The following is a 101,548-nucleotide window of genomic DNA, read 5'->3' on the forward strand; positions in this document are numbered from 1 at the left end:
TAAAAATATTTAATAATGAACAAAATTACTTGTAAAAGTGTACAATTCATAATATAAAAGTAGATGTTTAGATAACAACATGTTTGTGTCTTTAATATAAAAAATTCAAGTTAGTACATGTGAAAGATAACCTACATCTTCATATTCAATAAGATACAATAATCAATAATCACGCCACAAATGAGTTGGTAACACATCTTGGTAATATGATGTTATTGCGGATTATAATGCACGCTCCTTGCGAATATTTATTAGTTGGATGTCATCATCCACAAAACCATCACTATAATAAAATAATTTCTTTAAAAAATATTTAATAATGAACAAAATTACTTGTAAAAGTGCACAATTCATAAAATAAAAGTAGATGTTTAGATAACCACATGTGGGTGTCTTTAATATAAAAAAATCAAGTTAGTACATGTGAAAGATAACCTACATGTTCATATTCAATAAGATACAATAATCAATAATCACGCCAAAAATGAGTTGCTAACACATCTTGCTAATATGATGTTCTTGCGGATTATAATGCACTATTTATTAGTTGGATGTCATCATCCACAAGACCATCACTATTTTGATCATCATTTACACCTGCTGTCTCATCATTTTTTCCACCAAACTCATAACTTGAATCATCCTCTCCAATTTCAAAGATATCTTTGTAATCCTCCATATGTATATAATTATGTAATATACAACAAACAATTACAATTTTTGTCTGGATCTCAAAAGTAAATGGAGGAGCGTCTTTCAATATTTGAAATCGAGTTTTTAAAGTCCCAAAAGTATGCTCAATAGTAGTCCTCAAGGGATTGCTTAAAATCTTCGACTGAGTACGTTCTAAAGGCCGTTTGATGTAATTAGAGTATAATTTGACAATAACATCTAATACCCATGGCTATGGAGTTTCCCACACCCAAAATCAATATGTCATATAACGGACACCCTTCCTATCTATATTTGTCAGCATCCCTGTGTTCCTAGAAAAAACAAAAAATATTTTAGAAGTCTTGGGATGCTTAGTAATGCGAAAAAACATGTTTTCCTATAGTAGATTTACTAACCTGATGTAGTTTTACCAGACTGAATGACTTACAGTAACTCATTGTATCGTTGGATCCCAACCGAAGCCACTAGTATTGAGACAGCCCATTCTTGTTTGGTACATTTTCTTCCATGTCCTTGTGTGATTTTTCAATTACTCACACAATTTTTTATTAATTACGTCTTTGTTGAACTTATTGACACAGTCAACAAAAACCTCGTGTTTCCAAACACAATTGGGCAATTGTTGCCCATATTGACCTGTTCGATCAAGAGGTCGAGCATCTTGCTATCTTTTTCGAAGGTTTATGTGTCGTATGACCTTCAATAAGCTTCGTCCATGACACCCTTTCCTTTTCTTCCTCTATCCATCTTAAAATTAAGCCCTTGAAAAGCCTAAACCCTAAACACAGAAAAAATGTTATTTCAATTAACCTTAAACCCTAAATCCAAAAATTATATCCTAAACGCTAAACCCTAATTTCAATTAACCTAAATCCATAAATTATACCCTAAACCCTAAACACAGAAACCCTAATTTCAATTAACCCTAAACCCTAAATCTATAAATTTACTCTAAACCCTTGGAAAGCCTAAAACCCTAATTTCAATTAGCCATAAACCCTAAATCTAAAAATTATACAATAAACCCTAACAATTGAAAAGCCTAAACCCTAAACATACATAAATTATAATTGCAATTGACCCTATGGCCTAAATATAGAAATTAAACAATCAATACCATTCAATTACACAGAAATTAAATAAAATAATATCCAACAATAAATAAAACTAAAATATATAGAGAGAATGGGTTATAGTGGAACACTTTCTAAAATTTGGGGAAAATCAAAGCCAAATGGGGAGAAATTTTTGAGGAAAATTGAAGAAAAAGAGGGAAATCTAAGCAGAAAGAGGGGAGAACGTGAGGATTTGGGGTGACGAGAGGGCACGACAGCACGACAAGATGGCAGAGCTCGAGAGATGAGTGGGATGAGGGTTGGGAAGAGAGAATTTTGAGAGAGGGAGATGGCGAGCCATCAAAGAGCGAGAGACAAGAGAGATAAGGGCTGGGAAGCAAAGAATGTTGAGAGAAAGGAGGATGGAGGAAAGGTCGAGAGAGAGGAGGACGAAGAGAGCGTCGAGCGAGTGAGTGAAAGTGAATGAACTGGGTTTAGGATCAGAATTCACTTTCACTCATTTTACACTGGAGCTAGTGAATATGAGTGAACTAGTTCATTCACTTTCACTTTCCATTGTGTGCGTACACTTAGGGGGGTTAGTCCACAATGAAGTGGAATGAATTCCCCCCGCATTATCTAGTTCATTAAAAAATGGCATTAGTGTGAAGAGAATTGAATTGAATCGAGATTACACCGTTTCATTCGCTTAGGCAAAAACGGAGGAAAGCTGATTCCTACCTATTTTGCGAATCATCTACTTTCCTCGCGCCACGCGTGATGCGCGCCCCCCCCCCCCCCCCCGGCCCGTTGGCCTTCCTCCCTCGACCTCCGTTGCAGAGCACGGGAGGCCGAGAGGCTCTGTGATGCACGGGAGGCCAGGCCTTTGTTGCAGAGCCTCTCGGAATCCCGACTTCTCTTTTCTTTCAACCTCCCTCTCTCCCCCCCTCTCTTCCTCTCCTCTCCCTCTCGACCTCCGTTGCAAAGCACGGGAGGCCGAGCCTCTCGGCCTCCCGGCTTCTCTTCTCTCTCGGCCTCCCTCTTTTCTCCCTCTCGGCATACCGACGAAGCGCCGCCTCCGCCTTTGCCATTGCCCGCCGCAGTCGCTGAGGAAGACGACGCGCTAAAGAAGAAGATAGTTTAAATTTTCCTAAGTTAGGAAAAATTAAACCATTGTTTGATAATTAAACCATTAGTTTTATTTTTTGTTAATATATTATTAATTAATAATATGTAAAATATATATTATGATATTAATAAATTAGTATATTTATTTATTTATTATATTTTTGTATTAAAATAGTGAGTTTTAATGTTAAACTATATCTTATGTTATTAAAAAATAATTTATTTATTTATTATATTCACTTATGTTATTTTTAACTTTTTTATTTATTTTAAATAATTTATTCTAGTCACACATATTTAGTATATTAATTTATAATAAACTGTAATCATTAATTGGTTTAATTATCCAATTGCTATAATTAATTAAACCATAAGGTTTATTTATTATATTCTCTTAAGTTATTTTTTAATTTTTTTATTAATTTTAATAATTTATTCTAGTCACACGTAATTATTGTTTTAATTTATAATAAACTATAATCATTATGTAATATAATATAATTTTTTATTAATTAGGATATTAATATATTATAATACTACAAGTTAAATCACTTATAAGTGTAGTAACCATATTTATTTTGGTTAATTATATGTTTAGGTATATATTCTATTTAAATATATTATAAAAGGTTACTTATTCTTTTCTTTATATCATACTTTTCATTTGGGGGCACTAACACTGGAATCTGTTTTCCAGCCACTTGAACTCGTCTACACTAACTTGAACTCGTCTACACTAACACCCAAACATGAGTTAAAGTTGAATCAATTCGTTTTAGTTCAATTCAATTTTTCACTTCAATTCAAGTTTATTGTGGACTAACCCCCTAAGGTTTTTGGGTAAGTGAGAGTGAAATCATTTTCACTTTCACTTTCCCCGAGGGTTTTCATAAATTAAAAATAAAAATAAAAAGGAAAAGGACAAGAATAAGAAAGTATTCTTAATTAACTTAGCACTTCAATTTCCACCCGGCAAGAACAAATTCCGAACCAGAAGATGATAATGGATTCCTCACTGCACAGTACCCACGTAAGGAAATTTCCATTTGCAGAAGCTCCAGAACCCACCAGACTGGCAGACGCCATTCATGCCATTCATATTTAGGCATCATAGAGACATAACTAAGACAGTCCTCAATTCTAATGCTCTTTAAATTAATTAGTGGCCAGCTCGAGCACCACCTCCGAAGCATTTTTCTTCCTGTTTTCCTTTAGAATCTGAATATTTTGCAGACATGGTGAGAAAGAGACCTTGCTGTTTTATATTTATGTCTGTCCTAGAATATGCTGTGTGTACTTCGGACCTCGCGCGGGGTTGTTTGAGCGGCGGAAGTACTAATGGAGGCGGAGGACGACGGAAGAATCAGGAAAGGTAACGTTGAATTTTATAATTACATCTCTCGAGCTCTGGTACCCTGCGACGCCATTATGAATCAGTCACTATGCTGCAGAGTCCTGTTTCTGTTTTCTTCCATCTCCTTTCTGTCTTTCGGAGTTGGGACTGACCATGGGTATAAATTTGCTTATGGTGACCGGTATAATCCAGGAAGTGTGTGGACAGCAACAGCTCACGCAGTGACAGCAGTGGTAGGCTCAGGTGTGCTTGCACTTCCATGGAGCGTTGCTCAGCTGGGGTGGATTCTTGGCCCGCTTGTTATCGTGGGATTCGCCTCCATCACCTTCTTCACTGCGGTTCTACTCTCGGACTGTTACAGAACTCCGGACCCTGTCAAGGGAAGAAGAAACTACAACCTACATGGATGCCGTGAGAGCCTGTCTGGATTCACCTCCATCACCTTCTTACTGTCGTTCTCTTTTTCTGCAATAAATAGGTGCAAGAGATGTGGTGGTGTGCGGTATAATTCAGTACTGGATGGATGCTCTGGGGCGTTATGGTTGGATATACGATCACAGCTGCAATGAGTATGATGTCAGTTTGGTGTTCATTTCTTGTTTATTTTAGAAGATTGATGAAACCTCGCTGATGGATAAAAGTAAAGCAGGGCTGTGAAACGCTCAGACTGTTATCACCTAAAGGGAGAAGAAGCAGATTGCAAGGGAACTGGAACTGGAAGCATCTACCTAATCATCTTTGGGGCAACCCAGATTGTTCTGTCTCAATTTCCAAGCTTGGAAAAAGTCACTTTTCTCTCGGTTGTGGCAGCGGCCATGGCCTTTGCTTACTCCTTCATTGCGCTCTATCTCTCTCTCGTCAAACTCATCGCCATTAACCATGGCTTCGGCGGGAGTTTAACTGGTGTGAAGATCGATTCCAACAGCATTTCTCCATCCACAAAGCTGTGGAATTCCTTCCAGGCCCTGGGGAACATTGCCTTCGCCTACACTTACGCCATGCTTCTTATAGAAATCCAGGTATACATAACACAAACACACGCCAGAGAGAGAGAGAGAGAGAGAAAGAGAGAGAGAGAGAGAGGCTTTCTGACTTTGATTAGCTAGTCATGTTGGTCTAAAAAGTACTGAAAATGCAGGACACTCTTAAATCACCTCCTCCGGAGAATAAAACCATGAAGACAGCTACTCATCACTTAAATGGGTATTTAAGTGATGGAGAAATGCTGTTGGAATATCTACTCTGTTCTACGTTTCTCCGGGTTGTGTGGCCTACGGAGCTTTCGGCAATGTTGCTCCAGGAAATGTTCTCACCGGATTCCATGAACCTTTCTGGCTCGTCCACATTGCAAACCTGGCTGTCTTCGTTCATTTAGCTGGTGCTTATCAGGTTTATATGCACGTTGCTGCCTCGTTTATTTCTTTTAATTTTGTTAATTTGTTTTCTAATGCTGACTATGGCTATTGACTAAATGCAAATCTATTCTCCCTAGGTGTATGCACAACCAGTTTTCGCCTTCTACGAGAAATGGCTGGGCAAGCATTGGCCCTTCTCTCTCTTCTTCCACAGAGTTCACGCGTTAAGGTTACCCTTCTCCAGAGACCACTCTTTTCAATTCACGTTCAGCAAGCTTATGCTCAGGACAATCTTCATCGTCTTCACGACCCTCGTCGCCATGATGCTGCCCTTCTTCAATGCAATTGTGGGTTTGCTTGGCGCCCTTGCCTTCTGGCCCTTAACAGTATATTTCCCTATCACGATGTACATTGCACAGGCAAAGATTACAAGGGGAAGCTGTAAATGGATGGTCTTGCAGAGCTTGAGCATGTTCGCTTTACTGGTCTCTCTCCTCGCTGCCCTTGGCTCCATTGCTGATATTGCTGATCGTCTCAAGCACGCCAGGCTTCTTAAGCCAATTAGCACACCCATGAGTTTGTTCTTGAAACTTGACTAGGACAACTCAATTAGGGTCATAGATCAAAAGATCTATAGAAGTGTGATTGGCTCCTTTACTTATGTGTTAGATTTCAATACGACCTTAGAGAATCTCACTTAGCGGTTGTGAAAAGAATTTTCGAATATCTACATGGAACACCAAAATTAGGACTTTGGTACTCAAATTCCTCTATCATATATCTAGTAGGTTACTCCGATTTCGATTTTGTCGAATGCAAAATTGATAGAAGAGTACAAGTGGTAGTTTTCAATTACATGAAAACATGTTTGTCTCTTGGTTTTCTAAGAAACAACACCTGGTTGCCCTATCTACCACCGAGGCTGAATACATAGCTTGTGATAGTTGTTGCGCACAACTCCTATGGATGAAATGGCAACTAGAGGATTATGGCTTAGAGAAAAATAAAATTCCAATCTATTGTGACAACGTGAGCGTCATAAGTCTAAGTAAGAATCTGGTTCACCACTTTTGATCCAAACACATTGAAATTGGATATTACTTCATTCAAGAGTTGGTTCAAAATAAAGTGATTAGAATTGAATTTGTTCCAACTAAAAATCAATTAGTAGATATTTCCACAAAGCCTTTAGGATTTAATTAGTTATCTAAGCTTTGAGGAGAACTAGGCATGAGAAATCTACCTTCATCGCCTAGGCTAATAAATTTGAGTTTAAAGAATACATCCCACAAAAATCTTGTCGAGAGAAAGAAATGAAAACAAACAGATCACTTTTCAATCACTATACATAGGGCATTGATCGATCAACGCATATGGATTGATCGATCAATAGAAGCAAACTAATCGATCATTCATAATTGAAAATGAGAAGTTGAAGACTTTTAAACAATGTTTCACTTCATTTTTCATTTCAAACTCTCCTCTTCTCTTTCTCCTTGACGTATCTGGCCCCAAAACTCCTTTCCCTCTCGGATTTCACTTATTCTCTTACTTCCTAGCCCTCGAAATCTCAAAAGTGTTTGATTTGCATCTTCCAAAGGCCTTACCACACTTTATTCAAACCAAAGATTTTACTTTTCACCATGGTGAGGACAAAGTTAATAGCAAAGAGGTCTACTTCCTCCAAGGAATCAAACGTTTGCAAGGAAATGTCCAACTGGAGAGAGAATTTTTGGACCAGAGTATAAAGGAGTATGTATTTTAAGAATTGTGTCTTAGAGCATTGTAGGGCCAAATAAGGCTGATGTAGGCTTTTGCAAGAGAAAAATTAGTGGATTTGAGAACACACCTCGGACCTATATGGGTCCATTGGAAAGTGAAGAAGAAGTTTTCCCTATACTAGTTAAGGACTTTTACACAAACCTCGAGGAGGAAGAAGAATCACCAGGTAACTTGAAGATAACCTCATATGTAAAGAAAACCTCTATCTCACTCCATTCCACTACACTCAATGAGATTTTAGGCACCAGCTTCATAGGCCTAATATTAAAGAGAGTTGGATTGGCTACAAATCATTCAAGTTGTCATCCTCCAAGTGTTTTTGTTTGATTAGAGAGCGGGAAGCTCCTATGAAATTAAGATGAAAGACTTTAAGTATGAAGCTCCTAATATATATGGAGATTGTTACCCATATCCTCAACCCAAGGAAGGGTACATTCTCAAGATTGACTACCGCCGATATCTTTTGGATGTGGACCATTACTCAAGGTGTCGAGATAATTTTTGGATACTTCATGGCTCTTAGGATAATGGACATTGCTTTGAGCACGAGAGAAAACAATCTACCCTTTGCTCAACAAATCACCACTAGGGGTGGCATCGAGTCGAGCTGAGCCCGAACCTGCCTATGTTCGAACAAAGCTTCGAGCCAAACCCCGTCTTGAGCCTAAAATTGTTATCGAGTTCGAGCCCAAAAATTTTAACCTAGTTCGAGCCGAACTCGAGCTTCAACATACATTTAAAACTTTAAAAAAAAAAATATATCTATATATATATATATATATATATAAAATAAATTGTATATAAAATTATGCATATATTTTACATAAAATTGGGTATGACCTCTACATAAAATTGGGCATAACTTATATATATAATACATGTATAAGATTGGGTATGACCTCTACTTAAAGTTGAGCATAATCTATGTATAAAATACTTATATAAAATTCGGCATGACCTCTACTTAAAATTGGCCATAATCTATATACATAATACCTGCATAAACACTCCATAAAATTGTTTATGCATTCCATAAACACTCAATGAAATTGTTTATACACTTTATACACTCCATAAAATAGTCTAAACACTTCATACAATGCATAACATTTTGAATAAACTCTATACAGTAATCAAACACAACAAAATTAAATGAAATATCACAATCAATTTACAATCACCCAAATAAAAACTATAAATTCTTTAAATAAAATCCTATTACTATTAGAGACTTACAAGAAATATTTTAAATTTTTCTTAGGAAAGTTAAATGGACCTCTTATTACCTTTTCTAAGGAAATAAATAAAAATTAATAATTAATCTAATATATTATTATACTTATCGATAAATTTTTAATTAAATAAAATGTCAAACACAAAATTGCTATGAAAATTACCTCATGCTAAAAGGATTATATCATCAACTGTCAAATACTTATTCAAAATTTTTCTATACGGTTTTCTAGCCCATCTTAGCAAGAAAATCTTAGTTAGAAAATTATATGATTTTTTAACAAGAATTTATAATTAGAAAAATATTTTCAAAAAACATGAGGCACTAATTGTCCCTATATTTCTACTAAAATTTATTTTTAACATTTATTAAAAAAACCACTAATAGTCTCTAGAAACATATTTCTACTAAAATATCTTTTCAATTTCTTCAAGAGTCATGAGGAAGGGACAAAGAGTTTTTTTCTCTTGTTTATGATCTCACACGTAGGGGTGTCTTCAAATAAATTATATATAAAATTATGCATACATTTAAAAACATAAAGATAGGGGAGATTCAAGATTGAATTTCAATAATAGATTAAAATACACCAATATTAATCTTTTTTACTCTAATTGTTGTGTGATGTTAGAATCTGGTCATAAACTTACGATGGCCTCCTTAGTGCCCTTAGAAGAAAATTTATATTCTAGGAAAAACTAGAAATATTTTTCCTATGATACATATTCCCAAAAAAAACCTTTAAATAAAATCCTATTACTATTAGTTACTTATTAGAAAATTACAAGAAATATTTTAAAAAAATTTTAGGAAAATTAAATGGACCTTTTATTGCCTCTTCTAGGGAAATAATAAAAATTAATAATCAATTTAATATATTATTATAATTATCGATAAATTTTTAATCAAATAAAATGTCAAACACAAAATTACAATGAAAATTGCTTCATGCTAAAAGAATTACAGCATCAACTGTTAAATACTTATTCAAAAAATTTCTATACAGTTTTCTATCCTATCTTGGTAGGAAAATCTTACTTAGAAAATTATATGATTTTTAATAAGAATTTTCAACTAGAAAAATATTTTAAAAAAACATGAGACTCTAATAGTTCATAGAAACTTATTTCAATAAAATGTATTTTTAATTTTTTTCAAGAGCTATAAGGAAGGAGAGTTTAAGGAAAAAGTTTTTTTTTTTTTTACTTTACTATCTCGCATGTGCGAAATCATCTTCGCGCAGTGGAGGGGGGAGATTATTTCTCCCCTAATTTCTCCCCTGAACTTATTGGTTCAGGTTTTCCACTGAGACGACGCGAAGGGAAGGGGGTTACGACGCCGAGGAGGACCTGTAGTCAGGGATGACGGCTGCTACGACGGTGACAGAAGCAGCGGTGATGGAAGCGGCGACGACGGAAACAGAGGCGATGGCGAGGAGAGGAAGAAATCAAACAGACGGCCACAGAGGCGGCCGGCGAGTAGTTGTTAACGGCGGTAGAGGCGGCGACAATAGTCGACGGGAGGGGCTCGGCAGTGACGAGGGGAGAAAAATCCCCCCCCCCCCCCCTCGCTCTAGCTCACGCCCCCGCTCCAGCTCCCCCGTTCCCAACCCGATATCGATCTCGACTCACCCCGAGCAGGCTCGCGAGCCGACGAACCAAACCTAGCTTCGGTCGAGCTCGGCTCATTAAGGTAAACGAGCCGATTTCAGAGCTCGAGCTCGATAGATAACGAACTGAACCGAGCCGGCTCGATTTGAAGCCACCCCTAATCACCACCATCCTCCATCACTTCAAAGTGGACCTCACCAATGAAGAAAGCATGAATATGACAAAGAGGATGTCAATTGGTGAGACAAAGGTATGTAAGTTTGGCTTCACCAAGTGGAGAGGCCAATGGGTGCAAAAGGAGGCAATCGACAAGGTGGCTCCTTGGGAAGTGAGCTCCAAAGACGAGTTGAATTCGAATTGATCTCAGTTTGAGCAATGTGAGATCTTGAAGAGCAAGCATATCAATGACCCCACTTCGTCATCCGACTGATTCCAATAGTTCGAGGAAGCCATTGATGAGCTAAGAGAGACCCAAGCTTCAATAGCGGCCACACAAGAGGAGTTAAGGATGGGTCAGCATGAGCTTTGAGAGGGATAGTTGAGGATCCACACTATGCTTGAGACTCTTCTCAACCGCTTCGCACCACCACCACCGCCACCGCCTAAGCACTAACCACTTCATCGACCGAGCCAACCCCTTACTCGATGTTTTGTATATGTTGCTTGATATTATGTAAATTCTTATAGATCAATTAATGAAAGGCCATTGAACAAACTTTTTGTCTATATTATAATTTGCACTATCTTTTTGAATTATGACAAAAAGGGGAAGACAAGAATCAACGCATTAAACCCAAAACTAAAATTTGAAAACTTGACGTTCAAAGATTAAGGGGGAGCTTTTTCCCTTAATTGATTATCTTTCTACGCTCCTACTTATAGGGATGATTTTATTTTTATTCTAAATTAGGTTTTGTCATAATAAAAAAATGGGGAGATTGTTGACCAACAGTTGACTCTCATCTTGATTTTGATGATAACAAAATTTAATTAATCTAACATTGGCAATTCTACTATTTTAGATGCAATTCCTTCAAGAGACACAAAAGTCAAGGTCTATCCAAAAAGAACAAACAAAAGCTTTTCAAAGACCTCGACCTACACTTTCATGTCAAAGTCATCTTGAAGAAGTGCCCTTAAAAAGAAGAAGCAATGAATTGAAAACTCACAAAACTCCATCTTTGTAAGAGAGCAGTTCAAGACCTTCAAACTTGAGGTACAATGGAAATTTTTGGAGCCTTAGGATAAAATTGCATAGTTTACTTGTTTTATCAATGCATACATATGTTTTAAACATGTTAGTATCACTTAGGATCATTTTTAATCATGCTTTAAAAACACACATAGAGATATGAGCACTAGATTGATCAATCAGCATATGCCAAAGAATGATCAACTAGAATGTGCACATGCCAAAAATATAAAGTATGCTCGATCAATCAAGGGTGATAATTCAATCAACTAGAACATGGCCAAATTTTTGTTTAATGAATGATCAATCATTTCCTATGGATTGATCAATCAATGAATTTACGAAGATTAATCGATCAACCACTTGTCCTTGATTGATCATACAAAAGTTTGACAACCAAGGACATAAAGTATGATCGATCATAGGAACACTATTGATCCATCATACCTGCAACGCACATCTTGTAGGAATTCTAGTTAATCAGTCAATTTTTGGACATCAATCAATCAACTTAACTTTTCAGACCCAACGGAAGGATATTGATCAATCATACCATCAATCAATAAGTTTTTTTGTAACAAAAACTTAGTTGTTACACTCGATTGATCGATCAATGCTTTACACTGATCGATCAATGACATGTACACTTTTTGCAAACGGGCAAATAACGGCTTGTTTGGCTTGGGGAACTTATAAAAACCCCACCAACGTTCTTTTGAGAAGTAAATGAGCATTTATCGGCATACCAACTGCAATCTTAGCATTCAATCTTGAAATTCCCTCATAAGTTAATTTTTTAGAGAAAAAAAGCTTCAACTTGCAACTCATTCCACTACTCTCAATTTCATTTCCTTGCATTCATTTAGTCAAGCTCCAAAATCTTTTCAAAGTGTGCATCAAGGCTAAAGGCATGGATAAATCAAAGGAAAAGGTTTGTCTCTCCAAAGTTCAAAGGGTGTACGCTTTTCTTTTTTCATTGTTATTTTTTTATTTTATTTAAGAGAACATCTAAAACCTTGAATCTATATTGAAGAGCTTTCTATAGCTAGAATCAAGCTCAATCTCAAGAGAGATTGCTTGTAATCATGTATTTGAGCATACACTTGGCTTAAAAGAGAGCCAAAATCTCTTTTGTGTAACTCCAAACTAATAGAGTTTATATTAGTGTAATTTTCCAAGCACAGGTTCTTGGGTAATGAATACCAATAAGGAAATTTCAATAACAAAATATCTTGTGTTAATTGTGGTGTGTGCATAGTTTACTTTTACTTTTACTTGTATTTATTTTAAATTGAGTGCACTTGCCTTCAATGATTAAAAATTCAAATCCACCAACACCCCCTCCCCCCCCCCCCCCCCTCTGCTCCTTCAGCAGCCACCTAGGCCAACATAGTCAAGTCTTTTTGTTCAACCAAGTGGTGATTTTTTCTTGAGCTACCCTTAAACTGTGAGTAGTCACCTTTTTTTTAGCCCTAAAATTGAGCCTTTTTCTACCTTTAAAATGGAGCATAGTTTTTTCAGACTGACATTTTTTTACTAGGGTATGGGGCTTTGTTGTTTGCCTAGTAGTAATTTTTCTTCTTCCATATTTTTTTTGTCCAAGTTGGGTCGTTATGTCCTTTTTATCCCCAACTTGAGGGGAAGAAGTAAAAGAAGTACAAAAAAGAAGTATTTTATCCCCATGTTGTGGTAAATTTGATGTAACCAAAATATCTAATGGGGAAGACCAAATGATGAATTTTTCAGATAAAGAAGTTTAAAGACCTAGTATGAAGAGCAAGAATATTTTTTCTTTGCAAGATGAAATTACAAACCCCAACTTGAGGAAAACAATTGAAGAACAAACATGAAAAAAGTCTTACATGACTCTCATGGAAAAAACTCTCATGAGTAGAGGGTTTAGCCAAGAAGGAATTTTAGTATTATTAGACTTCTACTTTGTTAGAGTTGTTCAATTGGTTGTAGGACTTATCTTTTAAGAGTTGTACTTTAGGTGTAACTAAGATATGGGTAGTTTAATTTAACTTGGACTACGTGTGCTCTCTCTATTAAAAATAGAGACCAATTGTACTCAATTTACTTCAATCAAAGAACTATTTTCTTTCCCCAAAAATTCAATAGACATCACTTGTTGATCTTAGGATGAGGATCGACCTATAGATAAGAGGTTGGTAGATGAAATGGAGGGTTGAAGAAGATTTTGGATGATCAACAAATGTTTTGATCTTATTTGGGATTCTCCATAAGTCATGGAGTATTCTTGTTCTACTCTCACCGTGGGTAGAACACGTTAAGGATTTCTCAGATACAACATTGTTCTCTAGGGTGGGACAAATCAAAATTGTAGTCTCAACTTCATCTATCAATGGATTAATTTGATATGTCGGGCGAAAGAGATTGATTTCTCTCTTGAAGTTTAGAAAAAGGAGGAAAAGGGATGAATATAGATGCAATTTATGAAGCATTGTGTGGAAAGACAAGCTATAGAAAAAATACACTAAATGTTTTAGATAAGACTCTATCTTCACTTTTACTTACTCCATATGCAGCAAAACCTCTAAAGATATGAGTCTGGTTAATACATTACTAGTTGAAAACTGGAGTGAAGATCAATCTAAGAGTGTGTATAGTGGATGTTATTTTCCTGATTCATATCAAGAAAAATAAATTGCTTGAACATGGAATCACCATTATCTTGAGACATCATGGGGTACACATACTACATCTAGGAGTTAGACCTCTTGTCAAATTTGTAAACATAAAAATACTCTCCATGCTATAAAGGAAAAAATGCTAGATAACAAGAACTAAGGTAAAGGGAAAGAGAAGAAAGAGACAAAAAGACACCAACAAGTGGGTAGCTCCTAGGAGAAAGGGAAAACAATCAAAACCTCTCAAACAAATCCCTTCCCAAGATTTGGTATCTGCCATCTATGTGCTCACCAAAACATTATGTTGGTCTCAAGATCCCTATTAAGATAATTTTGATGATAACAAACACTTTAGTAATTAATGATGTGTATTGAAAATGACTTACAGTTAAAAAGGTTCCCAAAGGAAATTTCTGGTAGTATACTTATTTGACATCCACATGACCAACTGAATGACCCAAACAAAGAGGTAAGTAGGCAACTCACAATAGAAAGTATGACCTAATAGCATCGTTTGTCCAAGTAAGAGTGCTCACATAGCAAGTATGAAAAGTCCTGACTATGAGGGAGAAAAGGAAAAAAGAGAGAAAAAAGAAACACATGGCCAAAGAAGGTCATCCAATTGGACATCATCCATTCAACTAGACAAAAGAAAGAAAATCCCCAACAATGGAGAAGATAAGAAAAAGAAAACAAGAGAAAAAAAATTTAAGAATAATGAAGGTCAATCATATGACTTAAAGAACTTGGATGGCCCATATAAAATTGCCAAAGCTAATTATAGAGGTCAATCAAATGACTCCAAATCAACCAAATGACTTTGAGAGAGAAAACTCTCTATTGCAACTCGTTTGGCATATCCACTGAACAATCAGGCAAATTAACTAGAGCCAAAAAACTTTTATTGTAACTCACTTGGTGACCCAACCAAACACCAAGTCAATGACTTGAACTAAAAAAGCATCGATTGAAACTCATTCAATGCATCAACTAGACGACTTGAAGAAAATAAAAGCAATTTACAAAGGCCAGCTAGATAAACCAATATCCACTAGACAACTTCCTCGAAGACAAAATACAAAAATACATCTTGTACTCGGTTTGGCCAAGATAGGTCTCCAAATTTTGTTAGTGGCCTATCTTTGTGATTACCAATTCGTAACGAGAAATTGAGGAATTTTCTCATGTATTTTAGTTGTGGTTTTATTGAGATTTAAAAAGGCCAAAAGGTCTTTTTCCAACTTCAACACTCTAAAATCCAAACATTTAGAACTTGTTTGTTTAAGTTGACTTCACCCCAATGTCTTCTACTCTCAACTCCTAAGGCAAAAACAACCTCCTAAACCCACATACACTTTGAAATCAAATTTGGAGATTGGATTTGAGTTTGTAAAATGTCATTTATCAAAGAGCTAACTATTATCAACTTTGAAATCTTTATTTACTAAGCATATTTCATGCTAGAATACTCTCAGAATTTGAAATCATATCATACATTCTAGAATATTGATTTGCTAGGGCATGTGAAGTGATCATTACATGACATTCCAAGCTTGGAGAACTATTTTCAAAGTCCAAGCATTAGTGAACTCTTACATTGAAATTCATGAATGATCTTGATCCAGAAAATCTAAACTCAAGATTTAGATCCTAGACTAGTGAACTTGCATTGTGAACTCAATTTAAGTTGAGATGCTTTATGATTTTTCTATTTGAAATAACAATCCATGTTTTGATTGAACGTTGATTTTAATATCTAGTCAAAGAAGGACCTATCAAGTTGCTATCACATTGCATAGATACTTAGGATTGATGTGCCTATTCTGATATATTTGAATTGTAAAATTTGCCTATTGAAGAGCCAATTGTATTGGGCTGAATAGTAAACAAGTAACCCTTGCAAATTTGGTTAGTTCTTGGCAAGGCAAGACCTTTCCCCTCCTCAAGATAATTGAGGAAAATCGTTGTAGTTATAGAAAGAGGTTGGTCAGCTTGTGTTGTTGTTGTTATGAGTCATAAGTCCTTTGTTGGGTTGGATTACCTAGTTAGTTGCAAGAAATCCTTTTGTAGCTCTAGGTTGTATGCCTAGTATGCTATTTGTAAATCTATGTGAGAAGTTCATCATAAATTGGTTGTTATGGTCAATAGTGGTATAAGTCCATGTGAGGGCAGCATTATAATTAGCCTTACAGGTAATTTGATGTAAGTGTTACTTGGCAACCCTAACATAATAGAACTCCAAGATGCAAAACACTTTGGGAGTGAACTAGCAATCCAAGATAGGATTATGAACCATTATAAAATTTTTATGTTCTTTGTGGACTTGAATGTTTGTGCATGTACATTTGATTGTTAAATTGACTTGGCACATCAAGCTGAAATTAAGATATTGAACATACTCATAATTAAGAGTATAACTAAAAGGAAGTTAAAAATTAGTAGCAGTAACCAATTAATTATAAGATTTTGCCATTAATACTCCTTCAATAGGTTGCATTTTCAAATTGGTTTTGATTTGAGTTTTTTTTTTTTCCAAAAAAAAAATTCTTACTTTGAAATCAAATTATATGGGAAGTTAATTGGGTTTTTATCATAAGTTGGAAGGGCACATAGGATGGGTGCAAACTTGTTTCTGATTGTATGAAAGCACTATATATGAGAAAAATTGTTAGATTCTTTGAGAAAAGTCATTGTGGTTGAGGTAGAAATGTTAAAATCCCAATTATGGGTTTAGGGTTTAGGTTGTGTGGTTTAGTAAGCTATTAAAAATCTCATTTGTGGGTCTAGGCCTTTGAGACAAGTTTATCATTGTAAGAGGGTTCAAGCAAGTATGCCTAGTTTGGAATGTAGAAGGTCCTGTTTTGTAGGCAAAATTGTAACTGTACCAAGATCACATATTGTATCAGGACTCATAAAACTAGACATGTGTCTATCGATAAATAGTGTTCCTGGCTTTTTCTTCTTTAAAGAAGTTACTTTATTTACGGAAATATCACTGTGGCCATTAATCTACAAAAATGTAAGCAGGAACTAGTATAGCCCTCTTGAACTCAATAGCAGAACTTTCTTCTGTCCTTCAAGGATCATATATCAAATGATGATTACAGCATTCGACTTGACAAATTTCTCAACCTTTTGATCAAGAAACAACAATGGAAGAAAAACTGAGACACTGTCTGTGGGATCAAGGAGGGGGCACTCTGCTTATGTAAACAACCTCTCATCCACAGATCCCATTTGATGAACTGAAGACAAACCAAACAAACTTCCACCAAATTATTAAAAAGAAAGAAAGAAAGAAAGAAAGAAAACTATACAGAGAATCAAAGAGGGTTGATGAAGAATGAAGCAAGCGTGTCAGTCAAAGCTGGAGGTGCGGCTCCATCTCCCCTGTAAGTAGTCTTCCCAAGACTTATTGGCTGTCAAGTAGTGTGCAGTTGGTTCTGTGCTGCTTATGGAAAGAGAATCATCTTCAACATCGAGCAAAGCAAGGTTAAGATGAGACTGGATGATAGAAGCTGGGGCCGATTCATCATCCATTCCATCAAACTCTTCTGCTGAAGAACTAATTTGCAATTTGGCCCACTTGCTTACTTCTTCATCTCCTTGAAGTAGTTTCAAGATCTGCACCACAAACGAATTAGATAACAGGGTCTGAGCTATTTACATGTAGGAACTCAGTGTGGTATCTCTAAAGAAATTGTATCCCAACTTCATGGCAAAGAAATGTAAGATTATGGAAGTGGTCAATTTTCTCACACCAGAACTTTAGGATCATCATGTGAAGAAAGTTTTCAAGGCATCAATTCAGTTTGTACATAGAAGAGAACTGAATAGAACTTACAAGGCCAATGCAAGGCCGAAAACGAGGAGCGCGTCTGATACAGAGAGAAGCAGCCATAGCCATCCTTTCTATCTGATCAGAATCAACTGTGTCCTTCAAACTGAGATCCAGAAGTTGCATATACTTCCCACCCTGAAGAATTGGCTTGGCCTAATTACCATTTTTCAGGTATCAGCCAACAGTCAGACACTTACGGCTCATTAACAACTCAACAAGAATTCGCCCTAGGACAAGAAAACTTACCCACATGACAAGGCTCTCCTGACCCTTAGGATGCTCATTACTAATGGGCTTCCTTCCTGAAAGAAGCTCAAGAAGCACAACTCCAAATGCGTACACATCAATCTTGTCAGTCACCTTCCCGTACATAAAATACTCTGGAGCCAAATACCTACATTGTCACACACAAATGAAAAACACTGCATACAAGGATAAGGTTTGCGCATCTTTTAAGTGTAATTCTTGAGGGATGAGTTACACACCCAAATGTTCCAGCAACATCATTGCACGTTATAGGTATTGAAGATACAGAAGCCCACTTGGCAAGTCCAAAATCTGATAACTGAAGCCATCAGATAAGAAGAATTTCAGGAAAACAACAACACCATGGAATTCACAACTCAATTCTTATAATTAACCATTATACCTGAGGGTCAAAATCATCAGCAAGAAGTATATTTGATGATTTCACATCCCTATGGATCACAGGTTGTACAGCCCTACTGTGTAGATAATCCAGTGCCTCTGCTACACCCAAGGCCACCTTATATCTATCACCCCAACCAAGAGTGTTCTTGCCCTTTTCACCTATATTAACAAATATGACTAATATAAGAGAGAAAGTCACATGAGAAAACAGATAGCACAGTACTAAATGCAAGTTGTTTACCATGCAGGTTTTCTTCCAAGCTTCCTCTCGATAGAAAGTCATAGACCATGAGAAGATTATTATCCTCAAAACAGAAGCCAAATAATGAGATCACGTTTTTGTGAGTTAAGGTGGTGATAATCTCGATTTCCAAAATGAATTCTTTAACAACATCTACAGAGGACTTCAAGATCTTCACTGCTAGCTCCTTTCCATCTGGAAGATAACCCTTATAAACCTTGCTGCTCCCACCCTTACCAATGAGATACTCTACACAGATCAAGCAGAAAATGTGAGGCACGAGCACACTTTTTACAATGAAACAGTAACCCCACTATCTAAAAGGATAGAGGATGATTTTAACTATAAAGAAAACAAGAAGAAAAAACTAATAAACCTGGTGAGAAGTTGGAAGTCGCCTGTACAAGTTCCTGATAGCTGAACAATCTGCAGGTGGAAGAATACTTCTCATGGAGAGACTCCAATTCCTTGGGAATAATCTTTGTTCCCTCTCTGTGGATCTCATCCAATGTTGTGGAAACAGGATCACCTACGAGAACCATAGCTCCACTTTTCCCATCCAAACAGATGGTGGTGAAGTCGTCCGGCTTGGCTTGTTTGTTGTGATCAGGATGAATAGCAGCGGTCAAGTGCCTACTAGGCAAGCGCATAGCCCATTGAACAACTGAAATCTGCCTATTTGAGGACTTCACTTGAGCATGACGATGGGGCAAGATTGCCCTTCTTAATAGGGGCCAACCAGGTCTCCTTTCAGGTACCTCTTTGACCAACAAAGAGATTGAGGAAGTTTCAGAAGTATGCACTGGAACTAAAGCTAGTGAATCATCTATGGAGGATCCTTCAGTGGATCTGTCAGAATTGGCCTCAGCAGATTCAGAAGTGCCATGGCAAAGAGAATCTCCAGGCAATATGGAGAAGGGTGCGCAGATTGAACACTTCTTTTTTGAGGAATTGCTGACAGGAATGCCATTCAACCCGTCAGTGGAATCTGAAACCTTCCGAGAATTTTGGTTACTTTCCGGATCATTATTGTTCTTCTTATAATCAGCATCTTTTGAGGACGGATGATACTCCAGAAGTTTGACGTTGGATGTCTTAGAACGCTTGCTCAAGGTCCGGTGGATTGCTCCAAAAAATCTAGAGGGCCTCTGTTCGTTTCCCTTCTCATGCCCTGCTGAATCAATTTAAGAAAAGCATGAGAATATTAAGACTGCAAGATGCAGAATAAGATGAAGAAGAAACAAAAACAACAAGAAAAAGGTACCTGACGTGGTGTTAGCTTCTCTTTGGAATACCACCTTGCCATTGTTCACAGCAAGCACCCAACAATCACGAGGAAGCTTCCGCCCGCAGTATTTGGCGATGGTAGTCCAAGACCTAAAAGCCAGGGTTCACAGGGCTCGGAAATTAGTACCAGAAGACAAAGGCAGTTGGTGAACAAATTAACAAATCGGCACCTTCCACTGAAATACTCCAGTTACAGAGTATGGCCATGATTAAGTAGAATACCCAGTCAGGAAAAATGTAAAAAAGAAAAACCCATTAAGAAAGCAACCAACAATTTTCTTGAGGATCTATTATTCAAATATCAGCCTGAAACAAACCGTGCGTATAAATATACAGCATTCGATAATTGAACCAAGAAAAAGGGGAAGAGCATCTTGGACAAATCGACCAATTGATCAAACAGAGGAAAAAAGAAAGATTATGAATTGAAAACGAACGCATATACCTAAAAGACGCGACAAACAAAAAAAAAAAAAAAAATCGAGAAATATTAAACATTGCAAGTAAGAATAATGAATATCAGGGAACGGGACGAACCCAATTGGGGGGCTAACTTTAGAGACGCCCAAAATAACCTTACAGGCGCCGTAAGATTTTGCTTCCCTCACTAAAACCTTTCTCACCGATGAACCCCGACAGATCTTTAGCTTCAAATCCACTTGCTTCAGATTGCAGAACCCTTCGTAGACCGCCAGAACGGAATCAAAGGCCTTGACCAGAGATAGAAGCGAAGATTGCCCGTTTCGATCCAACAAATCTGCGTTGAACACCCAAAATCATGAGAAAATAACCCACCACCCAGATCACAGCCTGTACCCACAAAAATCCTCCTAAAATGGTGATACTTGAAACATTACCATCTGTACTGAGGACATGAAGAGCAATAACACGATCCCCAGGTTGAGATACTTTTACGAGAGCCCATGTAAGCAGTTCCTTGCTGGGTTGGTCCAATTTGACCCCAACCACGACCGTTCTGTTAGTGGAGTTTTCTTCTTCTTCTCGAAAGCTCTCCAATCTTTTCATCTTCATCTTCTCCGCTTGCTCGTACTATCTCCCTGATATTTTCCTCTCTTCGTCCTCCGCCCTCTCAGATCCTAGTAACATTTAGCATCATCTTCCAAATCACATGAATTCTGCATGCTCTGCCGACAGTCTTTCCTGGAGAGCGCGAGAGCGACTTGAGCCCTCCCGCTGCCAAGGGGAACCTTAAATATTAGTCACCGAATTCCTATTTCATGAAATGCATCCTTTTTTTTTTTTTCTGACTGAAAAATGATGGGTACACGCAACATGGAGGAGGTAATTTTCTGACGAACCCACGAAAGAAATTACAGATACGGATGAGATTCCTCGGAGAGTAAAGCGGCGGAAGTAAAGGGATAGATAAAAAGGAAAAGGGGGAAATAGCGTAAAAAAAAAGGAGTCCACTGTCCTCTGTCCGCTGTCAATCCTGCGCCCGCATTATCCAAATCGGGAGGAACTGAAAAAGATCCCAACAGATTTCAGCATCGCCTGATCATTCTTTACTCCATTGGGTCCTACAGTACTGACTACAGATTCATTCTGACTCCAGAAAATGGGTCCTCCCCGCATACACGCAGTGGAGCCGCCTCTCGAATTTACTACCACATTCATTGCCCAATTCAATACCTACCTTCTTCCCCTGAATTCCAAACCTCGTTTCAAAAAAATTTGAACCAGTGAAGAACAGTGGATATATCATTCACAACGTCTACAATCCGATTATAACCCAAAACAGTTCAAATTTGAAAGTGATCGACTCAACCTGAATCTGATTCATTCAATTACAACAAAAACAACTAATCCAGTAAATTTATTAGCAACATCCTACCCAAATTGCTTAATTTGATGTCAAAAGGTTGGCAGGCTTTGAATAGTTAAGAGTAGTTTAGAAGGTAATCAATTATTTAACTTAAGGAGGCCTTTTGATTAGATGTCTTGCCCACCATAAGAGTTCTAAAGCCTATTATAATGAGATGTGATGCTTCCCATCGACCAAAGTCTAATTAATTTACACACTTTCCTCCGGTTGCTCAACCTCTTGGTACCTTGGTTGTTCAAATTTTATTTCCCCATCAAATCCATTCTAATCTCTATTTTCTCTCTTATTCATAATTTTGTAATGATATAATGAAGATAATTGCATTATTTTAAAAAAAACAAATATTTCCAAGAAAAAAAAGGTACGTTCAAGGTTGGTTGGACTTAAGTTCGGCTTCCTTTCCTGTTTTAGACTATAGAGGTGGCTAAGAATGAAAGTTGAACATCTTCGTCATTGCCCATCTTACAACTTAATATAATAGAATCAAAACATGTTAATTATTTTATCTGTTTGTAGCCTCCAAGCTTGAAGTATACTCCACCTGCCTTTCAATTGCTTAATCGGTTCAAGTTTCTTGAAGGAGAAAGAAACGATGGTGTCATTTACGCAAATTAATATGCTCCGCTTCATCGATTAATCCTAAAAATACCCATGAAGGTTGTCTTTTAATGAAATGTGGCTTTGATAATATATCTCCACCTGCTTTGCAATTGCTTAATCGGTTCAAGTTTCTTGAAGGAAAAAGAAACAATGGTGTCATTTACGTAAATTAATATGCTCCGCTTCATCTATTAATCCTAAAGAGAAAGCAAAAAATACCCATGAAGGTTGTCTTTTAATGAAATGTGGCTTTGATAGTACACTCCACCTACCTTGCAATTGCTTAATCGGTTCAAGTTTCTTGAAGGAGAAAGAAACGATGGTGTCATTTACGTAAATTAATATGCTCTGCTTCATCGATTAATCCTAAAAATACCCATGAAGGTTGTCTTTTAATGAAATGTGGCTTTGATAGTATATTCCACCTGCTTTGCAATTGCTTAATCGGTTCAAGTTTCTTGAAGGAAAAAGAAACGATGGTGTCATCCACTTCATCGATTAATCATAAAGAGAAAGGAAACAATTTTTTTTTAAGTACCCACCCATGAAGGTTGTCTTTTAAAGAATTATAATTGTGTTTTAGACAAAATGTTAATCAAAATAAAGTGGAAGATATTGCATGTTATGTTTGGTATTGACAACTCTAAAATTGAAAAAGGTAAGAGAATGGTAGAGGAGATGTCACATACCCTTACTTAATGTCTATTAAATTAATCAAATAAATGTTTATATATAAACATGTGATGTGAGTTTATGTCCTTGTCCCTCCACATGGGTGAACAAGTGGCTCAAAATTATTTTCATGTTGTGTGGTATAGAATACAAAATACAAAAGGAGAATGTAACAAGGTCACACAAAAACTAGACTCTTGGGGTTGCACCAAGCCAAACTGGCTCAAAAAAAGTTTGGCATGAAAGGGCATTGTGTGTGGTTAGATTGCGCGAATAAAGGAAACATAAGAGAGGGATTTACGTTTTTTTAAGGAGGGATTTGGTGTCATTCACGTGAGGCTTTGGTGGAAAGCCAAATCATTTAAACGTACACCTTTTGACAATCACAACTGGAATTCACGCTTCCCGAGGCCCCCTAATTTTAAGGGAATTAACGCTTCAAAATCACGTCAACAAATGTCCGATGTTACGGTTCCTTGAGACACGAGTAATAATTTGTCTTTTTCACCCTATATACGAAAGCCAAGCTGATTCTGCTTCAAATGGATTCGCTTGATATCAAATTACGAAAGCTTCCTTTTGTTTTTTTTGTTTTAGTAAACCTTGTGAAGTTGGGTCAACGGCCCTATCTCAAAATGACTAGCCTAATATTCTCCCTCACTTGTAGGCACGTGGATAATTTGAATAGAAGTCCTCACGTAGTGGCACGTTGATAATTTGGGTGGATGGCCACGTATAAGAACATTGTTCTCGTACCATGTCAAATTGGGTCGAATGTTAGGACCCCTAAAAGAAGAAAATGAGAGTTTGACCATTATTATTTCAAAAAATTAGTTAGTAAAAATAGATAATGATTAAACTATCATTTTCACTAACTATTTTTTGGAATAATAATGGTTAAATTTTTATTTATTTTATTTTATTTTTCATGGGGTTCCACAAAATACCCTAGAGCATTTGGAGGACATAGCTCTTGTTTGACTCCTGTATCCTCCATCCATTCTGTCTTCTTTGAAGACTTTTCGAAACGAAGAGAAAAGAAGAGAAGAGAGAGAGAAAACGAGTTAAATAAGATGAAAAAGAAGAAAGTGAGAGGTGATGGATAGAGTGAAGTCACCTCTTCTTGCTACCATTGCTTCATTCAAGATTCTCACTTATTGAACTTGTAAAAGCATGTGGACCTCAAAAATCACTTTCCATGGAGCTCAACCCAGATACAAGAGAAAGGCAATCACTAACTCACTTTTTACCTTCCGCTTAACTCGGCTTTCAGACTCAAGAGGCTTGACTCGAGTGACTCGGATCGGTTTTATTAAATTGGTTAATCTCAAAATTGACAACTAAACCATTCTCTATGCAGTTATGGAAGAAGGTTGAAAATCTAAGCATTTCTTCTCCTACTTTTTAACCTCGTCTTTGCATTCTCATCTCATCTCAGTCTCATTTTTATCATAACCTTCAAAATTATAAAAAATTATAAAATATTTTAAATATAAAATAAAATAAATTATACAGTTATAAAATTTTATGTAATGATTAATATTTTCCCAAATGCCTTAATCGAAGTGGAATTGGATCGAGTTAAGTTAAATCAATTTCATGTAGTGTAGCCGATATTATAAAATCCAACTTGCTTATAACCCAAAGGTGATTGATTGAAGTGATTGGTCCATGTTAAAAAAAACAGTAACAAATCTCATAGAGCAATGATTCATATAACAGAGTCTTACAAGAGTCTCACAGAAGAAAGTTTTATATATTAGTCTTCTATTTACGTTTAATTTAGTTGTTCAATTATTTTAAAACTTATCTTTAAGAGTTAAATTTTAGGTCGGATATATTTTACTCTCCCTATGTGACAACCTTTTTGCAATGGGTGGAGAGTAAGGGTTTTCCTATCCATTCTCTTTCTAATCCTGACTAACGAAAAGATTCTTTATTTTTTTGTAGGGAGAATTCCCCACATGAAGCACGTTAGGATCATCAATCCGTACAAAAATTTGGTCCAATTAAAATGATGGGATCTAACTCTAGTCGGTGCAAACCGGGTTTAATATAGATCGTGGACGGTGGCCAGACCCCAATCACAAAAATATCTCAATTTTGAATGGTGGCGAGAGCCCAGGAAGAATTTATCAAGAAATACTCGGGCCGACAGCCCATGATCAAGAGTGCGTTCACTAAATCATATCATAGGCCCACATGATCAACTGTGGGCCGGGCCAAGATTATCTGCGAGCCGTGATTTACCGAGAAATAGGCTGTCGTCGTCGTCGGTGCTTGGCGGTCACCAAATAAATAATTACGGGCCCGTGCCTGTTGCCTCCGTCAGTGGGGACCACTTCCTCCTTTTCCCGCGACAAAACGGGTGAGGCGGTGACGCGAATCTGGTGCTGGTGACAACGATACGATCCACTCCTCTGTCCCCCCACCCTTTGCCACAAAAACACACTAAGTGGAAGCACAAAGATGAGTGACGTTATTAACTCTTCAACTTTCGCTTCCATTCGGTCGTGGGACCCATTTCTGTTTATTCTCAATGTTACCCATCCTCCTTTTTAAATAGTTGAAATGGGTTAGTGCATGGAAAATAGATTACCTTGGAAAAAGATAGTAGAAAATTATGAAATTATATAGAAAGGCCTGGTCAATGGGGTGGCATCGAACGCCAGCTAAATTCGAACTTGCATATGTTCGAGCTGGATTTGATTTAAATACTTTGAACTTGAGTTCGAGTTGAGTCCAACCTCAAACCTAATAATTTTAATTGAGTTGGAGTTTGAACTTGAACCAGTTCGAGCTCCAACTTAACTTTGGGTGAAATTAGGTAACATCCCATCACCCCTTGTCTTCTTTCTTGTTGAATGTCTAGTTGCCACTGCTATTCTTAGTTGTATTCATGAAATATAGAATAAATTTTCATGAGGATTATGAGCTATATCTTTGAGAGGCCAAAATTTGGGTGTCGTTATTGAAACCTAGCTTGGGAACTTGGTCTTTGGATCATGTGGATAGTGACTATAGAGGACCTATAGAGAGAGAGCTGCAACACAAGTAACAAGAAGAAAAGCAAGGAACATGCTTTCCTGCAATTGTTATGGCGAAGATCAACAATCGACTCTCTTCCAATTTGCTTCATCTTTTCCACTCCCATTAGGTCGATGACATAATGAACAAAAGTTGAAATATGATAGAAAACGTGTTGCTTTGATATTTGTACTTTGTAATGACATCTTCTAGCATCATTTCAGAAGTGGAATTTTCATATGGAACAGTTGGGTTTCGAGCAAATACTTCCATTCTTACATTTACAGTTTTTTGTGCTGAAATTTTAGCTACAGTTAGATCTGCAAAGACTCGATTTGTCACAAGGTTGCAAATGTGCTTTTAAAGGTCTATGCTAAATTTCATTTTGTGATATAATATTATGTGTAGATGCCTCAAACTAGACAAGAATTGTTGGAGGGTTGTTAGCTTAATGGTGGGTTAAGAAAGACAAGTTTTATGTGTTAAGTTGTGGAGCCTAATTAATGCCTTACGCTGGGTTGGTCGCGGATCGACCTGCACAGTCAGGTCATCATGGGGGTTGGAAGGGGGGCGGTGCCCCCGCCCAGTCCACGATATATTAACTGTTATTTTATTAATGGCAGTTTGGGAATTTTACTCTTGTAATGCGGTTGCCCTTTCACTCCTATAATGTGGTTGCCCTAATTTTCTCTTTATAATTGAAGGGCACCGCTATTAGGGCTTTATCATCATATACTGAGGAGCATCTCGAGTTGCAGCACGAAAGGTTAGAGAGAAACACCTATAAGTGTGCGATTTCTCTTGTAAATCATTTCATCTTCATAGTGGATTACTGCAACGGCGGAAGACAAGACGTTGTCTTACCTTGAGGCGAACCTCTATAAATCTTGTTGTGCTTTTTCGTGCTTGTTTTTATTCTTTTTTCCACGTTTATTATTATTGCTCTCGTTAGTTTGGAATTAGGGTGTCTAACTCCTAACATTATGTGGCTAGAATTACACTAACTTTTGAAAGACGAGTTTTATGGGGTTAAGAGTTAAAAAAAAATTGTCTCAACGATCAATTTCAGCAACTAATGAAAAAGAAGAGTTGGTCAACAGGTATAACATGCCTCCTAAAATAGAAGTCGAAAATAACTTTCAATTTCCTCTCCACTTTATTTTAAAGGCAATACTAGGCAAATGACTTTATTGATCATGCTAAGATGGTTGGGTATATAGAAACCTGACAATAGTTTTAATGCGAGATCAAAGAAAAAGAATGGAATATAATGCAAAAAATGCAGAACCTAGCAAGCAGCAGATAAAAATGCAAAACCCAATAGATAAAAATGAAAAAAATCGATTAGGTTCAATTGCTCTGTCGGCAACGAAAACAAAACCTAACATATTAACATGAATACTAGCAGGCAGTAGATAAAGATCTTACATTTGTTCCGTCACTTCTGTCAGCAACGCTCGGTGACAAAGATTGATTGAGGGATGATGGTCGGAGAGGAAGAAGATCAAAGAAAAAGAAATGAAATCGATATAAAAACCAAAACTTAACTAAACGAGTAGATTGCAGTCCGATTTTTCTCGCCAGTAATCGATCTTCACAAGCCCGAAATCCCCATTTCCCTAATTCCCGACCTCATTGATGTTGGTGTTGCCTAATCCCGCTGTCGAATCCCCATTTCATTGATTTTTCTCAGGCCCTCATTAAGTAATGAGTTGGCTCACAAGCTTTTGAACTAAATCATGGTTTGCTTGAGCTCGGCTTGTTAACTTAAACGATCTTGGTCTCGATCTCGAATTCGATTCGAGACCGAGCAACTCGCGAACCAGCTCAATTCTACTCCAATTGGTTGATCCTTTTAATATGGTTGCTTCACAATTCTCATGTCAGACAACCGTTTTACTTTGAAGTAATGTGTATGAAGCATCAGACGTGCCTATGGGTTTGTTTGGAACCCCTCGAAAAGAAAAGAAAAAATGAGAATTTGTTCATTATTATTTCCAAAAATAGTTAGTAAAAATGAGATAATAATCAAATTCTCATTTTCATTAACTATTTTTGGGAATAATAATGATCAAATACTCATTTTTTTTAATTTTTTTTCATGGGGTTTCAAATAGACCCTAAATGTTTCCAAAAAAGGCATGGAAGTTGTAGAAAACCGTTTGGTGTAGGTTGGAGGGGTCAATGGTCGGGGATTGCAAGGAAAAGTGTGGAGTTGCACTAGACACTTGAAGATGGAACCTAACTTGATTATATAGCAAGAAATGAGATAAAAGACCTGGGACACGTAGAGAAAACTTGACATAAGTAGGGGTGGCCATCTAGTCGATTAAGTGGGAACTTGATCTGACCCACTTGAGACACTTGGGTTTGGGTTTTCTTCCTTACATTGCAAGGCAGTGACATAGTTGAGGAATAAAACCCGTGCAAGTCTGGGATAGGACGAGTCTTACCAAACTTAACTCGAACCTTGCCTGACTTTAACCTAACCCAACCTAATTAACTTATGCACCATTTTTTTTAAATTATAATTATGTATATCTAAAAATTTAAAAGAAAAATTATTTAATTTTATATTTTTTATTCTTTATTTATATACTATAAAAAATTTGTATATAAATTATTATTTTTTAATCTTTATAATTTTAAATGAATGGTAGATTGAGTTGTAGGTCGAAGCGGGGATGAGGTGGGGACAAAGTTTTGGGAGTGGGGATTTTTAGGGTTTTTGTCGAGGTCGAGGTTCGGGGTCATGTTCAGAATTTCAAAAAACCTGACCCTGACTCGACTTGTGCCCACCCCTAGACATAAGGCAGAAAAAAATCAAAGAGGTTTTGGAAAACTCAATGCTTCTCAAAATGTCCATTCCACTATTTATAAATATTTTACAAGTTAGAATTTGACTATGAAACTTCCATATCTCTTGTGTAAAAATGAGAGAGTGAGAAGGAAGAGAAACAAGCAATTAGGTTAAAGAGAGATGTTGGCCTAGGTGGCATCTCAAAGAGGGAAGAATTGAGTGCTGTTAAAATTTTAAGTGCAAGTAAAATGCATAATGTAAATATAAAGCAAATAAACAAACACCACAAAAAAGAGGCAAATAATTTTTATTATCGATGTTCCCTAGTGGTGGTCATTGTCCAATAACTCTTGCTTGCAAAAATTTACTACTCGCTCTAGTGAAAGCACTCCCTCTAGATTCTTAGCTCAAGATGGCTCTCTCTCTAGATTCTCGGCTCTAGATAACTCTCACTCTTCTAGATTCAAGGTTCTGAAAAAAATCTTTCAAGAAAAATCAAAATACAAAAGTGAAAATAAAATTTACAACCCTATAGAGAGATAGCTATACCACCCTTTGAGTGAAACCAAACCTCCAACACTTGAGTAAAAAATATATGGAGCTTGGACTAATTGAGTGGAATGAAGAAAACGAAGAGAAGTAGAAAGGATTTTGAAAATCAAGGTGAGAAAATTTCTCTTCTCAAGAAATAAGGCTTAGAAGCTTAAGAACTAGAAGGTTTTGCAATTCATTCCTGCTTGGAGATGTTCCTATGATCCCTATTGATAAGTTAGAAAGTAAAACTAAATACTTTGGGACAATGGAGGGAATTGATAAACAAAGTGCTCCACTACTCTGTTCGATCAGGTATGATCGATCAAACCCTACTAATGACTCTTTTTTTTTTTTTGAATTTTGCTAAGCCTATGATCAACTAAAGATCAATCATTGAACAAAGATCAATCAAAGATTGAATAGAGATTGATCTGACATTTTAAATGAACTTGCAATATTCTATCCGGTCAATCAAACATTTAATGTATAATCAATCAAAGTTTTAGATGTATGATCAATTAGAGACCTTGTAACTTTTCAAATCAGTGTAGGATAGATGAAAAACTTTTTGTTAGAGCTTTTAAACTTTTCTAAAACTTTTGTATAATAATTTTGGACATGATTTTAGAAAATTTTGATGTGTAATGCTCCAATTCAAAAATTACCCAAGTTTTGGGAGTTGAAAAACTACTATTACATCACTAGAAATCTTGAGTTCTAAACTTTTATCCCGGTATCTACTCTTCAAATTTTCAGCTCATCTTCTTCAAAGTTCTTCTAAGCAACAATTTTGTAATATCTTTTAGATGTGTCTTCACTTGATAATTTGATTCTACAATTTTCTTTTAAATTTTTTTGCCATAGACCACACATTTTTATGGTAGAAACCTTGTGTTTTAAATATATTAAGAATAATGTTACTAGCACACATCCAAGCTATCCATTTTTTTTATAATTAAATGGGGTTCCAACATGGTTTAACTACTTGGGCTAGAGAAAAGAGAGTATGCGTGTGAGTGTGAGAGAGAGAGGTTGGCGTGTGAAAATTAGGTTTTAAAGGAGTCGTGTCTGACTACTGCACCTTGCCTAGAATACTAGGAAAAGTACGAAATCCTAGTTTCTTTGAAAAGTAAACATACTAGGGAAGTCTATAAACTATGAAATTATATCTTTCCCTAAAATAGGGCACTGTGTTGAAACTTAGGATTCCATAATATATAATCCCAGTAGAAGAGGAATAAGGGATGAGAAGAAGAAGAAGAGTTGTGGAGAGAATGTTTTAGGAGAAAAAGAGGAAGAATGACGAATTTGGAGAAAAGAGGAGGAAAATTAGGGTAATAAAAATTTTCAAACCCTCGCCCTTAAGTTGTATTTATAGATATCAAAAATATTACTATTACAAGAATACCCTTCACCCTAGTAAGAGTGAATGAGAAACATATATCATAAACTAATTACATCAATGCCATATTTATGAGATGACTCTTTATTTACCATCATACCATCACTATGTGAGCCCGTGGGCCTTCCTTGGTCGTGTGGGCTTGGGCCCATCTTCCAACACTCCCCCTCAAGATGGGGGTGAGAGAACATCATAAACACACAACTTGTTGCAAATGGCGTATAAAATTTTCCCGTATAAAATGACAGTCTACCAAATCTTCCAACACTCCCCCTCAAGTTGGTGGTCTCTTTGTTCTTTTCCATGAGGTCCAGTTGGCATAATATAAGAGAGAGGAAAATCACTCTTAGCTGTAAGACATCGCTCCATACTCTAGTCAAATGGTCAAAGTCAAAAATACTTTTTCGCTCAATTTCACAGGAGGAAAAGTAGTCCTACTATGGGACACATAGTCTACCCACTTTCTCACGGTAGCTAAAAAAATACCTATTGCGAGAATAATAGACTTGGCTCACGGTGGATATTGGGCACACTCCTATCCTCTATAGGTATGGGTCTATAGGCATCGCTCAAAAGTGTAGTTATAAAATCCTCCATCATGGTGTCCCTCCACAGGGCACCGATTCTCAAATGGTAGGAGTAAAAAAGAAAAATAAGGACGAAAAGGGTAATCACCAAAAGATAATATTTTGGGGCCACCATGTGCTTTTTATTTCATCAAAATAACCAATGCTGATAATAATTAGCAACCAAGAAGTCCTCCTTCAATAATAATGTCTCAATCAAAGAGACATAATAACAACAACTTCAATGGGCATATGCCCAAATAACACGTACCAAATAGGTAGTTACATAGCAGCAGATAACCCATAGGTAGTAAAAGTTTTTAAGAGCAATAAGGACACATATGATAATCTACAGCAAGTCCATCATTGAATAAGGAAGTTATGCACCAAGTAATAAGCTGAGGATAATTCAAGGTAATAATATAGGGTAATAATCATACCAGAGTCAAGCTGGTAGCAGATAGAAGATAGTGGATAGTAGATAGTAGCTTTGAGAGTGAGTGAGTGAATCGAATCGAGTAATAGACTGCCAATAATAAGTTGAACCAAGTGTTCTTTGATAATCAATAAATCAAACAATCTCCAATGTGCTCATCCTTTATACTTCTCCTTCTATTCTCTCCCTCAAAGCTGGGAGAATGTCAATGATCCCAGCTTGAAGTCCTTAAATATTTTGCAAGCTCAAGTGCTAATCCACCTCTTATATGATCAACAATTTCACTAGTTCAAATAATGTAAACCAAGGAACTCAAGCCAAACCAAATATTTCAATCCTTTCTTGCCTTTATTTTTTAGGCAAGGATACCAAATCAAATTCCTTGTAATCTTTCAAAATACCAATAAAATTCTTGGTTGGAAAAATCTTCAAAATAAAGTAGTTTCCTCCTTCAATTGGTGCCAACTTAGCAATCAAAGAAGATACCTTTACTTGCCTTTTTTTCTTGAAATATTTAGGCAAGGCTTTGACACATAAAATAAGGAAATTTTCTAAAAATTAGATGATCTTCTAAAGATTCTTTCATAAACAAAAACTTGCCAAGGGTAGATAATGAGATACTTTCTTGATATTGTTGATCAATAACAACAACTCAAAAAGTTAAACAAAAAATTCGGCTTAAATCCATATCTTCACATGTAATAGTATACTGACATGACCTTTGATTCTTCCAATGCTAATATCTCCTTAAATATCGATCAGATTGACATAAAATTTTATCCTTCTAAAACTAGACTTAAATACCTTTCAACCACATATAACTTATCTTTATAAAATATACTTCTTTTGAGATAAATAATCTTATAGATTTTGGACTTTGTAATCTGGCCGAAATGAGTACTTTCTTCTTTGGCTAGCATGGTCATTGACTCTTCTAAGATTGATATATCCATCTAAAAAAATTAGAATGACAATTGGTTGAATCGGTAAGAAAATAGACTTACAAATATTTCTTTTGATATATAATTTTCCTTATAAAATCTTGTTATTGATGTCATAAAACGACTCTAAATTTAATGTTTTTTGCTACTACATGAAACTTTTCTATAGCTTTACCTTTGTTGCTTCAAATGTTGATTTCTGTTTCTAGAAAAATATGATTTCAACACTTATTTTTGAGTTGGAAACAAGACTCAAATATCTTTCCAACGGTATATAATTTTCTATATGAAAAATAAGGCAAGAGAATGAAACATCCAATCAAATATAGAAATAGAGAATAAGACTTAAGGAAAAACGAGAAACACCTCTTTTTTTTTTTTCTTTTTTTTTTCTTCTTCTTCCTCTCTTTATTCTCCATCTTTTTCTCCATATTCTTCTCCTTTTACATCTCAGATCATTGCTAGCTCTGAAGCCATGTTGAAACTTAGGATTCCATGATGTATAATCCCAATAGAAGAGGATTACGAGGTGAGAAGAAGAAGAGTTGTGGAAAGAAACTTTTAGGAGGAAAAGAGAGAAAAAGGAGAAAAATTAGGGTAATGGACTTTTTCAAACCCTCCCCCTTAAGTTGTATTTATAAATATCAAAAGTACTAATATTACAAGAATACCCTTCACCCTTGTAAGAGTGAATAAGAGACATAAATAATACACTAATTACATCAATGCCATCTTTATAAGATGACTCTTTATTTACCATCATGCCATCATTGTGTGGGCCTATGGGTCTTCCTTGGTCGTGTGGGTTTGGGCCTATCTTCCAACCCTCTCCCTCAAACTGGGGGTGAGAGAACATCATAAACACCTAGCTTGCTGCAAATAGTGTATAGGATCTCCCCGTATAACATGATAGTCCATCATATCTTCCAACACTCTGAAATCTCCCCGTATAACATGATAGTCCATCATATCTTCCAACACTCTGAAAGTGAAGTTTCTTCAAACAACTCATAATGTTCGAAGAAACCTTTTCTAGGATGCATAAAGCAAACGTTTGGATGTTGATTTGGGCTTCAATGACTTTCCACTGTGACATAACATTAGCTATAAATTTTGAAGTATTTGACATGATTTTTATTAAGCAAGTAGTAGATTTTACAATAGGACAAAAAAATCCTTTTTATGCCTACAACTCTATTTTAGAATGTTAGAGCTTTATTTTTTTTAAAAAAAATTGCCTCATTTTTTGTGAGTAGTTTGCCATAGTGACCATGATGATGTCTTAGAATAATTTTGATTTTTATTAAATAATCATAATTTCATAATTAGAAAATAAACGAGTTTAAATACTTAGCTCTTTGTAGAAATTTCTCCTTCTTTTGATTGAAGTCTATATGTCCTCTTTGATGACTATTCCTTGATGTCAAGTCCTTCTCTCATGAGATGAGTTTGTTCAAGATTGGTGTGACTTCCTTAGCATATGCTTATATAAAGTTGTTGAATTCCTGAGAAAGATAAATAATTCATTGATTTGACTATAAATAAGTATAATGAGTCTTTATTTATAATAGAGAAAATAAGTAGAATCATATTATAATTAAACTACCCATGTTCGAGTTACACCCAAAGTCAAACACTAAAAGACAAGTCCTAAAACAATTGAACGACTAAACAAAAATAGAATACTAATGTAACTAAAACTCCTTTTAGCTGAGACTTTTTTATGACACTTCTTTATGTGAGACTTCCTGTAAGACTCCACCGTATGAATTATTGTTTCATGAAACTTCTTGTTGTGAGAGTCATATAAGTCTTTTATACCTATTCTTCAACACTCTCCCTTGAGTTGGAGTTTATAACTTCAACTTACAATGAAAAATAATCTTTGGTCTTCAAACAATTCTTCATATAGTGCTCGCCCTGACTTAAATATTCTGGTCACATAAAATTTGATTACTACAACACATAAAATTCTTCGTCGTGCTCTCCCTGCTACAAATTGAAAAGTGGAGATGCAAGGCCAACCATATGCAAGCATGATGTTGACTATGAGCATGTAATTTTTATAATAAAGAAAACAAATAGAATATGATTACAATTAAACTACCCATATCTCAGTTACACCCAAAATCAAAAAGAAAAGTCCTAGAACAATTACATGATCGAACATAAATATAATACTAACAATAACTAAAAAAACTTTTAAATTGAACCTCTTCTATAAAACCTTATCATGAAACTCCTCTTAAACTCTACAATATTAATTCGGGTTCTATAAGACTTCTTGTTGTGAGAGTCATGTAAGACCTTGTTCTTTAGCATAGTAACATAGTTAAAAGTTTTGCTATCACAAGAGCATGTTACAGTATATTAGATTTGTACATAGAGATATATAATACTAGGTTATCCTCCGTATAGTATACTATTATAGTTTAGCCTATTATAGCACTAATCTTTAAAAAAATTATTATTGCAATTGAAGGGTAGGGGTCTTCTATACTTCTAAATGCGTCGGGAATTAGGTCAGATCTCCGTTTTGTACAAGTTTGTCCAAATAAAATTCTAACCGATTGGATTCAGGCTCAAACCTCTTTGGTCAAGGTAGAGAATGTTCAAGCCCCCCTATAATACATCTAAGTGGACTTTAGAGTAAATACAGGCTTTTTTGAAGACTACACTTTAATTAAAGCATAATTTCCAATCTATCACCGTCCATATGAGACTTGGAAATAGGTCGGATCGGAGTCGAACCCCATGTGCTTGGGTCATTGTCCGAATAAATTTTCAAGGGGTCCGATTAGATTCGAACTCCCTACGGTATTTAAGCCCGTCTTAAACATAGTTGGATCAGTCGGGTGTGAGCCGGATTTTGGCTTATTCCCAGGCTTTCTTCTAATCGTCTATTTGGAAGTTGTTTTCATCGATCAGCCGGAAGGGGAAACTAGGAAGGAGACCAACACGCGGAATAGAAATCTAACTTTTGTGATCATGGAAAGTTTTTAGTTCGATAGCAGTCAATTATTCCGATGTTTATTGATTTCGATGGTCGGTTTCTAACGATTTTTCTTTCTTTTTTTTTCTTTTCTGCAGATTTGCTTAATGTGTTTGTTGCCTCTCTTCCTCATCCCGGTTGTCAATGCCTTGCCGTTGCTCTTTGATATTATCCTTGTAAGATCTTCACCTTTTCGGTATTTTTGCATTCAATGAAATGATGATGGTTACGTTTTCTTTCTGCTGTCAATTTTTGTTATCTGGAACTTCCCCTTGATGATTCTGACGCAAATTATGTCGTTATAGGCGATGCACATACTTTGCGACATGATTTTGATATTCATTTTCTTTTGTTCCATGTTTCTTTTTCTTTTAAACCTGGTTGGGTCAATGAGATGGGGATATGCTTCCCATTAGTACGTAAACCAAATAGCAAAAGTGTCTTCACACCTGACATCATGGAGAATCTCTACAAAGAATTTTCTGGAAAAGACATTTCAATGATCATATCTTATTCTACTAAAGGTCTAATGCTCTCAGTGAGGAATTATACTGTCATGTACTCACTTTACGTGCATGATATGGACCTGAGTTATCTTAAGTTAATCTGTTCTGTTGCCTTATTATTCTACACGCCTTGATCAGTCCCCATATTTTTCATTCTGCTATCCAACCTGCCTTAGCTCCTGTTTTGAATGCCTTATAGATCACACGCTAATATCTGGAGATCAATCTGAGAGTAACATCTAGCTCAGCCGTAGAAGTCTTTCATTTAATCATGTCTTTTCTGGTTTCAGTTTATAACATGTTGCTCAGCACATTGGAGTGCTATTGATTCTACTGCTTTTGACTTTCTTTGTTCTTTTAAGTCATCAGCTGGAGCAATGGTAAAACTTGAATGTTTTGACTAGCTACTTTACATAGATGAAAAAATCAAATAGATGCTATGTTAATAAAATATTGTTCTGTTCTGTATGTGGAGAATTTGGTGACTATGCAGTTTATGCATCGCTGTTTATGTCATTCAATGACATGCTCAAGGAGAACCACACTTGTTCCCCACTAGCTGATGCAGTCATAGAGTCGTTAGATTTCCTTATTTAAAAGCTTTTTAATGTAATTTTTCAACATTATATGGTTATATTCTTCTTTGGATTTTTCATTTGTAAGTGTCCTTAAGTGAATGAGTTTTCCATTTTATGCTATTGTCTTTTTTTTATTAAGATGTCCTATTTGTATAATCCTGGAGTCCCATGATGAGGAAGATTTAAGGTGGAACCAGGTAAAAAATGAGAGGTGAGTGAAGAAGAGCAGAGTGTAGAGTGAAATTGAGTAAGAAGAATGGAAAAGGACGAAGAGTGGTTGACTTAATTACGTATCCACTCAGTACTTTATTTATTATCTTTCATAAAGTGCTTTGAATTGGTATGATGCTAGAGTGAACTTAGCATTTTGCTCTTGGTAGAGATCAAAGGTGAGTTTTGAGGTGTGTCTTGAGGTATTATCTTGAGGTGTATGTCTCTTTTCTCCTCTTGTTTCCCTCTTTCATTCTTTCATTTTTTTTTTTTTTTTTGTCTTGGATATTTTGGGTCAAAGCGTGTGTCACTATGCTGTCATTGGTGGTAACTTGATGATGATTCTGAAGAGTGAAAGGACAGTGATCACGGTTATCCTCGTTGCATAAAGAAAGGGGAATCTTCTAAGACAAAGGTTGGTATCCTCATTGACACCCTATTACTAAGAAGAATCCTTCGTCCGTTACATTGGTGTAACTGTGGGCATTGGTCTATTTGTTGCCAAGCCTAAGGGAAAATTTTCAAATGCTAGGTCATATGTGACGTAGTCTTTAGAGTGCACCAAGTATGGTCTCAGACAAGGAGAAGACGTCTGATAAGGTGGGAGGCATTTAAGGGCCTGGTGATCACGTCCAAAGTTCTAGAGGTATTGCCGTAGACAACAGTTGCTATAGAGGCAAGTGCTTTTGCGGATGCCTTTCAAGATTGCTCCAAATCCTGTGCCAAATATAAGTAAGAAGGAGGCAACTTTGCTAGATTTTCTTGTTGCCTCACCATGGGGCTTTAAACATTATAACCAGGGTTGACTTTCTTTATCACTTATTAAAGGCCGCAGGAGTGGACCCTCTTTCTTTGGATACAACAGTGGATAACCATGTCCTTAAAGCAAAGTGCATGTGCAAACCGATTAGGACCATGTAGTTGGTGAACTACATGTCCCAGGAAAAGGGCAAGGAGTTGCTTATGTCCATGTAGTTTGTGAACTTTCCCTTGCAAAACAAAAGTGGCTTCAACTTGAAGAGGAATGGCGCAAAGCCAAGGAGGAAGTATCTTCTCTTGAAGAGAAGGATGAAGCCATGAAGATCATTAATAAAACAAAAGGAGTGGTTTATGATGGGAGACGTGAGATTTTATAGTTTGCTTGTGATGACCTTAGAGGATTATGAGAATTTGGTCTCTCTCAAAGTGGAATATTTGGAAGGTCAGTTATTGTTTGGATGTCTAGAGATTCCCCTCCCTCTTGGATGCTGCACCACTTTGATGAAGTTTGCAACATTAGTTTTTGTTAGATGTAAAGTGGCAACATATTCTAAGATCTGTCAACAGTACTATTGATAGTCCCGTTGAAGGTGTCTTAAAGAGTCATGTAATTGTTGGGGATTCTTATCCCCTTGCCCCTTGATGGTGGAGGATCTCCCTCTTCCTCACTTTCCTATTATTATCATTCTTTGGCTATAAAATTTAATCTTTCACTAATTAAAAAAGGGAAGAACAAAGTTTCTAGTTGGGTCTTGTTTGTTTCATTGAGTTATGAAAACTTTATTTTTTATTGTGTTTACACCTTTATGTGTATATATTCTTTGTTTTTTATAGCGACTATCGGAAGGTCTAATAAGGTTTTACTAATTTTCTAGGAAATGTTTTTCTCTTAGAAACTAGATTCTTAGGGTTTGCAGGTAGGGACATTGATGAAAGTTTTGAATATTGTTTAAATTATAAATAGGGGAGAAGGGTTTGTAAACCTTAATCTTTCCCATCTCTTTTCTTTCGGCAAAATTCCAACATGATATGAGTGCATGTTATTCTCTAAGTTTTGTGAGTTCACTAGGTCAACTCGCAAAGAAAATGGTGCTCTATGTTTATGTTTGATTTGTAGAGTATATTTAATTTCTTCCCTATGTAATTGCTATTTAAGTTTTTTCATGAGTCCTCCCGTATTTGTTACCATTTCCCTGCTGGTTCTAGTAATCCTTAGGCACTGAAGTTTTTTTGGTTTGATGCAAAAAGAGTTTCTAGTTGCTTCCGATGACATCACAAGAGTGGTCTTTTCTACATCAATCTTTTTGTGTTTAATTTCTTCTTTATCTTTTCTTGTTCCAACCCTAAATCAGTTTTCTTACAAATTTTCATCAATGGGCATGGGGTGCTGCTGCATAACCTGCCTAATGCTTCTTACATCTTTTGCCTCTCATGGATTGAATATACTGGTTTTGTCATACCAATCTAATCGATGAATAGAGAGGACACCAAGAATTTCTTCTACCTCTCTTGGAGATTATTATGGTTGATGCTATATGTGTGAAGTTGGGTCCTAGGCCCATCCCAAAATAGCTACCCATCTTAGGAAACCTCTTTCCCAACTAATAAACTCAACATATTTGTGATCATTAATCCATGTGGGATTATTCCTTAACACTCCTCCTCACGTGTAGGCCCTCTGGGCTTTTACATGTGGATAATTTGGGTGGAGGCCCGCATACAAGTACCTGCTCTGATACCATGTGAAGTTGGGTTCGAGGCATATCCCAAAATGACTAGTCATTTTTGGATGGGCCTTGGACCCAACTTCACAATATGAATCTATTATTTTGTTTTGACTCTAGTACCTATTCAAAATAAACAATTGAAGAGAATATTGTAGTCCTTTTTATTGCTCCGATCAACAAAGTACATTAAGCATAGAGTTTCTTTAAAAATTTTCTATTGGTTGGAGGCAATTGTCTTCTTTCTTCTATGACTAAATCATTAACATCATTTTTGTAAATTGTTTCCACAACAAATGGTCCTTGCCAAAGTTAGGGGAGGAACTTGTGCGAGTTCTTGCTAGTGATGACAGTTGACTGACAAACCACAAGGACCAAGTCTCCCTTTTAAAATGACTGCAACTTTGCCTTCTCATTAAAGCCTGAACTAGCCTTGCTTGATAGATTCGAGTCGTTGCTGGGCTTGCATATTGCTTTCGTCCAATGACTTTGGTTCTCGAAGTTTGACATTGTCTTTGACTGTCAATCCCTCATGTAATGCAATGTGGATCAATGACATCTGCTTCTCTAACGGTAAAATAGCTTTAACTATATGGATCAACAAATATGGAATTGATTGGGTCAGAATCCTATCATCTAATAAGCCCATAGAGCTTTCTCCAATTACTCTTGCCATTTTCTCTTCATTTTGGACACTGTTTTCTGTTACATCTTGCAAAGGGTTTTATTGAAAACTTCTGCCAAGCCATTGGTAGTCAGATTATAGAGTGTGGAAGTCTTCTTTTTTATGTTGAACTTCTCAAGAAACCTATTCCATCTCCTTGTTCCAAAACTGAGTCTCGTCATCTATCTCAATGTGTCTTGGCACATCGTGCAGATAAATCAGATGGGTCTTGATGAAGTCAACTGCAGTGCTAGTCTTCATCTCTTTGAAGGATGCAGCCTTAGCTCACTTGGATAAGTAATTTGTACCTGCGAGGTCTCATCCGACAAAATTGCTCATCCCAAAATCTCATCAATAAAATTGGCTTGCTCTATTGCTCATCCCAAAATCTCGTTTCTACAATCCACACGATTACTAAGGTTAATCTCCCTAAAATTGGAAAGTTATTAATCTCCTGTAGCGTCGGTCACATTATCTGGGGCCTTTGGAAAGAACGGAATAACAGAAGGTTTAATAACAAATCCCTTCCTGACTACATTCTCTGCAATCAGATTGTGGGGCAAGTCATCTCTTGGATTCGGATGAGAAAAGAATTCAAAAGTCTTGGAGGGATAATTCTTCGTAAGATTTGGGATCTTGTTGCAAAATTGTCCTATCGACTATGGAGACTTGGTCTCTTCCTCCGGCTGGATTTTTTAAACTAAACTTTGATGGAAGTGCGTTAGGTTGTCCGGGGTTAGCTGGATATAGGGGGGGTTATCCATGACGACCAAGGAAAATTGTTCCTCTCTTTTTGCGGGCCACTCGGAATATCAGACTCAACAACTGCCGAGTTATCTGGGTTGTTCAATGGCCTGAACCTGTTTCATCAGAGAATGGAAGGACCTTTATTTGTCGAAGGCGATTCACAAGTTGTTATCAGTTGGTGTAAGAAGACATGCAAACCCCCATGGCGGCATTGGGATCTTTTTGATGATATATGTACTTTAATTTCCCAAATACAATGCAAGTGGAATTATATTCCTAGATCCGCAAATCACTTGGCGGATAGTCAGGCTAAAACAGGTGTTTTTCTCCAACAACTTGTTGTAGAGGAAGGTCTTGTTTAGTATAGTTTGTATTTTTCTCTCTCTGTAATATATATTCACACCTTTTTTCAAATTTTTTTGTACCTGCGAGGTTGTACTAGCGATTTGTTGAAGACTTTGGAGTTATTGGACTTATGATATCCATCCCCAAGGCTTCGAAGGGCCTCTTGGTCACTGTGGGGTGCAATGACTAATAGTTGATGTCTTAAGTTCCTGTGGAGCTGACATGCGTTTTTTATGTTTTCTGTTATATCTTGCAAAGGGTTTTATTGAAAACTTTTTGCCAAGCCATTGGTTGTCGGATTAGACCGTGGAAGTCTTCTTTTTTATGTTGAACTTCTTGAAAAAACCTATTCCATCACCTTGTTCCAAAACTGAGTCCCGTTATCTATCACAATGTGTCTTGGCACATCATATAGATAAATCAAATGGGTCTTGATGAAGTCAACTGCAGTGCTAGCCTTCTCCTCTCTGAAGGTGCATCCTTAGCTCACTTGGAGAAGTAATTTGTAGCTGCCAGGATGTACTAGTGGTTTCTGTTATATCGCAATGGGTCATAATTTGATGTTTTCTGTTATATCTTGCAAAGAGTTTTATTGAAAACTTCTGCCAAGCCATTGGTTGTCGGATTATAGAGTGTGGAAGTCTTCTTTTTGATGTTGAACTTCTCAAAAAACCTATTCTATCACCTTGTTCCAAAATTGAGTCCCATCATCTATCACAATGTGTCTTGGCAAATCTTATAGATAAATCAGATGTGTCTTGATGAAGTCAACTGCAGTGCTAGCCTTCACCTCTCTGAAGGATGCAGCCTTAGCCGACTTGGAGAAGTAATTTGTAGCTGCCAGGATGTACCAACGATTTGTTGAGGACTTTGGAGTTATTGGACTTATGATATCCACCCCCTAGGCTTCGAAGGGCCACTTGGCCACTGTGGGGTGCAATGACTCTAATGGTTGATGTATTAAGTTCCTGTGGAGCTAACATGCTTTACAAGCTTGGATAGGCCAATAACAACTATTAGCCTAACTTGGGAGTGCAGCTTTTGACCTGCCTAATAAGCACCTTAAATTCCACCTCTTCTAGTGTTGCCTTCCCTTCTTTGTTAGAAAAATTCTGCAACAAGATGCTGTCATAAGATCGCTGATACAATGCCCTATTGAAGAAGGTGAACCTTGCTGCACCTCTATATACGTAAGTTTGATATCTTGCATCTGCAAGTATCTTCCCATGCTATCCCCTGTCTGGAAATTTTTTTTGTAATGCTATTACCTGAGTTCAAGAAGGTTGTGAAATGCTATGCCGGTAATGGAAATCTCACTATGGTCGGATTGGTGGATGGGTCCGAGCAGTTTCAATATCAGCCATGGTTTGATTTCAAACTTAGCCAGGAATATTGATGCCTCTATCTCTGACCAATGGACTGAATCTGGTGGCTGGAATTTGAATCTCCGGAGAGCTCTTTCGGACTCTAAGGCTTTATTGGCATTCAATCTCCTCACCAGTCTCTCCTCGGTAACACCCTGGATTTTGCCTGATACACTCTTGCCCAGGAGGTTCTTTTTCCACTACCTCGGCCTATAAATTCCTCAGCAGCCCCAGTCCTCCTCAACCGGATCACCTTGTGGCCATTGCCTGGACCCTACTTGCCCCTCCCCATGCTAAATTCTTTATCTGGAGCACATGTAGGAGCAAAATCCTCACCTCTAATTCCTTAATTCGACGTGAAACCCTTGTCCAGGACCACTTCTATCCCTTCTGCCAAAATTCTCTCGAAATAGCCACCCATGTCCTCTTAATTGGCCATTTTGCCCATACTGTCTGGAATAGCCTCCTAAATAAAATTGGTTTTCAGTATTGTCCTTCTCAAAATCTTCCATCCACTATTCTTTCAGTTACCAGTGCTAGCCTCCCAAAGCTTGGAAAACTACTCATTTCATGCTGCGCTGGTCATATCCTTCGGGCCTTATGGAGGGAAAGAAACAATAGAAAATTCAACTTTAAATCTATCCCTATTGATATACCGATAGAAAATATTGTTGGCCAAGTTTCAACCTGGCTCCTGATGTGTAAGGAATTTCGAAGCCTTAGTGGCTCCAATCTCAGAGGGAACTGGCAGTTGATTGCTGGTCTGACATATCTTTCCCGTCTTCTAACAATGGCAATTTTGTATCCCCCACCGGTGGGCCACTACAAATTAAATTTTGGTGGCAGCGCTTTTGGTTGCCCCGATTCTACAGGTTTTGGTGGAGTAATACATGATGGTAATGGTAGTCTACTTTTCACCTTTGCTGGGCCAATTGGAACCTCCAATTCTACCATTGCAGAACTCTCCGGATTGCTTAAAGGGCTTCATATCTTCCAACACCATCTTGTGGGACCCCTCTGTATTGAAGACAACTCTAAAATAGTCATTGACTGGTGTGCAATGTCAACCCCTCTCCCTCAGCAGCATTGGGATATGTTTTTTTATATATGTAATTTAATTTATCTTCTGAACTGTAATTGGAAGCACATTCCTAGGTCAACTAACCATTTAGCTGGTACTCAAGCTAAGTTGGGTGTTTCACTCCAACATCTTGTTGTGGAGGAAGGCCCTTTTAGCTAAGTATTGTACTCTTTTCCTTCTCGTAATAGTTTATACGTCTTCATTTAAAAAAAAAGTATCTTCCCATGCTGAAGGAAGTTAATTAAAGGTTGACACCAATTTTGTAGTCCGTTACATGTACCAAAATAGTTCGAACCTCTTCATTTTGATCATCTTCAATTTGAGGTGATGGTGTTACCCTTGTCTCGCATATTGGGATCTACAAAGGCTTCTCGTCAAATCATGGGTGCCAATTGGGCCAGCGTGGTATGAGATAGATTAAAATTTCCTTGTTCCATCAAACTTTGGAGCTTTTGATGTATTAGGTGCCTAAGAAAAAAACCATAAATGGCAGAGTACAATACACGTCAACATGTGAAGTATGGAACAACAACCCTCCTAGGTCTCTTGCAAACCATCTCGGATTTAGATTTGGGAGGATTTCTCCATTGATTTCATTGAAGACCTCCCTCTTTTTGGGGGGTTCACACCATTTGGTGGTGGTGGACCAGCTGTCTAGTATGCCCATTTTCTTCCACTCAAACATCGTTATTTGGTGTGCTAAGTTGCAGATTTGTTCGCTAAGGAGATGGTCATTTTACGTAGGGTTGTCCATACTATTGTCTTAGACAGAGATCCCATCTTCATTAGCTAATTTTTGGATAGTTTTTTTTACCATGCAGGGTACAAGATTGCTTAATAGTACAACTTACTATCCTCAAACAGATAAGCAGACTGAATTTGTGAATTGTGCCCCTGAATTTTTTTTGCAATTGTTAAATTGGGTCCAAGGCCCTATCCCAAAATGACTAGCCAACTTAGGAAACCTCTTTCCCAACTAATAAACTCAAGATCTTTGTACTCACTAATTCATGTGGGACTATTCCTTAACACTCCCCCTCATGTGTAGACCCTCTTTTGTGGCTCTACAAGTGGATAATTTAGGAGTAGGTAGTTTAGGTGTAGGCCTTCTTTTTTGTGGCTCTACAAGTGGATAGTTTAGGTGTAGGCCCTCTTTTTGTGGCTCTACAAGTAGATAGTTTTTAGGTGCAGGCCCACATATGAGTACTTGCTTTGATACCATGTTAAATTGGGTCCAAGGCCCTATCCCAAAATGACTAGCCAACTTAGGAAACCTCTTTCCCAACTAATAAACTCAAGATCTTTGTACTCACTAATCCATGTGGGACTATTCCTTAACAACAATGTTTCTCCAGGTTTAAACCATCTTCATGGTCTCTATACTTAAATAGATGGAATGGGCTCACAACACCTCTTTTCTACTGCACTATAGGCATGACCCTGTTTCAAATAGTGTATGGGGGCCCCATGTCGATGTTTGTAGCCTGTATGCATGGTAATACTTGCATTCAGGAATTAGAAGATCAGCTTTTGGACCAAGATGAGACATGCGCCTTCTCAAGTACAATATCTTGGTGGCTCAGAATTGTATGAAACAAAAGGTAGATTGGCATCGACTAGAAAGGAAGTTTCAGGTCAGAGATATTGTCTATTTGGATCTCCAAGCTTACGGGCAAATTTCAGTTGTTCAGTGGAGAAATCAGGAGTTTGACTTTCATTGTTTCAGCCCTCTCAAAATTCTGGAGTGCATCAGACCAGTGGCATACATGTTGAAGCTGCCACACATGTTTTGATTCAACCCGTTTTCCATGTCTCTATGTTGAAATTGAAGCACAAGGACCAGATCTCAGTTTCTCCTACCCTTCCTCAATGGGACTCAGTGAGTCACTCGTTTAAAGAGCCATCTTGTATCATTTTCAAGAGGAGAGCTCGTGTGGGTGGCCGACTCGTGGCTTGGCAGCACTTACCTGAGGTTGATACCACTGGGAGGATGAAGACACCTTCCTTTTGCACTTTCCTGGTTTCTAGAACCTTGTGACCAAGGTAGTTCCCCCGTTGGGGGATGGGTGGGTTAGATTGTTTCGAGCATAGTATTTCATCATTATTTTTATGCATTATTATTTTTTATTTTATGTTTCTATTCTGTTATTGCAGTATGCTGATGACACTATTTTTTTTGGAGAAGGTACCTTGAGTCAAATCACCCACTTGAAAGCTTTGCTAAACCTCTTTGAGTTGTCTTCTGGACAAAAGGTAAGTTGGGCTAAATCATCCATTTTGGTATCAATATTGATCCTTCAGTTCTAAATTCCATGGCTAACTACTTGGGTTGTAAAGTTGCCTCCTCTCCGGGCACGTATTTGGGACTTCCTCTTTCTCCTATCTTACCCTCAAAATCTTCTTGGCACCCAGTCATTGAGCGGCTTGAGGTAGACTTGCTTCTTGGAGAGGAAAATTTTTGTCCAAAGCTGGTAAACTTACTCTAATTAAGACTTGTTTACATGGTATTCCGTCTTATTTTCTATCCTTGTACCGTTGCCCTGTCTCTGTCAGAAAGAGAATAGAGTTTTTAAAAAGAAGATTTTTATGGGGTGGGCAAAATGGTGAAAGAAAATATTGCCTAGTGAAATGGGTTGATGTTTGTAAACCTTTTGCTGAGGGTGGCCTTGGGATTCGCGACACTGCAACAACAAACTCTGCTCTGTTTATGAAGTGGATCTGGAAATTCAATATGTTCCTGTCTCTAATTTGGTGGAATATAGTGGCCAGTAAAGCAGACAAGTTCTCTGGATGGTGGACAGAAGGGGGAAGGTATAACAGATTATCTCTTGTCTGGAAAAAAAATAGCTAGTTTGCTGCCTGTTTTCAAAAACGTTGTCAAATGTTACATTGGATCTGGCAGTATGACAACCTTTTGGACAGATTGGTGGGTAGGCCCGACTAGTTTAAATTCTAGCTATGGTCAAATTCTCTCTTGCCAGAAACAAGGAGGCTAATATTTCAGTAGTCAGGCAGAATTCTTGTGAGTGAAATTTAAACCTCCGAAGAGCGTTGACAGAAGTAGAAACCCTTGAAGCCGCCAAACTCATCACGAGACTATCTTCGGATCGTATCAGAAATGCTCCAGACAACCTGATATGGACTCCTTGTCCCAAAGGTACGTTTTCTACTTCAACTGCCTACGAAGCTCTTCTCTCTCCTCCCCTTGCTCAATCCTATCACCCATCAGCTATTGTGTGGTCCTTACACGTACCCCCAAGAGCAAAATTCTTTATCCGGACAGCATGCCAAAACAAAATCTTGACCTCTGATTCGCTAATGCGTTGGGGAATGCATGTTTTGGATCCTCTGTGCCCATTTTGCATGTCCTTCACTGAAATTGCGGGTCATATATTACTGCATTGTAATTATGCTCACTTGGTTTGGACTAAACTCATCAGCAAATTGGCCTGCAATACTGCTCCTCCCAAAATCTCATATCTACAATTCATACGATTACAAAGATTAATCTCCCTAAACTTGGAAATATATTAATCTCCTGCTGCATTGGTCACATCATGTGGGCCCTATGGAAATAACGGAATAACATAGGATTTAATAGAAAATCTTTTTCTGAAAATATTCTTAGCAACCGAATTGTTGGGCAAGTTACTTCTTGGATTCTTATGAGAAAAGAATTTAAAAATCTCAAAAGGAATCAACATACGAGAAAATTGGGATCTTGCTGCAAAAATGTCTCACCTTGCTTGCCCTCCGATTATGGAAACTTGGTCTCTTCCCCCGATTGGTTATTTTAAACTGAATTTTGATGGAAGCGTGTTGGGCTGTCCAGGGCCTGCTGGATATGGAGGGGTTATTCATGACGATAAAGGAAATCTTCTCTTCTCTTTTTTCGGGCCAATCGGGATATCAGATTCAACTACAACCGAGCTGTCTGGTTTGTTTAATGGCCTAAAACTGTTTCATCAAAGGATGGTACGACCTTTATATGTTGAAGGCGATTCTCAAGTTGTCATCAATTGGTGTAAGAAGACATGCAAACCTCCTTGGCACCACTGGGATCTTTTTGATGATATATGTACTCTAATTTCTCAGTTACAATGTATGTGGAATTATATTCCTAGATCCGCTAATCATTTAGCAGATAGTCAGGCTAAACTAGGTGTTTTTCTCCAACATCTTGTTGTGGAGGTAGGTCCTGTTTAGCAAGGTTTGTATTCTTTCTCTCAGTAATATATTCACACCTCTTCTCAAAAAAAAAAGGGCAGTAGGATAGGGGTAAAAGGGTAATCGTTGGGTCAGTTATTATAAGGAAAGTGGTGGCATCTAATTAAGGGGCAATTGGGTCATTATGATCTCTTTTGTTTTGCAACAGTAAAAAGGCGACGAGCTGCTAGGGATGGGTCAATTTCCATAAAAAAATAGTTATGTTTTCAGAATTTGGGAGACTTGTTTCTTCTCGAAATGGGGCATCACTATCCACATGCTCTTCTTCTTCTTCCACTCTCAATCTCTCTCTTTTAGTTTCGGAATACGTTTCATTGAATACCAGGAAATGCCTAGAGTTGAAATGGTACAGGCTGGGTTACTCATATTGTAACCTCGTCTATCAACTTTATTTTTATAATTTTGTGCCTTCGGGAACTTATAGCATTCCCTCTTTAATCTTCCAATTTCTCTACAAACAAATCTTCTCCGTTGATTCCCCATTTATCTAAAATGGGTATTACACTTTTAAACCATCTGCAATTCCCCAAGTGCCCTTTGTTCAAGCTTAATTACATTTATGCCATCTCATGCATACACTTTTGATAGGTACTTCGCATTGGTCATCTTTTGAACTAATTTAGGTTTCATATATTCTGGAGTGTTATGTTACAAAAAATATTTTGGTGTAAATTTTTACACACTTGAAATATTTGATTGAGTATGAGCGAAGATACTCTTGATGTGTACTCTTTTGCTTTCCTTCGTAATAAAATCATCATCATTTAAAAAAAATGAGTGAAGATACCCTGGATAAGTCCAAGCTATTTTGTATGACAATTTCAAACACTCTTGACTCATGTTGAAGGATGATGGTCGAAGAATAGTTCATTAGCAGTCACAACAATTGTTTAAAAAAAAAACAATTGATGGGCATAAACCTGAATAAAAAAACCGTATGAACAGTTAAGTAGAGCGGCTTTGCAAACTAGGATCAGTTCAAAGACTTCAAAGAAAGTAGGAAATTACCTGTTGACTAGACTAAAAACAGCAACTTCTTCCAAATCTTCTGACAGAGTTGCTAGCATATTTAACATCTAAACAGGATTTTCCTTATGATGGAAAAGAGAAAAAATTATGCTGACTTGCATAATTTCTGCTGCACAAAGCTCTCTACATAGGACAATACTTCCACAAGGAATACCATATACACTAGATTACCTGAGCGTGTGATGGAATCTAGAACCACCATATGTAAATGAAAAATTTCTCGTGCTGAAACATGGTTGAAATTGGTGCTTGCTGAAATTTTTAGTTCTTTTCGGTTATAAAACTTGAGAGTTTGAGAGTCTTCCAAAGATGGAATTTGACTCTTCTAGCAGCTCTTGCCATCTTATCTCAAATGGGATATTGTTCATCTTTAAATAATTATATTTTGATTTGTGATTGCTGTCTTTTGAAGCACAATATTTTCTGGATTCCTTGCAGACCAAAGTTTATCGGTTATTTGGATGGGAATACCTGAAACCAGAAAGAGCTCCCCCTGCTTGTCCTTACAAGCCCATAGGAAAGAAGGATGTCAAAGTAAGTTTAGTTCCCTAAGCTTTAACTTAATAACTCTTGTCCATGAACTGCATTTTGATAGTTTAATATAAATAAGTTGTTTTGAAGGAGAAAAGGAATATGGACCTAAGTCCATCCAAGTTTAGGTGCACCCAATTTTTAATTTAACTGTTAAATTAAATCGAATAAATTAAAAACTTGATTCTTCTTATTCTAGATTTTTTTATTATCCCATGCATTCTTGTTGACATCATTTATATTTTTCTATTTTAATAAAAAATTTAATGATAAAATGGAGATAATATGGCAGTTTTATAATCAAGTAAATGTCATTCTTATATATGGTATAGCTTCTTCAAAAAAGAAAAAAAATTGGGTGCAGCTAATATTGGTTGGACTTGAGTAAATTTCCTTTCCTTCCTTTTTTTTTGTATGGCATAAATAGAAATAGGTTTTTCTTGAAAAGCCATAAACAGAAATAAAGTTGATCCCAGTAGTTAAGAAAGAGATTACTATATGCTATGTACATTAACATTTACTTGATAGTCAATTTGTCTCTTCTTTCTTTTTTTTTTTCTTGAGAAGAAGGCGGGTGATCTATATTATATGAAGCATGAAAAAATGAATGGATTGCTTCACAAAGAGGTGGGAGGGGATTCTAAAACACAAGGATTATCCACTTCATCATTTGCTTGCTTATTTGCAATTTCATTTGCACTTTTCTAGGAATTAGATTGCCTGACATATGAATGAATTAATCAATGCCAAGATTTAGATGAAAGCATTGTCTACTCTATCTTGCCATTCCTATCTAATTAGATGCATTAAGTTACATTCTAGCATTCCCCTTCAAAATTGTAAAGTGAGGTGAGAGCTCAGCCAAACTCCTATGGTCACCTCCTTCGGTAGAAAGGCTTATGCTTTATTTTGATGCAGTTTTAAAGGTAACCCAGTGCTTATTGGAGGGGATAGGGTGATATCAAGCTTTCATAGAAATATTGACATGGCATATTCTCTACCCTTAGGTCATGGTGACTCCATTGAACCTGCGTTTTCCTTCTCTAAAACCCTCCTAGTTGAAGGGGATCTAACAGTTGTCATTAATTGAGTGCTGTTAAAGTTGAGTGGTTGTTCCCAAAGTGGCTAGCCAAAGTTATAAAAATTCTTCCCAACTAATAAACGCAAGAATTTTCTAAGTCCAAACCATTGTGCGACTATCCTCATGTTGCTATATATTCTCTCAAGCAACTATCTTGAGACTTCGGATGTATGTAAAGCTATGATATGGTAAGACTTTTACATCCAAACCTTTTTTCTCACAAATAGGGGCTTATGATGTGGAAAACATATACAGATGTGCAATGGGGATGTAGAAAACACATAAAAATGTGCCATGGGGAACACACTTAGAACACAGTATGGGAAAGGGTAGGCTTTGATAGCATGTCAAGGTCCGCTAGTTCTTCCTAAAATTACTGGGCGTATTTAGGAGGCCTCTCTACTATTAATCACCAGATTGTTCCAATCCCAAAGCGATGTGGGTCTATCCTCCTATAGTTAGATTTATTTTCCCTCTTAGACAACTAGTTTGAGTCATAGCTTTATCTCTGTTCATTGTTTTATCTGGAATAAAATCTCTCATAATATAATAAAAAATAACTAGCTCAAGACATGAGGTGCATGTGCACAAATTATTGACAACCCTAATCACCAGGGTTTTGTCAACAATCTCTAATAAATCCTTTACTTGTTCGAATGGACAACGATCACCCATCCTGTCCAAGTTAGTTCACTGCGTTGCCACTGGTGATTGGCTGAGATTATATGAGAATGTTTGTGGAGCAGTGTTAAATCGTGCTGGATCCGATCATTGGCCCATCCAGATCAACACCAAATTTGGCAAATGGGGCCCTACTTTCAGATTTGAGAATGCTTGGCTGCTTGACAATCAGTTTGAGAATCGGGTTAAATCCTGGTGGTCTGAGCTTGGGGGCACAAACTTTGCTGGATGGATTTTTCCTCGCAAACTGAAGCTCTTAAAAGACAAGCTTAAATCTTGGTCCTCGGATTGTTGCCTTTCTGCCAATGTTGAGAAGTCCTCTCTCCAATCCCAAATTGCCAATCTTGATTTGATCGAAGAGCAATGATGCCTTTCTTCCACTAAATTTTCTAGTTGCATTCTCATTTAGAATAAATTTCAGTCTCTTGTTTATAGTGCGCATGTGCAATGGAAGCAACGAGCCAGATTCAAGTGGCTTGCTAAAGGAGATGCCAATACTAAGTTCTTCCATGCAATCGCCTCGGCACGTAGGAGGACTAACCGAGTTACTTCCTTGTCCATCGACAATGAAGTCACTTCGGATAGGACCTCTATTACTAACACTTTAATTAGTTTTTTTATAGATCTCTATTGTGAAGAATGTCACGCTAGGCTGAGGCTCTCTAATCTCCACTTCTCCTCAATCTCTCCTTCCTTGGCCGTGCTTATGGAGCTTCCATTTTTTGATCATGAGATCGCAGTCGCCGTTTTGGGCCTTCCTAGTGATTGGACCCCTGGTCCTGATGGGTATAATAGTGAATTCTACAAGCGTTGCTGGCCTACTCTGAAGCAGGACATCTTCTTTATGGTTCATAGTTTTTTTTTTTTTTATCGTGGCATCACCTTCAAGAGCATTGGGGCATCTCTCTTTGCCCTAATTCCACAGAAAGCTAATGTGGAACACCCAGGTGACTTTAGACCGATCAGCCTAGTCTTAAGCTCCTACAAAATTATTGCTCATATTCTTGCTTAAAGACTCAAGGCGATTCTTCCTGTTGTCACTCATAGGGGGTGAAACACTTTTGTTCGTGGAAGGGACATGTTGGACTCTGCCATGTCAACTTATGAAGTAATTGATCATTTTACTAATTTTGGTCTTCCCTGATTTGTTCTCAAGCTCGGCCTTGAGAAGGCCTTTGACTTGATCCTTGATGATGTCATAAGACATATGGGCTTTGGGGATCAGTGGAGGTTTTGGATTCGGAGTTGCATTTCCTTAGCTACATTCTCTCTCCTTCTCAACGGCACTGTCTATGGTTTCTTCAAGGGCTCCAGAGGCATGAGGCAGGGTGATCCCCTCTCCCTAATCCTCTTCAACCTTGTTGCCGAATACTTGTCCTCCATGTTCTATTCTGCTAGAAGGTTGGGATGGCTTAATGTGGTGGTTGACCGAGCAGAGTTTGATATTCCCTTGCTGTAGTTTGTTGACGATGCTCTCTGTTTTGGGGTCAACACCCTGGACTAGGTCCACATGCTCAAAGCTCTACTCGGTCTTTTCAAGCTCACCTCGGGTCAAAAGATTCATTGGAAAAAAACCTGCTATATTCGGGCTAAACTTGAACCCAGATCTAGTCCAGAGCATGACTAGCACCTGGGGTTGCACTGTCATGACCCTCCCTTCTAACTATCTCGGCCTTCCTCTCATGGGCTGCAGGCCAAGGATGGGTCTCTGGGCTCTTGTTATTGAGAGGCTTGAGCGGTGCCTCTCCACCTGGAAGGGCAGACTTCTATCCAAAGTGGGAAGACTTGCACTTCTTAATTCTTGCATTGCTAGGATCCCAAATTAATTCCTTTCCTTTTTGCCTTGCCCCGCTTTTATTTGCCATTGAATTGACTTGATCAGACGACGCTTCTTATGGCGAGGTGCCAATAGTGACTTCAAGTATCACCTGGTCAATGGGATGATGTTTGTATGCCAGAATTCTTGGGTGGCCTCTGAGTCAAATGCACTAACGAAATGGGGATGACACTATTGGTTAAGTGGTTTTGGAAACTCAACTCCACCTCTGAGGCCTTTTGGAAGCCGATGGTGATTGAAGCTTCAGAAATCTGAGGCTAGTTGGATTACCGAGGGCAGTCGTCGCCACCTCTCTCCTATTTGGAGGTCTATGTTCCACCTTTTCCCAGTATTCAGCTTGCTATTCGATTCTTTGTTGGTGATGGCTCTAGCCTTAATTTTTGGATGGATTGGTGGAGTAGGGATGGCCCCCTCATCAACTCCTTCCAACCCCTTTTGCAGCTCACGACTCACTGAGACTTATTTGTGGTTGATGCTTGGACGAATGGCTCATGGAATGTCCATCTGAGATGCGGACTCACCAAGCTCTCACTGTTTGTAATCTGGTTAGATGGCCTAAACTCCACTAAGATTTGGAGTCATATGAAAGACATAATGATTTGACTCCCTGATGACAGTGGTTGTTTTATTGTCTCCTTGGCATATAGATATCTCATGGGTTGGGCTCGAACCTTTGACACCCACATGGCTCTAACCGCTTGGCATCTCCTAGCTCCCCACAAAGTGAAAATTTTCCTTTGGAGTGCTTGCCTTAATAGAATTTTTACTGCAGATAACCTCTTACAACGTGGCAACTCATCCCCTAACCTGCTCTGCCCTTTTTGTGGCTCGGATGAGGAAACTGTAAGTTATCTTCTTCTTTACTGCTTGTTCACTTGGCAGATCTGGATTTCTCTCCTTAGCAGATTGGGCTTCCAGTTTTTCTTCCCATGTGACCTTGGTGAGATGAGTCATTTCACCTTTGGGACACCCCCACCCCCCTGAATTGGGTAAACTTCTCCTCTCTGCTTGCATCGCCCATATCCCGTAGTGCCTGTGGAAAGAAAGAAATTCTCAGAGATTCAATAGCACATCTAGTACAATTGATGAAATCATTTGCTACGCCACCAGACTCATTTCTACTTGGTTGCACACTAGGAAGAAATTTGACTGCATGAAGAATGTCCCCATTCTTACCAACTGACGTGTGGTTGCTCAGATGTCCGTTCCAGCCTCGGCCCCCGGTAGCCTGTTGGGTGCCTCCTTCGCTTGGATATCTCAAGCTCAATTTTGATGGAAGTGCCATTGGCAACCCCAGAGCCATGAGGTTCGAAGGTGTATTTCCTGATTTGGAGGATTCCCCTCTTATATCCTATTCTGATGGTTGCTCAGATGTCCATTCCAGCCTTGCCCCCCTGTAGCTTGTTGGGTGCCTCCTCTACCTGGATATCTCAAGCTCAATTTTGATGGAAGTGCCATTTGCAACCCTAGAGCCACGGGGTTCGAAGGTGTATTTCGTGATTTGGAGAACACCCCCCTTATATCCTATTATGGGCCTTTGCATTTTCCGCAACCGCTTCAGTGGCCTCCTCATTGTGGAAGGTGACTCCAAGGTGGTAATTGGTTGGTGCTCTTCTTTTTCATACTCCCCTTGGCACCATTGGCATATATTTTTGGACATTTTAGATCATGTGTCTTTTATTTCTTGTACATGGTCTCATGTCCCTAGTCAGCAAATTCTATTGCTAACTCTTGTGAAAAATTGGGTTCCTCCCTACAATCTCTTATTGTAAGGGGAAACCTCCCTTGATGTAATTCATATTCCCCTTTTGTTTGCAATAAAATCATCACCTTTTCCAAAAAAAAAAAAAGTAGAGTTTTTCCTAACCCAAAGCAAAACTAAATCATTAATAATGCCAATAAGCTTAATTGGTTTTGAGTTTCTAGTGAGGATCCCTTGGGTTTCGAACTAAATTATTTGGAAACAAAACTCATGCATGGGAGGGGGGGGGGGGTTACGAGTCCTTAAATTATCATAATACCGTTCAATATACTTCAACATAAAATAATAGAAAAGCATGCACTTACTCCATTATATATTTTCAAATTCTTAGAAACATCGTACCAAACTGAATCTGATAAACTTATAGAGACATCTGACATATGAGGGTGACATATTCACAACAACATGACCGTTATACCCCTTGTTGCATAATTCAAGACTCCTCATCAAGCTGGATCGTATATATCAAGGAGTCTTAGCTTGTTACGAAAAGTACCGAATTCATGTTTTTCAAGAGCCTTAGCCTCCAAGATGACCACTAGACTTCACATGAGTAACCACAACACCACTCTTCGCAAACATCATGAACAAAGTGGTAGTCCACTTCAAATGTGTTGAGTTCTCCCATGGAATACAAGATCGCGAGCAATAAAAATGATAGTTTGATTGTCACAATTCATCACCATAAGAGAATCAGTTTGAAACTCTATTCAGTCGGCGCAGACCTCACCCATAGAAACTCAATGTAAGCCATAGCCTTATATTCTACCTTTGTCCTTGAATGGGCCACCATATTCTGATTCTTACTTTTCCAATGGAGTAAGTTACCTCCAGCAAATACTCAATATCTAGTAATAGATTTCTCGTCTTACTTAGACCCTGTATAGTCTACACTAGATGCCCCATATTCTGCAAATGATCATGTGACTTTACAATAAGCCTTTTCTAGGTGCCCCCTTTAGATATTTCATGATTCTTTGAGCTACCTCCAAGGGAACCTTCCTCTGGTTCTCCATTAATTGGTTGACCACACTCACAACAAATGCAATATCTGGTCTAGTCATAATCACATATGTAAGCTTACCCATGAATCTTCTATACATCTTCTTGTCTTGAACCACTAGACTGTCATCATCATAAAGAGTTAGATTGGCTCCCATGGGTGCCTCAAATTAATTTGCCCCCCAATAAACCATATTCTTGTAACATAGCCGTGGCATACTTTCTTTGTGACAAAAAGAATTCTTGCCTTCCTTCTAGCCACCTCAATGTGAAGGAAATACCTGGCCCCCAAATATTTTGTCTAGAAATGACTCTTGAGATACTTGTTTACTTTTGCAATTCCCTTTTTCATCACTCCCTAACAACACAATATCATCCACATACTATCAAGACCACAATCGCAGACACTCTCTTCATCACAAATAAGGTATTGTCACAATGACTTCTGGAGAACCTAGCGGATATGATAATTTTGCTGAATTTTATCAAATCATGCCCTCGGACTTTGTTGAGGCCATAGATAGCCTTATTCAATTTACAATACCAATCTCTCTCTGAGCAACATACCTTGGAGGTTGCTCCATATATACTTCTTCTTGCAAGTTGCCATATAGAAAACATTTTATATGTCAAGTTGAAACAATGGCTTCCTCTTATTTATTATCACAAAATCAAAATATGCAAACAAATCAAGTGGGCTACAAATGAGAAAGTTTCAAACACATCAATACTGTAGGTTCGAGTAAAACCTTTCTCCACTAATCATTCTTGATACCTCTCAGCAGATCCATCTCCATTATACTTTACTGTCTACATGCAACGCTGCCCACAATAGCAACACCAGATGGCTGGTCACACAGTGTCCAAGTACCCCTAGATAACTATGCATCCATCTTCTCATCGTTGCCCTTCTTCCAATGTGGGAAAACCAACGCCTCCTGTATAGAACTTGGAAAGAACATAGGTTTTCTCCTTGCTCTTCTTCTTTCTCATTTCTCTTCAAGTTCATCACTTTACATAGAGTAATTTGTGGAAGCAATTATGATTTATTTGAAGTTCAGCACTCCATATCATCCTCAAATAGATGGTCAAATAGAAGTTGAAAGTAGAATGTTGGGCAATATGTTGCAAACTCATGTTGAAGAATTGAAGAATTGGGATTTAGCTTTACATAGGTTAGAATTTGAATTCAATTGCATTAAGAATAAGACTATAGATTTTCTCTATTTCAGGTAGTTCATAGTCGAAACTGACAAGGTCATCTCGATTTGGTTCGTATTCATTTGTTGGGTGTTTAAAGGAGAAACTAAATTTAAAGGAGAAGAAAGGAAACTAAACTTAAAGAGGCCGCATTTTCTTATTTTTAGGCTCAAGTTCCAAGAATAAAAAGTCTCAAATTGGAAAATCCAAGCTGCAATTTCCTCTTTCCCCCTTGTTGCAATAGAAAATGTAAATAAAGGCGTTTTGCTGGAGTAAGAAGTTTTAACTAAAGTATACCTTGCTGTTCGGTGGAAAGCATCCCTAAATAGCAGCTTGCTGTTTGGGATAAAAGCTTCAATAGAAGATATTTTTCAAGTTGTAGCTTCCTGTTTTAAATTTAGGTTGTATGTTCTAAAAGCTAGAAACTCTACAAGTTAGAAGATGGGTGTTTTTAAAATTTCCTTTCTAGAAGGAGTTGGATTTACTAAATTCTAATTGAACTCTATTTCCTAGAATGGAACAATATAAAAGATCTTTTTTTTTTTTATCCCTATGCCTATTAAAAGGGCTGCATATGCGACACAAAAACTTGTTTGTTGTGTATTGATTGAAATCCTGGTTTTGGTTACCTATTGGATTAACTTATCCTGTTATTTTTCTTCGTCTGCTATTTTTTTTAATTGCTTCAGAAATCTTAATTTCTGTGCTTCAATTTTACCTGTCAAATTTGAATTTAGATTGTAGTTTTCTAAGTTGTTCCAATATCGGTTACCCATGCTCTGGAGGAAGGATTCAGCTTTATTATTTCTTAAATCTAAACCTTTGTGCTTCATCACAAGGTGACAAATAAAATTGGTTATAATAGAATTCGTGGATTGATTAAAAGCAACTACTCACTCTCTTGAGTTCTCAGCCAGTTGACTTGTATATAGCATGTACGTGGCTTATCTCTGTCTGTAGACGTAGCTAAATTGCTTGATGTGGTATTGTCCAACATATATCATCATGGTCCAGTATTCTTGGTGCCTTCTGGAAGATGTTCATTTTTTTTCTGAGGAACCATTCTTTGGAAGAGCCCTTTTATCACTCATGGATGGATGATTAGATGAAAAACTTAAATGTTGTTTAGAAACTTCCCTTCACCATTTTATAAGAGATTAATGCAAACTGGTTAATTTTTTTAACCATGGACTGAACAAGCTTATTGTATAGCCAATCAGTTGTCCACTAAGATAACAACCTTTGAGGTTTTTTATGAGTGCAGCCTCCTCTTTGGCACCATGTTATTAAATTGGGTGTAAATGGGTAAAGGGTAAAATTGTCTTAAAATATTGTTGGCACAAGATAGGAGAGAGATCTCGTCATCTCTCAAGTAGGTAGTTTCTTAAGTTGGAGTTTAAGAAAGTTTCCTATTCTTTATGGAAGGTTGTAATCAAGTATTAAGGGGAATTGTAGATCGCATAGAGCAATTTTGCTTGATGTCCAACTGAAGCTCTCTTAATCAAGTCCACCTTTTCTATAAGCCTATCCCCTCATCAAGGAGCATGTCAAAATCTCATGCTTTGGAGCCATCATGTGACTGCTTTCAGCCACAAATTTGCTAAACACATGGAATGCTTGTTGTCATAACCATCTGAAGAATTTTTCGGACTAAGTGCTTTAGATGAATCTGGCATTGGCTTGAGCCCTAATGATCATCTAAACTTTGGAACTCATTGCAGTTCTTCCTGTTTTCTCCAAACCTCCTCCTTCCTGGTAGCCTGCTGTAATTACTTTCACACTTTCATTCTTTCATCATCTTCATTCACCCTGTTAAAATTGTGCTACTTCCTCCCAAAATGACTAGTTAAAGTTTGGAGACATCTTCAACCTAATAAGCATAGATTTTTTTCAAGCCCAAACCTGTGGGGGATGATCTTCCGAAACAAAAAATTAAAACTCTTTTAACTCTCAGACAACTATTCTGAAATGTGAGCCACATGTTCAGTTATCAAATGGTGGAATTTCACGTAGCAATTGCCCTCATCTACGTGGCTAAACTCCTTCCAAATGGGTGGATTTATGGTTGGCTTGTGGACGAAAAATGGATTGGAAGTGAGATGGTTGACATGTGAGAAAGATACTTGACTCTATTCAATCGAAATCAGCCGCTTCTTGAGGTGTCCACTACTAATATCTATAAATTTTATGTACCCAACTTAGCACTTTTGGCCTGATCCTCCATGTGACTCAAATGATACTTATTCTGCTCTTGACCTCCATAGATTTCTCTACTAACACTACTTTATCCTAACTTACAGTGAAGCAAATAACATTTTGACATGACTTAAGCATATGAACATGATGATCATGAGTATGGACTCTGGAGTGACTTCAGCTTTTATTGTGGTGATAACTAACACATGGTGGTTGGGCCTAGAATTGTAAAAAGTACCAGCAGTTTGACCAAACTCTGAGAATTTAGTTAATCTCCTCTGGCACATCTTTCTTGGGCTGTCCTTTGTCTTTTTAACTCATTATGACCTAAAAATCTTCCATTATGTTCCATCTGTTGGAAGAAAACAAAATTATATTTACCATTTAGCAGCATTGTTATTTATTTATTTTACTGCATTATTTCAACATTCTTAGCCATATATCTATTCATTTTTAGGGTAGTATGAATATGATTTTCTCATGTTTAGTTGCAAGTCTGTTATGTGAAGCTCCTGTGAATTTAATGCAACTACTTTGTTCCAGCTTTCGGTTATTTCTGTCTTGTTGGATATGAATAGCTGCTTCTGAGTTTTGTTTCCTTCACACAATAATTAGAGTGCCCTTGGCTTGCTCCAGGCATCAGAAACTGAGATGGAATCAGAGCAGCTCTCTCACACACCAGCTGACGATTGTAAGAAAGAGTAGCTCTGAAGGTCAGATTTGTATATTTGAGACAACTGCAAGACATGAGTTTCTTTTCTGTTTGATCGTATAATGAAGGTTCAATAATGAATTACAGTACAAAGATTATAAAGAGAAAATTAAAGTTTCTGCATTAATCTGTTTAACAAAATTTTTGAAAGTAGAGTTAATGTCGATGATATAGATGAGCTATCAGAACTGTAGTTTATTGTTTGCTATCTAATTTCGCATTGAACACAAATTTTAAACTTTTAGAGTCAGAATCTATTTTATTTACTTTTTACTAAACTCTACTTCCATATCTTAGCACTGGATATAAAGAACATAGATACTTGCATTTTAATGCATCGAGAAATTAACACAAACACAACATAAAAGAAACAATTCTTAGGTCCTAAAAAGGATAAACCTTGTGTAGGGTGGGTAAGCTTTATCAAATTTTACTAACTCCCATGGTGTTTGCACAAAGTTGAACTCACCAATCAGTAGTCTAATGACATCTATAGTTGGTTCTTGATAGAAATGGTGGCAACAAGTTGCTTTTACTTTGTTGATGGCACCACAAGCATGGTCGGTTGTCTGAAACCATATCCTCCAGTGTACACAACAAGAAGACGACTCTGATTTGTAGTGACTCCAACTCTAATTGACCGGTTTACTCAATCGAGATGTGCAGTGAACATTATAGAGAAGAAAATCTTTCGTATTTACATTGATGAAGATGAGTTCCTACTACTAAGACTATTTTTTTCCTGGTAAGAATTTCTAGTTAGAAAAGTGTTTTCAAGAAATATGAGGTATTAATAGTCTTTGGAAACTATTTTTATTAAAAATATTTTTCCGACATTTCCTGGAAAAACAAGGGCACTAACAAGCCTAAAAGACACTAAAAAAATCATTAGAATTACATATACAATCAAACAAAAAATTATTCAATTATCTTGCATAAACCAGGTAATTGGTTACTTGGGTAGATCTATAATCAGGGAAAGTTCCTAAACACTTACCAGATATGAATTTTTGCTGTATTTTAATAGTAGATGAAAATTAAGAATATGGATAAAATTTCCACCTTTAGATTTTTAGTAGCAAATACAAGACAAAAACTCTTGATGGGAATTTCTTGCACAATTATCCATAATGTGGGGCCTCTAATGTGGGGCCTCCATATTCTTTCAATTTTCATGCACGAAAATCAGATAACCATCAAATCTCCATCTAAAGCCAAATTACAAATTTAACCCCCGGTCGGTATGCTTGAAAAGAAGGATTTTAATTACGTATGTGTCCTCAAAATAATTCATGACTTACATGAAATATTTAGGGATTTTAATCGCTTCGAATATCGTAAAATTTGTCCCATTTATATTAGATTTTTTATAAGGGTAGATAATAATAGGGGTAAAAAACGTAATTTGTCTAAAATGGAATGAAGGAGTGTGGAGAAGGCCGAATTTGTTGAATTATGGATACTTCCGTCGGCACATAAGAGCTGGACATCAGTTGAGAACATGTCCGTGTCATCTTTGCCTGACTCGATTCTTGATTTTCCTGACTCGATTCTTGATTTTCCATTTTCTCTCAATCTTCGTGGATGGGAACGCCTCCCGCCCTGGCCCATTTTGCGAATCCCGTTATCGGTTCTTCTCTCTCTCTCCTCTACACTCGATCGGCAACAATTAGCCGCAGCGTCTTTGTCTGCAGTCGACTCGGAAGATGGAGCCGTGCGCCTTCTGCTCGCCCTCCGCGCAATGCCACCCTCATCTTCCCTTCCTGTCACCTGTTAAGGTGGGACCTCACTCTCGTCGCTCTTCCTTGCATGTACGCGGAGATTCACGCCGCCGGATGAACCTCGCCGTTGCAGCCGCGGCCAGACTCTCGAGCTTTTTCGCTTCCAAGATCGGCCTTGATACTCAGGTTCGCTTCTGGGTATAGTTTTGACCAGTTGGTTTCGGATTCACATCGTATTCGACTGTTAGATAATTTGGATGATCATCTTTCAAAAAGATTTTCCTCCGCCTATGTTTTAGATTGATTCGTATGATCTGTAGCTGCCATATGCTCATAAACACACCCGGAATTTTCTTGGTAACATGACTTTTTTTGCTCGTTACTGTTTCCGTTTGTTTATGAATGTTTTTCGTCCATTTTTTTTATTTCTGTTCACCATTTTGGCGCCTCGTTTTCAGTTATATGAAGATTTAGAGTTTCAGTAATCAAGAAACGACGTGCATGTCAATATCACAGAGTCAAGCACTGAAATCAGCAACACGAGCCAGTAATTTAAAACACCCATCTAATGTGAAAGATGGGTGTCTGCTTAGTTTTCTTCTTCTTCTTTTTCTCCTCTCTCTCTCTCTCTCTCTCTCTCTCTTCGTCAACTGTATCTACTTTAGCCTGCTTTTTTGGTATATAGCTTCTTCAGCCTTTGACTTTGATGGTTTTTGCCTACTCTTTTTCATTATTTTCATAGATTGGTCGTGTTCTTTAATTATCATGTTTACAAACTGCTTCCTACTCCTCATTTTTTTTAATATCTCCACTCACATGGGTTCAAGTGGGATTTAAGTAGAAGCAGACCTCAATTTCATGGGTTCATAAATGCCTTCATTGTTTTACAGGCATTTCAGGCTCAAGATCTATCTCAAGCATCTTGGATTGGTCCTGTTCCTGGGGACATTGCTGAAATTGAGGCATATTGTAGGATCTTTAGGGCTGCAGAGCAACTTCACATAGCTATAATGGAAACATTGTGCAATCCGATAACAGGAGAATGTACAGTTTCTTATAGTATCCCTTCTGAAGAAATGCCATCTTTGGAGGAGAAAGTAGTTGCTGTTCTTGGTTGCATCGTTGCCCTTCTCAACCGAGGAAGGGAGGATGTACTCTCCGGGAGATCTTCTGTTACAAACATGTTCAAAATTTCTGACATAAATATTGTGGAGGATAAGCTCCCACCTTTAGCACTTTTCAGGCGTGAAATGAGAAGATGCTGTGAAAGTTTGCATGTAGCACTTGAGAACTATTTGACACCTGCTGATGACCGAATTGCTATTATTTGGAGAAGATTGCAGAGGCTGAAGAATGTCTGCTATGATGCTGGATTTCCACGAGAACCTGATTATCCCTGTCAATCAGTATTTGCAAATTGGGCACCGGTATATCTATCTGTTCCTACAGATGGCATAGGTTCCAACGAGAGTGAGGTTGCTTTCTGGAAAGGGGGTCAGGTTACAGACGAAGGGTTGTTTTGGCTCATTGAAAAGGGCTTTAAAACAATTGTAGACCTTAGAGCAGAGGTTGTGAAAGATGAATCTTATAAAGCTGCTATGGATGAGGCTATTTCATGCGGTAAAATTGAAGTGGTTAGATTGACTGTTGAAGTAGGGACTGCTCCTACGATGGATCAAGTTCAAGAATTTGCTGCTCTGGTTTATGATTCGAAGAAAAAACCTATTTATCTCCACAGTCAGGAGGGTGTCTGGAGAACCTCTGCAATGGTCTCAAGATGGAGGCAGTACATTGTGCGATCTGGATCCCTAAACAATATTGTCAATCTCAAAGAAAACGAATCTTCCTCTTTATACAAGGAAGATGCTATGCCTCGTAAGGATGAAATTGGTTCAAATTCAGAGAATGCCTCTGGTGGACCCCATGGGCATTTCTCTCGAAAGTTTAGAAAATTTGGGGGTGAAAGTGAGGGTGAAAGTGAGAAGAGAAGCAAAGAACATAATATTGACTCTAGCGAAAAGAATGGATCAATACATAGAGCTGAAGCATTTGTAGAGCCTCTTTCAAACTTTCCTAGTGATTATGATCCATTCAAGGCTCAGTTCCTAACTTGCAATGTTTTCTCCAGGAGGGAAATGAGGGTATTTTTCAAAAATAGAAAGATCTCACCCTCTACTTTCTTTAGGAAAAGATTTGAAATACCACAAATTTCAGCAAATGTCTCCCAGGCTAGGGAAACCCACAAAGTTACAGATGAGCCAGGAAGCTCAAATGGGACACTTACTGAGAGCGATTTGTTTAGGCCTCATCATTCTAGTATGAATAATACTCCTATTTCTAGTGATTTAAGTGTGAATAGATTTGGTGGAAGAGACTCCTCTTTGACTCCTAGTAATATGCTGGAAAAGAAATGTACTGCTATGGAAGAATTGACAAAGAAAAGTTGTGAAGTTCATCCTGTTTCAGTTGATGAAGGCCTGGAGCAAGTAGATGGGAATATGTGTGCTTCAGCTACTGGTGTTGTGAGAGTGCAATCTAGGAAGAAGGCAGAAATGTTTTTGGTTCGTACTGATGGCTTTTCTTGTACTAGGGAGAAAGTTACTGAAGCTTCCTTGGCTTTTACTCATCCTAGCACTCAGCAGCAGATGCTGATGTGGAAATCATTACCAAAGACAGTTCTATTGCTGAAGAAATTGGGGCCAGAGCTCATGGAAGAAGCCAAAGAGGTACAAGTTGAGATTGTTGCTCTTTCCTTGAAATTATTTATTTAATAACAGAAGATACATTTAAGGAATGCGTAAAAAATATTACAAGAGTATCATTGGAGAGTGGAAAAAATAGAGAGAGATAGCAATTAATATGAAAAGGGAAATTTAAGAAAGAGAGATAGGGAGGAGATGTGAAACTACTCTCCTCCAGTTTATTCCCTGTATCTAAAACTTAAAAGTTCCAGTTACTTTTTTTTTTATAAAGATGTATTTATATTAACAAGAGAAATTACAAAAGAGGAGAGAGCAGATCCCTAACAACAAACGATTGTAGGATAGCTTCTAGCTTGGCAAACACATCTGTTGCCGAATTTACAGATCTCGAAATGTGAGACCAAATACAAGATAAAATTGAGGTAATTTCTAGAATCTCTCGAAAGATGTCCCAATGACGGAAAGTTTCAGTTACTTTAATGCTGGCTTTCTTGGCATTACAGACTCAATTGAGTTGCCTTGAGCTTTTTTCTATGGTTTGGTGCTATGTAGAGTCTCATTGTGGACAGGGGACTTGTTAGTGGGTAACTAATAGTTCTCCTTTGTGGGATTCAGGATGTTTTCCTTTCTAGATTCTTGGGTTCTTACCCCTTTCTTGGCAAACTTCTGTGCTGATTCTCTAGCTAGGAGTGGCTCCTAGTGTTGGTAACTCTAGTGCTTTTGTATAGTTGATTTGGCTTTTTGGGCACCACACAACTTTTTATTTGTTCTCAGCCTTCTTTGTTTCCTCTTATTTTAAGAAAATATCTACAGTCAGATATTAAAAAAAAATTACTGCCAAAGAAACTTATATACAAAACTGGAAACTCCTAGTTGACCTATTAAGCTGACCTATAAGGCATATGTTGAATTTATGGAAAAGAGAAAAACTTCATTGACTTGTTGTAATCTGAGTATATGAGCCCCTATTTATAATAGAGGAAAATAATAAAGTCCAATTATAATTACAGTACCCTTGTCCCAATTACACCAAAGTCTAACAATTAAAGATAAGTCCTAGCATAATTAAACAATTCAACATAAATAAAAGACTAACATAACTAAAATACCTTTAAACTGAGATTCTTCTGTGAGACCTCCTTTTGTGAGACTCTTGTAAGACTCCACCATATTAATTTTGATTCTGTGAGACTTTTTTTTTTTTTGAGAGAAATGCGTAGATGTATTACGAAAGAAAAGAGGTTACAAACCTTGCTAGCTAGAAAGACATTTCCTCCACAACAAGATGTTGGAGGGAAACACCCTTTTTCGCTTGAACGTTGGCTAAATGATTAGCCGATCTTGGAACATGATTCCACTTACATTGTAAAACAGAATTCTGTGAGACTTCTTACTGTGCGAGTCATGTAAGAGCCTTCCATATCTTCTCTTCAACACTCCCTTCAAGCTGGACTTTATAACTTCAACTTGCAATGAAAAAGATCCTAGTCTTCAATTTTCCTTGCCGCAAAAAATTCTTCATAGACGCAAAAACTTAATCTTTTGCGCTCTCCCTTTCTTGAATCTTTTGGTCACATAAAAATTGCCACAACATGTGGAACAAATACCTCTTTCTTGTACTTGTTCTTCTACTTCTGCCCCTCAAGTTGGGGAGACCCAACTTGGACAAAATTCATATGGGAGAAGAAAATCACTCCTAGCTGTACGACAAAACTCCATACACCAGTCAAAACGGTCATAGTTTGGAACATACTCCGTACAATTTTAAAAGCGGAATACTAACCCAACTTTAGGGCATACAAAAATACTCTCTTTTTAAGGGTATTGTAATCTTTTTTTTTTTTTAATACATCTAATTTAAAAAAAAGAGGAAAAGCACAAAGAAGTAGGAGTAGCTATTCTAGGGGAATGTCATTGCCAACAACAAGACGTTGATGGTCAGCAACCTCTCTAGATTTGCTGGAGGATCCCTGTCTATGATTCCAAGCAATTAACAAATATTGCAAGGCCATGTACGCCTATTGGTTTTCTGTCCTTGTTCTGAATATGATAAGTTCAGCCTCACAATTATCTCTGCTAAATGTGTTATTTCTTTTTTGGTTATCGAAATTTTATTTTTTAAAATTAAATCTTACTGGTTCTGTTGCATGTTCTGTGTGTGTAGGCTGCGTTGTTCTTGCATTATCAAGAGAACATGAATGTTCTGGTAGAACCTGATGTGCATGACATGTTTGCAAGGATACCAGGATTTGGGTTTGTTCAGACCTTCTACAGTCAAGACACTAGGTACATGCAACCAGGGTGTTTTAGCAACTCAACTGCAGCTGTAGTTATTTTCTGTTCTTCTATTTCATTTTTTATAACATGACCCATATTTGGCGATTAAAAATTAGGGGTATATATGGACTATGCAGTATTGATATTAAAATATGAAGACCTAGGTTTAGATGGCCATTTTAATGTAATTCATCAATGTATTGTTTTGTCTATCTTGATATTCAGGACATAAAGAAATAAAAGCTTGTGGGTAATTTATTTTATTCCAGGAGGATCTTTGACAGGCTTCAAACATATTTCATTGCAGTTACCTCCATGAGAGAGTCGATTTTGTGGCATGTTTAGGAGGTGATGGTGTTATACTCCATGCATCAAATTTATTTAGAGGCGCAGTACCTCCAGTGGTCTCATTTAACCTTGGGTCTCTTGGATTCCTCACTTCACATACTGTACATTCCTTTTCCCTATCACCAAAGAATTCATACTAGGTCCTTTCACGAATTCTTCTGATGTTTGAACTTCTGATACTGCAGTTTGATGACTTCAGACAGGATCTTAAGGCAGTTATTCATGGGAATAATACAGCTGATGGAGTTTACATAACTCTCAGAATGCGCTTGCGGTGTGAGATTTTTCGAAACGGTAAAGCAATTCCTGGAAAAGTATTTGATGTGCTGAATGAGGTTGTTGTAGATCGGGGTTCAAATCCATACCTCTCGAAGATTGAATGCTATGAACATGACCGCCTTATAACCAAGGTAAGATCAGTGTCCTAGTCTATATTTTTTGTGAGATCCATTTTTGGGATTGTTTGGCTCTGTTGGCTGTTGTTATATACATGTAACTGTCTCTAGCAAAAGGAAAACTTGAGTTTTTAGCAGTATTCCTAGAGTGAGATTTTTTTTTTTTTTTTTGGCATTATCAATTGGTATTTATCTGGCAATTGAATGAGTCTGTTAGCACTGTTGGTGCAAATGCATTTTCATGTGTAACAACCCCTTGTCTTCATTGTCAGAAAGTCTGTCCTATGTATTTGTTATAAGGCACCTGAAAATAAAAGCATTTATCCCACATTAAAATAATTTGCATCCTGTTTAATTTGAAGCCTTTGTTTGTTCTTTCTTTGATTTGTCAATTCATTATTAGTGTTTTGTTGTCTGAGAGTGTTGTACGCTTTTCCAATGGTGGGCAATTTCCTGTTGTTTATGCTTGGATTTGTAGGACTATTTCTTGGAGTTAGTTGGTGGTACATAACATCTGTACTTCTGTTTAATATCAGGTGCAAGGTGATGGGGTCATTGTAGCTACACCTACAGGAAGTACTGCATACTCTACTGCGGCGGGAGGATCCATGGTAAGGAACCTTAGTTTTGTTTCTATGCTTGTCTAGCAATAGGAGAAAGTAGTGATACAAACTTTTTTTTTTTTTTAATTTGTGGATATCTTAATTTTCCTACCAACCCCAAAAAATCATGACCATTGTAAAACTTTCTTCAAGTTCTTACCTTTACTTCTAATGCATTGCTATGCCTAGCTTGCCCCGAAAGTTATCCTAGGTTATGGTGTTAGTGGGGTTGGAAATAATGGACACTGTTATTGTTTTTTTTAATAGCTATGATGGACACTACTTAGTATGGCTAGAATTGTTAAAATTGTGAAACAAGGGAAAAACATATTATTTATGATCAGACGTTTCTTCTCTAACATGGTTATGATGGAAATGCTTGCTTGCTTAAAAGTAAAATTGTTGAGTGAGAAAGAAGTCCCACATTGAAAAGTGTTAAGAAAGTTGAGTAATAGGCCTCCTAAGTGGTTAGTCATTTGGGGATGGAACCGGATTCAAACTAATAATGGTATTAGAGCAAGATGTAAGTGTGGGCTGAGGTCCAGTTTGTATGCCCTAGGTTATTCTTTTTGTAGTCTTTGTGAGGTGAGACCTATGTTACTTATGTGTTGTGGACTCCATTTTAGAGTCTGTGTATATATGTACTCCATTGGGAATTTGTGCCCATGTCTCAGTCCCGTTATGTGTAAGCCTAGACGTAAGCAGGAGTGTTTAGTAGAAAAAAGATCCAACAATGAAAAGTGTGAAGAAAAAATGAATTATAAGGTTGAGCAATAAGTGGATGAAAGCAAGCTATAAGAGGGAGTTCAAGTTTCAGTTTTTTTCCCTTTCCTGTTATCTATGACTACTCACAGGGACGGAATTTTTCTCTCTCAAGGTCAGTTGTTTTCTCTTCTTTGTGCCTAAACCTTTTGGTTCATGGCTTGATGTGCTCCATAAGCTTTTAATTTTGTGCTATGCTCAATTTCTGGGTTCATAACTGCCCCTATACTGGGTTTCTAGTGCTGCTTATGTGTTGTGCCCACGTTTTTGTGTTCGTAACTTGTGTTGGTTTCTAGTGCTGATTATGTGCTGTGTTCCAATTATTGGGTTTGTAATTGCTTCGTTGCTAGAGTTCTATCACTGATTATGTGTTGTGCCCAATTTCTGGGCTCGTAATGCCTGCTGTTCTGGATTTCTATGTTCGCGCAGACATTCAAAAACAGTTGGTTTACTGATTTCTTGGTGATTTTGTGTTAATTGGTGCAGTTTAACTATGGTAGTATGCTAGTGGGGTGTGTTTTAAGTACTTGGTGGTTGCTATTGAACGCTGGTGCATTGAGATTTTTGCCTAGGGCCACATACTGCTCACACTTACTATATTTGAAGTCTATTAGTTGTTTACTATTAATTGTTTGTGCAATGTTTTTCTTCTTGGTTATTGGTTGTTGATGATTGGTGTTTAAAAAACATGATTAATGGCTGAACAAGGTGAAGTTTTTACCCCTGCTAGAGATTCAGAAAAGTCTGAGTTAAGGGTTCTACATCAATCGAGATTACAACGGTTAAACTGAGTAGTTCAAACTATGTGTATTACTCCAATTTTTTGTCTAAATGTACCTTGGGCTACAAGGAATCTTCAAAATCTTAAGGATCATCCCCAAAACCCATGAATGATGACTAAGAGTTAGACAGATATCAAGTGATGGTTAGTGACAAGTGTGGAGCCTAAGATTGGTTCTCAGATTATGAAATATAAAATTGCCAAGGCATGTGGAAGACTTTCGAATCTCTATAATCCCATAGTAAAAACCTGTCAAGAATTTATGAATTGTATTCTCGTTATCATTCTATGATGCATGGAAGTAGAAGTGTGATTGACTACTTTGGTAAGATGTAGACTATTCTTCAGAAAATTAGCATATGCCATCCTTTTACTACTGATATATAAGAGTTAAGACAGAAAGAAAATCAGATTCAAGTTGTTCAGTTTTTGCATGGTTTAGACCAGAATCCAATGTCATTTTGAGCTCAATTATTTGGCATGCATTTGTGTTCTATTTTGGAAAAAGGCTTTCTCCATAGTTTGGAGGGCTGAATGTGTAGTTACTTCTAGTGATGGGTTCTAAATCAGCTGATGTATCCACAATGAATTTTTTCCTCACACATAAAAAGTGTACGAGGATGTGGAAGTAGTGGTTATGACGGAGGAAGAGATGGGGACGTCATGGTAGAGGTTGAGGAGGTAGAAGGTGCATCCATTGTGGAAGAAAAAGCCAACTATTGGATAGATGCAAGGATGAATTTGGAAAGCTCACTTGGGTCTATTCTAGTGTGACAGATATTCCCGAAAGTAGTGGTGGTCATGGTGAGTATGTCGCATCTATTCAAACTCAAATTCAACAATTAGTTAGATAAATGTCCTCTTCTTGTGGTTGCTTGGTCCTTGATCCTCCTTGGGGGTGGCGGAGGGGGGTTGTTAACTCTTGCTTCTTAATTTGACATTTTTTTTTTTAGTTAAGTAATTTTATGTGTTTATACGTACATTCAATTAATCTAAAGTGCAAGGTCAATTTTACCATTTAAATTTGATGGATCTTGGAATTGCTGATTCCACTACTGCTGAATTACAAGCCTTACTTTATGATCTAAGAATCTTTCAAGATAGATTTTCTGGTCAGATTGATGTTGAAGGGGACTCTAAATCTGTCATCAGCTGGTGTTTCAAGAAAAAAGATTCCCCTTGGTGTCCTAGGCAGCCCTACCACGAGATTCAGGATTTCTCTTCTAATGTTGTTTGTTGCTGGAGTCTTGTAAATAGATCAGCAAATTTTGTTGCTGATGCTTTAGCTAGAGAGGTGGTTTCCCTTCAATCCTTCATTGTAAGGGAATCCCCTTTGTAATGTTGTTGTTTTCCCTCAGGTTTTAATGAAATGTGCTCTTTCTCTAGAAAAAAAAAAGGTTTAAATTCATGCACAAGTGCAAAGTACATGCAGAAGCAATCAACTGCAAAGTTCACAAGATTTTTAGGTGGTTCACGATACTTCTGCGGATTGCTAGTCCACCCCCAAGATGTTTTAGTACTTTGAGGCTCCAGTAAGTTTGGCTTGTCTTATGATATCCACAATAAATCGCCTCTAAGGCCAATTACAGTGCTACCCAGGCAGGGACTTCTGTCACTTAATTGATCATAACAACCAACTTACAATAGTACATTGTCACTTCGATAACAGTAACTAACTAGGGCTCTCTGCCTAAACCTACAAAGAGATTTTCAGCAGCTAACTAGTCTCACACTTGTGATTTGCAGTAGTAGTTCACTAGGCACATAAGGATTTATAACACTGCCTACTTGCGGCAGCACACAGCGCTAACCAACCTTTTCCCACAGCTACAACATGAGATGGGATGACCTAATGAACAAGGGTTACTTAACACTTCAACCCAAATGCAATGCCTCTCAATAGGCAGATTTCACAATTCAAGCATAACAAGATAGACACACCTTCAGCATCATTTAAAAAAATGATAGACACACCAATCCAAAGTACTTATGCAATGCAGTAGCAACTTAAAAGGTCCTTGAATGACCAAATATCAAAATATAATTCGACGAAGTGGATTGGCTGTTCAAATAGGGGGACAACAAACTAGGTAGCTTGACTTAAAGATGGTTTTACAGTACAAGCACACTTGTCTGGGATCTAAATTTTTTGAATTCAGATTTGTTAAGCCAAAATCAATAAAAATATTTCAAAGTATAAGTGCAATGATGCTTGGGTTTGAAAATAGTCCTCAAAACAATCGATTCTATGCGAAAGTCCCCTTTTTTACACCCTAGAGGATTTCAAATCAACACAGTGACCACTTTACTTTCACTTGTTAGAACAATTGATATGATTTCAAAATAATGGTACATGAACTCTAGCAAGAATTAGGCTAAACAAAAAAGATTCCAAAGGAGCACAAGAAGTTCTTAATTATTCGCTTGGTGGCTTTTCAAATTTCAAATCCAGCGTTGAGAAACCTAAAGGTTTTTGGTCTATTAGTCTCGTTACAAGTGCATACAAAATCATTGCTAGAATTCAGGCTTATCGGCTAAAAGTTTGTCTCTCGACCGTCATTCACCGCTGGCAAGGCGCCTTCCTCAAGGAGAGAGAAATTCTAGACTCTTGGAACCGCTCCAGAGATGAATTGACCTTGCTTCCATGCATCCAACCCTAACATAATCATTATCTCCCCACCTCCTATTACCAATTCGGAGGGTTGATGAACTACTGATATAATAGGATTCTTCTATATCATCGTGTTCTTCTCCTAAATCATAGTCATATTGGCAGTAGATCTCTTCTCCTTCTTCATATGTATCTACCTGAGTCTCCATTTGCAGAGGCACAAACCAACTCGCTCTCAGGAGCAGGCACACACTTTCCTCAAACATGTAATCATGAATACAGCCATCTAGTGAGCGATGTACATACAGAAACTGGGAAGGATTTTCGCATTGTGGACAGGAGGGGTTCTGGTTGTAGGTCGCCCAGATCAATATGCATTTAACATAGTAAGTATGCACGAAACCTTTTACAAGGGCTATGTCCTAGAGCGGTATCTTCTCCAAACTGATCACGCATAACCCATGGTCCAACCCCAGAGGAGGTCGTGCACTCGATTTCTTTTCATTCCCCTTCTTGTACCTTGTCCTCAAGGGAAAGAGATGCAACGACAGCCTGAAGATGCTGCTCCATTGAGATGGAGATGGTTATGGACCTTAGTGCTATTAGAAGAAGAGAAACGTAAGAAATTCAGAACAAGGGAAGATAAAAGCGAGAGAAGAGCTCACTCATGGTTCAGGGAGAGAGATGGAGGACTTAAGGTAAAATCATGCGACCGGTATCAGGATTATTCTGATGTCACTTGTGAAGATGGAAATTAGAGAGAAAGAAACGGACGAAAGCCGCAAGACGGAGGACTGAATTTCACGACGCCCGAAGACTCCACGTCTCCCTTCCAGTTTCTAAATGTACATCTCTCACTAGATGGATGCATTCATGATTACAGTTGGAGACTCAGGTAGATACATACGAAGAAGGAGAAGAGATCTTCTACCAATATGACAATGATTTAGGAGAAGATAATGGTGGTATAAAAGAATCCTCTCATATCAGTAGTTCATCGATCCTCCGAATTGGTAATAGGAGGTCGGGTGATAATGGTTATGTCAGGGCTGGACGCAAGGAAGCAAGGTCAATTCATCTGGAGTGGTTCCAAGAGCCGGGTGTTGGAGGCAGCACTCGAGGCCAAAGATGGTATCAGAGCAGGTACTCATATGTGGGCCTCAACCCAAATTATCCACTTGTAGAGCCACAAAAGAGGCCTACACATGAGGGGGAGTGTTAAGGATTAGTCCCATATGGATTAGTGAGTACAAAGATCTTGAGTTTATTAGTTGGGATTGAGTCTTCCTAAGTTGGGTAGTCATTTTTGGGATGAGCCTTGGACCCAATTTCACATACTTAATGTGCCTTATTTCAAGTTTGCGCTCGAGTTGAGCTCAAGTAAAAAGTGAATAGAGCCGATCTCGAACGGTTTGTGAGCCGGTTTGGCTTGGTGCGACCCCTATATGTGTCTCAACTTTCCCATCAATCTCTTATCTGTAAGTCAATTGATAAAAAACTTTAAACTGTATTGTAACATTTTTATCCTCTGGTTGTGTTTTTTTGGACTCGAGGATAAAGAGGACAATTGGTGGTAGATAAGAACGTGATGGCTTGTACTTCCACGAAGGGTCACATGCACTTCATGTGAAAATATTCATATCATTGGCACCTTCAATTGGGACATCCATTTGTAGCTAAGATTAGTTCTCTCATTCCTTCTTCTCCTTTCTTTTTTGAAATGTTTCCTTCTTCTCCTTTCATCATTCAATTGCGAGCCTTATCAACTAAGGAAGCACTATAAATTGTTGTTTCAATCCAGTAGTCGTAAATGTGGTTATATATTTGAGTTAGTTTATTCTGATGGGTGGGGCCCATATATGGTACTTAGTGTATTTTTTTTAAGTACTTTTCTGTCTTTCATTGATAGTTGTGTCACGTGGCTGTATCTCTTAAATGAGAAATTTGAAGTGTATGTTGTATTTATGAAATTTTTCATTGAAATTAACTCTTGCTTCTTAATTTGACTTTTTTTTTTTAGTTAAGTAATTTTATGTGTTTATACGTACATTCAATTAATCTAAAGTGCAAGGTCAATTTTACCATTTAAATTTGATGGATCCTTGGAATTGCTGATTCCACTACTACTGAATTACAAGCCTTACTTTATGATCTAAGAATCTTTCAAGATAGATTTTCTGGTCAGATTGATGTTGAAGGGGACTCTAAATCTGTCATCAGCTGGTGTTTCAAGAAAAAAGATTCCCCTTGGTGTCCTAGGCAGCCCTACCACGAGATTCAGGATTTCTCTTCTAATGTTGTTTGTTGCTGGAGTCTTGTAAATAGATCAGCAAATTTTGTTGCTGATGCTTTAGCTAGAGAGGTGGTTTCCCTTCAATCCTTCATTGTAAGGGAATCCCCTTTGTAATGTTGTTGTTTTCCCTCAGGTTTTAATGAAATGTGCTCTTTCTCTAGAAAAAAAAAAGGTTTAAATTCATGCACAAGTGCAAAGTACATGCAGAAGCAATCAACTGCAAAGTTCACAAGATTTTTAGGTGGTTCACGATACTTCTGCGGATTGCTAGTCCACCCCCAAGATGTTTTAGTACTTTGAGGCTCCAGTAAGTTTGGCTTGTCTTATGATATCCACAATAAATCGCCTCTAAGGCCAATTACAGTGCTACCCAGGCAGGGACTTCTGTCACTTAATTGATCATAACAACCAACTTACAATAGTACATTGTCACTTCGATAACAGTAACTAACTAGGGCTCTCTGCCTAAACCTACAAAGAGATTTTCAGCAGCTAACTAGTCTCACACTTGTGATTTGCAGTAGTAGTTCACTAGGCACATAAGGATTTATAACACTGCCTACTTGCGGCAGCACACAGCGCTAACCAACCTTTTCCCACAGCTACAACATGAGATGGGATGACCTAATGAACAAGGGTTACTTAACACTTCAACCCAAATGCAATGCCTCTCAATAGGCAGATTTCACAATTCAAGCATAACAAGATAGACACACCTTCAGCATCATTTAAAAAAATGATAGACACACCAATCCAAAGTACTTATGCAATGCAGTAGCAACTTAAAAGGTCCTTGAATGACCAAATATCAAAATATAATCTCGACGAAGTGGATTGGCTGTTCAAATAGGGGGACAACAAACTAGGTAGCTTGACTTAAAGATGGTTTTACAGTACAAGCACACTTGTCTGGGATCTAAATTTTTTGAATTCAGATTTGTTAAGCCAAAATCAATAAAAATATTTCAAAGTATAAGTGCAATGATGCTTGGGTTTGAAAATAGTCCTCAAAACAATCGATTCTATGCGAAAGTCCCCTTTTTTACACCCTAGAGGATTTCAAATCAACACAGTGACCACTTTACTTTCACTTGTTAGAACAATTGATATGATTTCAAAATAATGGTACATGAACTCTAGCAAGAATTAGGCTAAACAAAAAAGATTCCAAAGGAGCACAAGATGTACTTAATTATTCGCTTGGTGGCTTTTCAAATTTCAAATCCAGCGTTGAGAAACCTAAAGGTTTTTGGCCTATTAGTCTCGTTACAAGTGCATACAAAATCATTGCTAGAATTCAGGCTTATCGGCTAAAAGTTTGTCTCTCGACCGTCATTCACCGCTGGCAAGGCGCCTTCCTCAAGGAGAGAGAAATTCTAGACTCTTGGAACCGCTCCAGAGATGAATTGACCTTGCTTCCATGCATCCAACCCTAACATAATCATTATCTCCCCACCTCCTATTACCAATTCGGAGGGTTGATGAACTACTGATATAATAGGATTCTTCTATATCATCGTGTTCTTCTCCTAAATCATAGTCATATTGGCAGTAGATCTCTTCTCCTTCTTCATATGTATCTACCTGAGTCTCCATTTGCAGAGGCACAAACCAACTCGCTCTCAGGAGCAGGCACACACTTTCCTCAAACATGTAATCATGAATACAGCCATCTAGTGAGCGATGTACATACAGAAACTGGGAAGGATTTTCGCATTGTGGACAGGAGGGGTTCTGGTTGTAGGTCGCCCAGATCAATATGCATTTAACATAGTAAGTATGCACGAAACCTTTTACAAGGGCTATGTCCTAGAGCGGTATCTTCTCCAAACTGATCACGCATAACCCATGGTCCAACCCCAGAGGAGGTCGTGCACTCGATTTCTTTTCATTCCCCTTCTTGTACCTTGTCCTCAAGGGAAAGAGATGCAACGACAGCCTGAAGATGCTGCTCCATTGAGATGGAGATGGTTATGGACCTTAGTGCTATTAGAAGAAGAGAAACGTAAGAAATTCAGAACAAGGGAAGATAAAAGCGAGAGAAGAGCTCACTCATGGTTCAGGGAGAGAGATGGAGGACTTAAGGTAAAATCATGCGACCGGTATCAGGATTATTCTGATGTCACTTGTGAAGATGGAAATTAGAGAGAAAGAAACGGACGAAAGCCGCAAGACGGAGGACTGAATTTCACGACGCCCGAAGACTCCACGTCTCCCTTCCAGTTTCTAAATGTACATCTCTCACTAGATGGATGCATTCATGATTACAGTTGGAGACTCAGGTAGATACATACGAAGAAGGAGAAGAGATCTTCTACCAATATGACAATGATTTAGGAGAAGATAATGGTGGTATAAAAGAATCCTCTCATATCAGTAGTTCATCGATCCTCCGAATTGGTAATAGGAGGTCGGGTGATAATGGTTATGTCAGGGCTGGACGCAAGGAAGCAAGGTCAATTCATCTGGAGTGGTTCCAAGAGCCGGGTGTTGGAGGCAGCACTCGAGGCCAAAGATGGTATCAGAGCAGGTACTCATATGTGGGCCTCAACCCAAATTATCCACTTGTAGAGCCACAAAAGAGGCCTACACATGAGGGGGAGTGTTAAGGATTAGTCCCATATGGATTAGTGAGTACAAAGATCTTGAGTTTATTAGTTGGGATTGAGTCTTCCTAAGTTGGGTAGTCATTTTTGGGATGAGCCTTGGACCCAATTTCACATACTTAATGTGCCTTATTTCAAGTTTGCGCTCGAGTTGAGCTCAAGTAAAAAGTGAATAGAGCCGATCTCGAACGGTTTGTGAGCCGGTTTGGCTTGGTGCGACCCCTATATGTGTCTCAACTTTCCCATCAATCTCTTATCTGTAAGTCAATTGATAAAAAACTTTAAACTGTATTGTAACATTTTTATCCTCTGGTTGTGTTTTTTTGGACTCGAGGATAAAGAGGACAATTGGTGGTAGATAAGAACGTGATGGCTTGTACTTCCACGAAGGGTCACATGCACTTCATGTGAAAATATTCATATCATTGGCACCTTCAATTGGGACATCCATTTGTAGCTAAGATTAGTTCTCTCATTCCTTCTTCTCCTTTCTTTTTTGAAATGTTTCCTTCTTCTCCTTTCATCATTCAATTGCGAGCCTTATCAACTAAGGAAGCACTATAAATTGTTGTTTCAATCCAGTAGTCGTAAATGTGGTTATATATTTGAGTTAGTTTATTCTGATGGGTGGGGCCCATATATGGTACTTAGTGTATTTTTTTTAAGTACTTTTCTGTCTTTCATTGATAGTTGTGTCACGTGGCTGTATCTCTTAAATGAGAAATTTGAAGTGTATGTTGTATTTATGAAATTTTTCATTGAAATTAACTCTTGCTTCTTAATTTGACTTTTTTTTTTTAGTTAAGTAATTTTATGTGTTTATACGTACATTCAATTAATCTAAAGTGCAAGTCAATTTTACCATTTAAATTTGATGGATCCTTGGAATTGCTGATTCCACTACTACTGAATTACATGCCTTACTTTATGATCTAAGAATCTTTCAAGATAGATTTTCTGGTCAGATTGATGTTGAAGGGGACTCTAAATCTGTCATCAGCTGGTGTTTCAAGAAAAAAGATTCCCCTTGGTGTCCTAGGCAGCCCTACCACGAGATTCAGGATTTCTCTTCTAATGTTGTTTGTTGCTGGAGTCTTGTAAATAGATCAGCAAATTTTGTTGCTGATGCTTTAGCTAGAGAGGTGGTTTCCCTTCAATCCTTCATTGTAAGGGAATCCCCTTTGTAATGTTGTTGTTTTCCCTCAGGTTTTAATGAAATGTGCTCTTTCTCTAGAAAAAAAAAAGGTTTAAATTCATGCACAAGTGCAAAGTACATGCAGAAGCAATCAACTGCAAAGTTCACAAGATTTTTAGGTGGTTCACGATACTTCTGCGGATTGCTAGTCCACCCCCAAGATGTTTTAGTACTTTGAGGCTCCAGTAAGTTTGGCTTGTCTTATGATATCCACAATAAATCGCTTCTAAGGCCAATTACAGTGCTACCCAGGCAGGGACTTCTGTCACTTAATTGATCATAACAACCAACTTACAATAGTACATTGTCACTTCGATAACAGTAACTAACTAGGGCTCTCTGCCTAAACCTACAAAGAGATTTTCAGCAGCTAACTAGTCTCACACTTGTGATTTGCAGTAGTAGTTCACTAGGCACATAAGGATTTATAACACTGCCTACTTGCGGCAGCACACAGCGCTAACCAACCTTTTCCCACAGCTACAACATGAGATGGGATGACCTAATGAACAAGGGTTACTTAACACTTCAACCCAAATGCAATGCCTCTCAATAGGCAGATTTCACAATTCAAGCATAACAAGATAGACACACCTTCAGCATCATTTAAAAAAATGATAGACACACCAATCCAAAGTACTTATGCAATGCAGTAGCAACTTAAAAGGTCCTTGAATGACCAAATATCAAAATATAATCTCGACGAAGTGGATTGGCTGTTCAAATAGGGGGACAACAAACTAGGTAGCTTGACTTAAAGATGGTTTTACAGTACAAGCACACTTGTCTGGGATCTAAATTTTTTGAATTCAGATTTGTTAAGCCAAAATCAATAAAAATATTTCAAAGTATAAGTGCAATGATGCTTGGGTTTGAAAATAGTCCTCAAAACAATCGATTCTATGCGAAAGTCCCCTTTTTTACACCCTAGAGGATTTCAAATCAACACAGTGACCACTTTACTTTCACTTGTTAGAACAATTGATATGATTTCAAAATAATGGTACATGAACTCTAGCAAGAATTAGGCTAAACAAAAAAGATTCCAAAGGAGCACAAGAAGTACTTAATTATTCGCTTGGTGGCTTTTCAAATTTCAAATCCAGCGTTGAGAAACCTAAAGGTTTTTGGTCTATTAGTCTCGTTACAAGTGCATACAAAATCATTGCTAGAATTCAGGCTTATCGGCTAAAAGTTTGTCTCTCGACCGTCATTCACCGCTGGCAAGGCGCCTTCCTCAAGGAGAGAGAAATTCTAGACTCTTGGAACCGCTCCAGAGATGAATTGACCTTGCTTCCATGCATCCAACCCTAACATAATCATTATCTCCCCACCTCCTATTACCAATTCGGAGGGTTGATGAACTACTGATATAATAGGATTCTTCTATATCATCGTGTTCTTCTCCTAAATCATAGTCATATTGGTAGTAGATCTCTTCTCCTTCTTCATATGTATCTACCTGAGTCTCCATTTGTAGAGGCACAAACCAACTCGCTCTCAGGAGCAGGCACACACTTTCCTCAAACATGTAATCATGAATACAGCCATCTAGTGAGCGATGTACATACAGAAACTGGGAAGGATTTTCGCATTGTGGACAGGAGGGGTTCTGGTTGTAGGTCGCCCAGATCAATATGCATTTAACATAGTAAGTATGCACGAAACCTTTTACAAGGGCTATGTCCTAGAGCGGTATCTTCTCCAAACTGATCACGCATAACCCATGGTCCAACCCCAGAGGAGGTCGTGCACTCGATTTCTTTTCATTCCCCTTCTTGTACCTTGTCCTCAAGGGAAAGAGATGCAACGACAGCCTGAAGATGCTGCTCCATTGAGATGGAGATGGTTATGGACCTTAGTGCTATTAGAAGAAGAGAAACGTAAGAAATTCAGAACAAGGGAAGATAAAAGCGAGAGGAGCTCACTCATGGTTCAGGGAGAGAGATGGAGGACTTAAGGTAAAATCATGCGACCGGTATCAGGATTATTCTGATGTCACTTGTGAAGATGGAAATTAGAGAGAAAGAAATGGACGAAAGCCGCAAGACGGAGGACTGAATTTCACGACGCCCGAAGACTCCACGTCTCCCTTCCAGTTTCTAAATGTACATCTCTCACTAGATGGATGCATTCATGATTACAGTTGGAGACTCAGGTAGATACATACGAAGAAGGAGAAGAGATCTTCTACCAATATGACAATGATTTAGGAGAAGATAATGGTGATATAAAAGAATCCTCTCATATCAGTAGTTCATCGATCCTCCGAATTGGTAATAGGAGGTCGGGTGATAATGGTTATGTCAGGGCTGGACGCAAGGAAGCAAGGTCAATTCATCTGGAGTGGTTCCAAGAGCCGGGTGTTGGAGGCAACACTCGAGGCCAAAGATGGTATCAGAGCAGGTACTCATATGTGGGCCTCAACCCAAATTATCCACTTGTAGAGCCACAAAAGAGGCCTACACATGAGGGGGAGTGTTAAGGATTAGTCCCATATGGATTAGTGAGTACAAAGATCTTGAGTTTATTAGTTGGGATTGAGTCTTCCTAAGTTGGGTAGTCATTTTTGGGATGAGCCTTGGACCCAACTTCACATACTTAATGTGCCTTATTTCAAGTTTGCGCTCGAGTTGAGCTCAAGTAAAAAGTGAATAGAGCCGATCTCGAACGGTTTGTGAGCCGGTTTGGCTTGGTGCGACCCCTATATGTGTCTCAACTTTCCCATCAATCTCTTATCTGTAAGTCAATTGATAAAAAACTTTAAACTGTATTGTAACATTTTTATCCTCTGGTTGTGTTTTTTTGGACTCGAGGATAAAGAGGACAATTGGTGGTAGATAAGAACGTGATGGCTTGTACTTCCACGAAGGGTCACATGCACTTCATGTGAAAATATTCATATCATTGGCACCTTCAATTGGGACATCCATTTGTAGCTAAGATTAGTTCTCTCATTCCTTCTTCTCCTTTCTTTTTTGAAATGTTTCCTTCTTCTCTTTTCATCATTCAATTGCGCCTTATCGACTAAGGAAGCACTATAAATTGTTGTTTCAATCCATTAGTCGTAAATGTAGTTATATATTTGAGTTAGTTTATTCTGATGGGTGGGGCCCATATATGGTACTTAGTGTATTTTTTTTAAGTACTTTTCTGTCTTTCATTGATAGTTGTGTCACGTGGCTGTATCTCTTAAATGAGAAATTTGAAGTGTATGTTGTATTTATGAAATTTTTCATTGAAATTAACTCTTGCTTCTTAATTTGACTTTTTTTTTTTAGTTAAGTAATTTTATGTGTTTATACGTACATTCAATTAATCTAAAGTGCAAGGTCAATTTTACCATTTAAATTTGATGGATCCTTGGAATTGCTGATTACACAACTTCAAGCTTCAGTTCCAGAGAGCTAGCACAGAAACTGAGAAATTCCTTGAATTCTAGTCATGGGACTCGATTTTCCTCTTGTCGGTGACTCCCTTCCGTGGTCGCCACGAATGTTGGGTCACCCACAGAAGAGAACCTCCATTTTAGCCAGATTATTCATAACTGAGGCCACAAACTCTGGTTTTGGTTGGAATGAGCTAGCCGCTACTCACCAGAGCTTCTCCCAGGCGCTAGACACAGTAGAAGCTCCAATCCTCCCCGGTGATGCCAAAGTAAGATTTCCACCTCTCCTCCCAGCAGCCCAATGCCACCAAAACAACACTAGGAGACACTGGGACTGAAGTAGTCCAAGGCTCATCCCAAAATGACTAGCCAACTTAGGAAGACTCTTTTCCCAACTAATAAACTCAAGTTCTTTGTACTAACTAATCCATGTGAGACTATTCCTTAACACTCCTCCTCATGTGTATGCTTCTTTTGTCGAACAAGTGGATAATTTGGGTGGAAGTTAACATATGAGTACGTGCTCTGATACCATGTTTCGTCTCAAGTGCAACCTCCATCACTCGACTCTTGGAACTTCTCCAGATGAATTGACCTTGCTTCCTTGCGTCCAACCCTAACATAACCATTATCTCCCCACCTCCTATTACCAATTCGGAGGGTTGATGAACTACTGATATTACAACATTCTTCTATATCATCGTGTTCTTTTCCTAAATCATAGTCATATTGGTAGTTGATCTCTTCTCCTTCTTCATATGTATCTACCTGATTCTCCAGTTTAGAGCATACAAACCAACTCCCCCTCAAGAGCAGGCACACACTTTCCTCAAACATGTAATCATGAATGCAGCCATCTAATGAGCGATGTACATTGAGAAACTGGAAAGGATTTTTGCATTGTGAACAGGAGGCGTTTTGGTTGTAGGTTGCCCAGATCAATATGCATTTAACACAGTAAGTATGCGCGCAACCTTTTACAAAGGCTATGTCCTGGAGAGTATCTTCTCCAAACAAATCACGGTCCATTGAATTGGTAATAGGAGGTCGGGTGATAGTGGTTATGTCAGGGCTGGACGCAAGGAAGCATGGTCAATTCATCTGGAGCGGTTCCAAGAGCCGGGTGTTGGAGGCAGCACTCGAGGCCAAAGTTGGTATCGGAGCAGGTACTCTTATGTGGGCCTCAACCCAAATTATCCACTTGTAGAGCATCAAAAGAGGCCTACACAAGAGGGGGAGTGTTAAGGATTAGTCACGCATTTTTTTTTTAGTTTATTCTATTTTTCTCATAGTGAGTGAGTGCACGAGAGGAGCGATTTAGGCGATTTTTTCGCTTAACCTGCGCTGTTAACGATCGTAACGTGTGTCATTAGCGATCGTAATGTGCGCCGTTTATTTCGAAACTGCTAACATGTGCCAAAACCCCAAAAGGAGAGAGAGAGCTCCCCCGACGGTCATCGTCCCTACGGCCGGTGACCGGACCACCCCCGACGACCACCGTGACTCAGGCATGGCTACCGCGAGCCTTTCTGCCGCCGGTAGAAGAGTCGACGATGCTGCGACGAGAAGAAATGGAGGAAATGTCTCTCCACGGTGAGGAAGAAAAACCCAAAAACGGTCGGATCCGTCCAGCCACCACTTTGACGAGCTTTCTGAGGCTTTGATGGAGGAATACAAAGCTCGCTGAACGACGGTCTCTTTTTGGAAGAAACGAAATTGTCTTTTCCGCATCAACACGGAAAATGCAGAGTTACCGTTGTGAGAATCGTCCGAAAATCAGGTTCGGTGATCCGTATCTCCTAAGCCGACGGATCAAAACTTTCATTCATTTGCGTCCCAATAGAAGCGATCCACAACTGCAAGCTTCAGTTCGAGAGAGTTACCACAGAAACTGAGCAATCCCGTGAACTCTGGTCACGGGACTCGATTTTCCTCTTCTTGGTGACTCCCTTCCGTGGTTGCCGGGAATGTCGGGTCACCCACTGAAAAGGAACCACCTTTTTAGCCAGATTATTCATACTTGAGGCCACAAACTCGGGTTTTGGCTGGAATGAGCTAGCCGCTGCAATCCAGAGCCTCTCCCCGGTGGTTGACACAGCAGAAGCGCCAATCCACCCCGGTGATGTCAAAATAAGATTTCCACCTCTCCTCCCAGCAACCCAACGCCACCAAAACAACACTTGGAGACATTAAGACTGAAGTAGTCCAAGGCTCATCCCAAAATGACTAGCCAACTTAGGAAGACTCTTTTCCAACTAATAAACTCAAGTTCTTTGTACTAACTAATCTATGTGGGACTATTCCTTAACACTCCTCATTTGTGGGCTTCTTTTGATCGAACAAGTGGATAATTTGGGTGGTGGTCAACATATGAGTATGTGCTCTGATACCTTGTTTGGTCTCGAGTGCAACCTCCAACACTCGACTCTTGGAATTTCTCCAGATGAATTGACCTTGCTTCCTTGCGTCCAACCCTAACATAACCATTATCTCCCCACCTCTTATTACCAATTCGAAGGGTCGATGAACTACTGATATAATAGCATTCTTCTATTTCATTGTGTTCTTTTCCTCAATGATAGTCATATTGGTAGTAGATCTCTTCTCCTTCTTCATATGTACCTACCTGAGTTTGCAGTTGCAAAGGCACAAACCAGCTCGATCTAAGGAGCAGGGACACACGTTCCTCAAACATGTAATCATGAATGCAGTCATCTAATGAGTGATGTACATTGAGAAACTGGAAAGGATTTTTGCATTGTGGACAGGGAGGGTTCTGGTTGTAGGTCGCCTAGATCAATATGCATTTAACACAGTAAGTATGCGCGCAAACTTTTACAAGGGCTATGTCCTGGAGAGGTATCTTCTCCAAACAAATCACGATCTTCCGAATTGGTAATAGGAGGTCGGGTGATAATGGTTATGTCAGGGCTAGACGCAAGGAAGCAAGATCAATTCATCTGGAGCGGTTCCAAGAGACGGGTGTTGGAGGCAGCACTCGAGGCCAAAGATGGTATCAGAGCAGGTACTCATATGTGGGTCTCAACCCAAATTATCCACTTGTAGAGCCACAAAAGAGGCTTACACATGAGGGGAGTGTTAAGGATTAATCCCACATTTATTTATTCTATTTTTCTCATAGTGAGCGAGTGCACGAGAGGAGCGATTTAGGTGATTTTTTGGCTTAACGTGCGCCGTTAACGATCTTAACGTGTGCTGTTAGCGATCATATCGTGCACCGTTGATTTCGAAACTGCTAATGTGTGCCAAAACCCCCAAAATGAGAGAGAGGGCTCCCTCGACGGTCATCGTCCCAACGGCCGGCGACCCGATCACCCCCGACGACCACCGCTGCTCAGGCAAGGCTTCCGCGAGCCTTTCCAACGCTGGTAGAAGACTCGACAATGCTGCGATGAGAAGAAATGGAGGAAATGTCTCCCCACGACAAGGAAGAAAAACCTACAGACGGTCGGATCCGTCCCGCCATCGCTCCGACGAGCTTTCTGAGGCTCTGATGGAGGAATACGAAGCTCGCTGGACAATGGTCTCTCGTTGGAAGAAGCAAAATTGTCTTTTCCGCATCAACATGGAAAATGCAAAGTTATCGTTGTGAGAATCGTCCGAAAATCAGGTTCGGTGATCCGTATCTCCTAAGCCGACGGATCAAAACTTTCATTCATTTGCGTCCTAGTAGAAGCGATCCACAACTACAAGCTTCAGTTCGAGAGAGTTACCACAGAAATTGAGCAATTCCATGACCTCTTGTCACGAGACTCGATTTTCCTCTTCTTGGTGACTCCCTTTCGTGGTCGCCGCGAATGTCGGGTCACCCACAGAAGAGGAACCACCTTTTTAACCAGATTATTCATACCTGAGGCCACAAACTCGGGTTTTGGCTGGAATGAGCTAGCCGCTGCAATCCAGAGCCTATCCCCGGCGGTTGACACAGTAGAAGCGCCAATCCGCCCCGGTGATGTCAGAATAAGATTTCCACCTCTCCTCCCAGCAACCCAACGCCACGAAAACAACACTTGGAGACACTGGGACTGAAGTAGTCCAAGGCTCATCCCAAAATGACTAGCCAACTTAGGAAGACTCTTTCCCAACTAATAAACTCAAGTTCTTTGTACTAACTAATCCACGTGGGATTATTCCTTAACACTCCACCTTATTTGTAGGCTTCTTTTGATCGAACAAGTGGATAATTTGGGTGGAGGTCAACATATGAGTATGTGCTCTGATACCTTGTTTGGTCTCGAGTGCAACCTCCAACACTCGACTCTTGGAATTTCTCCAGATGAATTGACCTTGCTTCCTTGCGTCCAACCCTAACATAACCATTATCTCCCCACCTCCTATTACCAATTCAGAGGGTCGATGAACTACTGATATAATAGCATTCTTCTATATCATCGTGTTCTTCTCCTAAATGATAGTCATATTGGTAGTAGATCTCTTCTCCTTCTTCATATGTATCTACCTGAGTCTACAGTTGCAAAGGCACAAACCAACTCTCTCTCAGGAGCAAGGACACACTTTCCTCAAACATGTAATCATGAATGCAGCCATCTAGTAAGCTTTGTACATTGAGAAACTGGAAAGGATTTTTGCATTGTGGAGAGGAGGGTTTCTGGTTGTAGGTCGCCCAGATCAATATGCATTTAACACATTAAGTATGTGCGCAACTTTTTACAAGGGCTATGTCCTAGCGAGGTATCTTCTCCAAACTAATCATGATCCTCCGAATTGGTAGTAGGAGGTCGGGTGATAATGGTTATGTCAGGGCTGGACGCAAGGAAGCAAGATCAATTCATCTGGAGCGGTTCCAAGAGCCGGGTGTTGGAGGCAGCACTTGAGGCCAAAGATGGTATCAGAGCAGGTACTCATTTGTGGGCCTCAACCCAAATTATCCACTTGTAGAGCCACAAAAGAGGCCTACACATGAGGGGGAGTGTTAAGGATTAGTCCCACATTTTTTTATATTTATTCTATTTTTCTCATAGTGACCGAGTGCACAGGATGAGCGATTTAGGCAATTTTTTCGCTTAACGTGCGCCGTTAACAATCGTAACGTGTGTCGTTAGCGATCATATCGTGCCCCGTTTATTTCGAAACTACTAACGTGTGCCAAAACCCCCCAAAATGAGAGAGAGAGCTCCCCTGACGGTCATCATCCCTACGCCCGGTGACCGTACCACCCCCGACGACCACCACCACTCTGGCAAGGCTACGGCGAGCCTTTCTGACGCTAGTAGAAGACTCGACGATGCTGCGACGAGAAGAAATGGAGGAAATGTCTCTCCACGGCGAGGAAGAAAAACCCACAGACGGTCAGATCCGTCTTGCCACCGCTCCGACGAGCTTTCTGAGGCTCTGACAGAGGAATACGAAGCTCGTTGGACGACGGTTTCTCGTCGGAAGAAGCGAAATAGTCTTTTCCGCTTTAGCACGGAAAATGCAGAGTTACCGTCGAGAGAATCGTCTGAAAATCAGGTTCGGTGATCCGTATCTCCTCAGCCGACGGATCAAAACTTTCATTCATCTGCATCCCAGTAGAAGCGATCCACAACTTCAAGCTTTAGTTCCAGAAAGCTACCACAGAAACTGAGAAATCCCGTGAACTCTGGTCACGGGACTCGATTTTCTTCTTCTCGGTGACTACCTTCCGTGGTCGCTGGGAATGTCTGGTCACCCTTAGAAGAGAAACCTCCATTTTAGCCAGATTATTCATACCCGAGGCCACAAACTCTGGTTTTGGCTGGAATGAGCTAACCGTTGCACTCCAGAGCCTCTTCCCGGTGCTAGACATAGCAGAAGCGCCAATCCGCCCCGGTGATGCCAGAGTAAGATTTCCACCTCTTCTCCCAGCAACCCAGCAACACCAACCCCCCCCCGCTTTGGTCCCACAGAAACACTTGAAAATTCCACCGAACCTTCTCCTTGACGGGCGTAGAATTTTGACTCGCTCCATTCTCGTCCAAACATCCCCCGACGTCATCAAATTCAGCATTCTTCTTTGGCTGATTGACGAACTACACCTCCCTTACACTCCCAGAATCTCCTATCTCAGTCCCCAAACTTGGCTTATTCATTTCGGAACCCAGCAGGAGTCTTCTGCGGCTCTTGCCATCACACCCACACCAGCTCTGGCATCATCGGGGTCTCAGAGTGGCTCCCCTCGGCACCCTCCAGCTAGTACGGCCAATGGGTCACAGTTACGGGGCTTCCTGTCGAGCTATGGTAGAACTCGGTCTTTTCAAGAGTCGTGTCTGAGTTTCGCTCTATCATTGCTTTGGACCCACTCACGGAGCATTGGCACCATCTGCATGAGGCCCGAATCCTCATCAATCCTCTTCACCCATGTGAAGGGCAATATTTCAAATGCGTTATGGTGGATAAAGCACGATATTGGATCCGTATCAGCATGGTTGTGATGGATGATTTTAGAGATGTAGTCCCCGAAAGCATATTCAAACGTCGAAAAATCACACAGCCAGTCAATACGTTGGGAAGTGCACCTCTCGACTCTGCCCCCTCCCAGCAGATGTGATCCTCCCTAGGCAGCTTTATAATTGGCATGGGAACTATACTCGCAGACCCCCCGGCATTCCCCCCCACTTATCCGACACATCACTCACCCACCCACTCACCCCAATCCCCCACAAAAAATATCCTTGGCCCAGATCCAGATGTTGTTCACCCCTTTGTCTTAACTCTAGAAATAACCTTACCCTCATCCCCACCTCCCCCCCCTTGGAGAAATCTCCTCCCTGAAAATTACCTCTCCGACACAGAGTCTGAAAATAGTGAGCGTGCTCCTCGTGCCCTCAGGCAAAACAATTCTCCCCCTCCTGTTGTAACCTACCAACGCTGAGCTAGAGGTCAGCAAAGACAACTTCTACAGGGAGGACCCTGTGCCACCATTCGATACCTCTGCAACCCAGAGACGGGAGATTTCATCATTCCAGAGCCGAGTGAACGAGCTCAAGTGTTTGTGGCAGCTCTCCAGTCAGAACAACACGAATACGACCCAAAAACCTGGGCCTAGATAGTGGAACTTGCCAAGGTGATGGGCACTGTCTTCACTGAGCCTCTCTCGGGAGATAACCACCCATTTGAGAAGTCAAAGAAGATGTATAATGATCAATGATTATTCTCTCCTGGAATGTCCATGGAATTGGGTCCATGCGTCGCCGCGCCTCCATTTGGGACCTCCTTGCCTCTACCAAGGCAAATGTTGTTGTTCTCCAAGAAACCAAGGTGGCTTTTCTCTACCCCTTGGATACATCCGTGAGTTGTGGCACCTAAAGGAGCCTGATTGGGCTTCAGTGGGATCGGCATGCGGTATCCTACTGATGTGGGACACCAGTACTACTGAGTGCTTGATCGTTGTTGTGGCTCTTACTCCCTTGGCATCAAGCTGCAAGACAAAAGTTCGGGGAACATTTGGTGCCTAGTTGGTGTCTACGGCCCTACCAAACACCATGAGCGCCACCTATATTGGGAGGACCTATTGAGGACTTGTCAGATGTGACCTATTCCTCTGATGCTTGTGGGTGACTTCAATGTCACTCGCTTCTGCCACGAGAAATCCCCGCCACCCTAGAGAATCACAACCTCCATGAGGCTATTTGCTGATTTTATTGGTAGTTGGGACCTGGATGAGATTGCCCTATTTGGGAAGACCTTCACTTGATCAAATGGCAGGCAGCCCCCTATCCTCTCAAAGCTGGACTGATTCTTAGCCAGCAATAATTGGCTTCAGCTCTACAGCAACGTCTCCGGCAAAGTGTTCAATAGAGTCGTCTCTGATCATTGGCCAATTATGGTTGATACCCATTTTGGTAGTTGCCCCCCCTCCCCCTTTCTAAGGGTTAGCTTTTCTAAGGCTGGAAAAGAGCAAAAGACAACAAAGTTGGAGTTGGTTCACACAGATGTGTGGGGGCCTTCAACTGTTACCTCCCTAATGCGTCTCTGCCAAATTGTTGGGAGACTATGAGGGCTGCGGTCAACAACTCTGTAGGCAACGGGAAGTTGATCTTTAATGGTGTTTGGGATACCATTTTTGCTGAAGAAGTTCGTAGAAAGGAGTCCAGAGAATCGTCGACCCCTAATTCTGCCCTAAGTGTCGATACTAGGGGCAAGAACTTTGAGAGGAATTCCAACAAGGGCAACGGTAGAGGGAAGTCAAGGAATGGAAGAAGCAAGTCCAAATTCGAAAGGAATGTGGAATGTTGGTATTGTGGTAAGTTTGGTCACATAAAGAAGAACTGTAGAACACCAAAAAAGGATGAAACGAAAAATGATGCTATAATTGCGGTGACTGAAGAAGTACAAGATGCTTTACTCTTGTCAGTTGATAGCCCTATTGACTCTTGGGTGTTAGATTCAGGAGGTTCTTTTCACACCACTGTACACCATGAGATCATGGGAAAGTGTATCTTGCTTATGGAGAACCTTTGGATATTGTTGGTATTGGTAATGTCAGTTTGAGGATGTCAAACGGGTCACTGTGCAAAATTCACAAGGTGAGACATCTACCCAAACTAATGCGTAATCTGATCTCCGTAGGGCAGCTTGATGATGAAGGTCATAATGTGACTTTTAATGGTGTTGCTTGGAAAGTCACTAAGGGAGCTATGGTTGTTGCTCGAGGAGTTAAAACTAGAACTCTTTACATTACTTCCAGTTGCAGAGACTATGTTGCAATTGCTGATGCTGTTACTAATTCTGATTTATGGCATTATAAGCTCGGTCACATGAGTGAGAGGGGAACGAAAGTGCTTCAATCCAAAGGGAAGCTACCAGGGTTGAAAACTGTAAATAAAAGTTTGTGTGAAGGCTATATCTTTGGCAAGCAGAAAAGGGTTAGCTTTTCTAAGGCTAGAAAGGAGCAAAAGACAACAAAGTTGGAGTTGGTTCACACAGATGTGTGGGGGCCTTCAACTGTTACCTCCCTTAGTGGTTCTAACTACTATGTGACAATTATTGAAGATGCAAGCAGAAAGGTATGAGTTTATTTCCTGAAAAAGAAATCTAATGTCTTTGATACCTTCAAGAGATTGAGAGCAATGGTTGAGAATGAGACATATTTGAAGGTGAAGTGCCTGCAGTCTGATAATAGGGGAGAATACATAGATGATGATTTCAAGCGGTACTGTGCTGATAATGGAATCAAGATAAAGAAGACCATTCCTGCAAAACCTCAACAGAAAGGTGTAAGTGAGAGGATGAGCGAGAGTGTTAGGAGCATGAGATTACATGCGGGATTGCTAAAGATGTTCTGGTCTGAGGCTATTAGCATCGTTGCCTATTTGATCAATAGAGGTCCTTCAATACCATTGGATTGCAAAATACCAAAAGAGGTTTGGAGCGGCAAAGAGGTAAAACTTTTCTTTCTTGAACGTTTTTTGTTGTATTTCTTATATTCACATTAATTATGCTATTAGAAGTAATCTTGTTACTAAATTTAAAATATGCTTCTTTATTGGCTGTGGGTGTACCGAGTTTGGTTATCACTTCTGGGATGACCAAAGTTGTAAGGTTATCAAGAGCAAGTGATCTTCAATGAAGGTGCCCTTTATAAGGACAAGTTGAGAACAGAGTCTGAGAGCACAAGTAATGAAGCCAAGAAGTCTGAAGTGATTCAGTTGAGAGATCTTCCAGTTATTGAGATGGAGAATATTACTCAGGAAGACCAGGAAAACATACCCCTAGAAGTAAATCCGAACATTCCTGTGACCGAACTCGGGAGATCTGCCAGAACTAGCAGACCACCATAGAGGTACTCCCTTGCACTGAATTATATTCTTTTGATTGATAAAAGTGAACCAGAGAGTTATGAGGAGTTGGCCATGCGGGATGAAATGGATTCATTGTTATCCAATCAGACATGGCAGTTAACCGAATTACCAAAAGGGAAGGCCTTGCAGAATAAATGGGTGTACCAAATAAAAGATGAACAGGATGGCAGCAAGTGGGACAAGGCAAGACTGCTGGTCAAGGGCTTTCAACAAAAAGGTGGTCAAGGGCTTTCAACAAAAAAAGGCATTGACTACACTAAGATTTTCTCTCCAATAGTAAAATTGACTACTATTAGAACAATGTTTGGATTAGTGGCAAATGAACACTTGCACTTAGAGTAGTTTGATGTAAAGACAGTTTTTCTTCATGGTGATTTAGAGGAAGAAATTTACATGATGCAGCCATAGGGTTTCAAAGTACAAGGATATGAGAAAATGGTGTGCAAACTTGAAAAAAGCTTGTATGGTCTTAAACAAGCTCCAAGACAATGGTATAAGAAGTTTGACACATTTATAAGTAGTAATGGGTTTCTTGATGTGTCAGGCGGATCATTACTATTATGTGAAGAACTCTGCTGATTCCTACATCATCCTATTGCTATATGTTGATGACATGTTGATAGCAGTTATTTGCAAACAGGAAATAGATAAGTTGAAAAAGGAGTTGTCCAAGAAGTTTGCAATGAAGAATTTGGGTACTATAAAACAAATCCTTGGGATGAGGATGATTAGGGATATTGATGTCTTGAAACTATCACAAGAAGAATATGTGAAGAAGGTGTTGAGCATATTCAACATGAATGATGCAAAACCAGTGAGTCCTCCTTTGGCTTGTCACTTTAGGCTATCTAAGGAGCAGCCACCTTCTACAGAGCAGGAGCGAGCCTACATGGCCAATGTGTCGTATGCTTCTGCTATTGGCAAACTCATGTATGCTATGGTGTGCACTAGACCAGACATAGCCCATGCAGTGGGAGTTGTGAGTAGATACATGAGTAATCCGGGTAAACAACATTAGGAAGCAGTGAAGTGGAACTGTAGACTCAGCCTTATGTTTCAGAAAGTCAGACTTGGGATTATAGGGTTATGTAGATGCTGACATGGTTGGAGACATTGATGGCAGGAAGAGTACCACTAGATATATAGACACATTGGGTGGTACAGCAGTTAGATGGGTCTCTAAGTTGCAGAAGATAGTTGCTCTTTCCACTATGGAGGCAGAATATGTTGCAGTAACCGAAGCCAGCAAAGAGATAATATAGTTGCAGTCTTTCTAGGAAGAATTAGGTCTCAAGCATGGGAAGAATGTGTTGTATTGTGACAGTCAGAGTGCTATTCATTTAGCAAAGAATCCTGTTTATCATGCCAGAACAAAGCTCATACAAGTGCACTATCACTTCATTAGATCGGCTCTGAGGATGGAGTCTTAGCACTTGAGAAGATTCAAGGGAGTCAAAATCCGGTTGATATGTTGACAAAGACTTACGATTGAGACACTAAAGTTATGTGCAACTTCAGTTGGACTTCTCTCTGAGGATTGAGAAGTTGTTGCCATTGCAAAGGAGATATTGATGATGAATTAGTCTCCAAGTAGGAGATTGTTAAGTTGTGGAGCCTAATTAACGCCTTACGCTGAGTCGGTATACGGATCATTAAGGGCAGTTTGGGGATTTCACTATTGTATCGCGGTTGCCCTAGTTTTCTCTTTATATTTCGGGTGCCGCTATTAGGGTTTAATCATCATCGTGGAGAATCATCTTTTGCGGCCCGAGAGAGGTTAGAGAAAAACACCTATAAGTGTGTGCGATCTCTTTGTAAACTATTTCATCTTCATAGTAGATTACTGCAACGGCAGAAGACAGGACATAGTCTCACCTTGTATTTTTGTGTTTTCTTTTCCTTTCTTCCGTGATTATTATTGTTAAGTTGGGTCCAAGGCCCATCCCAAAATGACTAGCCAACATCGGAAACCTCTTTTCCAACTAATAAACTCAAGATTTTTGTACTCACTAATCCATGTGGGACTATTCTTTAACACTCCCCCTCACGTGTAGACCCTCTTGTGTGGCTCACAAGTAGATAGTTTTAGGTGCAGATCCACATATGAGTACCTGCTCTGATACCATGTTAAGTTGGGTCCAAGGCTCATCCGAAAATGACTAGCCAACGTAGGAAACCTCTTTCCCAACTAATAAACTCAAGATTTTTGTACTCACTAATCCATGTGGGACTATTCCTTAACAATTATTATTAGTCTCGTTAGTTTGGAATTAGGGCATCTAATTCCTAACAAGTACAAGATGGTCAGCCCTCACTTCTTCCCTCATCATCTCCCCTGACATCTAATGGTCCTGATGAAGATGAATTAGACCTTACTATTTCTTTAAGGAAGGGAGTTCATGCATGCACTAGACATCCTATCTCCAACTCCAAGTATCTCCTTTGATAACCTCTCATCTTATTTTGATCTTTTGCTTCTTCCTTGTCTTTGGTCTTTATTCCTCGCATTGTGCAGGAAGGTTTGAAATGTCCCAAGTGGAAGGCAGCCATGGATGATGAAATGGAGACTTTACTATATAACGGTATGCTGGAGTCTTTGTGACCCCCCTCTTGATGCAACAATCGTGGGATGTATACTGTGAAGTATAATGTCGATGGATCTATTAAGCACTATTAGGCTTGGCTTGTTGCCAAAGGATACACCTAAACTTATGGTGAAAATTTCTTTGATACATTTTCTCCTGTAGCACAACTGAGTTTAGTTCGTACATTAATTATCATGGCTATACATAAAAGATGACAGTTACATTAGTTGGACATCAAGAATGCCTTCTTATATGGAGATCTTCAAGAGAAAGTATATATGGAGCAACTTCCTGGGTATGTTGCTTAGAGGGAGATTGGCAAAGTGTACAAATTACATAAGGCAATTTATGGGTTAAAGCAGAGCCCAAGAGCATGGTTTGAGAAGTTTAGTCGGGTAGTCATCTCACATTCGTTGTGATCATCCCTCGTTTGTTCATAGATGTTCTTTTGGAGTTGTAGTGTTGATTGTTTATGTGGATGACATCATCTTGTCGGAAAGTGATAAAGTAGGTGTTGAAAAAATATTATTTAAAACAACACTTTCAAAGAAAAGATCTTGGACCATTGAGGTATTTTCTGGGTATAGAAGTGGCTCAAGGATGGAGTGGTGTTGTCCTAATGGAAATATATTTCAGATTTGTTATAGGAGAATGGGCTACTAGGAGCAAAACCTGTTTATACCCTATGGAGGTCAATCCAAACTTACACGATTATTTGAGTTTGTTGATGAGAGATAAGACAGAATACCGGAGATTAGTTGGTAAACTTCTCTATGCCACAGTGACCAGTCTCGACATTTCCTTTGCAGCTATGGTGAGTCAGTTTATTGAAAATCTAGGTCTCATCTTTTGGCTGTACAAAAGATTTTGAAGCATCTAAAAGGGGCTCCAGGTATGGGGCTTCTTTATAAGTCCAGTCGGCACATTGAACTAAAGGGGTACTCAGATGTTGATAATGTTGGGTTGAAACTTGATAGGAAGTCTACCTCGGGATAGTGCATGGTGGCAACCTTGTGAGTTGGAGGAGCAAGAAACATATAATAGTTTGTGAGAGCCAGGGGGGGGAGGGCCTGTGCGCTCCATTGTGCTACTCAGAGTTTACTGTCATCTTATTTATTAATTTCTGAAAAATAGGAGATTTTTGCAAAATGAGAGCTGGTGTTAGTAATAGGTTCAACCAAAATTAGGATGTCATATCCTCGAGTTCATTAACTTAATTGTAAATAAGTCAAAATGATATTTATACCTTCTTTACTAAAGCATAACATTAAACTATCTCTAAATAGTTTTTGACAGTCCTCAAGCTGGAGTATCTATTCAACAGGTACGGCTTGTCATAAATGTAGAAAAAAGTTTTACTACATTACTAAGTGAAAATATATAAAATTTACAATTATACCCTCATCATAAAGCAAAAGTTCCCACAAGTAATCTGATATACGTTTGGACTGAAAGGATACGTATATGAAAATAGGGACATAAAAATGTAGTTTCAAAAAGTAGGAAGAAAATGGTACTTACATTTAAGCTTCAATGAGTTTAAAACTGTTTTACATGTGCCTACCAGAAAACCAAGAGATATAGAGAAGACAAGTGAGCAAAAGACTAGAGAAAGGAAGAACAGGAACAGATAACTATAGAAAGAAGAAAAAATGGTAGAAATTTATTGAAGTGGGGAAGATCATTACCATTTCTGCAGGGCACTTCTTTTGTTTTTTTTCTTCCTTAACTGAAACTGAAAGCAAAACCAAACTAAATCTCAGATCCAAGAGATTCATAAGATCTATGCATATATTTTGTTGAGCATCTTTAACTGTTTTTTTCTACTTGCAGGTGCACCCTAACGTACCGTGCATACTTTTCACTCCTATTTGTCCACATTCCCTTTCATTTAGGCCTGTTATTCTTCCAGATTCTGCCCAGTTTGAATTAAAGGTATAAGCTGCATTTTATTTATGAATGTTGTGGTGATTTTTTTTTTCTTTTTGCCCATTTGACCATTTTGAAATCACGGTATTTTAAAGTTATTTAGGATCCATGGTGATATAGTATGGTTCTGCTGGTAGCTACCAAGTGGCCTATTGAGTGGGTAAATAAGAGAGAACAATTTTTTATCCTGTCTGGCTCATCCATGCCTACAAGCGAGCTATCTGATCTGATTTCCTCACTAATATCTGCCTCTCACCTGGTATTAATCCATTATTTGTTCCTATTTGCCACATGTTCTGTAATCAAACGTTTTCAGTTCTTTTATTGCTTCAGAGCACCTTCATTTAGGGAAAGGAAGGTCACTGCAATCTCCAGTATCAGAGCCTCTAAAATTTATAGACTGGTAAGTGTGACCCTATTTTTTCCTCTTTTTGCTGTTGTACAGATACCGGAAGAAACCAGGAGTAATGCATGGGTGTCTTTTGATGGTAAGAGAAGACAGCAGCTCTCAAGAGGAGACTCCGTTAAGGTATGTATGAGTCAGCACCCATTACCAACAGTAAATAAATCTGATCAAACTGGTGATTGGTTCCGTAGCTTGATCCGCTGTCTAAACTGGAACGAGCGGTTGGATCAAAAGGCCCTATAGTGTAAGAGAAGTGGGTCTCAAAACCAATACTGTAGATTTCTGTACAAAATACAACATATACGACGGGAAAGAGGCTAATGCATAATCCTCAAAGTTGGTTCCCAGTTAAGAATGGGTCTCCCATTTTTTCATATATTTCAGAATGTACATCACAGCAGCAATTATGTCTGTACTTCTATTTGTACAGTTAAAGCTCGTTTGATTTCGAAAACTGAATGGATCCAAAAAAATTCTCTCAGCCTATTTTAACACTGATTGCCCATTCATTCTCAGATTATTTCAACAGATGATTAGTGAACTGACATTTTGCATCTCATTTGATTATGAAGAAGGGAATACTGTCAAAATCTCGAATATTGATGGGTCTCATGATCCACTAATATTTCTCAGTGATTACAGATTAAAGAGCCTATGATCAATCAATCATGTTTGTAGCTCATTCTGGTATAGTTCTAGGTGATCGATCAATTCTACTAGGTTGATATTCTATACGGCTCGCCAATTTGCACTTTGGATGATCGATCATTACCAATAGTATGATCGTCCATGTCAATTGCCAGTTTTTTTAACTAGGTTTAGAATTATGATAAAATTGATCCTAATGGTCTCTAATAAGTTTTAACCATTAGTATGCATAGGTTAAACAAGATTTTGAAAATATTTATGCTCTAAAGTTTCATAACATAAATGTGCTAAAAATTGAAGTTTGGTTGGGTACCTACTTATATGGTAGAGTTCTTGAGAAGTTCTATTTGACTTTGAGTTTAGTCTTCAAATTTTCGTTCTTTTTTTTTTTTTTTTTTTTTTGTAAGTTCGTCTTCTCAATAACAATCTTTAATGTATCTTTGCTTTGGGTTTTGACTCAGCAACATGATTGATTGTTCTTTTGTTTTGAGTTTTTGGCATAGGTTTTGTGATATATGTATTAGAAGGCATGTTTCTAAAAGACATTGATAACACTATTAGTAGCATAATTTCAAGTTATTCATTTGTTATCATCAAAATAATGGTGATCAACATGATCGTATCATTGCTCTAACACATGTTTATAATTCTGACAAGTTTTCCGTAAAAATAATAGCTAATAGATGAGGTCATGTATGGCCTTAGGGGGAGCTCACTTTCCTCCTTTTTTCTCTCACATGTCCTCTCCTTTTCTCTTCTCTTCTCCTCTTTCCTCCTTTTTCCTTCTTATTTTCTTCGCACTTTACTATAGCTTCAATAAGAATAAGTCCTAGAATTTTACATCCTTCATCATCACCTTTCCTACTAACTTGCTCAATTTTTTGCATGTAGTGTTCCTATTGCTCGTTTAAATTTCAAAATCAGCACCTAGTGTTTATTATCATATAAAAAAAAAACTTTTTAGAGATCTTTCATGCCAAAAAATTACACATAATCCTATATTTACCTAAACAATGTATTGAGGAGCATCTCACTTTTAGCCTTAATGACTCGTTAGAAAACCATGGATAGGTTTCCTTATCAAAGGGTACAAAGACCACAAGTAGAAATAACCTTGCTAGAATTTATGAGATGAATTTAAAATAAAGAGAACTGATTCAAGCACTAAACGGAGCTAAACAAACAAATTTTAATATAAAAGCTCTAAAATACTTAGTTCTTTATGAAACTGTTAGAGTAGGGACTCCAAACCTCAAACCCGAACTCTACAAATTGGTTTTACAATCAAACAAAGCTTTGGAGTGCAAAATTAACTTTGTCAATCAGATCATCAACTTGTTTGAAGCAAAACTATCTTAACTAGGGGATATCTCAACATTCAAAAACCAAAAAAAATTGAATTGTGTAAGTTGTTCTTTTGTAAAACTCGATTAAAATTCATGAAAAATACTTAAAAATTTTCTTCGTGAGCTGTTGAACACAATGATAAATCACTTATAGACCTATGTTGGTATAGTCAAAGATCAAAAACTTCCTCTAGAGTTTTTTGGGGTTGAACAGTTCAAATGTTATTCATGTCATCGTTGGAATTACTCTCTGCTAGATCATATGGCATTCGAATGTTGAAATCATGCATTCAAATGATCTTCGGTTTTCAACCCTACTTCTTTGCTTCAACCATTGGAATGCTTGAATTTCTAGTGCAATTTCTTAGGTTTGGAATAGGTTGTCTAAATAGTTGATACAAAGTTCGAATAGTCAGCCTTCTAGTACTTTTTCCTTCAATTGCTTCGATCTTCCAAGGCTCATTCTTGTTGGTCAAACACTAGTGTTTTTGTTTTCTCCATTCTAATTAACTTAAAATTTTGAATTCTTTGATTTGTTATTCAAAATATCTGAGATACAAAAACGAAGAATAATCTTAAAACTTTGTCCAAAGCTTTTCAAGGAACAAGATTAGTTTTTGGCTACTAATCATCATAAAAATTAGGTTATTGGGGACCTTGAGACCAATTCTATCCAGCAATGACTGATAAGGTTGTAGGATAGCACTATGATTTTGTTTGGATTGGTCTAAAACCCAGTTGAGATGAAATATGAGATAGGAGAGTCGAAAAGCAGATGGAACTCTGTAGCTCTTCTACTCTCTTTTATTTTTCCACAACAAGGGGGTAGATGCTTATTAAACAATAGTCCCACATGGATTAGTGAGTATAAAGATTTTGAGTTTATTAGTTAAAAAATAGGTTTTCTAAGTAGGCTATTCATTTTGAGATGGGTCTTACACCCAACTTAACATGATGGAAAGTATAAAGGTACATATTTTTGGGTATGACCTAATAGGTGCAGTCATAAAATGTTGAATCCCACTAAGACGGCCTGCTGGGTCGGGATATGTCTTCGTGGTGAGACAACAGAAGTCATTTCGTCTTTCTTCCCAGCAAAATGAGTCCCACTAGCTTACAGGTAACAGAACCGAATAGAAGGGCATTTGGATGGGTTTTACATTTCAGCATATCCGCTCAGGTTCGCCGTTTCTGGCATTTTCGCTCTCCTTTCAACTGGGTGGTAAAAAAATACTCAGATTAGTGAGATTTACTTACATGAACTTGATTTGCAGGTATCTGATTTGGGAACTCTTTGGTTTATAATAAGATGATTTAGTAGTAGTTTATCCTCATACCCAACGAAGGCTAGAAAAACAAATGAAAAGAGAAAGGGGAAACTGTCAAGAAAGTTCAGTCGCAACATTTTTATAAGAAAACACCAGAAGCATTAGCATACAAACAACAGGTACGTTAATGGTGATTTACAAAAGCAAAGCTTGAAATACAATCCAGTGACAAACCTTAAGAATACTTATCTTTGCTACCATGTTTTGGTCAAGATAAGAAAGCTAGGGTACTTAAACTAAACAAACCGCCCATCTGTTACATAGACACCACAGCCTGGAACCTGGGTTCCTTTGGTTGGAACTTCTGCTTACTGTAAACTGTCATATAATCGCCAAATACGAACTCGGGATAATTAGCTCCAGCTCCTGCATTATTCTGATCAGCCGCTGCGGGTACCAACTCCGGCGCAGGCGCGATTGTGGCCTTGAGGGATGGGTTGTAGAAGGAGGCGATTGAGCGGCGGTTCCCGCTTGGCATGGCCATCACGCTGTGCCACGCGCTTTTGTACCGGCCGTTGCTCAGGACTTCAATCTGGTCGCCCGTGTTGATCACGATGGCATGGGGCACCGGCTGGACGTCGATCCATTCTCCGTCTTTGAGCATCTGGAGGCCACCCACTTGATCGTCTTGGAAGAGAAGGATGACACCGCCAGCGTCTGTGTGTGCGCGGAGTCCGTTCACCAGTTCCGGATGGGGGCACGGCGGGTAGTGGCTGACTTTGGTGCCGAAGAAGGCCTGGTGCTCCGGCTCCTCACCCCCGCAGAAGGCTCTCTTTATATACCCTTTCTCTAGTCCTAGATTCTCGTCCATGATCTCCATCATCTTTTCGGCCAGCTTCTTCAGCTCCTTTCTGTATTCCATCATCGTCTCCCTGCAACATGGAGAACACCATCCAAATGCCGTTGCTTAATGAATGAGACTCATGTCATGGACGAATATATGCAAATCTAACTTGCTACTTGAAAGAAAAAAATAAATTAATAATATGAATAGAAGAAATGCTCACTTGAACTCCGGGGGTTGAGAAGGCCACTGGTTATCATCCTGGAGAATGAAAACATCCTCCCAATCGATGTTCTTCAGCTGCTTCTGGGCATCTCCCTTCTTTCCATCTAAAACATCATTCAGAAGCTGGACAGGCAAGGAGTCCTTGAAACCTTCTTCCCTCAGCTTGTAGCAATCCGAGCAAACCTTCTTCACTCTATCCAGGAGCTCCTCTGAGATTCCATGGTTCACCAACTATATAACCAACAAAAATAAAATACGAATTATGATCAATGCCCAGGTTTCTTCTTCTCCTTAAATACTATGATTAAATAGAAAAAGCACCCAGATGAATTAAGAAAGGAGCAAACAGTAATCACCTGAAAAAATCCCCATTCTTCGCACCCACTCGCGATTTGGGCCAGCACCTCTGACCTCTTGGGGCCGTCGAGCTTCGAGAAATCGATTACAGGGACAGCCATTGGGATGAAGAAGATCGGAGAAGAGAGATGAAAGCAACCTGCCGTTTAGTGGGAGCAGTGGTGTGTTTCGTTTTGGAAACACTGTTGAGTATTTATAGGAGAAACCTAAGGATTTGTCAACTCTCACTCCAAGAATTAAAAAACAAAACGATTACCAGGAGCTGTTGGACGGTGTCATGTCATCTAAGCAAATCAAATCCTGGTCAATGGTTGATCAATAGAAGACACAACAAAAGCACCCTCCTCC

The 101,548-nt window shown here is 38.6% G+C and overlaps 4 protein-coding genes and 1 pseudogene across 6 annotated transcripts; 3 read left to right on the top strand and 2 right to left on the bottom strand.

Annotated features, from left to right (window-relative positions):
* Positions 1 to 4,196: 4,196 nt before the first annotated feature.
* Positions 4,197 to 6,166, top strand: LOC137946627 (amino acid permease 4-like; annotated as a pseudogene).
* A 10,860-nt stretch (positions 6,167 to 17,026) lies between these two features.
* On the bottom strand, positions 17,027 to 21,242 carry LOC137945993 (protein kinase STUNTED-like). Of its 2 annotated transcripts, none has more exons than XM_068792123.1 (10): positions 20,914 to 21,242; positions 20,594 to 20,813; positions 20,034 to 20,146; positions 19,146 to 19,943; positions 18,770 to 19,018; positions 18,527 to 18,687; positions 18,363 to 18,442; positions 18,124 to 18,271; positions 17,881 to 18,030; positions 17,027 to 17,660 (listed from the first exon to the last, which is right to left on the bottom strand). In XM_068792123.1, the coding sequence occupies exons 1-10, from the start codon at positions 21,086 to 21,088 to the stop codon at positions 17,394 to 17,396; spliced, it is 2,361 nt and encodes a 786-aa protein (XP_068648224.1). In that variant the 5' UTR covers positions 21,089 to 21,242; the 3' UTR covers positions 17,027 to 17,393. The 2 variants fall into 2 exon arrangements, with proteins under 2 accessions (XP_068648224.1, XP_068648225.1); XM_068792124.1 differs by having other exon boundaries at positions 17,028 to 17,660; positions 19,146 to 19,940.
* A 14,477-nt stretch (positions 21,243 to 35,719) lies between these two features.
* On the top strand, positions 35,720 to 60,295 carry LOC137946083 (uncharacterized). The gene is made up of 4 exons (XM_068792259.1): positions 35,720 to 35,870; positions 35,970 to 36,048; positions 49,545 to 49,640; positions 60,033 to 60,295. Coding segments are annotated over exons 1-4 (246 nt in total). The 5' UTR covers positions 35,720 to 35,868; the 3' UTR covers positions 60,102 to 60,295.
* A 1,343-nt stretch (positions 60,296 to 61,638) lies between these two features.
* On the top strand, positions 61,639 to 97,022 carry LOC137945486 (NAD kinase 2, chloroplastic). Of its 2 annotated transcripts, none has more exons than XM_068791387.1 (8): positions 61,639 to 62,027; positions 62,720 to 64,555; positions 66,696 to 66,817; positions 67,116 to 67,257; positions 67,342 to 67,566; positions 68,088 to 68,162; positions 96,011 to 96,112; positions 96,552 to 97,022. In XM_068791387.1, exons 1-8 carry the CDS (start codon positions 61,815 to 61,817, stop codon positions 96,753 to 96,755), a joined length of 2,919 nt encoding a protein of 972 aa, XP_068647488.1. In that variant the 5' UTR covers positions 61,639 to 61,814; the 3' UTR covers positions 96,756 to 97,022. The 2 variants fall into 2 exon arrangements, with proteins under 2 accessions (XP_068647488.1, XP_068647489.1); XM_068791388.1 differs by having other exon boundaries at positions 61,639 to 62,015.
* Positions 97,023 to 99,907: 2,885 nt separating this feature from the next.
* On the bottom strand, positions 99,908 to 101,339 carry LOC137946294 (1-aminocyclopropane-1-carboxylate oxidase-like). Its single transcript, XM_068792532.1, has 3 exons — positions 101,200 to 101,339; positions 100,842 to 101,074; positions 99,908 to 100,706 (listed from the first exon to the last, which is right to left on the bottom strand). Exons 1-3 carry the CDS (start codon positions 101,299 to 101,301, stop codon positions 100,091 to 100,093), a joined length of 951 nt encoding a protein of 316 aa, XP_068648633.1. The 5' UTR covers positions 101,302 to 101,339; the 3' UTR covers positions 99,908 to 100,090.
* Positions 101,340 to 101,548: the final 209 nt, after the last annotated feature.

Source organism: Aristolochia californica, unplaced genomic scaffold, assembly GCF_029961685.1.
Source record: "Aristolochia californica isolate CCGP_79_NKW_82.1479 unplaced genomic scaffold, dmAriCali1.0.hap1 SCAF_12, whole genome shotgun sequence".
Classification (NCBI taxonomy): domain Eukaryota; kingdom Viridiplantae; phylum Streptophyta; class Magnoliopsida; order Piperales; family Aristolochiaceae; genus Aristolochia; species Aristolochia californica.

Excerpts from the sequence above, each read along its gene's own strand:
- LOC137945993 (XM_068792123.1), bottom strand. The coding sequence starts at position 21,088 with ATGAAGATGAAAAGATTGGAGAGCTTTCGAGAAGAAGAAGAAAACTCC. Across the intron at positions 19,019-19,145 it reads GACTTCCAACTTCTCACCAG|AGTATCTCATTGGTAAGGGT; the intron begins GTTTATTAGTTT and ends TGATCTGTGTAG. Across the intron at positions 18,443-18,526 it reads CTGATGATTTTGACCCTCAG|TTATCAGATTTTGGACTTGC; the intron begins GTATAATGGTTA and ends TGATGGCTTCAG.
- LOC137946083 (XM_068792259.1), top strand. Across the intron at positions 36,049-49,544 it reads TGCTCTTTGATATTATCCTT|ACCAAAGTTTATCGGTTATT; the intron begins GTAAGATCTTCA and ends GATTCCTTGCAG. Across the intron at positions 49,641-60,032 it reads TAGGAAAGAAGGATGTCAAA|GCATCAGAAACTGAGATGGA; the intron begins GTAAGTTTAGTT and ends GGCTTGCTCCAG.
- LOC137945486 (XM_068791387.1), top strand. The coding sequence starts at position 61,815 with ATGGAGCCGTGCGCCTTCTGCTCGCCCTCCGCGCAATGCCACCCTCAT. Across the intron at positions 66,818-67,115 it reads TTCTACAGTCAAGACACTAG|TTACCTCCATGAGAGAGTCG; the intron begins GTACATGCAACC and ends ATTTCATTGCAG. Across the intron at positions 96,113-96,551 it reads CTGCCCAGTTTGAATTAAAG|ATACCGGAAGAAACCAGGAG; the intron begins GTATAAGCTGCA and ends GCTGTTGTACAG.
- LOC137946294 (XM_068792532.1), bottom strand. The coding sequence starts at position 101,301 with ATGGCTGTCCCTGTAATCGATTTCTCGAAGCTCGACGGCCCCAAGAGG. Across the intron at positions 101,075-101,199 it reads AAGAATGGGGATTTTTTCAG|TTGGTGAACCATGGAATCTC; the intron begins GTGATTACTGTT and ends TTGGTTATATAG. Across the intron at positions 100,707-100,841 it reads TCTCAACCCCCGGAGTTCAA|GGAGACGATGATGGAATACA; the intron begins GTGAGCATTTCT and ends TCCATGTTGCAG.